General features: G+C 33.9%; 16 protein-coding genes, 1 long non-coding RNA gene and 1 other non-coding gene across 39 annotated transcripts; 8 read left to right on the top strand and 10 right to left on the bottom strand.

Moving 5' to 3' along the window:
- Positions 1 to 5679: 5679 nt before the first annotated feature.
- LOC107946691 (glycosyltransferase BC10) lies at positions 5680 to 8720 on the bottom strand. The gene is made up of 8 exons (XM_016881116.2): positions 8038 to 8720; positions 7422 to 7520; positions 7204 to 7304; positions 7026 to 7097; positions 6834 to 6924; positions 6667 to 6747; positions 6176 to 6235; positions 5680 to 6100 (listed from the first exon to the last, which is right to left on the bottom strand). Exons 1-8 carry the CDS (start codon positions 8419 to 8421, stop codon positions 5909 to 5911), a joined length of 1080 nt encoding a protein of 359 aa, XP_016736605.2. The 5' UTR covers positions 8422 to 8720; the 3' UTR covers positions 5680 to 5908.
- Positions 8721 to 9056: 336 nt separating this feature from the next.
- Positions 9057 to 13050, top strand: LOC107946692 (histone-lysine N-methyltransferase, H3 lysine-9 specific SUVH6). Of its 3 annotated transcripts, none has more exons than XM_016881121.2 (3): positions 9057 to 9204; positions 9880 to 10122; positions 10232 to 13050. In XM_016881121.2, the coding sequence occupies exons 2-3, from the start codon at positions 9916 to 9918 to the stop codon at positions 12782 to 12784; spliced, it is 2760 nt and encodes a 919-aa protein (XP_016736610.2). In that variant the 5' UTR covers positions 9057 to 9204; positions 9880 to 9915; the 3' UTR covers positions 12785 to 13050. The 3 variants fall into 3 exon arrangements, with proteins under 3 accessions (XP_016736610.2, XP_016736608.2, XP_016736607.2); XM_016881119.2 differs by having other exon boundaries at positions 9057 to 9271; XM_016881118.2 differs by lacking the exon at positions 9057 to 9204 and having other exon boundaries at positions 9260 to 10122.
- A 3068-nt stretch (positions 13051 to 16118) lies between these two features.
- Positions 16119 to 18877, bottom strand: LOC107946693 (ATP-dependent Clp protease proteolytic subunit-related protein 4, chloroplastic). 4 transcript variants are annotated; one of them, XR_005921928.1, is made up of 8 exons: positions 18510 to 18877; positions 18022 to 18225; positions 17690 to 17745; positions 17153 to 17279; positions 16959 to 17036; positions 16610 to 16723; positions 16410 to 16521; positions 16119 to 16318 (listed from the first exon to the last, which is right to left on the bottom strand). XR_005921928.1 is itself a non-coding variant. In XM_041107357.1 (8 exons), exons 1-7 carry the CDS (start codon positions 18777 to 18779, stop codon positions 16451 to 16453), a joined length of 945 nt encoding a protein of 314 aa, XP_040963291.1. In that variant the 5' UTR covers positions 18780 to 18877; the 3' UTR covers positions 16119 to 16318; positions 16410 to 16450. The 4 variants fall into 4 exon arrangements, 1 of the variants encoding a protein (XP_040963291.1); XR_005921929.1 differs by having other exon boundaries at positions 16119 to 16279; XR_005921930.1 differs by having other exon boundaries at positions 16119 to 16276.
- A 602-nt stretch (positions 18878 to 19479) lies between these two features.
- On the bottom strand, positions 19480 to 21749 carry LOC107946694 (ankyrin repeat-containing protein BDA1). Of its 5 annotated transcripts, XM_041107356.1 has the most exons (5): positions 21456 to 21749; positions 21141 to 21189; positions 21002 to 21061; positions 20476 to 20909; positions 19480 to 20392 (listed from the first exon to the last, which is right to left on the bottom strand). In XM_041107356.1, exons 4-5 carry the CDS (start codon positions 20890 to 20892, stop codon positions 19607 to 19609), a joined length of 1203 nt encoding a protein of 400 aa, XP_040963290.1. In that variant the 5' UTR covers positions 20893 to 20909; positions 21002 to 21061; positions 21141 to 21189; positions 21456 to 21749; the 3' UTR covers positions 19480 to 19606. The 5 variants fall into 5 exon arrangements, with proteins under 5 accessions (XP_040963290.1, XP_016736614.1, XP_016736616.1 ...); XM_016881125.2 differs by having other exon boundaries at positions 20476 to 21061; XM_016881127.2 differs by lacking the exon at positions 21141 to 21189.
- A 946-nt stretch (positions 21750 to 22695) lies between these two features.
- LOC107946697 (light-harvesting complex-like protein 3 isotype 2, chloroplastic) lies at positions 22696 to 24016 on the top strand. Its single transcript, XM_016881130.2, has 3 exons — positions 22696 to 23268; positions 23381 to 23518; positions 23611 to 24016. The coding sequence occupies exons 1-3, from the start codon at positions 22902 to 22904 to the stop codon at positions 23856 to 23858; spliced, it is 753 nt and encodes a 250-aa protein (XP_016736619.2). The 5' UTR covers positions 22696 to 22901; the 3' UTR covers positions 23859 to 24016.
- Positions 24017 to 24119: 103 nt separating this feature from the next.
- LOC107946695 (glutamate dehydrogenase 2) lies at positions 24120 to 26682 on the bottom strand. 2 transcript variants are annotated; one of them, XM_016881128.2, is made up of 9 exons: positions 26345 to 26682; positions 26138 to 26251; positions 25628 to 25849; positions 25478 to 25552; positions 25262 to 25378; positions 24931 to 25181; positions 24753 to 24828; positions 24574 to 24660; positions 24120 to 24409 (listed from the first exon to the last, which is right to left on the bottom strand). In XM_016881128.2, the coding sequence occupies exons 1-9, from the start codon at positions 26450 to 26452 to the stop codon at positions 24224 to 24226; spliced, it is 1236 nt and encodes a 411-aa protein (XP_016736617.1). In that variant the 5' UTR covers positions 26453 to 26682; the 3' UTR covers positions 24120 to 24223. The 2 variants fall into 2 exon arrangements, with proteins under 2 accessions (XP_016736617.1, XP_016736618.1); XM_016881129.2 differs by lacking the exons at positions 26138 to 26251; positions 26345 to 26682 and adding an exon at positions 25952 to 26125.
- Positions 26683 to 28889: 2207 nt separating this feature from the next.
- On the bottom strand, positions 28890 to 46593 carry LOC107946698 (uncharacterized). 5 transcript variants are annotated; one of them, XM_016881131.2, is made up of 35 exons: positions 46268 to 46593; positions 46030 to 46120; positions 45563 to 45657; positions 44917 to 45446; positions 44603 to 44813; positions 44188 to 44499; positions 43242 to 43395; positions 42999 to 43136; positions 42286 to 42367; positions 40966 to 41252; positions 40737 to 40850; positions 39699 to 39943; positions 38591 to 38833; positions 38309 to 38464; positions 37910 to 38047; positions 37588 to 37830; positions 36497 to 36624; positions 35982 to 36105; positions 35663 to 35824; positions 35309 to 35456; positions 35118 to 35218; positions 34559 to 34720; positions 33990 to 34037; positions 33786 to 33893; positions 33221 to 33295; positions 32824 to 32874; positions 32261 to 32404; positions 32037 to 32167; positions 31403 to 31490; positions 30896 to 30958; positions 30582 to 30828; positions 30204 to 30355; positions 29993 to 30063; positions 29521 to 29677; positions 28890 to 29287 (listed from the first exon to the last, which is right to left on the bottom strand). In XM_016881131.2, exons 1-35 carry the CDS (start codon positions 46421 to 46423, stop codon positions 29126 to 29128), a joined length of 5517 nt encoding a protein of 1838 aa, XP_016736620.2. In that variant the 5' UTR covers positions 46424 to 46593; the 3' UTR covers positions 28890 to 29125. The 5 variants fall into 5 exon arrangements, with proteins under 5 accessions (XP_016736620.2, XP_016736621.2, XP_040963286.1 ...); XM_016881132.2 differs by having other exon boundaries at positions 30896 to 30955; XM_041107352.1 differs by having other exon boundaries at positions 32088 to 32167.
- A 309-nt stretch (positions 46594 to 46902) lies between these two features.
- On the top strand, positions 46903 to 52514 carry LOC121224308 (uncharacterized). 6 transcript variants are annotated; one of them, XR_005921927.1, is made up of 6 exons: positions 46903 to 47147; positions 47244 to 47564; positions 47717 to 47775; positions 47858 to 48219; positions 51691 to 51753; positions 52222 to 52514. It is a non-coding gene; the product is annotated as an uncharacterized lncRNA (long non-coding RNA). The 6 variants fall into 6 exon arrangements; XR_005921924.1 differs by lacking the exon at positions 52222 to 52514 and having other exon boundaries at positions 51691 to 51876; XR_005921923.1 differs by having other exon boundaries at positions 46913 to 47564.
- A 4742-nt stretch (positions 52515 to 57256) lies between these two features.
- On the top strand, positions 57257 to 61499 carry LOC121224307 ((S)-ureidoglycine aminohydrolase). Its single transcript, XM_041107351.1, has 13 exons — positions 57257 to 57469; positions 57589 to 57720; positions 57827 to 57914; positions 58007 to 58083; positions 58160 to 58199; positions 58321 to 58387; positions 58774 to 58859; positions 59041 to 59122; positions 59373 to 59429; positions 60157 to 60195; positions 60557 to 60627; positions 61099 to 61152; positions 61271 to 61499. Exons 1-13 carry the CDS (start codon positions 57418 to 57420, stop codon positions 61338 to 61340), a joined length of 915 nt encoding a protein of 304 aa, XP_040963285.1. The 5' UTR covers positions 57257 to 57417; the 3' UTR covers positions 61341 to 61499.
- A 9751-nt stretch (positions 61500 to 71250) lies between these two features.
- Positions 71251 to 74452, top strand: LOC107946700 (cationic amino acid transporter 6, chloroplastic). The gene is made up of 5 exons (XM_016881135.2): positions 71251 to 72153; positions 72264 to 72486; positions 72733 to 73063; positions 73160 to 73388; positions 73862 to 74452. Exons 1-5 carry the CDS (start codon positions 71766 to 71768, stop codon positions 74407 to 74409), a joined length of 1719 nt encoding a protein of 572 aa, XP_016736624.1. The 5' UTR covers positions 71251 to 71765; the 3' UTR covers positions 74410 to 74452.
- A 745-nt stretch (positions 74453 to 75197) lies between these two features.
- LOC107946701 (protein FIP2) lies at positions 75198 to 76984 on the bottom strand. The gene has a single exon (XM_016881136.2). The coding sequence runs from the start codon at positions 76588 to 76590 to the stop codon at positions 75316 to 75318; it is 1275 nt and encodes a 424-aa protein (XP_016736625.1). The 5' UTR covers positions 76591 to 76984; the 3' UTR covers positions 75198 to 75315.
- A 398-nt stretch (positions 76985 to 77382) lies between these two features.
- On the bottom strand, positions 77383 to 77454 carry TRNAW-CCA (transfer RNA tryptophan (anticodon CCA)). Its single transcript has one exon. It is a non-coding gene; the product is annotated as a tRNA-Trp (tRNA).
- Positions 77455 to 97183: 19729 nt separating this feature from the next.
- LOC107947629 (uncharacterized) lies at positions 97184 to 97872 on the bottom strand. Its single transcript, XM_016882219.2, has 2 exons — positions 97504 to 97872; positions 97184 to 97404 (listed from the first exon to the last, which is right to left on the bottom strand). Exons 1-2 carry the CDS (start codon positions 97811 to 97813, stop codon positions 97388 to 97390), a joined length of 327 nt encoding a protein of 108 aa, XP_016737708.1. The 5' UTR covers positions 97814 to 97872; the 3' UTR covers positions 97184 to 97387.
- Positions 97873 to 111851: 13979 nt separating this feature from the next.
- Positions 111852 to 120070, top strand: LOC107946703 (casein kinase II subunit beta-1; the record flags this gene model as incomplete). Its single annotated transcript, XM_041108037.1, has 5 exons — positions 111852 to 111996; positions 112949 to 113164; positions 113489 to 113598; positions 113696 to 113861; positions 119659 to 120070. Coding segments are annotated over 5 exons (768 nt in total), but the record flags the coding sequence as incomplete, so codon positions are not given.
- A 2932-nt stretch (positions 120071 to 123002) lies between these two features.
- LOC107944197 (serine/threonine protein phosphatase 2A 55 kDa regulatory subunit B alpha isoform) lies at positions 123003 to 123920 on the top strand. Its single transcript, XM_041107350.1, has 3 exons — positions 123003 to 123210; positions 123322 to 123441; positions 123629 to 123920. Exons 1-3 carry the CDS (start codon positions 123142 to 123144, stop codon positions 123905 to 123907), a joined length of 468 nt encoding a protein of 155 aa, XP_040963284.1. The 5' UTR covers positions 123003 to 123141; the 3' UTR covers positions 123908 to 123920.
- A 2566-nt stretch (positions 123921 to 126486) lies between these two features.
- On the bottom strand, positions 126487 to 128566 carry LOC107946704 (60S ribosomal protein L37a). Of its 2 annotated transcripts, XM_016881140.2 has the most exons (6): positions 128382 to 128562; positions 127729 to 127768; positions 127360 to 127448; positions 127105 to 127187; positions 126939 to 127012; positions 126487 to 126646 (listed from the first exon to the last, which is right to left on the bottom strand). In XM_016881140.2, the coding sequence occupies exons 1-5, from the start codon at positions 128382 to 128384 to the stop codon at positions 126949 to 126951; spliced, it is 279 nt and encodes a 92-aa protein (XP_016736629.1). In that variant the 5' UTR covers positions 128385 to 128562; the 3' UTR covers positions 126487 to 126646; positions 126939 to 126948. The 2 variants fall into 2 exon arrangements, with proteins under 2 accessions (XP_016736629.1, XP_016736628.1); XM_016881139.2 differs by lacking the exon at positions 126487 to 126646 and having other exon boundaries at positions 126800 to 127012; positions 128382 to 128566.
- A 3295-nt stretch (positions 128567 to 131861) lies between these two features.
- LOC107946706 (probable serine/threonine-protein kinase PBL19) lies at positions 131862 to 134396 on the top strand. The gene is made up of 4 exons (XM_016881141.2): positions 131862 to 132658; positions 133076 to 133333; positions 133408 to 133530; positions 133738 to 134396. The coding sequence occupies exons 1-4, from the start codon at positions 132299 to 132301 to the stop codon at positions 134155 to 134157; spliced, it is 1161 nt and encodes a 386-aa protein (XP_016736630.1). The 5' UTR covers positions 131862 to 132298; the 3' UTR covers positions 134158 to 134396.
- Positions 134397 to 135462: 1066 nt separating this feature from the next.
- Positions 135463 to 138137, bottom strand: LOC107946707 (beta-amylase 3, chloroplastic). Of its 2 annotated transcripts, XM_016881143.2 has the most exons (5): positions 137809 to 138092; positions 137531 to 137712; positions 137229 to 137439; positions 136578 to 136688; positions 135463 to 136446 (listed from the first exon to the last, which is right to left on the bottom strand). In XM_016881143.2, exons 1-5 carry the CDS (start codon positions 138046 to 138048, stop codon positions 135664 to 135666), a joined length of 1527 nt encoding a protein of 508 aa, XP_016736632.2. In that variant the 5' UTR covers positions 138049 to 138092; the 3' UTR covers positions 135463 to 135663. The 2 variants fall into 2 exon arrangements, with proteins under 2 accessions (XP_016736632.2, XP_016736631.2); XM_016881142.2 differs by having other exon boundaries at positions 137531 to 138137.
- Between the last annotated feature and the right edge of the window lie 1751 nt (positions 138138 to 139888).

Below are 139888 nucleotides of genomic sequence, written 5' to 3'. Positions count from 1 at the left end.
GAGAAAAATATGTCAAGGTTGTCATCTCTCCCCTTATCTATTTGTTCTTTGCATAAAGAGATTGAGTTAACTTATTCATAAAGGGGTTTAGGATAATTCTAGGAGGCCTATTTCGATTGTAAAGAAGGGCCCAGTTATATTGCATCTATTTTTTGCTGATGATTTGTTCTTGCTTGCGGAAGCAGATGTGGATCAGGTATGGATGGTAAGGGATGTCTTGGATGTGTTCGGGACTGTTTCGGGGCATAAAGTGAATGCTAATAAGATGGATGTGTTTTTCTTTAAAAATATTGAGCCTTGTGCAACCGTAGAAATTTGTAACATTCTTGGTTTTGCTGAGACGGATGATTTGGGGTATTGCTTGGGAATGTCATTGTTTCATTGAAGGGTGACAATGAGTACTTATAATGGATAAAATCAGGAGGAAGCTAGATAGTTGGGATACTAAAATGCTCTCCATGGCAGGAAGGGTCACTATTGTGTGATCACTCCTTTTGTCGATATCTAATTATTTTATACAAACTATAAAAGTCCCTATTAGTGTTTGTGCAAAAATTGTGAGGCTTGTATGAGGAATTATTTGGGGTAAGGATACAGAGAGGCATAAGTTGTCTTTGGTTAAATAGTCAGATTGTTGTCAACCTCTCATTAATGCTGGACTAGAATTTGAAGTCTTAAGGTGCCAAACGAGTCCTTTTTGCTTAAGTTGGGGTTTAATCTCCTCACAATAAGCAAGCATTGGGGGTGAAGATACTTCGAGCCAAATAAAAGGTTACAAATGTATGTCTTGAAGATATTTCGAGGGGGTTGTGTTTTGTTGTTTGGAGATCCATTTCCAAGGTTTGACCACTTTTACGTCAAAGCCTTGCTTAGTCAGTTGACGATGACAACCTTATTAAGGTTTGGATTAATAATTGGATTTTGAAGATCAGACCTTTATTCAATTTTTGTCATAACATTGAGTTTATCGATGTGTGTAACAACCCAATTTTTGGGTCTAGTCGGAACAGTGGTTTCGGGACCACAAATTCGACCAGGAAAATTTTATTTTTATGGTCTATAATTTCACGGAATGATTTCGTGAAAATTTCATTTGAAAATTTCGACGTTTTAGCACTCAATTTATTTAAAAAGTCTAAATTGATATGTGATCCCGAAAATTATTACAGTAAGAGAGTAGGTATTCTTGATATAGTAAAACAAGGAAATTTCGAGGACGAAATTTATTTTAAGGGGGAGAGAAATGTAATACCCCGAAAATTTTTACAGTAAGATATTATATTTGATATAGTAAGGAAATAAAGTGACAAAAAGGAGAATTTTGAGTTATGACAACATTGGGAAGTATATTATGACATATCAATTAAAGAAAGGATTAAATTGCAAAACTGAGAAAAGTTTTGTTACCCAAGAGTAAATACTCAAAATTTGAGGGGTTAAAGTGTAAATATGAAAATTTTGAAGGACCAATTGTGTAAATATTTTAAGGGTGAAATAATCTAGAAACTAAGAAAAATGGATGAACTGGGACCAAATTGAATAGATGAAGAATTATGAGGGACTAAATCGTAATTTTACCAAATTAAGTGATGACTCAAGGATGGAATTTTAAAAGATCTAAAGGGAAAAATGGTCAATTAGAAGAAAGAGAAATCTAGAAAATAATGATGATGTTGGAGATATATTAGATTAAATAAATAAATAAATATTAGTTTATTAATATTTTAATTTGATTTTTAAATGATATTTTATCATTTTATTATTATTTTATTTAGTATATATATATATATATATATATATGGAATAAAAGGTAAGAATCATCATGATCTCCCATGCATTCCAACGTATGAAGAGAAAAGAAAGAAAGAAACTTTCTTTTCTTTACAATTTGGTCCTCTCACTAAAAGTTCACCATTTTCACTTAGAAATCAAAGAAATTTCCATAGCCACCAAGAGATAAAATTGATAAGGAGACCATGGGGAGCTAGAATATCAATTTATATTTAAGAAATAGAGGCTGGAGGAGAGAGAAAATCAAGTTAAAGATTGAAATCAATAGAACAAGGTAAGAACATCAGGATTTCAATATATTTTTTAGTTTGATATTATTGAAGAAGTATGAAATTGATGTTAATGTAGGGTTTTATCATATAAGGTTCTATGTTCTTGATATGTTAGTGAAGGGAAACAAGAGGAATTGATAGAAAATATTGTAGAGAAAGGAAAGGAGGGTGTTATAAATTTGATTATCAACATCTTGCACTAAAACAGTTTTGGATAGCAGCGGTAGGTTAACTTTGAAAAATCACCATAAATCATAAAAATTGTATTATAGGATGAAAATATTATGAAATTAAATCTTATTGAGTCTAGTTTCTCATAGAAGAAATGGTGTAAGCAATGGAATTGTAAACCATGAGTTATAATAAATTTTGTGAGATGATGTCAGAATGATTTCGAGTTCCCCTATTCTGACTTTGGAAAATAATAAAAAATTGGATAAAAATGATTAGGGGCTTAAATTTATATTTTAAAAATCTTGAATGAGTCTATTTTCAATAGAAATAGACGGGAACATTATCCGAATCCTGTACAATGAGATAATTAATTTTTAGTGAAGAATAGTCAAAACTGTCAGACAGCAGAATAAGGAAGAATTTAAAGAATAAACTGTACTTATTAGTTAAACAAAAAATTCTAAAATTTTTATAGTAAAACGATATGTGAGTCTAGTTTCATATAAAATTAACGGATCTCAATTTGGAGTTACGTAGCTGAAGATATAAATAATTTTGTGACTATGACTCAAGTGGACAGCTTTGAATGAACAAATAAGTAAATAATGAAATTATAGATAATGTTACATATAAGCATGTTATATACATTTAAGGATGTGGAATGGAGAGGAGGAGGAGGAAAACATATGATTATTTAACTAGCATGAGTTTTCATTAAAAATGGCTAATTTGCATGTTTTAGGTTCAGGGACTAAATTGAATAAAGTAAAATTTTAAGGGTAAATTTGTAAAAATGTCAAAAAGTGACCAAATTGCATGAAATGAATTGTTTTATTATTTAAATTAATAAATTGAATGAAATATTAATTTAGATCAAGATTGGGTGGGAATTCGAGGAAAATAGAAAATTACCAAAATGTCCCTGAATTTTGGTATTTCTGCAATTTAGCCTGGTAAGTTCGTATGAACTATATTTTGTATAATTTTAATTAAAGTGAATGTTATTTGGTGATGAATATTATATAAATATGTATTTTATTATTGGAATTGAATTATTATTGGTAATATGTATAATTATTAGATGCATTGAAATGATTATCGGAAGCTCGATTGGATTGGAAGCTTGTCGGAGATATATCACTCTATCCATTGGTTCTATCAGTAATTTTGGATGATTTGATTTTGGTTATAATGGCATAAATAAGTTAAATTGGCCAACGTTAGCTCATTAATGTTTTGATTTTGATTGGTTATAAATATGAATGCTTGATGAAATAATGAAATGTTTGTAAATTAATTTGTAAACTCCGGTAATGCCCTATAACTCTATTATGGCGATGGATATGGGTTAGGAGTGTTACAATGTGTCTACTACTTTAAGGGAGGTTTTGTTGGTAGACGACAATTGGAATTGGAATTACTTTGTGTTATTTTGTTGATAATAACATTCTTTCTTACATTACATGCATTCGGTCTCCAAGCCCTTTAGTTGGACATGATGAACTAAACTTTGATTGGTTGGCTAATGGGAAGTTCACTGTTAAATCTGCTTATAACTTTCTTATTTAGAATTTTTTAAATCTAGAAGATAATAAATGGAAGCTGGCTTGGTCTTTTACCAGCCTTCAAAGAGTAAGACATTTTATTTGGTTGGTACTTAAGGAACGCTTGCTGACCAATGTAAAACGATGTCAAAGAGGTTTTTTTTGTGACCCTTCTTGTACCATTTGTGGGAGCATTGAAGAATATGTGCTTCGAGATTGTGGTAATGCACGTGAAGTGTGGAAGCAAGTTATCCCTTTGAGGGTTTTGCTGTAATTTTTTTCTGCTCCATTAATGGAGTGGATTTTAATGAATTTGAAGAATGAGTTTGATTTGGTTTTCGCGGAAGTTGACTAGAAATATTTATTCAACATTAATTCTTAGAATTTGTGGAAACAGAAGAATTTGTGGGTGTTTCAAGGGAATCTTTTAATATATCTTACATTCTCCAATCCTCGTGGTGTTAGGTGAGTTCCATCAAACATAGGCCTAAAATCTCTGTAGATAACATTATGAGCAAGAGACGATGTTGAGCGTGGAAACCTCCATCTTTGGGTTTCATTAAGTTGAACACGGATGGGGTAAAGGATCCTAATTAGGGGTTAGCTTCGGCGATAGTTGTGGCAAGAGATGACCTTGGTACATGGCGTGAGGGAGTTGGGAGAAACATTAGCAGATGTAGCGTAGAGCAAGCTGAACTTTGTGCGATTTACAATGGACTCCTTTTGGGGTGAGATGCTAATTGGGTTAATATTATTGTCGAAATAGATTACGCTCAAGCTGTGGAAGCTATTTTGGATAAGTTCTGCGGGTAATTGAATAAGGATCTGGTCTTGAAAATTCAAGAGCTACGTAGGAGACATCAGGCTTCTAGAAAACCCAATGTAGTTGCGCATACACAGGCTGGGATGATGAGAGCTTTCTCTTATAGTCCGATAGTGTTACAGGAAACTCTGACAGTGGTGGTGGAGCAATTATGATTGAATGTTTGGCTTCTGCATGATGACACCGAAATAATTTTGTAATTGATTTCAGTTTTTTATCTAAGGAAAATTATTAAAGGTATTGTGTTTTAGTTTGTTTTTAATTGATATGCTTCTTGTTGAGATATCATTCTGCTTTGTTTTTGTCTTCATTTTTTGAAACGAACGTTTTCCTTCAACATAAAGAGTTCAAATTTTAAATTTACCACCGTTAAAAAAACTTTAAGAGTGCGTTTGGTTCGCTGTATTGGATTAGAGATGTATTGGATTAGAAGTGTATTGGATTAGAGGTGTATTGGATTAGAGGTGTAATAGCAAATCAACTGTTTGGTTGAATGTAATGGAATAGATGCGTAATAGTAATCTTGTGTTTGGTTGAATGGAATAGAGGTGTAATAGCATAGTGGAAAAAACTAAAATGACTAGAATACCCTTAGCATAAATTTATTTTGGTAAATGATTATTGTTATTGTTATTTAAATTTTAATAAGATTATTATTATCAATAATGAATATTTTAATCATATTTAAACATAATTATTATTAAACATATTTTAATTAAAATATATAATTTAATAAAATTCTTAATAATTACCAAAAATTTGTTTTGGTAAATTATTATTGTTATTGTTATTTAAATTTTGATAAGATTATTAATATGAATAATAAATAATTTAATCATATTTAAACATAATTATTATTAAATATATTATACTTAAAATATATAATTTAATAAAATTCTTAATAATTAATATTCTTATATGAATTTACTCAAATCATAATATATTATATGATACTATAAAAGATAATTTGAAATAATTAATATTAAATATATTTTAATTAAAATATATGATTTAATAAAATTTAAAATAATTATAACTAATAAAATTTAATAAGTAAGAATTGAACTCTAAAAAATAAAAAAAACATAACCATATCGAATTATCATCAAGAACTCGATTGAATTTACAACAATTCTGAATTAAACGGAAGTACTGCCTCAATATCTCACTTTCAACTAAAAATATAAAGCAAGCATTCAATAGAAGAAATTCAAGCCGATACAATATCTCTTTCACCTTGCTCTCAACTCCAATTGGCCTTCCATGAAACCGATTCTTCACTTCAAACAAAATAGCTCACCAATCTAGCAGGAAAACGAATACTGTCCAAAGTTGCCATTGAAAATAACCTCCAACTTCATGTGTCCATTCCACAAGTTAAGGGAAAAAGCAATCTCTGTAACATCCTGTGCCCTGTATGATTTAGGGTGCCATTTTCTCTCAGACCAGTCAACGCGCGTTACTGACCAGTTTGCGATGCCACCGGGGTCAACCAACTGATAAAAGGAACAAGCGTTAGAAGAAGCTAAAGTGAAATGTATGAAAAACATGATGCAGAGTATGATTCTTACATTGAAAAAGGTTGGGAGGTAATGCTCGTCGGCAATGCAGTTTTTGCCATCCGCAAATGGCTGTTATAATCAAGAACGTGAATGACTGAATGTCAGCAACATAAACTTAGGCACAAATTCTATCATTTTGTGCCCTTGTTAAAGCTAGAAATACTATCTTAGTGCTAATGCTAATAGTTAAGCTAGAAAATGACGGAAATAAACATCAATAAGGATAGTTGAGACCAGTCTAACAGACAATAGTAAGGATACGTAATGCTTTCGATAAACAGCAATTGTTAAGAGCTACTTTTGGCATCATGTACCAAAAGAAGTTACACTTAGGCCACCTAAAATTAATTCTTCTTATGTTTCAACATTATAGTCGAAATGGTGAATACAAAGAATAATCATTAAAATTGGAACAAATAAAAGTGAACCAACGCTCTCATCAATGAATGCAAGGCTGCTGTAAATTCGAAACGAGAACAGAATACTTTAATAAAATTTACCCTGCAGTAATCCCGAAACCTTGAATAGTAAAGACTGTCAGCCATGACTAGCAGAGCATGCTGCCGCCTCATTGTGAACCACTGCATAAAATTCAATGATTTAAACTTGCTACAACAAGACACTGTATAAGTTCATAAGAGACTTTATAATATCAATTAACACATACCTGTGCACCCTTTCTGAAGTCTTTCTCTTCTACTTCAGGTAACATGCGTGTTGAATACCTGCCATTTCCATGAGGTCCAGGATCCACAAAGCTGGCAAACAAAGTGGGTGGGATAAATTTCAAACAAGGGAAATGGTGCAACAAAGTCCATTATGCGTATGTGTATGTGTAATACTCTCAGATTCTACTCACCAGTCAATGAAACTCATATTAGCATGCATTAGATAATTGTAGACGTAATCAAAATTATGCAATGGAATACAACTGCAATGTCACCATCAATACTTCAGATTTGGTAAAAGTACAAGTAAATATATATATGTATATTTTGGGAGGGGCGGGGGTGTTAATGACACGAACTATATTTTACCTGTCAGAGAGTAAAACAAAATGTTGGTTATCAGGACCTTTTAGAGCATATGCCAATAATCGTCTCTCTGCATCAACCATAGAAAATGCTCCCCATGTAACCTGCAAATTCAGTGTCAATAAATAGATCAATAGAAAAACTAACCGTACAATAATTGTTGAAGTAGTCATATATCATATAGCAAAGCTCAACCACAAAATTTGATCTAAGAAACATACCGGAGAACTGTGAATTTCCCGGTTAAGGAAGTAAGGGCTCACATGCACTGGTTTTTCTTTTGATGCATGGATATAAACAGAAAATCTTCCCTCATTACCCTGCCAAGAAAATTGAGCAAACCTTTTTATCAGGATACATGGTTATTATAATTCAAAAACCAAAAATGCAGAAAAAGATATACAAAGTTATTAGAATTCCTTTCTGCAAGAATTCAACAGAAACAATACAGACTGAGCAGACAGTCGATATAACCAAAAGGAATTGATACAGACATCCTGAATCATACAAAGCAGGGAATTGCCTTGTCCTCCACCCTAGCAATTATATCAATTCACAATAAGCCAGATTGATTTCACTAATACCTTCGCCATACACATTAACATATTTGCATTGGCAATCAACAAAGGAAATGTTCTTTACTAAAATGAAATACATATGGCTCTCATTCATATTAGGCAATTCCTGGACACAAAAACTAGTAAAATGACCAACCTGAATTTAAGGATAATAACCATGAGATTTAATGGAATAAAAAATAAAGTCCATGAAGAATATGAAGACATTAGATCACGGAAGGGAAAAATGAACTAGCAACAACAACCAAAAAAAACTTACACGGAAGAACATATCCCAAAGCTTCTCAAATGGCAATGAACCTGGAGTTAAGAACATGAATGCAATTTTAGGATTTTTGGATTCGACAGGAGGTGTATCCAAAATATCCCTAACCACAACCCGTGAAATAATCTCCTCATCAGTTAATTCCCTTTTAGGAGGAGGAAGCCAATCAGTAAGGACCTTGCAACCTCTAGAAGAAAATACATAACATGCAACATCGCTGTTCGGTGGATAGATGTAAGCACAAACTAGAAAAAGGCTGACAAAAGAAACCATTAAAATAATCCATATTGGCCTCTTCAAAGGAGAGCGATGGCGAGATCCAGGCAAGATCTTAGTATCACCCATGCTACCTAATCGCCACTCCTTAGCTACCTTCATCTAGTATAAACAAAAGAGCTCTATATTCATGTGTTTCTCCTTTGTTTCAGTTTCCTCCTCAAGGTAATCAATCAGTATCCAACAACCAACCCCAGATTCTTCAATGGATCAATGTAATGTGATCTGTAAAAAGAAACCATAGGTGAAAAAGAAAGGAAACGGAGGGAACAAATCGACAGCAAAGAGGCATAATGGACTGGGAGGAAATCGGCAGAAAACAAAAGCAAAGAAATAAGGAAGGAAATCGGATGAAGGAACAGAAGAGAAACAAGGGGATGGGGGAGGGCAAATCAGGGAGGTGATGCTCAATCAGTAGCTAATCTGGGCAAAGAGGGGGAATAGAAATCGGTGGATTTCACCGATTAAGAAGGTAATGGATTAGATGCGTATTACCAATACATCATACCAAACGACGTATTAGAGAAGTATTAGGTGGGGCCCACTGATTAGGGGTGTATTAGCTTAGCCAATACACCAAACCAAACAAGCTGTAATAGATTTAGTCAAAATAGAAGATTTGGTAAAAAAATTAATGAGCAGAATAATAATGCAAAATCAATGCCAGCAATAATTGCTTAAAACAGAACGGTGGCAGAAGTCAAACAGTCATCTGACATACGCCACCATTTTATATGGCAGCTTCTTCTTTTCAGTAAACATGGGAAAAACCAATTCTCCACTACGCGCCAAAAACACCACCATTTCTGGTTCAGCATCCAATCTTAGCTCTTCACACGATCTTCGCCGTTGATTCCATTCCCAGCTTATTCTCCGCTAGTAACCGTCCGTTCCTCATTTCTCTTTCTGTCCTCTCTTCGTACTACTAGTACTTTTTCTCAAATATTTTCGAGTAAACTTTTCTTCTTCTCTCTCCATTTTTTCATAGTTTCTTCACCTTTGATCATTTCACATAGTTTTTTTACTCTTAATGCTGTGATTTTCTTTGCATGCTAAAGTAGCATTTTTTTTCCTTCATTAATTTTCTTTTGTGTATCCGTTTTAATGCATGGCGAATTTGAGTTTATTTGTCCTGTTTGGTTTACGGGAAAACTTCAAATTTAGAAAGAATTGATTATTGTGTTTAGGTGCTGATGAGCTTACGAGAAAATAGATTTATTAACGCTTCTTTATTTTAATTCCTTGCTTTTCTTCTTCTTCACTATTTGGTTGAATATGGAGTTTGAGTTTTTCCATGGTCTTGAAATTACTATGTGCTTTTCTTTTTCTCCTTCGTTTCAGTTGGGATGTTATTTAGTATTGGGACATTGCTTTAGGTTATTTCGTGGTTTGAGTATTTGATTGTTGATATAGCCATTTTTGCTATTTTTGGAAACTAAGTCTCATGGCCTTGAATTTCTGTTTTACCATTGTTCTTGTTTAGAAATAGGTGATTAGGGTAATTTTTTAGTAAAGCTTTGAGTCAGTTGCTTTCTAATGATATTTATGTTGTTTTTATAGGTTGCTTTTTGTGCAATTTATGACATATGACTTGAAATGGTGGTTTCTGATGACATGCTGCATATAAAAACATCAAAGCTTGCAAGTGGTACTCATTCTGAGAAATGCTCGGGAAGAGTTTCAACTGAAAATGGTCATTTTGCCTCAACATCCAAGTATAAGCATGCTAAAGTTTATGCTATTCGAGATTTTCCGCCAGATTGTGGATGGTTGGATGAACCGATCGATAGACCAAGTGAACAGGTAGTTTACGAGTCTGAAAACCCTGCATTATTGTTTGATTGGGTAGATAAGGTTGAGTGTGAAAGGGTTTTTAGGTGACACTAAGGTAAATGGAATTTCTTGTTTGCAGAAGGATTTGCCTCAGGAGAATGTTGCTACTTCAGAAATAGAGGTATTTCCACAAGGTGGTGTGAAATCCTATCCTGATCAGAGCAGTCGGAGGAGGATTCTAGGAAGGAAGTGTTATACTCAGGAAGAAGTCACTGTCGTGAGAGACTTCCCTCCATTTTGTGGAAGAAATGCTCCGCCTCTTAATGAGGAGGAGCGCATGAAATGGCTTGCCTCTCTAAAGAACAAGGGTATCAAACTAGTGACCGCAGTGAACGAAGAAAAGCTCTCTGAAAAGACCAGATGTACTGATGGTAAACAAGTGATTGAAGCTGTTCAGGATGTAATTGCTCTAGAAGGTCGTGCTCCTAGACTATCTGCAGAAGAAATTCAATCTAAACCAGAGGAGCCACCTTCTGAAAAAATGAGGAAGCAAGGTGCTTGCGAAGCTTCTTCTAGGAATGATGTGAAGGAGTGCATGTACAATATAATTGGAAACAGCACCAAATCTCCTTGTGGAGCTTCTCCAAAGGAATTTCATAGCAAGTTGAAGAAAGTAATTGAAAAAAGAGATGGAAATATTAGAGTTTCGGAGGAAAATCCTATATGTAATATTGCTCTGAAAGCAGAGGACAAGGATTTTGAGACAAATCTTTCTGATTCATCTGCCTTTGAGAATCAATTGCTTGAGGAGGAGGATGAGAGTCAAGAAGTTTTATCAGACAGGTCAATTGTTCCAGGCCTCATCGCTTCCCCTTGGTTGCACGCGAAAATCACCTGCAATCCTGGTCTGGCTGGTGGTTCATCTAAAAGAAAAAGGATGAACAGCTTTGCATTGCTATCACGAGCTAATACCAAGAACAATTCTCCCACGAAGCAGGCTCATCAAGGACTCAGCCAAGTGGTTATTTGGAATAAGAAAGACTCATTACAGCAGGATGTGCTATACACAAATGATAGTTCTACTCAGAGATCATACGGTAACAATGTGAGCCTTCCTCCTTGCCGAACTAGTACAGGTCGTGCTAGTGATGCAATGACTAGTAGGAACAAAGTAAGAGAGATATTACGCCTATTCCAAGACATCTGCCAAAAGCTCTTACATGAAGAAGAATCAAAGATAAACGGAGAAGGAAAGACTCTTAAGAGGGTGGATTTCCTAGCTGCAAAGATTCTCAAAGAGAAAATGGAATATGTCAACACGGGCAAACAGATTATTGGATCGGTTCCTGGTGTTGAAGTTGGTGATGAGTTTCAGTATTTTGTTGAGCTCAATATTGTTGGCCTTCATCGCCCAAGTCAAGTTGGTATAGATTATATTAAGCGAGGGGAAAGGACCATTGCTACTAGTATCATAGCATCGGGGGCCTATGAGGATGAGTTGGATAACTCAGATATCTTGACTTATATGGGTCAGGGAGGAAATGTGATGCAGAAAGGTAAGCAACCTGAAGACCAGAGGCTTGAAAGAGGAAACCTAGCTTTGGCAAATAGCAGATTTGTGAAGAATCCAGTGAGGGTGATTCGTGGGGAGACAAGGTCTTCTGGTTTGTCAGAAGGTAGAGGTAAGACATATGTTTATGATGGACTCTATGTGGTGGAGGAGTTTAAGCAGGAACCGGGACCACATGGTAAGCTGGTTTATAAATTTAAGCTGGTCAGAATTCCGGGTCAACCAGAGATTGCTTGGAAAGTTGTAAGGAAATCTAAAGTGCGGGAAGGGCTCTGTGTACAGGATATCTCACAAGGAAAGGAGATAATTCCCATTTGTGCTATAAACACCAGAGACAGTGAAAGACCTCCACTATTTTTGTATGTACCTCACATGATATATCCTGATTGGTGCCGCCGTACTCCTTCCAAAGGTTGTGATTGTATCAATGGATGTTCTCAATCTGTGAAATGTTCGTGTGTGATGAGAAATGGAGGACAGATCCCATATAACCATAATGGTGCCATTGTTGAAACTAAGCCCCTTGTCTATGAATGTGGCCCTACTTGCAAGTGTCCTGCTTCTTGCTACAACAGGGTCAGTCAACATGGCATAAAATTTCAGTTTGAAATCTTTAAAACAAAATCAACGGGCTGGGGTGTTAGGTCCTTAAATTCTATCCCTTCCGGAAGTTTTATCTGTGAGTATGCTGGAGAGCTCCTTGAAGATAGGGAAGCTGAAAAAAGAACAGGGAAGGATGAATATCTGTTTGATATCGGAAATAAATACAGCGACAGTTCTCTCTGGGATGACCTTTCAACACTAATACATGATTCACGTTCAAGTTTCCGCCAAGTTGTACCAGAATATGGTTTCACCATTGATGCGGCACGGTTTGGTAATATGGGCAGATTCATAAACCATAGTTGTTCACCTAATTTGTATGCACAAAATGTCCTTTATGATCATGACGACAAGAGAATCCCGCACATAATGCTCTTTGCTGCCGAGAATATTCCTCCCTTGCAAGAGTTGACTTACCATTACAATTATATGATAGATCAAGTTCACGATGAGAGTGGTGACATAAGAAAGAAAGTTTGCTGTTGTGGCTCTTCAAAGTGCACTGGTAGGCTGTATTAAGGCAGACCATTAAGAACATTTTGGATTCCTAAAGAAGCACTGACATATGCACATGTTCATAGTTAAATATGAATATGCAAGGGCTTCGTGTAAATGAAATGAATGCTGTTTTTGGTTTTATTTTGTTGCTAATGATCTTCTTTAGTGAACATATCGTTTATGGATGTGCATCGGGTACAAACTCTGATCAATACACCTATCACATGTGAGAGCTTTCATTCCCACGTCATTGTGGTTTAATGCTAATTCATAGATGTTCTAATCCATGGCAAGTTCTCTTTTTTGTGTAAATTAAACTCAAATGATTCGAATGGATTCAGAACATATTATGGATAAACTATTTTGGCTTGCTTCATTCGTGGACCTTATAGATTTGGTCCATGACGATTTTACCTATATAGGTTTCTGACATAAAGCTAATCTGGCTGTTTTTTTCTGCATATGGTGCTCTGCTAGAATTTCTTAGCTCATATTGTTGCTTTGTGAGGCAAGCTTTCTCTACCATAGCTTTTAAGCTAGTTTAAGTAATTAGATTAATTTTATATGCGAAAGATGAACTCTGAATTTAAATAAATAAAGGGAAAAATTAGTGTGAAAAAGAAGTCTCTAATGCAAACATTATGGTTTAGCATGGGCTACGATAATTGAAATGCTTGTTTTGACTGATATATACCATATAGAAGGGGCTAAATTGCATAGAAAATAAGTATAATAGAATTTCCAATACAGATTCAAGGCAATATAGGAGTTGAGAGGATTATTTGCCGTCCGTTTTATAGAGCTTCACTCTAAGAGGATGTTTGAAGTTGAACTGCTACTATCTGCTTATTCAACAACAAGCATCCAAGATGCTGCTCAATTTCTTGAAGTGAGTGAGGAAGATGCCACAAATTGTAAGTACCAACATTGCTCATTGTGTTTATGCTTGAGGGTTCTATTGTTTTACTGTTTGGTTTTCAATTTTCTCCGTAAGCTTCTTTTTATCTTTAAGCATAAATATAAACATATGAAATAGAAATATTTTATTTAATGAAGTCTTATTTATATATGTTTAACTGCCCTAGTGCATACTGCTGGAGAAATTTCTGGTGCATCTTACTAATAAGTCAACAACTCTAGACTTGAAAAATCTCTACCTTACCAAACATTAAACATTTGTGCTCCCTGTACATGCAAATTGTATAGAACTTGGAGGCTCTCAACCAATTGTGTGTGAAAAACACATCAATTTGCTTTTAACGCGACTGTTCCGAGTACGTGTTCAGTTACAAGATTGAATAGACAACCAAACAAAACTGAAATTTAGAGATTGTAAAGAGAGATTTGCACACAATTGTTTGTTAATGCAGTTCGGAAGTAATCCTACTTTGTGAGCCTTGCTTAGTGAATGATTTTTATTCAATAATCTTTTGGATTACCTATAGGTTAAAGCGCACAATCTACCCTCACACGAAAAAATAATTGCAGCCCCAACATCGACCCCAATTGTTTCAAATCACTTACTCAAAAAACCTCACTTACATCAAGTATAAACTCTCTAATAAAAACCTAATACAAGAGGGCAAAAATATCAAGTAAAACTCAAACTCTCACCATAATCCAAGTCGAATTCAAACTCTTCAACACACTTAAAACTCTTCACAAATGCACACCACTTCAATTTCAATTTTAACGAATGGAATGAGAACTTCCAAAAATCCATTTGCTTATTAAAACAATACTCAGGAAAGTCTACGTCAAAGAAGTCAACATATAAATATGTTCAGGCTGTCTCGTGTCTTGACGGACCAAATTGATCAAATCTTTGACTGATTAGGTAACTGGATAGTCTTAGCTCTAACAGTGTGAAAGGAAAGCTGTCTTTTTCAATTCCATAGTACTACTTGTACCTTGTCTTTTGATTCTTGGTTTTATGAAATGAGACTAATGACCATAAAAATCTAAATTCCCATTGGAAACCCATGCTTTTTGTTGTTTATAGGCTTACCCCACACTTTGACGATGGTATTCATCTTGATTACCATTCAAGTTCATTAATTATACTATTAGTTTAATTGCTCTTAACTTCCATGCTCAAGGTGGATATGCTTTTCTTCTTGGTTGTGTATAAGGCCAGAAATTACTGTGTAAGTAGGTCCTTTGATTTAGTCTGATATAAGAGGATCATAGACTCTGCAAGATTTCTTGAAGCCTCCAATTTAATGCTTTTGATGGTTGTTTTAACTTACTTTTATGCCAAGTCTTCTGCATTGGGGTTCGTCTTAGAAGTTTGCCTTGGGGTTCGTTCTCGCTTGTGCTGATTTGTTTTAGTGGTTGTGGTGGTACGGTTGGTGAACTAGCTCTTGCAAAACTTGTTTTCAGCTGAATGTTCCACAATAGAGTTCTTTACTTGAATTTAGTGTGCCCATTTTCTTATTAGGTTGTCTGTATTAACGTCTAGTTGCTTTCGGTTCCGCATGCAGATGTACTTTTGCATGGTTGGACAGTCGATCCTGCTTCCCAAATACTAACAGTGACAAAGAAGGCTACCGTTAAATGGCAGAAATTGGACCCCGACGAATTGCAGCGCCTGACAGAGTACATCTTCCACCTTGAACATTAAATCAAACTTGCAGTTTCTGAGCTTTTGACTACTTATTTGAGTTGAATTCAGTAAGCAAGTTAATGCCCTCTACGTTTATCAAAATTTGGCAACTGCAACTTTCATTAACCTTTGATGTCTTACATGGTTCCATTTCATCCTTCCGATTAGTAGCAGATGAGCGCTTTGCTGTCTTAGGCTCCATTCACCATTGCTGAACAGACAAAACTGCTTTTTGAACCCAAAGCTTTTGAACAAAACATACATTTGTGGAGAGCTGTTTATTATTTATATTGAGTATACAATTATTTTTTAATTAAAATATAGTTTAAATATATAACCTTATATATTTGAATTTGCAATGGTTCTATGTTAATATTTAAAATATATTTTTATATAATCAAGTTAAATTTTACAAGTAATTTATATTAATGGCTTAAAATGATTTAAAATTTATAATTCACATCAGAGTTATTTTCTTATATTTTTATTGAAACATAACATCATTTAAATATAATGCCGGAATTTTCAATTACTTGCAAAACATCATTCCCAACTTGATCTTGGTACAAGATTAAAATGGTCAAATAATCTGGGTAACTTTCATGATCCTTAATTTTCTTTTGAATTTGTTGGGTATTAATTTTTTCCTTTCAGCTGCATCAATAGGGTTTTTGCTTGTATATTCAAACTAAGGAGATTATCTCAGCGATGACTTATAATGCACAAGCACGTTAAAGGGGGAAGAAGAAAGAAAGGGGGAACCAAAATTTAATTGCAATTACTTGTGTTATAACTAAACATATTATTTATTGAAAAAAAATGTGTGCTACAAATGAAGAGACCGCATTCCCCGTAAAAAAAACTACACAGTTCTGAGCTTTTCTTGTCCTCCTTCAACTCGGTCTATACTGCTGCAGTAAAAATATCTTTCAATTGAGTCTATTGCTCCCCTGACAACAAAGTGCATCATGGTATTTCTAAATGTCTATAACATATAAAATGACATGTAGTCAATCATACAATTCGGATTCAAGATTATACCTGAGTAGTTTTAACTGTCACAGGTACAAGTTCTCCCATGTTCAGATAAGTTGAGCCTTTTTAAGGTCAGAAACAACACCACTGTCTTCACTGCTCCTTTCATTTACAATACCTGCAAATTATAAAAATTGGAAAAATAATATAGTACAGAAATGCAAGAAAATTAGTACAGAACAAATAACCACTTCGAGTATGAGAACCTTATCTATGATGCCATATTCAACTGCTTCACTGGGGCTAAAATATTTTGGGCGCCTTATATCTTCTTCAATCTGCTCAGTTGATTTTCCCATATGTTTGGCATAGAGTTTAACCTTTGAGTGTAATACGTACAAGAAACATGCAGTTGTGTTTAGCCCAAATTTGGAAGCAAATCCAACAGCAAAATTTGTAAAGTCAGCTTTAATGAGTAAATTTATAGTCAATATATGCAGCCTATAGTTTAGTCATAAGTCCGAGCAAATACAAGCCGTTAAGCAGGACCACGGTGTTTTCAAATGTAAGATTGGCATATAATCAGGATCCTTAACCAAGAGATTATTTTCTCACCAACTCTGTTTTCACATTCTTTACTTCCTTTCTTGCAAGGTCAACATCTGTTGCTTGACCTTGAAATCTAGCAATTGGCTGCAGAGTGGTAGAGGGAAAAGCAATTAATATTAAACATTAATGTTAAACGAGTGTAACATATTCTAAGAAATTGATAGTTAAGAGCATCAGAGATTCACTGTCCAACAACCAACCTGCCTAATCATTATTGTCGACGAAGGAAGAGCAGAACGATTTCCTGTTGCACCAGCGGCTAAAAGCAATGCAGCTTCTCCCCAAGCATTTCCAACACAGAGAGTAAAAATAGGAGGCTTAACATACCTGCGGTCAAAGAAAGTATTCAGAAACACACAAATAAAGTTAGAAAGGACAAAAAATGTACAGTGGTTTGTAGAATATATTCAGAAATGTTTCCCAGCTTAAAGCAGGTAGTATCTACGTAGTGTCTAGGAAGAATAAAATCTGCAAGTAGCTAGGCCTCATCATAACTAAATGAAAATGCTGCTATAGAAATGTTAAAGGTATAAGGGCCCTATCATCATTCACAAAGAATAATGCATTCACTATTTATGAGTAGTTGATGCTGCAGGAGTTTGAGGTTGAAACTACCACACAAATCCAGGAAGAGAATTCCAATAATTCCAACACTTCATAAATACAAAATTTGTGCAACTCATAAAGCAAGTCAATTGGGAATAAAGTATGAGCTAAAAAGCAGAAAGCGTAATTACCCCATAACATCATAGATTGCAAAAGCTTCAGTCTCATAACCCAACTTCTCGCCACCCTGAAAAATGTGAAAACAAAATTTAATAATGTTAGAAAAAGGGGGCAAACAAACGCAACATTTTAGTATCTTAACAATGCCAGAAAAAAAAGGAATATTTTTTTACTTAGGAAGCTCACATAAAATACATTTTAATAGAAGACAGATTCAAAATGCATTCTAAACATAGGCTTGCATTCCTTGGCATTCATTTAGCATCCAATGCCAACAAGGCAATAACCACAGAAACTACTGCAGTCTCTAGAACAGGGTCAACTTCCAATAAGAAAATCATACCTTGGTTGTTCCAGTGGAGTTTATGTACAAGTAAATAGGCTTCTGCTCATCTTCATATTGAAGGTAAAGAAATTCAGCCAGTATCAACTCTGTAACAGAAGGAACAAGCGACATTCCCAAGTAAACTATCCGATTCTTGTACAAATACGATGCTAAGTCTGGTGGAGGTTGCTCCCATGCACTTCCCCTCGAAAACGGAATAACCTATCACAAAATTCCGGGGAAACACAGCACAAATGAATTTATTCAATTGCATCCTTGACTAATCCCATTATTTATCACACTTAATCTTGGATGGGGCAACTCAACTGTCACATAACACTCCAATTTAGATTAAGAACTAAAATAAGTATTAGAAATAAAATTTCAGAAGTCTTATATGATAAAATTTCCTACTTACTCACTATTACCACTGCTAATAAACATTTGAGAACCCTAGAAAAGCAAAGTAAGGAAATTTAGATTAAATTAAAAGGATTTGAAAGTACCATGGTGACAACTCCTCGTTTGGGCTTGGACCGGCAGAGAGAAGCCGGGTAGAGAGAGTCGATTCGTAGCTTCAACCCAGAGAAATCTCCGTAGACGCTGCCAACGGTGGGAAAGGGAGAGAGGAAGTTAGTGGAGAGAGAAGCTCGGAGAGAAGTCGATGGAGGAGACGTTAGGGTTCGGGTAGGGTTTGCGATTCGTGCGGAGGTTGGCGGTGATAACATGCGCGCGTGGAGGGCAAAGCTTGATGCGGCTGCGGTTGCGACCTCCATTGATGGCTATAGTGCTTCGAGAGAGCAGTGTTTTGGACGAGAGTGTAAAAAAAGAAATTCTAATACTCAAAACAAGGAAGTTGGAAAACTATATCCGGATCAACTCCGATAGGAATCTTGAAACGGGTTGGGTTAGCCCGAATTATTTTATCTTATTTTCTTTCGGTTTTTCCCCTTCACAATAAACGTTGTCGTTTAATAGGTGGCATTCTTTCGACTTTTTGCGGCCTTCATTGTTATGCTTGAAAATTGATTTTTATGCCAAAAAATAAAATAACAAATAGAAAAAGTACTACTAATTACGTAGACTCAGATTGAGAAATTATATCATATATTGTATTATGATATATTGTTAAGTGTAAATATCAATAGCGAAATTGATTTTGATATATTGTTGCATGTTGAAAGCTCTTGAAGTTATAGTAGAATACTAGGATGACTTCTAAGAATTTGTGTCCCTAAAATGGAAGGTTGTAAAAATGGTGGATTCCTTATTTTCAACCTCCTATCACATTTAAAAGGATTTGAATGTGAGTTTTAAATATAAATTATTTCATATATGATGATATTTGATAAGCAAGTGTAAAAAATAGTAGTATTATAATGCATTACATTTTAGGGGTCTCTACATTCTTGGGAAAGTTGCATGCTGACTTACGAGTACAAGTTTTAGCAATAAAAAGTGAAGGAACAGAGCATATGACATCTTGAGTCTTGAGTAACTAGACAACTCCAAAACCAAACAAGTAGTGTGTATCTATGCTATATATCGACAAATCTTTACACAGATTTCAACCCTAGAATAACATAACAGCCAATACCCTGCTTTAATTTTCGGGACGGGTAAGTACACTGCTTCCTCGCATTGTATCCACCCGACGTTTAAGCTTTTGGTAGTTACAAAATGCTCTCCGAGGAATCATGTATGCCACACCGGCGGATATGACAGTGAAGGTTATGTATAAAAACCTCCCAACAGTTAAAGCCACACTTCCCTGTGTTGGAAAGGTCGCTGTCATGGAAGAATAATAAGCCTGAAGAAGCAACCATGTTGATAAATAGACAGCTCTCGAAAATGGGAGGCCGATTATAATAACCAGAATCGTCCAAACTGACAGATGAAATGCTGAACCATTAACAGCTAAGAAATAGAAAAGATCAGCAGGACTCATTATCATTTGTCCTGCCCGGTGTTGCCTTTGCCCATCCCCAAGGCTGCTATTGTGGGTGTTGTTGGTGGTGCCATTGTTTGCTGGAGGTTTATAATCATCTTGCCAATACCCAGCAGGAGGACTAAGCCCCGCCTGGTAGGTGGCTGTTGCAATCAGTATAGCCGCCACAAGGATTACAGTTCGGTTGTCATTGGGATTATTTTGGATGTTGATTCCAAAATACTTGTCTCGTTTATCAATCAGAGTAAGTTCCTTGCTCAAGTAATCTCCAAGAGTCATATTTGAGGTAAGATCAGATGCTTTTTTTGCTTTAGCTTTATGTAGAATCTTACCAATTTCAGTGTTCTGTAATGATCCTTGAAGGTGAAATATGTCCATAGCTGTCAAATCATTGAAGTTCTTGACATTCACATTCGCATGTTTAACCAACAACTTCACCACCTTCATGATCAAAATAATTTTTAATTAGTCTACAATTATTATGTTTCGAAATCATTCATATATAGCAAATAATTAAAACTTGCCTCTGTCTGATTAGTAGATATGGCAATATGCAGTGCAGTGTTACCATCCTCATCTTTCCAGTTCAGAATGTCTTCTTTGTTGACTCGTCGAAGCCATCCAAGAAGGACTTTGAAACATCTGATTGAGCAGTTTTTAATAGCAACATGGGCAGCAGTCTCACAGTGAATTGTGGTGTCTTCAATAGATGACGGACATGCAGATAAAAGTTCAGCTAGTAGATCAGGATCCTCCGTCTGCGCCAGATAGTGCAAAGGTGTGATCATCCCCTTTGCTTTCACTCGGATAAGCTGACTGTTGATTGTGATTAGCCCTCTCACCATTTTGGTGCATTTGTGCTGCAAAGCAAGATGCATAGGACTGAGTCCCACGTGATTTAGCTTCCAAGCAAGTGAGGGTTTCAAGTTTGCAACTTCCATGGCAAAATGATGCTTTCCTGCAATGGCAGCAACGTGCAACGGGGTATCAACAATCGGTAAGTGATCAATACGGTCTAGAAGATATGGGTCCTGGGCGAGTTTTACAGACAATGCATCAACGTCTCCATTTTTAGCCGCCATCCGCAACTGCTCATCCATTCTGCAGTATCTGATAATGGGAATTTTCACAAGAATGAAGCTGGAGATTATATTTGCAAAGTTGAAAACTATAACTGGGAGATGGTTACCTTCTTATAAAAAGAATGGGCAGTACATGTGGCAATATCTCAGGCATTTCTTGTAGAGTAAAGCATAAAATGTCAGCAGAGTTAGGTCAAACAATTGTTCGTATGACGCAAAACTATTTATTAGTTAGTATCATTCTAATAAGAATTGACTGAAACTTTTTTCCAGGAAAAATTATTTTAAAACCATAGATGTGAAACTAGGAAAGAAATAATACACATTAAAATATAACTAATCGAAGCCCATAACCACAGAAAATACTACACTTATGCCCCTACAGGCTACAACGCGGTCAACTTTCAATAAGAAAAGCATACCTCGGTTGTTCCAGTGGAGTTCATGTACAAGTAAATAAGCTTCTGCTAATCTTCAAGTTCAAGGTAAAGAAAATCAGCCAATGTTAACATTGTGACAGAAGGAACTAGTGGCATTCCCCAAGTACACTATCCAATATAAATACGATACCAAGTCCAGTGGAGGTTGCTCCCATCCACTTTCCAAGAACGGAATAACCATTCCGGGAAGAAAAGGGTATTTTCTAAGGAAGAAAAGGATGACATTCGGGGAAGAGGCTGAAATAGCCATTCAGCGCCCCCTTTTGTGTAATAGACTCCTAATCAATCATTTGGCATTTAAAGAATTTGGAATTTTTCAATAAAAAATGTGAAAAATATAAATAGATAAGGGTTTAATGTTGATTTTTTTAATTTTTATTATTTTATTTTATTTTTAACGTTATCTTTAAAATAATTTACTTTTTAAAATTTTAAAACTTACACATATTACTTATCGCTTAATGTTGATTTTTAAATTTTTTATTATTTTATTTTTTAACATTATCTTTTAAATAATTTACCTTTAAAATTTTAAAAATTACATGTGTAATAATAAATAATAGAATTTTTCAATGAAAAATATGAAAAATGATAAGTGGATAAAGACTACTTATCATTTAATGTTGAATTTTTATAATTTTTAATATTTTATTTTATTTTATTAACATTATTGTTTAAATAATTTACCTTTAAAATTTTAAAATATACATCTATCTTATTATATTTTATACTTGATTTTTTTAAAAAATATCGTAAAATTAACTATTTTCAGGTTAATATGAAGTAAAAAATGGGAAGCTCAACCTCCCTTCCCCCTGTCCTCTTGATAAAAAACACAACATAAAAAAACTGTAAGAATATGAGGAGTGAGGACAAACAAACACAAGTATTTCCTTTATCAAAACCATCAGATTTGCATTGGAGTTGAAGTTGAGAATCTATGATCAAAGCCTCCAACTTTCTTCACTCATTTGGAGGAATTTATGATAACCGGTTAACTTTTTTTTCATTTAGAGTTTAAGTCCGGAATTTATGATAATCACCCTTATGAAAATCTCCTAAAGCCGAACCTAAAAAGGCAATGAAGGCTTGGAAAAGTCCAAAGTGGGAACAGAGAAAGTGGCGTAATCAAGACGCTTTCAACAAGAAATTAAAGTAGGCATGAATACAGGCATGATTTTCACTACATTTATTATGAAGTCGTAAAAAAGTAAAGTGAAGCCAAATTGCTCCCCAACTTCATTTATTATTTATTTTCCTTTAAAGTCGAAATATTAATAATACTACAGGCATAGGATAACTGACAAGTGACAACCTCAGAACACACTCCACTCCAGAGTCCAGACAAACTAAATTCAGCCATGAATTCAAACTAATAAAAACACTCATCACTTCATCAATAACCCAACACTCAAAAAGCCCATATCCATGGCTACGTTTTCTCCTCCTCCTCTACCTACATCTTTCTCTGTCAGACCACACTTAACCCACAATTCAACTCTTTCTCTCCCTTTCAAGAGACCCTTTCTTCTACTATCCACTATTCCCAAGTCTTTACCAGACAATGGAGTTGGGGTTTCAGCTTCTGTTGCTGCTGTCGAAGACCCAGCATCCAACCAGATTGAAAACGCCGTGGAGGCCTCTGCTGGGTCTAACGGAGCGGCTATGACCATCTCGGCTGCAAATGCTGAGGTTTTGAGCAAGTTTGAGGACCCTAGGTGGATTGGAGGCACTTGGGACTTGCAACAGTTTGCAAAAGATGGAACCCCTGACTGGGATGCTGTTATTGATGCTGGTAACACTTCTTAGACTTACATTGGTGATTCTCTGCTATATTTGGCACTATAGTCCAATAATATTCCCTATTTATTGATTCCTCTTGTTTGTTACTTGAACCCTTTTCTCAGAGGTCAGGAGAAGAAAATGGCTCCAGGATAATCCAGAAACCACCAGTAATGAAGACCCTGTAGTGTTTGATACATCCATCATTCCTTGGTGGGCATGGATGAAGAGATTCCATCTACCTGAAGCTGAATTGCTCAATGGTTTGTGAAAAAATCTATATCCTTCTCGTCTTGATATAGTGTGAAGACCTATAATGTTTTAACCATAATCTGTGGTTTTGAGTTTTGTGCAGGCCGGGCAGCAATGATAGGGTTCTTCATGGCTTACCTTGTGGATAGCTTGACTGGAGTAGGTCTGGTTGACCAAATGGGCAACTTCTTTTCCAAAACTCTGTTGTTTGTAGCAGTTGTGGGAGTGCTTTTAATCAGGAAGAATGAGGATTTAGATAACATCAAGAAACTGATTGAAGAGACCACCTTTTATGACAAGCAATGGCAAGCGACATGGCAGGATGACAACAATGGTTCCAATAGTAACTAGTTCAATTGGAATTCTGTCTTTTTAACAATCCTGCAGTTGTAGTTTTCCCCTATTTGTAAGCAAGGATCGGAATTTGAATAGGTTATTAAGTTGTAATCTTGAACTGTTATGAGCATTATTTTAAGTATCAATGCAATGCTTAATATATGAAGATTCCAGCTGATGTTTCTAACATGTGAATGACAAGGTATTAGACCCTTTGCTTTATTTACTTTCCCAGCTCTTGGCCAAGACTCTTTAATTTGTGTAGGAGGCTCAATATGAGGTTAAAAGTCACTAACACTCCATTGAAACAAGGTACAAAATAAAGCCTGCAGGTATTTACAAAAGCAATATATTACAGTGAACAGAAGAAGGATTGGTTATCATGCTTCCCAACCCCTCAAAACCGTAGCACGAGCGACCTTGTTGACTCCTAGGGTGAAGGCTCCCATTCTGAGGTTGCAGTTATGAGTATGGCACATTGCTTTGATGTCATTGAAAGCTCTCTTCATGTACCTCTTAAGCTCATAGTTGACCTTTTCTTCTTCCCACATAAATCCTTGAATGTTCTATACCAACATACACGGTCAAGTTATCGTAAATGTGGACACTCTAATGCATAATGAACTTATGTTATAAACTAGATATACCCCAACACAAAAAGGATGTTATCAATGCACAACTAATCATTATGCTTTAAGAGCAGTGTGGGAAAGTGAACAGTTGGTACTACCTGAACCCATTCAAAGTAACTGACAGTCACACCACCAGAATTTGCATATATGTCTGGGAGTATAGTCACTCCTTTCCTGGATAAAATCTGCATGAAACAGAGATTTCGTTATGTAACCATGTTTGAAACAGAAAATTACTTGATGAAAAACTTAGTTGAAGGCACAGTTGCCATATTACTTCATCTGCTTCTGGATCAGTAGGATGATTTGCAGCTTCTATGATGAACTTTGCCTTAACATCAGCAGCATTTTCCCTTTGAAAGAAATTGAAATAAATTCACTTTTGATTCTTGAAAGGAAAAAGGAAGGAATTGATGAACGGTAAGCTTTGTTTGTAAGAAGTGCAGAGTATGTACTTGTTAAGAACTCCACCTAATGCACAGGGGATCAGAACATCACATTCATGAACAAGCACATCATTTAGATCCATGGCATCTCCACCTTCAAAATCCTTCAAACTATCAGCTTTCTCTTTGTGTTTCAGTAAAGCTGGGATATCGATTCCATTTGGGTTTTTTACTGCACCAGTTATGTCACTAACTGCAACAACCTTCCCACCTTTTTGATGAATAAATGATGCTGCCCAAGATCCCACATTACCAAATCCCTAAAAGATAGTAATTCAAGTTATTAAACCAAACACTATATGCAAAGAAGCATATTAAAGAGGAAGAATCCTGGAAGTACCTGGATAGCAAACTTCATATTAGCAAAAGACATTCCATATTCATCAAGAAGAAACTCAGTTGCAAAAACAACTCCCAGTCCAGTTGCAGCTTCTCTTCCTAGTGAACCCCCAAGCTCCTACAATGCCAAACCAATATACAAGAGCTAAAAAAAACTATTCCTACTCTATCAAACTCGCCCTTAATAAACGTGAGAATCTCTCACGGAGAAACTTACAATCGGTTTTCCAGTAACAACAGCAGGTGAATAACCATGAAATTTTGAATATTCATCAAGAATCCATGCCATTGTCTGCCCAACATAAGAGTACAGTTAAGTAACATTAACAACTAATAAGCAGCTCAGTGGGCAAGAAATAGGGGGTACCTGTGAATTAGTTCCCATGTCAGGTGCAGGAACATCTCTATGAATTCCAATAAGATCATGGATCTTCTGGGTGAAAACGCGCGTAACTCGTTGTAGTTCGCTTACAGTTAACTCTCTAGGATTACAACCAATTCCACCCTTCGCTCCACCATATGGAAGATTTGCTACAGCTGTCTTCCAAGTCATTAACTGAGCAAGTGCGTTCACCTCATCAGGATCAACCTAGAGCAACAAAAACATGTCCATACACGGTACAGATTGGAAAATTTGGAGTAAAACATACATAATCTTCATAAGCTGTTATGAAAGATAGGAATATTTTACCATTTATAATTATCATCACTAATCTCGCTTTCAATCTGATAAGTCCACCTTAAATCATTCAAAAAGCAGCAGAAACTTGACTGTACATCTAATTCTTTTTTGTCTAATGAATCAAATCCTAAACTATTATATTTGCAACCAAGGCCATGGATCAAAGGATTAAATCCATGAATATGAGAGGCAAACCTCAGGGTGGTAACGAATTCCGCCTTTCATAGGTCCACGAGCATTGTCATGTTGGATTCTAAACCCAATATAAGAGACAAAAGAACCATCATCTCTTGGAACTGTGCATTCAACCTAAAAAATATACAGTTAAAAAATTTTCCGTATAAATATGGAAATAAAAGAAAACTAGAACCAACTAATATTTGAGTGCACATAAAAATTTACTTTGATTTCTCTGAAGGGTATCAAAAGGCTTTTATGAAGCTTAGAGTCCAACCCAAGTATCCTTGCTGCGAGTTGAAAGTTACGGTTAGTTGCAGCAAGAGCATTCATGGTTGCCTAAAGCTAATAATTTTCAACAGTGAAAAACCCAGAAGCTGAAACACACAGCAAGAACAATGAAAAGAGTGCTAATTAAGATGGTCTATAGTTAATGCAAAGGGAGAGCTGTACAGTTGGGTAGGCAATGAGATTATATTTGTATAAACATATATGTTTTATATTGCATTTATTTGAGACGGTGCAATCCACACTTTATAAATGGAAACAGGAAACCCACACATGGCAGAGGGCGCTTGGAGAATTCTCCCTGTATTTATCCTTTACTGCAACTGTTGGATCTTGTTCGGAAAAAAAGGTTTCGATTTTCAACTCTTTTTTATTTTAATTTCTTTACATTTTTATTTTGAATATATATTCATCTATAATTTAATAACTAATTTTATACAAATATAAAATACTCATTTAACTGATTAAAATGTATTGTTAAAAGAACTTATTAATATATAAATAAAATATATCAAAATTTTAAATATAAATAATTTATTTTTTGTACAATAATTACTCCTATCCATAACTTCAAACAAAAAAAACTAAGTTTATAATGCTCAGTAAACATATAAATTATTCACTAAACATATTACTTTATTTTTACTCCTCAATTTAGTGTTATTTACTATAATATTAATCTCATTATCAATGTTTGTTATTTTACCACATCTAATGGGTTTAAATTGTTGACTGAAAATCGCACATATAAGTATATATATCATTATAAGTAGAATAAAATATTGATCCTACAAAAAGTTAAAAATACGTAACGCAAATTGAAGCAAATAAACAATCAAAAGTAAAAGTCTGGAATTACAATTTCATCCAATACATTAGTTAATTAATCTATATCCACCCGGTTTACCCTAATAGAGTTGATTACTAATCTGGGGAGCTAAACTACCTTCTCTTATGAGCAATTAAAGAACTAAATTAATTCAACTATTGTATTATATTCTTATGCCAATAACTAAATTAATTCAACTATTGTATTATATTCTTATGCCAATAACGTAGACCAAATTGGTTAAGAATTACCTCAATTATGACTATACAAGGTAATCAAATATATTCCTATCCTAATTAAAAATCATGCATTGACCCATACTATACCTAAAATGAAAAATATTCTTCCAATTTCTTTAAATTTGTCAAACTAATAATTGACCAAACTATTATCAAAGATGAGCAAAAATGAATAAATAATCTAAATTTTATTAACAATAAAAAAAGATGAAATAGATAACAGTCAATTAACTAAGCATGAATCTATTGTAACTCTAGAAATGAAATTAGTTCATAGAGAATTTGAGAAACATCTTAAAATTAAAATGAAAAAAATGATGGAGAAACTCTGTGTTCTTGTTGGAATCCGTCGACTGTTAATATGTGAAACCTTGAGGGTTCCTCTTTTTTCTTCTCTCCCCCTCTTTTTTATTTCTTTTTCCCTTTTTTATAATCCTTAAAGCAAAAAATCGTTTGTTTGAGTAGAGAAATTTTCCATTGCCACGAAGATTTACTTATGTCAACAAATTTTTTCTTATGTTTTGTCGGACCTACATTGAATAAAAGCACATTGAAAATTAATTTGATTTAAAATTATAAATATATAATTAACTTAAAACATTGATAAAATAAAATACCTTAAAACATTGATAAAATAAAATACCTATATTACAAAATTAACTTATAAAGATAACTACAAATCTTAAAATCCTACTAAAATAAGTAACAAATAACTTTGATTTTGGAATTATCAACCAGCAAGTAGCAAATGACTACTCAAATTTGATATAAAAGTACATCCTCACAAAATTCAATCCTTAACTTAATAATTAAATTATATCATTTTCCACTTTTTCTCAAGTTGATACTTTCATTAATTCAAACAATGATCTTAAAATCTTTTACTAATAATTAAAAAAGCACTTTAGATATCATCAAAAAATCATTTTCAAGATCAGAATATAAAATATATATATAGTTTTTAAGTTTTTTTTTTTAAATTAGACTCAACAATTTAATGAACCAAGTAGCTTAAATATTACTTATGATCAAAGAAAATATATAAATACCAAAATAGAAAAAAGACTTAAATATCATTTTATGATATTTCAAAAAAAAATACTAATTTATGGATTAAACTTTTAAAACACCACCAAATGCCGTTTAATTAGTATTTAAAAGCGAAAAATAGAAGGCAATAAAATTCAAAAACTCTACAACGGTTGTAGTAAATAATAATCATCGTAAAATTGCAATCAATGTTATTCTATTAATTGAATATTTATTAACACTTCAGCACACATTAAAACATATAATGTTCCTTGAATTTGAACTGAGATTGTACTAGGTGTTCCAAAGAAATGTCTAATAAATAATTACTTTATGAAATATAGTAACTAATCAGGTACATTTATATAGTTAAAAAAAGGTACAATTATAGAAGTACCATTTATTTAAGAAAGAGAGGTCCCAAGGGCATAATTCCCAAAAATAGTACATTATCAAATTACAAATCAGATACAACAAATTAATTTACAACTTGCCAAATGATAGAAACTGAAGATATTGGGGTACAAAATGATTCATTTAAATGGAAAGGATAGAGATGTCCAAGGCTGCTGATTTCGAGTATAAAATGACAAGTAAAGTTTGAAAATTACTTCTAACGTATCACAATCGTTGCTGTCGAGTATACTCCCATAGAGCAATGGCTCCACTCACATGTACATTAAGTGAACGAACAACTCCCAGCTGGGGTATCTCGATGCAAGCATCCAGAACATGGATTATATCCACTGGTATGCCCTCTTTTTCACGCCCAAGAACCAACACCTACCAAGACAATTGAACACAGACATCAATTCCCTCACTGCATCGATTCAAGTCGGTAGTTAATTTTTTTAGAGAACCACCTTCTGCTGATAATGGAAACTGAAAATGCTAAAATTAAAAGCCCAACAGAATTGATGAAATAACACCTGGGCTTATTGTAAAAAAGCTAGCAACAAGGCCGAGTAATAACTTGATAGCAAAATGCCAAACAGACTTGTCAGAGGATCACTTACAGTCTTTTTCGGATAGATATACTGATCAAGAGGTACACTGTTTGCAGTTTGCTCTAGTCCCAAGATCGAAAAACCTTCCCGCTTCTTTTTCTCCAAGAATTGTTTCACACTATTTACAGGGACCTCTATAATAGGAACCCATTTCTCTGCTGTCACACTGCAGAGCACAGTTTATGTAAGTGGATGATGCGTCAATTTTTGTTTGCTATTTAGTTTAGCACTCAGATATAACAATCACAGTGTCCACATTTATTTTTCGTTGAGTTTTAATGCCTATTATATGTTTGTTCTTAATTTAGCATATCATCTTCAGTTAAGTCTCAACCAAACAGAAGGCAGGTCATAACTCTAGTTACAGAAGAACACAATCATTCACCTAACGTGAAGGGGCATTCATTTTTCATATGATAAATGCCAAACAAATAAGGGTGATACAGAGAGTTATAGCACAAATGAAAACTATCATCAGAACCTGATGAGTTGAAACTGTTTGTCCTGTACTATTTTTGCATCTGCAACAGCTAACCCCTGTGTTTTAAAAACCTGAAAGGAACCAGACTTAGGAGTGTTTGTGTGAACCGTAGACATGCTAAATAAATTGCAATACTAACTTCAAAATAATAAATGATAAATAAGAATAAAGGTACTAAGAAAAAAGAAATACAACTTAATAACCAGCATACCTCACAGGTACGTGCCAATCCAGCAAGGTTGGGTATGCGATCAATCAATGATGCTACTAGGATAATATGCTGCCGATTTCCTCTTACCCTCTCCAGAGCCAAGCTTCTAGACTTCCACAACTGATCAAGAAGATCATCTTCCTTTTCCATTTCTGTTTTGCACATTATTAGTGACGCAATACAACAATTAAAAACTTTGGGTTATCATAAGAAGAGAAATAGAAGGGGTCAAATCATGAATGTCACCAGCTCTATCGCCTAAATTGCAATTGACAGTATCTCATAATCCAAGCCTAGAACATGCAATCTCACAAATACGGTGTAAACTGTCAAGAGCATTAACCTTCAATTTATTTACTTCTCAAACTTAATACATACCAAGAAGTTGCTTGTACACTTCTCCCTTGCACAATAAGGAACTGGAACCCAAGTCTGGCTTCTCATGTTTAGAGAAAGTAATCTTTTTCTGGAAGTCCAAATGAGCATCTTTAGGCAACTCCAATTTCTCTTCACAAGCGCTAGATACTTCTTCAGTGGATCCAGGACCTGCAGCCATATTTAGACTCTCATTCTTGATTGTGACAATATCCTTCGCCATCGAACATCTCAGATCTTCCCTCACATCCTGAAGTAACAGAAAATTAGATATGAAGAAAACATCACAAAAACATATAAAGCATACAACTGCTTACATTCAGAAAGTTGATCACTTGTTCCATGAGAGATGTTGGAACACATTCAAACCCGATTTCCTGCTATTTTTACCACAGAGCGAAAATGGAAGTTAATGGAGAAGAACAAAAGCATTTCCAGAAACATGAATATAGGTTACGACAAAATGAAACACCATGTTAATATTTTGATCACACAGTTCAAAGTCAATATGCAATAAGTAAATTTGCAACCCTGATCTTTCAATAACAATGCAATTTCAGGAAGCAAAAGACTGTCAGCAGGTAAGTTAATTACAAAACCACAGTACTAAGTGAATCCTCACCAAAGATAGAAAATTTGTCCACCAATAGTATTAATCCAGTGATGATTTCTCAATAATCATAATTAGTTTGCCAGAGAATTTATGCAGGAGAATTTATTCATGTAGAAAAAATTTTGTGAAATTCATAACTCGAATTTAGAAACTAACGCTTAGCTCCCTAAACTTTCAAAACTAAGCCAAAAGCATTTACGAAATATCATACCTCTACCCGACTAACAAAAATTCCAGCAGGAGTAACAGAGGTTTTGGGATTATAAGCATCCAGATAGCCTTCCATTGAAGCTCGCAAGCTGAGAGGCAACCAAATAAACATTTCAAGGTTCAAATACATAACTCATCAGCAGCATGTAATGCAGACACCTAAAATATTGCACTACCATCTTATTCATCTAGTATTGCTTGTGTAACTGTACTATCTCTTGTCTCTACTTCAACTCCCACTGATGAATCTTATTCAATATTGGACATATGAAAAATATGCCTTTTCAAGTTAACCATTTGTATCCCAGTATAGTCACTTTTATTTTTTTTATTTTTTATTAGATTTGTGGAACACCCCCTTTTAACTCTATTCTTTCTCTTATCTTAATCTTTTCTAATTTTCTTTGCACAATATATCACCATAACAGTTGAAATGCTTGGAAACATGAATTTACTATGCTAAACTGTCAATCTGTTTACCCTTGTAACATGGGCAGCGAAATGGCAAATTACAAACTTAACAAAATATGCATTAACATTGCAAAGGAAATTTAGTTGACAAGCTAAAACACAGTTCTTAGAATCGCAAAGTTGCCAATCATATGATACTAGAAAATGTAGATAAATTACCATACCGCATGCAATCAGAATTATTTGCCAGGTATAATTTCAAATCCTCAAAGCACCTTTTTTCCAAAGGTATGAATTCAGAACTTTTAGAATCCAGTGATGGAAAAAATTTGCAAAGTACTTGGTGTAACAAAACCTGCAAAAAAAATGTCAGAAAGAAAATTGCATTGACAAAGTAAAGACAACGAAAATTTAAAACGTGACATTCGTCAACTTGAGAGGAACTGACCTGAGTAAAGCCACGTAAGCTATGATGATGTGAGGTTAGTAACGGAAGTATGGGAGGAAGTAGTTCATCCAAATGCCTGAGTTGAATGTCCTTAGAAGCATGGAGGATCACATTAGCTGCTATGAAGACATGGGAAGAAAGTGCCTGCATTTGATGCATACACCACAAAAATCCAGAATGTGAATAAGTGAAAGAGAGAGTTAATATCCCCCCCCCCTTGTAGTGAGTAACTACATCTAACTAAACTAAGAAATTGGTTAGAGGTGTGCATGTGTCGGTGTCTATATGTTTGTGAGGTACATGCTTTCCTTTCCATATATATAGTATGGTATGCATGCTGCATATTATCTATAATTATTCAACTACACATGAAGCCAATATAAATCATTCTTCATAGATGCTACGTCATGTGAATGCTGAATTTTATAAGATTCTCAAAAAGAATGACTAAATTAACATAGGATGAAGAATGCTGCAACTTATAACGACAACTTATAAATCGAAAATCTATAATAAAAAAATTAACCAGAGGAAGCACAGATATCCTTATTTGGTTATTTTACCTGTGGCCTCATGTCATAATCTCGTAATAAGGGAACCAATTGCTCTGCAACCTGTGATATGATTATAACAATCAATAAAATCAGCTGAATGACTACACTACACCTATCAAGTTATAGAAGCTTCAAACATGATTTCAGAAAATGTGACTGGTCCTTCTAGATAGCAGTAGCATCATTCAAGCTTTTAGCAAATGATGCCATGCATAAGCGAAGTGAACTTCTAAAGAGGCCTCTTTTTTATTGGTGTCTGGACTCTGGACAGGGCCCCTTTCACTCACTTGAAATTCATATTTGACAATTCAGGCATGTAGACTGTTGGAATATGTGTGTTTCTGCACACATCTCATGCATGAATGTTAAGCTTTATTTACTAAATAAATTTAAGACGGTGCATTACCAAAGAGGGAAACTTCATGTAAATATTAATTGCAAATGTTTCCAAATACTGGCGAACAGAAGGTAAGTTGTTTCTCTGCAAAAGAGACATGACCAGAAATTAGTGGAGATATGTTACACAATCCAAAGTCAAAATAATTAATTAAAGACCAGTATTATCAGTTTCTTCAAACTAGCAATGGCAGCCAATGAATTAATCTACAAAGTGCACCATACAGCAAGTACATTTACCAGGGTTATGCAACAAAATAAGAAAATTAGTGTGTTAACACTGCCTGATTTATGGAACCACCTAACAATAACCTCTGGCGACACCAAATAGAAGCATTCAGTGTTTTGGAAGTATAAAGTAAACTAAACATTACATACACAAACATAGAGCAGGCATTCAGGAAAAAGAAAAATATTTGAGATAGGCTTTCATGAAATTTCTATCAAAACCAAAAAATTACTTGTTATTCTCTCCTAAACAACTTATCAAACTTACCATATTATGAAACTTAAGCGAACTATAATAAGTTAAGAAAGAACTATCAGATTTTCTAAAAGAAGCAACAGTTACTTACATAGAGAGCTATTTGCAAGCACTGTGTGACTTCTCCAACTATATCATCATCAACAAATTGTGACAAAACACATATCATTTGCCAAGCACGTATTTTTCGCCTATGGATCTGTTGAAATATGATAGGAGAGATGATAAGCATTCCAACCAATCTGAAACATAGAATTAGAAACCTGAAGAGAATGAAGAGAAAAGTATCAGCTACCGCGCTATACTTCTTATACAACTCTTTTGCAAGCTCCTTATCATTTAGCTGCATAAATAATGAATGCCATGAGAACTAGAATCCAAACATTTTCTGAGGAGAATTTACTCCTATAAATAAATGCAGAAAAGTAGAATGTACTTTCTTTTTAAGCAAGTTTGGATAGAAATGGTTAGCTAAGGCAGCCACGTAACAAACAAGGTGGACATGCTGTGTATGCTAAACAGTGAGATAACATGATTATTGGAAAAATAACATGATTTCTTTGTGATAGGGAACTAAATGCATACACTACACACCTCTCTTGAGAACAACCTTACCAAATACCTATTAGTCACAAGCATATGTGAGCATTAATTGTAAAACATGACCTATTTCTTCCTTTGCCAACTTGTTTCACAATGTCAACAAACTCGATTTACTTCCACAAGAACGCAATCAATTTTGTAATAAGAGGTTACAGACTTGTTGTGTTAATTGCATTAGTAAACATAGTAACTTATTAGATATAGCATTCTCATTGACAATGTGGAATAACAATCAATTAATGTTGTCAAAAAGAACAATACCACAGTATCCAAAAGCTCAAGCAGAAACAATTTTCCTGATTCAAGGGCTGACTGGGAAGCTTTGTCTCCAGTAGATGATTCCGACCTATTGGTCAAGTCAGCTAGCTTGTAGAAGAGATTAGCAACACACACACGTGCATACAACTCTGTGTTTAAAAATGCCTGAAAAGTGAAGAATATGATATAATGAGTAATTCCAGCAAAGCAATTTATTTATGACTTTTAATGCAATGGAAATTCAGAAAATCACCACTAAGAAAAAATACTATATTGTCAATAAACCTCCAAGAATCTAGACAAAAGTTCCTCCAAGATGATCACAGATTTAGAGAACGTATGAATAATTTCAGAACACGGTCTCTAGATTTTACAAAACCAAATGTGTATCTTTTAATAGAAACTTATTTAGAGACCCTAATACATAAGATACTAAATGATGACATTGAAAAACAAGAAGTTATTTTTGGGCAAAAAGACGATATTAAAATTCTTATACCCTGAAATTTATAGAATTATATACACATAATAAAACAATAAATTGATAGATTAAAGAGCTTACCTCGGTCAACTCAGAATCTTGGATTTTAGTCAATAATGTAACTTCAGTTCTTGCATCATCGTTTTCAGATACCTCGGCTTCAAAATCCTCATCAAAAGCAACTGGAGGAGAAATTTCAGATTCGAAAGTTATTTTAGTATATAAGGTTAACATGGATATGACCCAAAAAGTGGAAAAGAATGAGACAACACCAGAGCCATAGAGTGTTAGCAGCTTCAGTTCTTTTATGTAGTATTTTATGGTTGTTGGATTTGATAGCAAGAGCCCTGTCAAATGTAAAGCTGCAAGACGGATAGTCCGGGGACTTTTTGTGCCCTCCTCCAGAAGCTTTTCAACAAACTGTACCATTGACATGGAGCAACAAATGAGATAGTCCTATAGAACTACCACATACAAAAACAACACACATGCACAATAAGCACACCCTTACACTAACACCAACACCCATAAATTCATCCAACAACACATATGCACAATAAATACACCCTTACACAAACACCAACACCCATAAATTCATGCATATACAGAAGAGAAGAACCACACACCCATTTCAGGGGCCCAGGTTCATTATCAGCATCATGCATGTCCCCATCACTAAACAAGGATGGATGCAAGACAGAAGATAACAGTGCAGCAATATGTGCAACCCTCCGCTTGTTGCAGCTAGAATGCAATATCCAAGAAGAATGAACCAAACGCCAAATCATCTGCATCAATTATGAGAAAATATGTGAGGGAATAGCAGCTCCCTGATCAATTGCAACCCTTGCATCACACATAAACCATACTGAGCAGGGAGCTGTCAAAATGCATAGACAAAAGATCATATATGCATAAGCTTAAAATGAGAAAATTTATGTGAACCTGAGAATCTACACCAGTGAATCTGGAAACAACCAAAGACAACCTTCGTGAAGCAAATAGCTCCAAGGCCAATCTGATGGACCTCAACATGGGTAAAACAGAACCCTCCCCAGCATTCTCAAGGCTGCAAGGTTATTCAGGAAGAAATAAAATAGTATTAGGATCACCTTGTCGGCATATAATCAAGAGGGAAAGAAATATGTGAACAGAATTAGACAAGAACAAACAAGTACTGCTAAATGACTCACCTTGAGATTGAACAACAATTTGAAACATTCCATCATATAACATGTAAATAAATGAAGCAATATATGTTGAAATACGTGTTGTGCAAATTAGTGTTTACATAGAAGCATCTTTTGCTTACGACAAAATACACTGGTGAAATATATGAGTTAATATGGGCATAGGCATCTCAAAAGCCAGAGGAAAGAGATGCAAATTTAAATACTGCATGAGTAAGCAACCTTCTTCCAGTAAATAATAAAAGAATTAAGCTCAGCAATTCTTTTTACCTCTCAACAGTATCAGTAAAAATGTTCATGAGAGCAGCATCAGAGAAAAAAAAGCTACCATCCTCTTGCTGAAGCTTACTCCCAAAACTATAATAAGGAATTGAGAGTAGAGATTCCAAGATAACCCACTGAATCAATCACGAAAATCAGTTAGTATTTTGATTTATGAATTTGTTACTGTTAAAGATGAACTTGAATATGTATTAATTAAAAGCCGAAAAAAAAAGCAAAACTTAAGACAAGTTTCACATCTCAAGAACCTATATATAAGTTCCATACAAAAAGAAGAAAAATGTACTCCAAAACCTTAACATTATGTACTTTGTGGAACTTTAGAAAATAAAATTTACCAAAATCGTTCTTTGCTAAACTCATTTTCCAAAAAATACTTTAATTAAAAAGCTTTACCCTCTATAAAGATTTAAATAAATATAGAATACCTCAATACAGACAAATATAATTTCAAACAATAATCCTAAAATAACTGGAAAGAAAACACTTCTAATCATGATTTTATATAGTAACAAAAGTAGATCTTAAATGCTACATTATACATAAGCAAGGATATTTAAACATGGAAAACTTCAAAATTCATCCGAATTAAGACATATTAATGATCGGATCACATTAGAATTCAAAACCTCATACCAGTACAGTTTGAACTGTTCATGAAGCTATGAAAAATAACTGTATTAACAACCAAACATCTTTAATTAGCTTTAGCAAATTCTTCAATATTTTTTAAGGTCAAGGCAAATTAAAAGGGAAAAGAGCACAAATCTTAAAAACACGGATACAAAGCGAAAAAATTTAGGTTACTATCTATGTGTGTAAGGCAAAATTAGAAGGAAACATAATAAGAATTTTAAATATATATTGTAGATACACAATTTTTTTTTTCTTTTTGAAGGAAAGATACACAAAAGTTTCAAGTTGACATCTGTCATCCAATTTTAGGAGTGCATCAGAATCAACAGTATAACTCTGAATGAGTTCAGACACCAAAACTAAACAAAAAAAGATGAAGGAAGACTAATGTTACACCTAACAAATAAGAAATGGCCAAAAACAGCCTAACAAATAAGCATTACCTTCCAATTAAGCAAAACTGCCCGCCTAGTGCGCACCATAAACCCAACAGCAAGAAGATTATTGATATTCTGAAGAAAAGAAAAAACCAAGGTATCTAACCAAGGTTCACCTTCTATTGCAGGCTGTAACGATTTGCTATTTTCCATAAAAAGGACCAAACTTTGAGGAGCCAATACAGAGACAAGTGCTTTCAACGCAGGAGCTAACGCTTCATATGCAGCAATACGTACTTCAGCTTCACTCTGGTTTTAGGCAATCATATTGGTCACACAAATGTTTAAAGAAAGGTCATATTTTGCAACAAGATGCCCAAAAACTCACCTCAGAGTTGCAAGTTGGAGATGTGATAGTATTACAGAAAAATTTCCACACAGCAGTGAAGGCAGAATTTAACAGAATACCGGTTCTGTGTTGTGCACACCAGGCATAGATATATGCAACAGCTTTAACGGAGATTGTCTGTTCATATATATATATGAAATTTAGACATGTATGCCTTCACCTTAAAAGAAATAGCAGCAAAGAGTATCTATAAAATAGAATATTTATAGATGAGAAATGCAGAGAGAGAGAGCAACTAATGAGCACCAAAGGCAATCGTTTCAAATTATCTTCTTTGCAGTGGATGAAGGTGAGGTATATTGAAGTTCTTGAACATAAGCTACAGTTCTAAAGAAGAAATCCATTAATGAAATGAATAAATAATATAATGGAACGTACAGCTTGCAACACAGCAGTTGTCAAGGAAATTGATAATCTTCGTTGACTAGGACCACCAAGTTTTCCTCTCACAGAACTAGGCAGAACCTTGTCCTCTATATCAGAACCAGATGAGAATATGGAACAAGACAAGTTGCAAAAGGATACAAGTTCCTCCTGCATGCAAACAGAACATCTATGTCGAGCTCTCTCAATAACAGGTTATAAGCAATGCTCATTATTTGACAAAATGATTTAGGAATGCTCGTTGTTTAGTAAAACAATTTAGGAAGGCATAACTACCAGTATAAGAAGTAAAGAATCAGTGAACATATTGTAAATGTTTGAAGCTTCTGCCTCACTTGATTGCTCCTCTGTCTCCAGCCGCTTAATTTCAAATTTGGTTTGAACTTTGGCCCCATGTTTTCTTCTCTGCATTACCTGGATCTCTTGAATTAAGCCCAATATAAGGGTGAGAAACTTCACAGGTACCCACTCTGAATAGTTATTTTGTTTACGAATATTTGTTCCATATTGTTGTATAAACTGCACAATCAAATATAAAAAAAAGAAAGAATTTCAGACTCCTGTTGTGCAAAACTATCAAATGATATTTGAAAAGGAATGCCAGAATCAACAGATACAATTCAAACGATTCTTCATGCAGTCAGCTTGCAGAACATTTTCATGGGAAACAGAAGCCTGTACAACCTTTCAACCGACAAAATGTAGTAACTAAGATTCCAGATGTTCAATAGAGCACAGACATTAGAGAAGAGAATAAGTAAATAACACAAGCATCCTAACAGGATAAGATATATGAAAACATGAAAACCAACAAAGGACCGTGATGAAGGGAGAAAGATCCCCTTTTTTTTTAAATTAAAAAACAAATGATCTTTGAGCTTTTCTTTTTCAAATTGATATCTGCACATTCATATTTCAGAGAGACATCATACTAAGTGCTTACATTTTAAAACTTTGATATGAAAGAGTATTAACATTAGGCTCAACTATAAAATTGTAATTAGGTACCTAAAGTATTTTTAGTCAAAAGTGGCACCTAAACTATATAAACTTCATCTCATTTTACCCAAGTGTACTATGTCCAATAAGAACATGCCACATGTCACGTTCTTATTGGTTCATATCATGTTTTGGGGTAATATGAGATAAAATTGATAGTTTAGGTATCATTTTTTACCAAAAAAAAGAACTTTAGGTATCTAAATGAGAAAAGGGGTATAGAGGTCAATTTTGCATTTAAGCCTTACCATTAATGCCTTGAAGTAAAAAATTGGTTTTTTTCAGTTACATTCTATAACCTAAAATATATACCGATCAACAACGAGAAAAGAATAAAATGATAAATAAAAAGATTGAGCGCATAAAGGGAAAATTGAAGGCAAACCGTCATTAAAGGTGCTAATTGATGTTCTTCCTTGATTACAAGAAATAGTACTCTTGCCCATCTTCTCACTTCAAATTCCCACGCACCCAAGTCTTCATCGTCGAAATTTTGAAACAAACAATGATGAATAATGAACCATTCTGGAAATTCGTTGAGACTTTCCAAAAGCTGCATCTGGATACCACCAGAACGAGTAACTTGATGATTTTGCAAAAGCCAGTCTTGCACTCTTACACGTAGCAAACCTGAAGAGATGGACCAATTTATACATATAAAAAAAAGCTCCTCCATTGAGAAAATAGACAAGCAAAGCAACATCAGAAAATAAATTCATGCAATTAGGGTTGATGAAGATCGATAAGAAGGTAATATGAGATGAGTAAAAAATCCAGATCATAAGGTAACAAGTAAAACAAGCACTAAAGTTTCAGAGAGAAAAAAAGAAGATTCGATAGCTAAGGCATACTTCAGAGGCATACTTCAGACTAAGGAAATTTTAATTATCTTCCCCACATCCTGTATCATTACAATATAAGAAATTTGTAAATAAATCTCATCCACCTCTGATGCTTTTTCCCGAAAACATCACCAAAAGTGTCCCCATCCAACTCAAATATCTTCTGAACCCAGTCCTTACCATACTCAAAGCTAGCTACACAATACCAAAAGTGTTACTACACTGTGCAACAGTTATTTCCTCAATAAAGGCCCCTTGAAGGTTGTATGCTTGAAACCTCCAATTCCTTAGCTCCAGTGAAGAGAAAACATATTTTCAGTCAGGGAAGGGAAACGAGTGAAACAGTGAAAGAGAGTTGTTATAAGGTTCAATAAATAAAGCTTTGAGCTCCTTTTTTTTCAGTAGACAATCATTCGACTCAATTTATATCATAACCAGAGATCTAAAATAGGGAGAAAAAAAGACGCATAAAGAATACCTAATTCATATGGAAATTCATAAATGCCATAATGGATAATGCAGCGGCAAATGAAGCTAGCAAATAGCTAGGTTTATAAAATAAGATATAATGTTCTTCCTACCACCATAATCAGTAACTTCCCGTGGCAAAGTAGAAATGAAGTGCAAAAGTATCTCAAGAGAAACATCACTTGCTGGCACCATAGAAGCAGCAGCCTCTACTACTTTTTCACAGACTGACAATTACACAAAAAAAAAAAAGGTGTCACAAGGATTCTAAAGCCTTCAGTGGTTGCATAGTATATGTGTAACTATAAGAAACGTCATTAAAATTCTTAACCAGATTGGTACCTCGAAAACGGTAATTAGGATTGAAATGTTGTTTGCTACTCTCAAGAACATATCTAAGAAAATCGAGCAACTCTGTCCCGTTATCATGCAGAAAGTTCTCCAAAGAATATTCCGGTTGGACCTCATCAGCAGTACCGAATTCACAAGATTCGACTTTATTGTTGCTGTATTTATGAGCCCCAAAAGCAGATGCAGCAATACATTCTGCAAGACCCATCAAGCCGGCTCTACTAAAAGATTTCCTTTTAGCAAGGGATGCTAAGCTCTTTAAAAAGATAACTGTTTCCCTGTAACAATAATATACCAGGCTCAAAGATATCCCAACAGAACAGTTATTGTCCATCAATCATTATAGACATTTCTACTGCTCCGGAGATTTAAGTACTTTCTCTTGCATTTGCATATGCCTGCTCCCAACTAGTGAACATCGTTATAGAGCTTATTCACAGAGAATTTATAGATTCATGGGAGTCCTATGGTTGAAGAAAGGGAAGCGACTTGTAAGGCATGTAAGCATCAAACATAACAGAATTTGACCCATTTAACAGCTTAGAAGTTTCCAATGCGCCAGACAGCCAGTACTTTCTCTTTGATTTGACCATAATGAAATCAAAGGTATGCATGTACTGTGACCCACTAAAAAAAGAAGTTTTTATGGTTATTTATAGAGAAAAAGAGGACTCATTGAAACCCAAACCTAGATGAAAAGGGAAATAACTGGTCAAAACAGCACACTTGGATTTGATAAAATTTAGGGTAACCAACACCTTACTGAAAGTCTGATCATTGTCAATATGAAGCTAAGTGATCTAACATTTCTAAATCTTTACCCAATTGCAAGCCAAACAACTATTTAGAGTTTATATACATAAAACATAATAATAAAAAATGAAGAAAGCATTCTTAAAAGGCTGCAATATGGAGTTCAAAGAAAAATAGTTTCTTCAACTACCACGTATCTAAGATATGTCCTAAAAGATAAAATGATTGCATAACATTAGGCGTCTTTACATTTCATTCATTATCTTTGAGTATCTAGAAACCTTACTTTGGCAACAATGTCCAGCATAAAGGAAAAAGTCTCAGTTGGGTTTTAAGTAGCAAAGCTCACCAATAAGATTCGAACGAACAACTAATACTCATTTTTTATTCCCAACTAATATGCATGTCAAAGACAACATTAATTAGAATGTAAAAGAATAATGATACATTAATCATTCTTGCCAACCTAACTTAGTTTTACAGTTTTCTACAAGTTGCATTCTACAATATTAAAAAACTAATTAATTAATTAAATAAAATCAGACCTATAATTCATACCTTGCATCCAAGTAGCTTGAATAGTGATGCAAAAAATGAGTAGCACCCTCAATTGTTTTTGAAGAGTAAATTCCTTTAACACCTAAAAGTTGAGAAAAAGAACAGCTGATTGAAATATGGAATTTTAAGTTAATCATCTCAGCTCAGAAGATTCAAAGAAACATTAACCAGTCAAAATAGATGGAGTAAACCAACAACTGCACAAATTAATGTAGAGAGTGAGACTACAAAGAATAAAACATGAATAAACTCAAGCGTTTTTACATGAAATTTTAATATGGAAGTATCTTACTTAGGTGGCTAACTAGAAGGTCAGAAAAGAAAACAAGAGGAAAAGAGAACAAAGGGGAGACGCCATTTATGGAGATGCTCAACCTAAGTTCCAAATTACATAATCACAGTTAATGACAAACACGGATTGAAACATGCTAGGAAGTTTAGGTGAAAATGTATTTTGCATCAGATTGCATGCCAATGTCTTGTGCCCTAACATAGAAAGAAAAAAGGGTAAAACAATGGGGGGCTCAGGCCTGTTTATGTAAAGTTGCACATCAACTGAGAAAGAAGGAACAGAGATCAGGCCCTGAAAGTGACAAGACTGTAAGATTTATCTCTTATAAATCTACTTATTTAAATCCAATTGGAAATATGATAATACAAACTATTCCATGCTAGCTAATTCAGAAAGGAAGTAAATCAGATTCAGGGCAAACCAAAATCACTGTGGTGAACTGGATCATTCAAAGCTTCCATCAATGAACCGAGAATAAAACTCTCAGGTACTGACTTCACACAGCTTCCATATTTTCTCCATTCTATTCCCAAAAATGACTGCATGATCATGCACCTAACTGCATTATTTTGAAAAGAAAGAGAGAACACACTATGAAAAAGTCAGCAATAAACCATAAATTAAGTTAGCCCTAATTGAGGTCATGCCAGCAAGACATCAATACCTTGAGGATTATCATGACAAAACCCTCGCTTCCACAAAATTGATAACCAGCTAAAGACTTCAGCCCAAGTTTCTGACTGAGTTTGATGCATGCTTCCACTAATAGCACTCACAAAGTTATCATGTGAGACAGAAAATTGAAGCAACGAAGTTATCTGCAAGAAACCAAAATACTTAGGCAGGTAGGCAGAGAAGAACTGAGGTTCTAATAGAGTTTCGCATCCTACAGAAAAAACAAAAAGTATTATAAGAGTCATAAGGCATCTTCTTTAGCATCAGTGAAAGAAGGTTGCTTCATTTTACAGCAGGACACTGGGACATAATACATTAGAGACATGCCGCCATGCAAGTGGAAAGATGACCATAACTATAAATCAAAAACTTAAGTTCACTGATTGTGTAGGTGATCCTGTAAAATAATAAATAGTCAACTAGGGCAAACAATTACAAACATCTTTTCATCATATATTCTGTGCAAAGAAATTTTGAGCCACTTCAGGAGGACAATGACAGAAACCTTATATCTTCAAACATTTGCCACCACATCCAAGTGTCTAAACAAGTAATTAAAGAATCCTCAAAAGGGCCACAAAAGTACTCCAATCTCTTGCCAATAATATAACATATTTCTTCAAACGTTTTCTGCACATCCAAGGGTCTAAAACTCTCTCATTCAAGCATCATGCACTATAGTTCTCATTGGTGTTGTGGTTGAAATTAACACCTAGCAACTATTTTCTTCATACTTTCCCTTATAGAGAACATGTCCTTGCTGCATTATTTATCACATAAATTAACTTTTGCTAACTAGACAAAATCAAATTTCTATAATGTCTGTCACCATCATCACCGGTTACTCCTCTATCAATGTGCATACAGGTGATCTAAGGTCTATCTAATTAAGCCAACTGAACCAATAATTTCATAAAAATGGATTTTATCAGCACCTGATGATTCCAAGCAGCTTCTACAAGGTGAGTACCGTACTCTTCAAGCATTTCAAATAAGAGAACGAAAGCCTCCCACTGCTGCTGACTGTTCATGCCTGAATCAACTGAGTTGCAGAGTTTCCCTACCCCTAGTGACTTTGCTTCTTTATAAGCCCAGAGCTCTCTCTTTGTCACACCATGAGGAACTGAATGTTTGCCTTGGGTTTTCTTCTCTGAAATATCAGAATGATGTTGGTTCCCACTATCCATACATAACAGTGTCTTCAGTATATGCAATGACTGCTTCCTCACTAGGCCATCCTCATCAACCTGACACATCATCAAATAAAGAAATAATAATGAAAAGGACAGTAAGTTAATCTATATTAGATATTAAATCAACAAGAAGAGGGAAAAAAGTTCGGTCAAATACCAATCCTCTTTTGATTTCATTCCAAAGATCTTTTTCACTTCTTATATCAAACTCTTCCGCTCCATCACTCATGTTAGCGTTTTGAAAAGTTCCACCACAGGAGAAATAAGACAAATATAGGGAAAGTATCCTGTATGCATCTCTCCTCTCTAATGATCCAAGAGAGAACAATTTTCTACAGCACGTCCACATTCTCATAAAGAAATGATTCCTGAAAGCCAACCAGATTTAGTCAGTAATGTAAGGATTCAGGTCAAGTTAAATAAGGTAAAAAGAAAATTAATAACAAGCACAATTTGCAAGCAACCATCTACCTGGACAGTTTATGTATCTGCCTATGAACTGAGATTTCAAAAGAGCTTTGAGAAACAAATGCTTTGAATATGACAGGTAGAAGAAAGCCAATTGTACAAGACCGACTTTCTGAACCTTGTAGGAGTAGTCTTTCAGTTGCATTACACAAATTCCAAAGTAAATTAGCAGTGAAACTTTCAACAGAAGACACGTTTTCTGAAACTGAGCCTGTAACTGGAGCAGCTTGAAAATTTCGTAACGCAGCATCCAAAGTAATGCTTAAAACATGGCATGATACTGGCAAGGGAAAATATCCAGATATAGACAGCTTACAATCCTTGCCAACATGCAAATTTTCTATGAACTTCTCAATCAAATCACTTGACACATGGAAAAGTGAGCTCCTATCCAATCCAGTACCTTGCAAATCTCCATTTTGAATTATACCAGCAGACAAGCCAATAGACCTTAGGGAAAAAGGCACCAAATTTTCTTCCAGAACTTCCCAGGCATGAATACTTTGTACAACATCAAAGAATGAATCTGCAATCTAATATAAAACATCATGCATTGACCAGACTATAAAAAATAAAAAGAAGAAGATGCACGTAACTAGATGTCAAAAAGGGTAAATATAAGCTAAATAAGAGCACCTAATTATTCTACCTGGTTAAGAAGCTCTTGGTCAAAATCATGTCCCATTTTCATCAGTGGAATAAACCCTTTCCATAAAAAAGATTGCAGCTCTTCACGACCAATATCTGCTTAGAAATTGCCATTAGTAATGAACTTCATAATAAATAAAGAAAGGATAAAAGTCTCATTCGTTTCAGCTCAACAGATAAAACCTATTTATTAAATTACAAATCTCAGAATCACCCAAGGTGACAATTAATTCAGCCACTACAGTCTCTTAGCAAGGTAAACAGGAACCCAACTTCACCTTATCCTCAAACGAACCTTTAAGTTCTCTATGAGATTGGCCAGAGTCACCCGACTTTTCTTCGCAACATTTTAAAACGGTGGAAATAAACAACAAATGAAAACAAACTACCGTAAAGAAACGCAGGACTAGGTTTACATTTTCTTCTGAAAAGTGTCAATGGAAAAAAGCAAAGGAAAATATAACTGACTCGCTTTAGTAAGAAGATGGCATAACGCTCCAATCATTGACGCAATACTGTTCCGACGATCAGAATCCAATTTCCCATCTCTGTTACCACTCTACACAAAAAAAAATGCACAAGTTGCTATAAAAAATATGGAAAAGAAAATAACTAATAGTAGAGTTTACTTCTTTTACATAAAATAAGAAAAAAACTAATTGCGATTTTCCGATTAGGGTTTAGTATAGTAGAAGAAGAAATTTACCTCAATGAGATCGGGGAGATCGTCGAGAAGAGAAGAGAAAAGTGACGACGAAGATACGGCAGTTGAGGTCAATATACAATCCAACATAGGTGGAATGGCCGACGGAGGAATTTGTCCAAAGCTCTTTGACAGTGAAGAGATAACGGCGGCGGCCATTGCATCCAATGAGAAACTCTTTTTTTGTTGTTGTTCTTTTTAAATTTTTCCTCCAATTCTCTATAGAACTTCAACCGAGAAAAAAATGGCGCAACGGCTATAAATTGTTGTTATGACATAAACCGCCTTTTCTTTTATAAACCCTAGTTTGGTGGCGTTTCCGCCTTTTCATTTTTAATTAATAAAATACGTTAATTCAATATTCTCAATGAAAATAAAAACTTTTTTGAAAATAACAAATACTTTACTTTTTATCTTTTAATAATTTTATATAATCTTTTTTTTTTTTGAAACTTTCCAGATTGGGCTTTATTAATAGAAAAAAGAAATACAGCAGTCCGTATAAAACCTAAGAACAAAGAAAGTGGCCCAAAAACTATAAATTCAGAATTAAAAATTAAACTAAGAAGTCGGCCCAAACAGATGGCCATGCTAAAGTAAAAAATATCTAGATATTTAAATGGAAAATTCTAGAACTAGCACTAAATGCGCCGCTTCATCGCCCAATCAGAATTGCTGAAATCTGTCATCCTTGCTTTCTGTCAATTCATTTCCTTTTGACGATTTCACTTTCAAAAAGCCTATCATTGTGTATCTTTTCATTTTCTTAGTGGCTGAAAAACTTTCTCTCTTACCATTTCGTCTTCTGAGACTTCTAGTTTGGCTCCCTCATCCTATCTTGCCTTGCTTGATCTTCAGCGTATTCGGGGACTCCCATCTTCAGGTAAACTTCCTCTCCACTTCTTAGCGTTGCCGTTGCTAGAATATGAGCAAGATTGTTCGCAGATCGTGATCTATGTTGGAATCTGATATTATTCAGGCCAAAAATTTTCTTCTGAATATCATAGATGTATGTTCCTACCATTGATCGATCTTGTCCTTTTGTGTTGCATCTTTTGATAATTGCGAGGGAATCGCCTTCAAAAATGAGTGACTGCCATCCCTTGTCAATACCTATTTTGACTGCGGTCCAACATGCCATGGCTTCAACAGCAAAAGGAGACGAAACGTCATCGTGAATTTTTTAGTAGGATAAAAGGGCATTTCCTTCCGAATCTCTACCCACAATACCTGAAGCTGACCGATTTTGGGTTTCTTTATATGCACCGTCAAAGTTGATCTTGACAAACTCCCTCTGTGGGTACATCCATTTTCTGACTTCTTTTCTTCTTTTCAGATCTCTGTTTTCAAAGTCAGTTAACTCTTTGATGTAGCTGTTTATGAAACTTGCAGTATCCTTTCCATTGCTAACTTTCCCTTCGTGTACTCTTTTGTTTCTGTCTCCCCATACAGCCCAAAGTGCGCAGTAGAAAATCTGACATTGACGAAGGTTGAGCTGCTCTACCGCCCAGGTAAGCCACTGTACAAAGTCCTCACATTGATTCGTCAAAATATTCTGAAATGATAATGCTCTCCATACATCAACTGTGACAGGACATTCCCGAAAGACATGATTCATTGTTTCAGCTCTTTGACCACATTGAGGACAACTTGTATTGGCTGCTAGTTTCCTGTGTTGTAAATTTACCTTTGTAGGCAGATAGTTCCATGACAGTCTCCATATAGTAGCATTTACTTTAGATGGTAGATTTAGACTCCAGAGTTGTTTGTAAAATTTTGTATAGATGGTTTGTAAAGCATAAGCTCTAGGATTTTCATCCATTCTCTATAATAGTTTATAAGCACTTCGGACTGTGAAATCACCCGACGGCTCGCCTCCCCAAATAAGAAAATCTTCATGAGGTGTCCGTGCCAGAGGAATTTGGAGTATTCGTGCTGCATCAACTTCTGCGAAGGTACTCATAATCAGCTCTTTTTTCCATCTTCTTTCATTACTGTCAATTAGCTCACTTACTTTTGACACGCTCATAGTAGATAACTCTGTTGAAAGTTTAAAATCAACTGAATCTGGAATCCAAGCATCGTTAATGGGTATACTGATACCTGTACCCACCCTCCAACATTGACCTTTAATCAATAAAGCTTTAGACGCCCAGATACTTTTCCATGCATAAGAAGAGTTTTTTAATGGGGAATTTAAAAAATTATCATCTGGGAAATATTTGGCTTTAAAAACTTGCGTAACAAGAGCATTTTGATTATTAATGATCCTCCATCCTTGCTTAGCAAGTAGAGAAATGTTAAATTGCGCCATATTCCTGAAGCCCATGCCTCCCTCCTCTTTAGGACTACATATATCATTCCATTTGCACCAGTGAATACCTTTTCTTCCTTTACCTTTTTGCCACCAGAATCTGGCAAATAGATTTTCAAGCTCCCCACAAAACATTTAGGTAGCAGAAAACATGTCATAGCGTAGCTTGGGATTGATTGAAGTACTGACTTTATGAACACCTCTTTTCCCCATTGAGATAGAAAACATGTACTCCAATTCTCAATCCTCTGTTTGATTCTATCCTTTATATTCTGAAAAGACTCATTCTTCTTCCTTCCTATCATATTAGGTAGTCCCAAATATTTCTCCATATTCGTCGACTGTCTTATCCCCATTTCAACTGAGATACTCTCTTTGTCCACTTCCTCTGTATTAGTGCTGAAAAAAATCGTTGACTTGTTAAAATTTACACATTGACCGGAACAACTCACATATTCCTTCAATATATCTTTTAAAATCCCAGTTTTACTCTTTATTCTTCTCCAAACAAAATTCAATCATCCGCAAATAGTAGGTGTGAAATTACCAGCCCTCTTCTGCTAGCTTTAACCCCTTTAATCAGACCTTCTTTTGTCGCAATCCTGAGTAAGGCCGAAAGCCCTTCGCTACACATAAGAAAAAGAAAAGGGCTAAGTGGGTCACCTTGTCGAAGCCCTCTGGTAGGTTGAAAAACACTGCCTCATCTCCCATTAGTAGTTACTACATAAGAGACTGTAGAAATACACCTCATAATTAATGATACCCATTCTTCTGCAAAGCCCATTCGGATCATAATTTCCTTTAAGAATGCCCATTCAACTCTATAATAAGCTTTACTCATGTCCAACTTTATTGCCATGGGTCTTTTTTTCCCTGTTCTTTTTTGACGAAGTGTATGTAGAAGTTCATAGGCTATCAATACATTATCAGATATTAGTCTCCCTGGGACGAATGCACTTTGAGCATTATCAATACATCTGCCAATAAACTCTTGAAGACGATTTGCAATTGTTTTGGCTATAATTTTGTATATAACTGTGCATAAGCTGATAGGTCTGAAATTGCCAATATTTGTAGTCTTGGACGTCTTCGGGATAAGTATAATCTCCGTTAGGTTTAAACCTTCAAAATCCTTTCCATTATTCAAAACTCCCAAGCAAAAGTCTCCAATATCTTTCCCAACAATATGCCAATATTTTTGAAAGAATAACGCCGGAAAACCATCGAATCCTGGTGCTTTAGTAGATCCCATTCCTTTGACTGCTACATAAATTTCTTCAGACGTATATTTTGTCAATAGAGCTATGTTGATATCTGAAGATATACTGTTATTGATACCTGTTAAAAGATGGGATAGATCTCCTACGTCGTGAGTCAAAAAAAGGTTCTGGAAATAGTTCGTTGCAGTCTTGTTAATTTCTGATTCCTCATGAATCCAATTCCATCATCTGTTTCCAACCTGCTAATTGTATTAATTCTCTTTTGTATTGAGGCATATTTATGAAAAAATGCTGTATTCTTATCCCCTAACTTAAGCCAATTAGCCCGTGCCCTCTATTCCCAATACCTTTCCTCTTTATCAATCTCCAAATTCAAATGAATTTTCGTAACAATTATTTTTGCCAGTATATCATCATCTCGTTCTTTCTCCATTAAGTCCTCAACCTCCTTTGAAAGCCTAGCCGTCAATCCCTTCCGTTCCTTCTTTATTGATTTTGCCCATTTTGATAGACTGGTCTGTAACGTTTCCATTTTTTCAAGAATTGATCCATTTGAAGACTCCCATGACTTCTTAATTTCCTCCTCAATTGATTCTTCTGTGGTCCACCATGCTTCAAATTTAAAACTACTTTCGTTAGATGTGCATATTAAAAGGGGACAATGATCTGAAAGTGTAGACGTCAAATGGTGTATAATGCCTTATGGAAAGAGCTCCAACCATTTTTCATTTGCAACACCCCTGTCAATTCTTTCTCTAATATTCGTTTTCAATAAATTTCCTCTTTCCCATGTGTACCATGCTCCAGAGTATCCCACATCAATAAGTTGGCATTCATTTAAAACCTCACGAAACTCTGCCATTCTTTTTTCCTCCCTCGGCAGACCTCCATTTTTTTTCAAAATAGTAGGTTATTTCATTAAAGTCTCCACTAACAAGCCAAGGGTAGTTTTGTTCCTGTCCCAACAGTCTTAAAAGATCCCATGAGTCAGTTTTGTTCTGTGAATAGGGTGATCTATAAAACCATGTGAATCTCCATTCTTCATTAACACATTCTTCTTTAATCAGCACATCCATATGACTCGTTGAGAGTGTTCTGAGTTTTACCTGAACCTCTTTTCGCCATGCTAGGCAAATCCCTCCACGTGTACCTGCCGCTCCTACCTCCAGCCCATTCATAAAGCCACACCTCCTACTAATTTCCTCCATACGCTTATCACTAACTTTAGTCTCCATAAAGAAGACCAACTAGGGATTATTTTTCTTCAGTAAAAACCGAAGCTTTCTTACTACTCGCGGACTCCCCAATCCACGGACATTCCAGCATATGATTTTCATTGCGTCCGGTCGGCTTGCCTTTTGGCAGCCGCCGATATATTCTGTTTGGGAATTTCTGTCAACAAACTGATTTCATCCTCATTAAGCAGAGTTTGGCTATCATATTTCATCCTTTTAGTAGTGTCTTCATAATCATCGTCTATGATTTCTACCAATTTTCTCTTCTGCAATTTACTTACTTCCTCATAGTGTCTCATCACATCTACTGGTTCTAATCTTCTCCAAGTGGCTTTCCTGTTCAGTCTCATTAAATCTCCATCTGCTTTTCCGTTCCCGGTTTCTTTTTCATCAATTTCTCCTTCCTTTTGAAACTCTATCTCTTCTCTTGGTATTTTTTCCAAAAAGTTTGCTTGTACTATTTACATCGTATTGCTTCTCTTTTCAGTATATAAGTGCGCCCTCTGGTGTTCTTCAGTATTTCCTATATATGAACATTGTGATTGTAATTTTTTTGATAGGGCAATCAATTTTAGGCTCTCCCTACCAACGAAATTTGATTCTGCTTTTAAAGCCAAAGAGAAGGTGGGGTCTCTCTAATTCTGTCTTTTTTTTCAGGAATTATTTCTGTACATTCATGGAGACCATGTCCCGCTCTACCACACTCGAAGCAGAACGTCGGTAACTTTTCATACTTGAATGGGATCCAACATTTATGACCTGTACCAGTCGAAACAAATATACCCCTGCGAAGGGGTTTCTGCACATTTAATTTTATTCTAAGGCGACAGAATTCACCCATAATTTCATATCGAAGTACTCCTCCAAAAGTAACTCCTATAGCATGCAACAGATCTTTTTTATCAAACTCTGGTAATCATGGTCCAACTTTAACCCAAAACGGAGATGAAACAAGTCTGATTTGATCTCTTTCCATTGGTTTCATCAAACGATCAAAAAGAACTAAATGTTTTCTAAACAACCAGGGTTGGCCTTCCAGAACAGCTTCTAAGTCGTCCTCTAATTCAAAACTTATTAGAAAGAGATTTTGCCCTGCTAATTGAATCTCAAATTTTTTCTTTGTTTTCCATATACTTTTCATCTGTGCTTTAAAACTGTCTTGATTATAAGATTTCTTTGTCCAAACAGAACAAATCAGAGATGTTTTACCTTTTGGTTCCAACATCGAGCTTTTGACCGACAGTTGAATGAGTTCCTCTGCTAATAGGGAGATCTCGTCTCCCCCAAACCCGTCGTTGCCACCACTTTCTTTCATCCCAAGCCGCAGCAGCCACTGTTCTCGCTAGGATACCAGGGATAGCACTCTTGGCTTCTAGGGTTTTTTTCTTAATTTTATATAATCTTAGATTATAGTACACTTGGATGAAAATTTTATCTAACAAATATATTTATAAAAAATTAATATAAAATTAGTGTGGTTAGACTTGGATCGAATTAGTTGATTGAATAAAAAACTATTGATATACAAATTCAAATAAAGGGGGATTGAACTGGACTTTGAACAAACTATTTAGAAAACGTAAAAAAATAAAAAATCAGGATAAAAAATATGATTGATCCATTTTATGTTTTTTACTCATTTTTAATTATTTATTTAATTAATGTTGGACAGGAGGTTGAACCAAAAATTAGTGGTCTGACTAATTCGACCACTTATCCAATATTTAAAGCATTATATAAAATTTAAATGAGGTTTTGATTAAAATAATAAAATTAATACTTGACCCGCGTCAGGTTTGAGCTACTAGGTGCTATATTTGTTGCCGAAACAATTAAGATCTCAATACTATACAATTCAACAATTTATGCATGTTATTATGTTCCATATGTAATCATGACATGTTATATAACAATTTTAGGGTTTAAACGGGCTTACGAAAGTTTTTTCAATAATTCAAGGTCATTTAAGGACTAAAATGTAACATTTTTTAAATTATCAGGTTGGCATTGCAACGTCAGGGTAGAGGTGCTCATGGGCCGAGCGGCCCGGCTCGGCCTGACGGCCCGCCCGAAATATGGGAGGGTTTGGGTAAAAATATAAGTCCGAAATATGGGCTTAGGCAAAAAACGAGGCCCGATTAAAAAACGGGCCGGGCCTCGGGCACCACTTTTTTGGCCCGGGCCCGACCCGGCCCGAATAATAAATATTTTTATTTTTTAAAATTTTTTTAACTTTTAAAATACTTTTGAAATACTTTTTTTAAATTTTAAAATTTTTTTAAAATACTTTTTTAATTTTTTTAATTTTAAAATATTTTTAAAATACTTTTTAAATTTTTGTTTTAATTTTTAAAATAAATTTTTGGTATTTATTTAAAAAACGGGCCGGGCCGGGCCCGGGCTTATGAATTTTTCCCGAGTCAGGCCTGGGCAAAATTCTAGGCCCATATTTCGGGCCGGGTCGGGCCCGGGCCTAGGACCCGGGCCGAAATTTTTTTCTGGGCTCGGCCCGGCCCGACCCATGAGCACCTCTACGTCAGGGTATTGAAAGAGCTTCTGTAAGTTTGTTTAAACCCCAAAATTGTTATATAACATGTCACGATTACATATGGAATATAATATCATGTATAAATTGTTTAATTATATGGTATTGAGATCGTAGTTGTTCCAACAATGAATATAACATCTCAAAGTTTGGATTCGATGATCGGAGTAGTATACAAATAATGACAAAAGCTAATACTAAAAATGAGAGATGAATGTAACATGATTTAAATTAGTGCAAGACAGGTGTTTGAAAACCATCCACCTTTAAAAATAGCACCTAAAAAAGCTACTTTCTTAAAAATATATATATGGTTTACTTTTAAAAACTACCGTTATTTCCTTCTAAAAAATACAAATTATTTTACTTTCATCCTCATAATAGATGTAACAAAAGTTAGTGTTAAATAATCTCTTAACTTTGTTACATTATAATACTTTTATTACATTAAAATAAGCCTTTAAACTTTGTTATTTTATTTAAATAAGCTCTTACTTTTTTTAACCCAAACAAATTCTTAAACTTTAATTTGTATCAAAATAAACCATTAATAATTTACTTATATCATTTAAGGATTGAAAGAGAAATAGAGAAAGAAAGTGATTCAGATGGAGGTAAGGTGTTGAGAGTAGTCGAGAAAGAAGAAGAAATCAATGTATAACAGGCAGGGGTGGAAGGTTAAAGCAACAATTCTCCTAAGGCCAGTGATGGGTATCTATAGGTGAGGTTGAGCATCCCCTGGCCTTAGGTCTTAACACATCACATGAGCTAACCTTGTCATGATTGGTCGCTTATAGAGCATAATAGATTTCCTTTCCACGCAAATCTTCATCCTTTGATTTGCATATAATCCCCAAATTTCCAACCTTTGAAACCTATTATCGTTATTGTTACTTACCATCAAGAGAGGTTAAGGTTCAAAAGCTTGAAAAATGAATTATTTAAGGAAGAAAACTTCATTGCACCAAAAGAGCCAAAATTCACAACCATATCATCACTACAATTAATACAACTATCAGTCATCGTATCTTCAATAGTAAATGTGGCAAGTTAACCATAATATTCAACCATGTGGTCGGGGATTCGATCTCCACTCATAGAAATGGAGCATATTTCATGGTCACTCGTTTATTTATTCTAAGAGCACCTGTAACAAGGGGATTAATCACTACTGTACCTGGGTTATGACAAAAAAAAAGTATTCTCAAAGTCATTTAATTAGGATAAGACATTCGTTGTAACCACTGCATGCATGGGAAAACGAGAGTTTCTTTTTCTTCCTTTAGACAAGCATCTATAGAGCATATCATTCTTTAATGCTTTGAGGTTTATTAAGGACATTAACACTTGTAGCAAGGTTTGCACAAGAATAGTCAATGGAAGATTGAGAAGGGTCAAAGAGCATTCGGTACAATATGGTTTATCCTCCTACATTGGTAACAAATGTAATTTAAACTCTCATAGATGATAGGCTATTTGAAGCCTTCAATAATTAAAAAAACCTTGACAAAGATATTTTAAGATTGAGTTGAACACACAAGTACGTAATATTTTCCCATTTATCCATCAATGGTGTGTCTATATTTTGAATAAGAGGCCAATGCACCCACCAACTTTCCTTGAGATACTTGTATCATAATATGAAGCTCTAATTTTAATTCCTATATTCAAACAATAATAAAATGACTTTCAATAAACCAAGGTTCGTTCTTAATGACATTATTGCAATCAACACATTCATTTATCCTTATAATGAAATGGTCAAGCCTTAATCAGTTAAAAAAAAAAAAGCTTACTTGAAGGGCTTCAAATAGAGGTCATATGGTTTGAAATGAACCCATATTCCCAGTATTGCCAAAAAATTTTACAACAATAGACTTTGAATTTGTCCATTATGTGCAACTTTTCATCAAAGTTCAACTTTCCCTTCTTATTCATTTTCGATATTGTCTAAAGCATTATATCTTCGTAAAAAGATTTATCATCGATAACCATTGATTATGATATGAACTTGTTCTTTAGTTTAAGGTTTAGAGAACCCTTATAAGAAACTTTTGGACCATTAGGAAGAGAGTTTTGTAAGAGCAGAAGGCTACTTGATTTGCCTATTGCTCTTGATTAGTTCATCTTCTTCGATAGAGAGATTATTGCCAAACATTTATTGAAAGAGAACCCATCACTTTGACTTATCTATCTTTTTATTTTTTTAGAAAACATGAAATTCATAAATAACAATCAGTAAAATAGTAGCAAAATAAGGGGATCTGTGTACGGACCATTTCGCACAAGTAGAATCCATATAGAACTATATTTATTCTATTTGACATTGATTAGAATAAGGTTTTTTGGTTTTCAATATTAGTGAATTTCTCCTCTTCTGCCGATGGGTTTTTTTCGAAAGGGTTTTCAAGTAAAATTTGTGTATTTTTATTTTCTTATTGCTTTACGATTGTTTTATATTGCCATTATCGGCGTTTAGTTTTAATAATATATATTAATTTTTAAAATGATAAATTAATTTTTATACAATTAAATTTTAATAATTTAACAATTGATTTTATTAAGATACTGATACTTGTCGTGCATATAAAATATTAACTCTATAAAAAATTATGAAAAAATATAAAAACACTTAAATTTTTATATTAGTGTAAGTGGATCATCATTTAAAATAAATACATGCATTTATTCCCCTTCATAAGCTAGTCTTTCTTAGTAAAAAAAAAATAAAAGGTTAAGTTCTATCATTAGTTTCTATACCATATGTAAGTTATGAATTTAATCCTTATACTTTAAATTGATTATTTTTAGTCATTGTATTTTATTAATTTTAAAATTCTAGTCTTTGACTAAATAATAACTCTTGAAGTCATTAAGTTAAGCTATTTTCAAAATCTAACTTGACAAACATATTATTACATTTATAATGTCATGTTATGTCAATTTGCTATTTTCAAATATTACTCCACAAAAAAATCAGTTATGGATTTAACGATAGTTACTTACTTAAGGCTGGAAATTCGAAATTAGAAAAATATAAAAAACTAAATTTGATCAAATTAATGTATAAGAACTAAATCCATAATTTAAACAAATTACGAGGATTAATATCAAATGTTGACCAAAACAATTAATCTTTCTTAATGTAAAAATAAAAAAGAAAAAGAGAATGAAAGGAAAAAAAGGGTAAACTAAAAAAAATAGTCACTTTTTTTTGAAAATACAAAAATAGTTACTTTTGTTTGCTTCAGATTATATTTTAGCCACATATGTTTAAAATATTACGTTTTAGTCATTTACATTATCATTTTGTTACGAAGTGTTCACTTTACCGTTAAACTCCGTTACTTCCTTAACATCAGTCTTACGTGGGAGTCCAAATAGGTTTTAAATGCCAACTTGAATGTCTAGTTGCTGCGATTAAAATATGTTTTTAATTAAATAAATTTAATTTGGATTGCCACGTAGGAATTTCAAGTTGACATTTAAAATCTATTCGGACTGCTATGTAGAACTATTATTAGACAGGAAACGAAGCTTAACAATAGAATGATCCTTTTGTAACAAAACGATAATTTAAGTAACTAGAACGTAAATTTTAAATATAAGTGACTAAAATGTAATTTAATGCAAACAAAACTGACTAATTTTATAGTTTACCAATAAAACAAAACAAGTGGGGGTCCAACTCAATCCCCAACACAACTTTGCGAGTTTCAGAATTTCCTGTAAAAAATAAGGTTCATACTCCAAATCCTAAATCACACAACACACTCAGTACTCGGTCCAATTTTGTCCCTTTCCCCTAATCCATACGATAACGAAATACGCTGAAGAAAATGCAGAATCCCTCTCTTCCTCGACTTCTACTTTTATCCTTCACTCTAACAAGTACTTTCCTCCTATGATTTCCTATCCACTATAAAGTATAAACTTCAATCATCCCGATCTTTATTGTTTTCTTTTTGTGTGTGTGTGTGCGTGTGTGCGCATTTCCTTTGCTTTCTCAGGTGTGTTCAACCAAGTACTGGGTGATGAAGGATTCTGTTCCGCTCCTTCCATATTGGACCAAACTGATAGTTCCTCTAAACCTTTGTACTGGAAAGTCACTAGCCCAACCCTGTCTCCTTCGCATCTCCAAGGTTAGTTTATGTTAGTTTTAGCTTCTTCTGATAAATTCTGGACAGCTACAGCCTACAAGGGAAATACAAATGTTTACTTTCCAAGTTTAAATTGGTTTCTTTGCAGACTTACCTGGTTTCACTCGTAGTGTTTACAGAAGGGACCATGCGTTAATAACGCCAGAAAGTCATGTTTTCAGTCCTTTGCCTGATTGGTATTTCACTCATGTTTAGATTTAAACTTTTTTTATTTTTTAAATCTTTGACTTTGTTAGCGTGGGTATATTGATTCGAGTTATTTTGACAGGACAAATACACTGGGAGCATATTTAATAACACCGGCAATTGGTTCACATTTCGTGATGTATCTGGCAAAAATGCAAGGTCTGATCCTATATGAGTGTCAGTTCTATTGGAACAAAGTGCATGATTTAATACACTGTTGTTTATCTGTTTGCAGAAAACTCGAGGTCAGGGCTTCCCCCTAATGATGTGGAGAGGTGGGGAGTTTTTGTTTGTCTTTTAGTTTTAGCAGAAATTGATAAGACTCAAATATAACAATTACACTGTCCATTTATTTTTTGCGTTGAGTTTTAATCCCCATTATATCTTTGTTCTTAGGCTCATATTTGTGACTCAGGGTGCTGTCACTCTCACCAATTCATCTGGCATTAGCAACAAATTGGTGGTAAAGGATGCTCCGTTTACATTTACTAACCAATATGTCATGAATGCAATAGTACCGATAAAATTAGCATGATCCCCTTTACAATGTTCTAGTAGAGGCATCAAATTTTTTCCATGTGCTAGAGGGCGTAGCTTTCTCTAATAATATTTGAAAAGTTAACAGCTTATCTTCCCCTACTTTTAGTTTTATTTTGTAGTTTCAGATCAGCAGTACCTTGTTATTTGTATTAAAAGAACCTTTCAAGTTTTTTCACAAGAATAAACAAATGTATCTCCATTCCAGTTTTTCTTAATACCAAAAATTTAGAAAAGGAAAAAAAAAGAGGGGGGGGGGATGTATACATTAATTGAAATATAAAGCTTGATGTCATTCTCTCTGTTATGCAGGTGGATTCATATGCTTATCTTCCTCCTAATTTTGATCATTCTCTGAAGTGTGATGGCTCTGCTACTCTTGTAGTATTTGAACGAAGGTACATCATCACACATCATGTTGTGTATCTGTTAAACTTCTCTTATTAGTATATTCTGACACCAAGGTCACTAGTTGCAGGACTAATCACGTTTAGAAAGCTTATTGGGATGATGTACTAGTCCTACATTCTTAATTATTAATATCTAGTTCTCTTAGCATGTGCTACTTGCCCCTTGTAGATATGCCTTTCTGGATAATCACATCACTGAGCATATTGTTGGTTCAACAGATAAGCAGCCACTTCTAGAAACTCCTGGTGAGGTAATATAGTTTTGCCTATTCTTATTTGCTCTTTTGTCAGTATTTATTCTAGGCTCCAGATTTGAACATATGGAAATAATTCCATTTCCCCATTTGTAAAGTGATTCAATCACATTGCACTATATTGATTTTGTTTTTTTTAAGAGGTTGTTTTGCCATACAAAAGTTTAAGAAGGATTCCCGACGCTGAACTTATATACATGATGATATCTGGATTTTTTTTCTCATACGATCTTTCTTTACTTCACAGGTGTTTGAACTTAAGAAGCTTCTTCCAGCATCAATGCCTTATGACTTCAATATCCATGTAAGCTATAGTCACTACACAATTTCACTTCTTGTCTTGATTTAGCCTATGATGTTGTCTATGTTATTTGCTAATACAAAAATCCAAATTTTGTTTGGTTGAGACTTTAAGATTGAAAAAGATATATGCTAAACTAAGTTTTGTCTTTTTGTTGGATGCCTAAAAAACGAAAATTAATCTTCATTGTAATAAAGGATGCATGCTGCAAACCTTAATCCCGTGTTTCAGTTGACAGTCATTTTTGTGCTTCATATAACTTCCCTTTTGAGTGCTAAACTAGCATGCATTTTTTGTTAAATCACTCAGTGAGAGAATTTGGATTACATGATAATAAACCTTCATATATTATGTCTTCCAAGGTTAAAGCCAAAAACATTTGATGCAGTAAGTTTTATCACCTTAGAGCGATGCAGTTTACAGTGTAAATGATAATTGTAAATTATGAATTGGGCTTGATTGCCAGTTTCTTACTAAGGGAGAAGTGGACTGGTTTCTGATTATTATTTTTCATTCAGATTCTTGCTTTGGTTCACCAATTGATAGTTGTTTTCCAGTTATTGAAACAAAATCCTATTTTGTCGTTATTTCCATAATAAATGTAAAACTTGGAATCATTTCCTTTGTTTACTTAGGTATGATATGGATTGGTAAGAGTTCTTTACTGAAATAAAGACAATAAATTCTTGTTTGTATAGCTGACGTTTTGACTTTGGACCCTTTATTATAGGTTATGGATTTTCAACCGGGAGAATTCCTTAATGTGAAGGTAAGCCTTTGTTTCTGGATGATTGATACTATGTTATTTGATAATTGCTGGTATTAAAATTTATTTTGGTTACTTATGTGTCATCAGAGAACTGATTATAAGCAAAGAGACCAGGAAATATATTACCATAACTAGAAAATAGAAGGAAAAATAAAGTTGACTAATACACCTTATAAGTAAAGAGAATTAGGCTAAAGTTTGCTAATTCTTCTTTTTGATACATTTTTAGGCTTAAACATGTGCATTCATTAATCATTTTGATCCACTTCTGATTTGTATTACACTTCAGTGACGCTGAATAACCCAGTGCTCCTTATAGTTGAGCATCTTTTGAGATAAGTTTTCCTTTTGCTTTTTGCAGGAGGTCCATTATAATCAACATGGTTTGTTGCTTTTAGAGGGACAGGGTATTTATCGCTTGGGTAATAGCTGGTAAGAGTCATAAATGACTGTTGAAACCTTGTTAAAGCATACTACAAGTTATCTATATATTGCCTTTATCATCCGGGAGCCACTGTGTGAAGATTCTCTAGAAAGCAACCTGATAGTTCTGGCTATCTCACATTTATCTGCTATTTGTGTTTATCATGGAATATAAAATTTTCAAAAATATTTTTGGCATGCGGTATCAATAGCTACATGGGGAAGACAAGAATATTTTCTCCTTTTTATATTTTCAGTGCATACAGTTGTGTTTTCTGGCATGTGTCATATGCCATCTTCCATGGAATGTGCTTGCATGGACCATAGAGGACGTGCTCTAACCAAGTAATAGAACATTGAAAGTAACATGCTAAGGCCTTCCTAAGTCAATATATCTCATGTTCTCATCTGATTGTTCACACCAGTATCTGCCATAAAGCCCATTTTCATCACTTTGCTCTGTTTTCTATTGTGAAATAGGTATCCGGTTCAAGCTGGTGACGTTATATGGATGGCACCTTTTGTGCCGCAATGGTGAGGAAAAAATAAACTCTTAAAATTTCTTGCTAAGATGTCAGAATGTTCTCTTCCTTTAGTTTCTGCAGATTTGATTATGGGCTTGAAGACTGATAAATTTTGCTACCATTTTCAGGTACGCTGCACTTGGAAAAACCCGGTCACGTTATTTGCTGTATAAAGATGTAAATAGGAATCCACTGTAGTCATATATGCACTGGTAGAATTTTGATTAGATGTTTTAAATAACAATCAGCATGCTTACAGAATAAGAGTACGGATTTGTGGCCTGTAAAAACAAAATTAATTGTAGCATCCACTTTTATTGTTATATATCATCATTAGATTACCCAACTTCTAGAACATATTTGTTTGTGAAATCGTCATTTTGTCTAAATCTTGTCTTCCAAATTTGATTTCACTAGTGAGACTCAGCTTCAGTTTTGTGAATCTACTAATAAAAAAAGATGGTGGAAAACATGCATCTATGAACTTTAAGTTCGTAGGCTAACTGTTTTTCGATAAATGTTGTTCATGAGACTCTGAGAAAGTTGTGTCTACTAATTTGACGAGTTTGTTACTGCTAAATATGCTCATCTATATTTGGACCCTTTATTATTATAAATGTTTGAGAAAGTTGTGTCTACTAATTTGAAGAGTTTGTTACTGCTAAATATGCTTATCTATATTTGGACTCTCTATTGTTATAAATGTTTGTGTCCGATTTATATTTGAATTTGAATATGAAAAAACCAAAAGATTTGAGTATATCTCATTCATATCTAATACTCATTCTGAGTTTTCGTAGAGCATGGTAAGAATATTTTCTGTGGCTGGAAAAGTAAAGTGGACTTTTTTTCCCCAAGAATTTAAACTGAGATCAAATAGCTTGTGAAATGGAAGATTGGTGGGTTCTGGCCACAAGTTACGCGATAGCTAAATAATGTAAAACTCAGCTAATTAATTAGAAAAATGTGGAAAAACATTGGAAAAGTAGTGTAACCCTGATCAATAGTTATATAGAAGCTCTCTTAACTGAGGTAAACTGATCGTACTATAAATTACTGTTAGCAGTTGACTTCCAACATGCAAACAAAATTATAAGACAAAACAGTAACAATAAAACTGTGAAACAAATATGGCATTATGTCTAATTTAGAGATTGACACTACTAACATATTAATTTGTAATTTAATAATGTGGTCAAATTCCATAGGGATCTAGTTCTCGATTGATTAGTTTTTAATGCTTGATTTAATGCAGCATGTCCTGTAAATTATCAATCCAACTTTATCTCCACTATATATATAAAATGCTGAAAATTTTATTCCCTTTGAAACTACTTGAACTCTAAAGTCTGTCAGTTAACCAGCCAATCAGATACACTCAATTACTTGTACCTTTGTGAAGCTTAACGTATTCCTTCTAATTAAAAAACTAGCTAAAACCCAAACTTATGCTTAGATAGCCAGTCAAATATAAACTTAATTTAAATATAACTTTCTTTTTGAACTTGTAAGAGAATTTTGGCATCATTTGTACAAAACTTTTGGGTTTGAATTAACAAGGTTATCATCTGTGTTTAACCTTTGAAAGGCCAATAGACATCCTTGATCTGGTTCAACAACATCCACATGGTTCTTGACAGATGCTATTGGGATCTGGGAGCCAAAGTATTGATTAAGTCCCACAAATAAAAAAACAAAACACCATCACTATTACCTCCACCAACAATGCCACCTACCCATTCCCTTCACCACTCCTTTCTTCTATTTCCTCTCACACTTTGGTGGGATGCCTCAAATCAGGCTTTTCCAAATGAGGAATATTATGATATACATTATCTACTTTTGTGGAACAAAAGTTTATTATCTTTCTCTTTCATTAAAAACATCTTTTTCCTTAAAGTTATCATTAGCGGTATTAATACGTCAAAAGTTCTCCTTTCAAATAGCTTTTCTTGGACATCAAATTCCCATCCAATAACTCTGTCCAGACAACACTTATTCTAAAGCAATATTCATATTAATGTTTTAACTTTTAAACACAACCTTTAAGTAACAAAAGGTTTTGCTCATATTTCTTTCATTGAGAAAGGTTAGTATTTCATCTTCATGAAATCTAAAAATTTGATCAATGTAAGCAATGGGATTGAAGGGGATTATCCCTTGTGGCACGAATCCTGTTAGTCAACATCTCCACTGACTAGTAGTAGCCAACTTTTTTAGTTATGCATAATCTTTGCCACCTGAACTTATCACTGCAAACTTTTATTAAGAGAGATTTCCATTTCAATCTTTGGCTCTTTACTTCTACTCTCCATCCTCAGTTACTGCTTCTATGCCTTTGATATATAAATCTATTGGCCTTCTGTCAGAAGTTTAGCCTTTCAATGTGTCATATTGCAGTCACTATGTGAAGACGGTTTCATCATTATGAATACACCTTGAACAAGTTGTTAACTCTGTTTCCTTGAGTTGAATTTTTCATGTCTGTTCTGGAGAAATTGAAACATCAACAAACATGATGCTCAACACATACATACATGTTGATGGAAAAAATAATACTTTTGACCTAAACAGGAAAAAGAAGCATTTGTTGACAAATGCCAATGGCCATTAAGAGTGAGCAAAGATTCTGCAGAATATATGTAGTTTTTGCAGTATTGAAAATTTTTAATTGTCTGTCTTCCATGTTAACATAGAACATAAAGACATCTATTCTCATCTCCCCCAAGCAATGCAGAAAGTATCATAAGAAATTTCTTGTTTCATATTCAAATGCTTGTTGCTAGTGGCTTATTGCTGCCTTTGCTAATGTCCTGTTTTTGGGAAGTTCAATATCAAATTCCATTGAGACTTGTATGACTGTTTTATCTTAATTGAAATTCCGCAGGATAGTCTTTAGAAACTTTTTATGGTATTAAATGGAAGGAGAAAACTAATAGGGGCTTTACTCATATCCTTGCTACCCTAACCATCAATGGGATAAAGAGACACCATCCGTACATTGAGTGTCTTAAATAAGTTTAATATAACATTTTTACTCAAATATAGATACCTCTTCTAAGTTTCATGTATGCTTAAGCTAGCTTTCTTATATCAATCTTTCCTTAATCTATTTATGAGAATTGCCACAATCCATTTACATTCTACTCCTTTGTAAAGGACTTTATATGACTAGAACTTGTGTAACTCTACCCAAAAAGGGAATTTGGAAAGATTCTTGAGGAAAGAAATCACTAGCTTGTTTGCTAATCCTATTCAATCACATAGGTTTCTCTACATATATACGTGTAGCAAGTAGCACCATAGAACAACACTAACTATTTAAGATTCTTAATATCTTCTTGCTAAATAAGAGCACTAAGGTTTGTGACTTGATGCGGATTTTCCAGATGAATTGAATTTTTGTGAAATCGTAAAAATTGAAGCCATTCATGTATTCTTCATACTTTAATTTCAACTCCACTTATCAAAGCAAAGAAAGATTATTGAAGTGTAATGATTTTATCAATCTTGTTAATCTTTTGATATTATTGGTTTCTGAAGAACAAGAAGGTAAAAAAGATACACACACTTAGAAAAGCTAAATAATTAGCTTTGTGAAGCCCAACCACCTTCATAAGCTGGTCAACTGATTGTTGGATATCGATATGTTTGGATCAGATCATTTTATATCTGTGATTATGCTTTCACTTTGAACATATAGAGAGATCTAAGTAAACCAGGTTATTATATCTTTGTGTATATTCATTTGTGAAAACATTATGCTAGGTGGCATTGGACCTAAACTTTAGATTTTGGTTCAATGAAAGTTGGGAGAATGTTCAGATGTTATTTCTTTTTTGGTATGAGTAATGATAAATCTCAATTCTTGACAACTGCGTTCCCTCAAAAGAGATTCCTAAAAAGTTGCTCTACCTGACATTTACAGTTATCTTTATCCTTTTGTTGACAATAGTGGATTTGGAACCCTAATTCCCAATTACACATAAGGGAATGACTTGTGAATTGATAATGTCTGAAGTGCATTGATAGTTGAGGGAATTGTACTTTATCATAAGGACAGAAAATATTTTGTTTTAGTGGTGTTCATGGGAAGGATAAATGCAAGAAAGTATATGAAGATTTTAACCCATTCTGGTTTAATTAGTGAAGTGGCAACTACATTGATGCCTTTAAAGATTGAGACTTTATTTTCAGTGAATGGATGCTGAAAGCAGTCATTGCAGGCACAGAATAAAGGTGATGTTCAAGCCTTATGGTGTCCAGCCCCAAAAGTAATGTCTTGTGTGAACTTTACAGAGACCTTTTTCTTGGTTTTACACTTTACTTGTTTGCTTTTGCCGCCTTCTCCTTAGCATATTGTTTGGCTTTAAAATCTTGTGAAAAAGGAGAAACCAATGGCTCATCCAAGGCATGGAACGTCAATCCACCTCTTCTTTAATTTTAATGTGGATTTTCCATGCAAATCAAGCATAGATACCACTTTCCATTGGCGAGGATGCGCATGTGACATAGAAAATATTAAAACCAGCTGCATGCGGGCCATGGAAGAGTTTTTTTAATCCATTTTCTTTTTGTTCAGCTAGTAGAAATAATAGGTTTCTTTTCAGTGATGGCAGACCATCTAAATTAACTACATTAAATTCTCAAGATCTTACCTTGTTATTATACGAAATCAATTTAGTATATCCTATATAGTTTTTAGTTTATTACAACTGTAAGTACTCTTTGTGATACTTTCGAGCTCCCTGTTCCCTGTATATGTACTTTTTCCTAGTCCTTTTATTTGTTTTTTCGTACACTTTTTTTTTTCTTTTGCTAGAAAACACAGCCTAGAGGAACAGTTTGCAAATGCTGTGATTTTGACCCGTACCTGCTAGATGCCACCATTTAAAGGTAGTTCATAAACTAACACATTGCTGCTGCTAGTGGTTTCATTTCATCACATCATAGTTAATATTTTATACGTTCTTCTCCCTTACGGAGAGGGTGCACTTAATCTGAATGTTGATTCGAAACGTTTAGAACCAACTGAAACCCTGATAGCTGAGAGAAAAAAAACAAGAAACAGACAAAAAAAAAGTAGATTTATCATGTTGTATGCTGTGCAGGTGATTACATAAAGAGCGTCCATTATGTAAAGTTGACATAAAATACAGATTTCTGCTGATTGTTGGGTCTCAAAAAATCCACTATATAAAAGTTTGAACTCAAATAGGAAAGTTGTAGATTCTGAGTGACGTAATTATTCCATTAATTAGATTGGCTGTTCATGGCTGCCATATAATATGCTTCATGTACCGAACCTGGGCTTAACCCAAGTGGTTCATATATGCTGTCACCCTGAAGTTAAAGAGACGAATCTTAACATTTGTAACTCTTTCTTGTCTTTAGATTGAAACCTTCTTTGTATAAAAATCTCCAAATCCCGAGACTCTATTAAAGAGATATATATATTTAATTCGAACCACAAGCCGGTACAACCTCTTTAAGTCTCCATGAAGTTAATCTAATCCATGATTTCCATGGTCATGGCAAGTATTTTATTGATTTTTGGAATTGAGTTGTATGAGGCCTTTGTTTTTCAATTTTCTATCCATTCCCACCCTTGAATTCTGGCTTTTGCTAATAAAATATTGAATGGGGACAATGAAGTTAAATATCATTCCCCTAACAAATTGCTTTCATTTGCTTTATATTATATAACAACATGAATCACGAGGAGGTCTCTTCTCTTCATGCTTTATCGTCAGTGGTTGCCATTATGGATCTAACCTTAGCACATTTGGCCTAAAAGAATGTCTGATGCATATCCTCAGAAAGCTCTGTCTATAGCTTAGTAGCTCTTAGAACCATTCTTGCATGTTAAGATTGGAGATAGAAAAAAAACTTCAAATAATTAATAAAAGAAGGATATACCATTAAGGTACATGATCCTTTGGCAAGGTATAAGTTAATTACTATTAATAGGTCATAACCTAGCTACTAAATCCCAGAAAGCTAGTCTCATTAAAGAATAGTTTAAAAGGCACCTTGTAAATTTATAAGTATTAGCAATGCTGATTCCTCCCATAAAAAAGGGGACACCTGGCTTCTCTGGAAATGACTCTCTCACTATTCTTTTTTTCCCCCAACTTTTTCATTAGTAAATTGTCTTTTCTGATAATAAAAACAACACACTTTTCACCTATTGATATAATGTTTAATTAAAAGGTGCTTTGATAACACTTAATGGGAGAGGTGAGGAGTGAGGTCAATGGGAAAAAGCATAAGGATCAAGAACTTCCTACTAGCTTCCTGAGTGCAACTTAAGTACCAATCATTTTGTGAAGCACTGAAAAAATAAAGGCCACTCCCTTACTTTAACTTTAGTTGTGTGAATATGCTTACTATTGTCTTCATAGGTTTTTTAAAAATCCAATACCCATATCTCAACCGTCTGATTAGTTTGTAATCTTATACAGAAAAAAAGGTGGCTGAAATACTTTAGTTTAAAGCTAATTTGAGCTCGGGGTTTAATTCAATTCCATTTAGGCTTTTTTGGATGCCATATTTAGGTGTGGTTCACGCTTTTTATGCAAAAAAAAAAAAGCCCTTTAACTAGTGTTTGTGTGATATTTGATTGTGGTGAGATTGGTGGAACGTACCAGCCATTTTTCACTGGAGCTTTTAGGTGCAATTGTGTGCATTTTTTCAATGTCCAAATTGCCCTTATCTTTAAATAATGTTTTTCAATGTTGAATGATATTGGGCTATCTTGATAATTGCTCTAAATGAAATTGTATAAAAGAGTATATCATAAAAAAAATGACTTTAATTAAAATATTTTTTGCTAAGCAATTAATTAAAATATTTATATGAACATATAAATGACATTATTTCAAATTGTTTACTTTAAATATCATAAATAATAATATGATCAATACACTAGGATTAATGTAAGTAATTATTTTAATAAACAATAAATAGTTATATCAGTAACAAAAATCCAAAAATATTATCATACATATTATTTTATTAGTAGAATTAGAATTAGATTTATTTTTAATAATTTCATAAAATTGAAATAATTTAAAACTCTTACTATATATATTTTTAGCCTAATGTCTTCAATAGTCAATTCTCATTTTTAATGTCACCGCGCAATAATCAATCTTATTGCCACAATAATTAATTTTACCACTATTGTTATTTTCAATTTCACCGACCATCCAAAGTCATCCTTAATCGCGTGTTAAGTTATGTTCTAAATTGATCATCACATCTTTTAAGTAATTACAAAGATTAAAGGACAGTAGGAAGTAATTTAATGTCCTGTTCTTTTAATCTCTTTATAAAGCAGCCTCCTCCTATTTAGCTGCATGCTTAAAGCAGCAATAGTTTGCTTAAAATCAACTTTATTTTTGCCTTTTTCGCATAATATGAACTAGGATTGTGATAGATGGACTTTTTACAAAGATTGAGAAAGTTCTTTTCTTGCTTTTGAAGTCAATTCCAATGAAGAGCTTTCATCCACATATAATCATATAATATACATTTTTTTTTATGAAATTGACAATAACATTTCTTTTCACTAGGGTTTTGTTTTGAAGATTGAGCTTTGAAATTTGAGAAAAAAGGGAACTGAATCTAAATGCTTTCTTGTTAGGAAATGTATGATTGCAAACTGGGTGTTATGGAATAATCTCTAAAGTTTAAATTTGAGTTAGAGTTCATCATTTTATTTTTATATCAAACAATTATCGGTCATGATTTTACTTTTAATCCTTGTTGGAATATTTTCAAAATATATTTAGAGTTTCAATAGTTGCAAATAAAAAGTTATAAATAACCAGAAGTTATATCACTTGGTTTTTAACCAAAAGTTATCACATTTCATAGTGATGAATTATGTCTCTTAAATTTAAAAATTATATCACTTTATTATTAACAATGAATCATGATTATTCAAGGATACATCTATTGAATAATCATGTTTATTGTTAAAAGATGTGACTATCCATTTAAATAGTTGTGTTCTTATGAAAAAACACGAGAGCTCTTGTAAATAGGAGCCAAATTTTATTTGTCCGACATATAAAAAAAACACATCAAAAGTTTCTTTCTATTCTCCTACTATATTTTATATTCTTAAATTATTTTATAAAGAATTACTGCAGAATGTTTTTATAGGAATTAATATCCTTGCTATGCTCCGCTCAACGCTCAGTGAATTGTTTTCGTCAGTGCAAAATATAGATAATCATTTGGCTTCATTGTATTTTCAATGTTCATTTGCCAGAAATTTTTTTACGCACCACAATATAGGTGGGAATGAATAGAACCTAAAGAAATAACATTGATACACACTTTAAAACCTTCGTTAACTTCTTATAAATTTATTTTTATCCCGATATAACATCAATCCTATTTCAAGAAAAGCAGTTAAATCTTGGAAATCCTGTGGACACTTCCAAGTGGAGGAATCTCGTAGGTTTGCCTCCACAACAAAAAAAAATCCTTGTAGATCTTGGCATACACACGCATATATCCAGTTTGTGTCCCATTGTGACACGTGTGACTCGTAGAGGAGCAAGGGCAGCTCAATCTCAGCATGAATTTTTCTTTAGCAGCACCTGCTTTTAAAATCACTATCAAGACGATGAAGATTCATTAATTCCTGTTGTTACTATTCATAGCTTTGTTTTGTATACTCTGCATAAGTGTCCTTTTAACTGATAATGATTCTCGAGGGCAAAAAAAAGAAAAAGCAGAAAGCTGTGGGATAAGTTTGCTCGGAGATGGTGGTGATTTAATAATGGTGTCTTTGCATTTTAATCCAATTTTAATAAACATTGGTAATAAATTTAATTATACCAAAAGATGAGTATAATGCATGGAGGTTTTGTGTGTAAGATTTAATGCAATTAAGTTAATTCCCACAAATTTGAGATGGGAATATGGTAAAGGAGGAGGATAAAAATACAGTCTATAGCTACATATGAATTTAGCTGAAGGACATAGCGGAAGATGAAACCGTAAGAAGGTTGGCAAATGATATATTAGATATGCTTAAAATATTAATTAATTACTTCATTATCCATCTGATCAGTTTGAATCTTGAGCCAATTGTCACGACCGTGCACTTTACAACAAGGATAGCTAGCTGCGTCATCAAGCATGATGTACGGACAATGAATGATTTAAACCTAAATTCCTTTGACTTCTGCAAATCTCACTTTTGTACGTCTAAATGTTACCATTTTTTGGTTCAATCATTTAATATATATGATAAAAGTATCCAAAGACGAATTCGATAAATTCAATCCTTCAAAAATAAAAATCTCAATAAACAAGTCCTTTTTTAAACAAATAAATTTAATCCACTCTTCCAAAAATCTCCTATAAATTGATGATATATAACCATCCCAATCAACTCATCATATCCTATTTTTCAAAGGATATCAACAATATAATCTCAAAAAAAGAAAAACCCCAAAAACGCTTCACACCATCTTGACAGGCTAATTACTATTTCTTTGCACCAAACATTAGAAAAACTAATACAATAACAAAGTAAAAAAGTTATCAACTAAAAACAATACATAAGCAAGTCAAAACAATCCAAACAATACATACACACACACACACATATAGCTTCTTTCTTCCCATGATTTATTTTTTTCCATTTCCTTTTGTTTGGGAGATTTTAGCTGCTGCAGTCCCTGCTGATCATGTGTTGACTGTAGAAAGAAAAGGGATTGAATGGACTTTTCAGTCTGTTTCAGAGCAGAATGAACGACCATTGAATTAGTATATAGAGTAACATGAATGAGAAAAAGGAATATTTTACAAACCGTAATTGCATTGCATATTCCTGCACACATGATCGATAGTCATCGTCTAATTTCCACCTGCTAATTTCTACCTAAAAGGTGATTACATAATACAACCTTCCACAATATTCACCACAGTCCATAAGTATTATATATATGTATATATACACAGTTTCATGATAAACTTGAATGTCGTCATTGACTTTATCACACATCAAACATCAATCTTTTGTTTCAGTGGGACATAAACTTTATACACTACTACTGTATCTGCTGCTGCTGCAAACTGTGAATGTTGTATTGAGGAATCAAGTTCAATTATTCCCAAGAATGGTGGGTGCAAAACTGCAAATGCAAAACTTAATTGCTTGTATGTATGGGGGATGCTTGTCGCATATTTTCAAAGTTTCTGATGTGGAAATTCCAAAAGATTAGGTCAATGCCTATCCTTACATAGTTTTCAAAATGGGTAGACTTTTTTTTTCTTTGCATGCTTCTATAACATGATGAACCCCCTCTGGAGTCTGGAGTCTTGGGTTTATAAAAAGCTGGTTGTTGTTCTGTAAGGGAGAGATTAAAGGGTAGATTTGTCAGTCTGAATACAGTAGTACACCAAAGGACAACTAGGTATTTTTCATTGAAGCTAAGGGTCACCAATTTGTTCTCCATCAAACTTTATAAAAAAAAAAGAATCTGTCAAATATCAAATATCTCTCTTTCTCTCTCTTCAAAATGCATATTTAAACCCTGGCCTCATGGTTCAAGCTTCTCATGGAAAGCCACAAAACAATAAACTTGTTTCACAAACATGGCAACCATTCAATCCAAAGACAACAAAACTATCTTCTTCAACTATTTCAAGTCTCTTTCCCAAACCCCTCATAGGCTTAGAAAGAGAATGCTAGCAACATGGACCCCAGACCAAGAGCTTAATCAAGTAAGGCTAAGGTCTGGTGCTGATATGAAGAGGAAACTTAAATGGTATGATTTAGTAGCTCTTGGTGTAGGTGGAATGCTTGGTGTTGGCGTTTTCGTCACCACTGGACCCGTAGCCCGTAATCACTCTGGTCCATCAGTCTTCATATCCTACATCATTGCCGGAATATCAGCACTTCTTTCTTCTTTGTGTTACACTGAATTTTCAGTCCAGATTCCTGTTGCTGGTGGTGCCTTCAGTTACCTGAGAGTGACTTTTGGTATGTATTCATTACATTTTCTGTAACTCTTCTTTTCCTCCATTTCTTGATTCAAATGATTATAATATAGCAATATATATAAATCATCTTCTCCAATATCCCTTTCATAGGAGAATTTGTGGGCTATTTTGCTGGAGCAAACATACTAATGGAGTATGTATTATCAAACGCCGCCGTGGCCAGAAGTTTTACAGAGTATTTATGCTCAGCCTTTGGGATAAGTGATCCCAATTCCTGGAGAGTGGAAGTTCCGGGATTGCTACAAGGCTATAACAAGTTGGATTTCTCAGCCGTTGCTCTTGTTCTTATTCTCACTTTCTGCTTATGCCATAGGTTTGATTTCTCACTTCAAAATTCTTAAATAATATTGTTTTGCTACTATTTCTGTTAACCTGTTTATTAGTGCCCTGTATCTATGCTCGTGAACAAGTTTTCTAATTTATTATTTGTTGTTTAGTCTTTTTTTTTGTTTGTTTTTATTATGATCAAGCCAACAATTACTACACCCTTTTAATTATTTTATTCATAGTTGTTAGTGGATTTTGAAAGTGATGGATGTTTCTATCTTTGGGTTTGCAGTACAAAGGAAAGCTCAATCTTGAACCTAATTATGACAGCCTTTCATATTGTGTTCTTTGGATTCATCATAATCATGGGTTTCTGCAATGGAAGTGTGGAAAACTTGGTGAAGCCAACAGGGCTAACTCCTAATGGTATTAGAGGGGTTCTTGATGGAGCAGCTATAGTTTACTTCAGCTACATAGGCTATGACTCAGTCTCAACCTTGGCTGAAGAGATCCAAAACCCTCTGGTAACCCTTCCGGTGGGGATCATCGGTTCGGTTTTTATTGTCTCCGGACTTTACTGCCTCATGGCCTTGGCCTTGTGCGTGATGGTTCCTTACAATCAGGTCAATCATCCCAAACTTGATCAAATCCTGAAGTATAGAAACACAATATTGATATATAATTAGACATTCTTACATTGTTTTTCACATCATGTATAGATAGCTGAAAAGGCATCATATTCAATGGCTTTCCAAAGAATTGGTTGGAAGTGGGCAGGGAATATAGTTGGGGCAGGAGCAAGCTTGGGGATAGTGGCTTCTCTTTTGGTCGCCATGTTAGGCCAAGCCAGGTACCTGTGTGTTATAGGAAGGGCCAGGCTGGTGCCATCCTGGTTATCTAAGGTGCATCCTTCAACAGGCACCCCATTGAATGCCACACTCTTTTTGGGTATGTGAATTTTTTTCTTAACCTTGTATTGTATGTTATACTTCTAACTCCTTAACACTTAAAAAGAGAAAAGAAAAGGAAAAAAACATTAAATGGGAACAATAAAGTCTAATGGAGAAGTGCTTGACAACTGCTAAGTTTATGTTTAAATTTCTTCTTTATATCCTAACCCTCCCCTCTCTTAATTACCACTTCCCTTTTTTATTTTGTTTTTTTCCTCTCCTTTTCTCTTTGGGTTGGTGTGGTATTTGATGAGAGGGTTATTCACCATAAATTCTTGATTAATTTGATGTCACTTTCAATCACGATTAGAGCTATAACTTTACAATGGATAAAATAACAACAATGGCAGACATTCCTGATTGCACAGCAACACCATGTTCTTCAGTGCAATTCTTTATGTACATCAATCAAATATCATTGTGATTGTAAGCCATAATAAGGGAGAATTTTAATCCGTGTCCATGATGCAGGGCTTTGCACAGCATCAATAGCACTCTTCACTGACTTGGACATAGTGATTGAAATCATCTCTATCGGCACACTGTTGGTGTTCTACCTGGTGGCCAATGCTCTTATCTACCGAAAATATGTGCTAACAAGCAAAAATCCACCTTTCCCCACACTCTCCTTCCTCTTCCTCATTACATCTTGTGCAATAGGCTTCTCGATATCATGGAAACTCGAGCAGCAATGGTGGGGTTTGCCTCTTTTCGGCGGGATAATTATGGTTGTTACAGCCTTCTTCCAGTACACGGTGCCTTGCCTACGGCCGCCAAGCGAGTGGTCAGTGCCATTCATGCCTTGGCCGGCTGCTGTATCCATTTTCCTTAATGTCTTCCTTATGACCACACTGAAGATGCTCTCATTCCAAAGGTTTGCGATATGGGGACTTTTGATAACTTTGTTCTATGTATTATATGGAGTTCATTCAACGTTTGAAGCAGAAGAGATGGGGATGAAAATGGCTGTTAATGAAGTGCCAAACCCATCTATCCAACTAACAAAGCTAGAGGTTTAACAATTTATGTTCATTTAAAATTTGAAAAATCACGCTGTTCCTCTCATTTCCTTCCAATTTTCTATTGTCTAAGCCTTTTTTTTTCTTTTTGGTTTTTATCTGAAATTCAGTTAGCTAGATTAACAATTCCATAAAACTCTTTAAGCTAAGCCAAGTCTATATGATATCCCCCTTTGAAAGAAACTCATAAATTAAGCACGATTCTGATTACCAAAAGATAATAGCAATATGACAAAAAGCATGGAAAAAACATGAACTTTTAGGAGTGGCATTGCCAAGGTTGATTGAGATTAGGCTTAGGAGTTAGGACATACACAATAGAGTAATAAAGAATGCAATATTTGAACCTCTTTGGAAAAGTATAAGCCTAGCGGCCAAATTTATTTATTTATTCTTTTGTCATTAAATGACAAGCTCATCCAAAATGAGTACACTGTCAGCTATCTACAAAACTTTCCTTTTTATAATAAAGGTGTCATTATCCCACTGAATGTAGCCAAAAGCTTTAAAAGGATAAAAGATGCAATGTCATGAATGTTAGAATCATCACGAAAGAAACCTTTTTGAGTGCTGCCCTTTTTAGATGAAACGAAATACAGGGCAGGCACAAATACAGATTTATGATGTACAGAAATTCAATCATGACTAGAACTAAGAAAAATGAACTGCATTTGGTAAATTCTAAAATTCAACCATGTTCTTTGATGTCATAAAGGATTGAAAGCCACATTCACAGAGCATAGATCAAGAATATATATATACTGGCAAATAATGAGAGGCAATCAATCTAAGTTGCACTTTAATTTTGAATTAGAAGGAAGAGAATCAATCTAAGTTTGCATTGTTTCTAAGAACATTTGGCCAATTTAAAATGCAAGTAAACTAAATTAATAGGTGAAACAATATCTACCTTTCTTTCTTAATGAAAGCATCTTCTTGCCATTCTTCAACCCCATTTCCGTTCATGTTTGAGAACATTAAGGATGGTTTCTTTTTCTTTTTCTTCTTTTCCGACAACGCACTGGAAAACGCATCCACGATCTTTTGTTGTGATTCAAGTATCATCTCGTTATGCTTCATCTCCATCTCCATTCTCATCTTCTCAATCTCCTTCACCATTTCCATCTTCATCTTCTCCATCCTCACAAACCCTTCAGCCAGCAACTTAATTGAGGAAACCATCTCATCAACTGGATCCACACCCCTCTTGACTCCAGCACCAGCATTCTTTCTCTCAGGCCCTGGCCTTGAACAAGAAGCATCTCCATTTGAACCCCTACAGTCACCACCTGGTTCAAAGTTCATATCAACTCTACCACGTTTCTTTTGATGAATACCTTGGGGCACTGAATCCCATGCACCTAAATCTCTAGCTCGAAACCCCATTTCTTCATCAATGCTATACTCTTTTGAATCATTATCATAATCATAATTTAGATTAAGGCAACCATAATTCTTTGATTTGAATCCGACGTTCAAAAAACTCCTATCGCCTAAGGTCTTAAGAGGAAACTCTCCAAGACTATCAACATCCTGACCAAAACTATGATCAAAATCAACCATAGAACCATACCCATCGCCAATTCTACCGTCACTCTTGAATTTTTTAATTCCTTTGGCCACAAAACCCCCATTTTCCAGCCATTTGTGATCAAAATTAAAACTTGAATTATGCCCACCTCTAAATTCATGATCAAAACCTAGATTAGACCCAGAATTCCCATCAATATTTTCACGCTTGTTCGATTTCAAGCAAAAGTCGCCGAATACAGTGACTTTATGATCAATAGAATGATCTTGATCATCAGATCCAGCAACGGAGGTGGATGCAAAATTCATAGAATCAAGCAGAGGATACAAGTCCCAAGAAGAAGAGAACTTGCCCGAATTTTTAAGGCTCCGTTGCTTCTCGGCACGGTAACGCTTCCTCAGCTTCTCGATCTTATGCCGGCACTGAACGGATGATTTCACGGTTCCAGGATCAGAAGCGGAGGATACGACGTCCGACACGGCGTCCCAATCCGATGCTTTCAGATTCCCACGTCGAAGAGCGAACCATTTCTCCTTGTAAGCGTCGATCAACGCCAGGGTTTCGTCTTTAGTCCAGCACGGGGGAGGAACCCGCCGTGCAGCAGTGGCGGAGGAGGGTTGGGGAAGAGGAGGAGAAGTTGTAGTCGACATAAGGAGAAAGAAGGCGGTGGTGGTGGGTGTAGGATAAGGAAAAAAGAAGGGAGCATTTGTTTCAGGATGGATTAAACAGAAGCAAAAAAGGGGGGGTAATATGAAAGCGATTAAAGAGGCGGTTGGTTGGGCAAATGGGGTTGCCTGATGAGTGAGAGGCGGCTATCGTGCGGGAGGGGGATGGTGTGGGGTGGAGTGTGTCACGCGACAGCGAAACACGTAAGGTCTTTTTTTTTTTTTGTAAGTGTGGGAAATGCAAGAGTCCGGCACTAAACACGCATATGAAGTAGTTAATGTCAACTAATCGAGGTGCTGAGGCTGAGAGTGAGCCCACTTTCTCTGTCAAAGTGGGGGAGGGGTTCGCGTTGGACTGATGGTGGTTGCGCTGCTGCCATGAAAACGAAAGGTGTTGGCCACTTGCTTGGTCGGATGTCGGAAGTGGTCTGAATCTTTTGGGCTTCTTTAGTGGATTAAAAAGTTGCACTTAATTTGGGCTTTAAAAACATCATTCAAATGAGTTTCTGTTATGTTGAAGCAGATAAAGTGAAACGTCTTCGTTTTGTGGTACTAGCATTTGTTACTGGATTGTTTGTGTTGTCCAAGACCCTATGGCTATGGGTTGGTACTTGGTATGGTATTTTGTGTGCCATCATTTACATATATAATCACTCACCTGTTCTGTTGCTGTGTTTGATTAGTGCAGGGACATTGCCCAAATCTGAGTCTGGGACTTAGGTAAATGCTAAGCCATGTTAGATCAAAGAAAAAGGAATTCCCAATAGGACCGGGGTATGAACCCGACGTGAATCGAACACACAACCTTCTGATCTGGAGTCAGACGCACTACCATTGCGCCACGGATCCTTGGGTGGTAAATTGCTGTTCCTATTTTTTAAAAACCAAATTATATGACAAATAAAACAAGTTACCTGAGGCCATAAAGGATCTTTGTTTTGCGTCGACGCGATAGTCCTTAAAGAGTTTTATTTTTGTTTGTGTTAATGTATGCGTCAAAGTGTCTATTAAAAACTAAGGGCGTGTAGCTGGGATTAAGCTATTTTGAGGAGAGATTATGAAAACTTTTGGCATTGCAAAACACAGAAACCTCTTGTCCTAATAGTTTAAAAACTTTCTTCTCCATACCTCCCCTGAATAAATCAACAGCCTCCAAATATGTGAATAAACACTTCTTAGTCCTCCAAAAAACAAACCTAAAGAATCTATCCGAGTCACAGGGAGTTGTCCGGTGAACAGGAGACGTTAGATCAATCTCAACATCCCGACCCAGATTCCACCGTACGGCTGGCTACTACACTCATGTTCATGTTGGTGCCATTCGATTGGCTTTAACTTTTTCATAACAGAAAGGGGCTCCCCATAGCCACTAGAATCGCCTTGCTTAATTCTAGATACAAGACTTGCCAATTTCATCATGTCCTTGAAAGATAAAACTTGGTCCACTGCCTTTGTTGTTCAAATGTAGATTGTGGTAACAGTGGTAGCCTAGATGGATCCAGGACCTGTTCAAGCCACACCTCATTCTCAGGTGGTTTGTAGGTGCTAGGATTTTGTGGTTTGAGAGATGGAAATTGAGCGGGGCGAGATCGATATTGCTAATTTTACTACTACTCCACAATTGCCATGTTCTATTCCACTACTTGCTCCACTCCACTATAGATATATAATCTTGAAAATTACTATCACCTCCATGAATGTTGGATGCATCCATTCCCGTCTCGCCTTGCTTCGTTTTAATTTAATTTTTGCTACTTATATTTTATTTTTTTCAATCTTTTTAAAATTAACTAAATATTTAAACATATTTCTCCAAAAGGATATTTAAACATAAAATATATATAGTAGAGTGAGTCAGGACGAGACAACCAATCAACATAACTGTTTCATACCTACTATCCAAAAAAAAAAATTCACTTACTCCATCTCATATTCACTTTTCAAACAAAAAAAATTCACTCCATTCGATCAATTCAAAATCCATCAAATGATTCAAGTTATGCCATCCTACTATTCATATGTACCCATCATCATCCACATTAGGGCTGTGCATAATTCGGTTAACCCGGTTTTTTTTCGGTTAACCAACTGAGTTCGGTTAATCGGTCGGTTAACCGAAAAAATTCGGTCGGGAGTCGGTTAATTTTTTTTGATTTTTTCGGTTAACGGTTAAATCGGTTCGAAACCGGTCAGTTGATCGAAAAAAATCGGGTAAACCGAATTTTGCAGGGTAGGGCCTAAAATAGGTCAAATTAAACCCGGCCCAATTTTTTCTCAAGCTCAACACCGAACTTTTTGGGTAATTTTTGGGTAATTCGGTTAATTCGGTTAATTCGGTTAATCGGGTAATTCGGGTAATTTTTAACCAAAAATAAAAAACACATAATTTTCGGTTAATTCGGTTAACCGACCTTATTAACCGAAAAAAATCAGTTCGGTTAATTTTTTTTTTAAAATTCGGTTCGATTAACGGTTAAAAATTTTGGAAGGTCGATTAATTCGGTTATAGCAATTTCGGATCGATTAACCGGTCGGTTAACCGAATGAACACCCTAATCCACATCCCAACAAGTATCTCCATTCTCCGGGTAAAAACCACGAAAGAACAAACGAGATGTACTATTAATTTTATCACCCACTATAATTGACAGAAAAGCCCATGTATGTATGTATGTATGCATGTATGCATGTCTTTTCCCACTCAAATGCATTGCATGCATCTACCACCTTTTCTATTTGCTGATTATTTCGCGACTACTACATAAAAACTAATGTTGGCCTGGGTCAGTATGGAAGTGCTTCTAGCTGTGGGAAATTATGTCAAAAGCATAACTTGAGTTCTTACGGTCTTCTATGTTTCTGGCTTGGGCAAAGGATTCCATGAGAATGAGCTTGTAAATTACATTATCATTTTCATTAATAATTTAATATCGAGTTATTAAAACAGAACTAATAGAAAATATTAGTGATAAAATTAAAAATTTTTATAATTTGATGATTAAAATAAAAACACGATATTTACTTTAAAATGTATACATTTGGCTAAGCTAATAATATATTTATGTTTGGATGTTGCAAGAATCTATTTGAATTTTATAGGTTATTTAGGAATTAGGAGGATATCCTTCACAAGGTTGTTCATCAAAAAACGGTTGGAACCAGCAGTGACATTGTTAGAATTAAGTGACTTGAATCCCTATTTAAATAAAATACAGTGGTAAAATAAAATAAAAATAAATCCATATAGAACTACACTTCTTTTATTTTATTCTAGAATAAGGTTTTTTAAACCTTATTAATCTCCATCTATTTAATATTGATTAGAATAAGGTGTTTCAATCTTACTACACTCCTATTAGAATATGGTTTTACAAGCCTATAAATAGACATAGTCTACTCCTCTTGTAATCATTCAAATTTGACATAGTGTGTAATAGCCCGATTTTAGGCCTAGTCGGAATAGTGGTTTCAGGACCACAAATCCGACGAGAAAAAAAATGTAATGGCCTGAATTTTCAGAGGTGTCGGAACGGTGATTTGAGATCACTAAATTCGACAAATGGGTAGAAAATTATTAATTTAGTAAGTATAAGTTAAATGTGAAGTTAGGAAAATTTTTGAAATAGTGAATAGTGTACTAGAAATAAATATTAAAATAATTAAAATCGAAATGAGGTATCAAGACCTCGGGGATTTTAAACCGAGCCATAAATATTTTTATAAATATTTATGGAGTGTTAAAGAGTTAGTATTAAAGTTTCGTTAAGAAATTTTAAAGTTCTGATAATTAATTGAACAAAAAGGACTAAATTGTAACAAATGCAAAATTTTGGGAAATGATTAAATAGCTTAAATGATAAAAGGAAGAGGGCTTAAAAGGTAAATAGACCCAAGGTATATTTGGGTTGGACGGAAAAGGCATGAAATCAGCAAGAAAGTAAGAAGAATTAAGGGCAAAATTGGAATATTGCAAAATTTGCTTAATAAAGTTAGGACCAAAGCGGAATTATCTAGATTTCTCTTCATTTTTCTGAATTCTCATCAGCTAAAACACCATGGAAGGGCTTCTTCAAGCTGGTTCTTCATATTTTTATTATAAGTAAGTTCAATTCTTGACTATTTCTTGAAATTTTTGTATTTTTATGACTTTTACAACTAGGCCCACTTGTTAAATTCATTAGTTTTTGATTTTATGAAAGAAGTTGAAAGTTGATATGAATATGTGTTGGAATTATATGATGATTTATCATGAAATTAGAGCTTTAAATTGTTCATATGCTGATTTTATTGAAAGAATTGAATAGAAAGTGAATGTTTGGGACCTAATAGTAAAAGAGTTTGAAGATAGAGTTATATGTGGAAATTCTAAATTTCAATAGTTGTGTAACAACTTATAATGTCTAGGTAAAGTATTAATTGAGAAAATTAGTTTAATTGAGGGGTTAATTAAGAAAGGACCGAATTGTATAAACTGTGAAATTTGGGGCAAAATGGAAATCAACATTTTGGCACTAAAGCAGTTTTGGACAGCAGCAGTAGTGTAACTTTGAAAAATCACCAAAAAATTGTAGAGATTGAATTAGAGGATGAATAAAATATGAAACTAAAGCTTATTGAGTCTAGTTTCTTATAAAAGAAATGGTGTGAGCAATGGAATTGTAAATCATGAGATATAATAGATTTTGTGAGACAAGGTCAGAATGAATTCGGGTTCCCCTGTTCTGACTTTGGAAAATCATTAGAAATTGTACAAAAATGATTATGAGTTATAATTTATATGGTTAGAATCTTTAACGAGTCTATTTTTAGAAGAAATAAATTAAAACATTATCCTAATTCTGTACAATGAGATAATTAATTTTTAGTGAAAAGTGGTCGGAACTGTCAGACAGCGAAACAGGGGAAATTTAAAGAATAAACTGTACTATTTGGCTGAACCAAAAATTCTTAAAATTTTATGGTATGAAGATATGTGAGTCTAGTTTCAGGGAAAATTAACGTATCTTAATTTGGAGCTCTGTAGCTCCAGATAAAAATAATTTAGTGACTCTGACTCGGATAAATAGTTTTGAATATACATGTGAGTGAATAATGAAATTATAGCTAATGTTGTTTAAGTGTGTTATACACATTAAGGATGTGGAATAGAGAGGAGGAGGAGGAAAATTGGGAAATATATGAATGATTTGTGTATAATTGGTCATATGCTTGATTTTAATTGATAAACGATGAAATAGAAATGATGCTTATATTTGTGCATTATTGGTCATGGTTTAAGCTCATGTGTGAAAATAAAAGTTTCATAGTATGTGTGTATGGTATATTCGGTATATGATTTGGCGTGAAATAATGTCATGAATGGTTTATGAATTAACACATTTTGGTAAGCCTGATACATGAATAAATGTTGTGCTCATCCATGCTTATAATGCTTATGCTATATGTGTATTTGGCTAACATATTTGGTGTATATGCTTAGACTTTGGCCAAGTAGTGGCTAGATTATGCCACGTTAAATTTATAAGTTATGCATTGAAATGGTTTATCGTGTGATTAGTTCCAAAAAGAGTCATGTTTAAATACACTAGCTTGCAACTATGGTTGAATGATATGCTTATATCTTGTGTGATGTGCATAGAAACAAGTGTGGAAAGATAATGAAATAATAAGTTCATATGGCTGAAATTTAATGATTAAATGTTAATTTCATGAATTATACAATGTATGATGAAATGTATTCATTTTTGAAATGAGAATAAAATAAAAATGTGAAAAAAAATCAAATAAATGATCAAATTAAGCGGAACGCCGGATTTGAGTACTTCTGATCAAGAGATAAAGTGATAAGTGGTAGCTTTAGCTACACTTATCTGATCAAGTGAAAAAGTGATAAGTGCTACACTTATCTGATCAAGAGACAAAGTGATAAGTGGTAGCTTTAGCTACACTTATCTGATCAAGTGAAAAAGTGATAAGTGCTATACTTATCTGATCAAGTGAAAAAGTGATAAGTGCTATACTTATCTGATCAAGTAACAAAGTGATAAGTGTTAGCCTTAGCTACACTTATCTGATCAAGTGAGAAAGTGATAAGTGGTAGCCTAGCTACACTTATCTGATCAGGGACAAGTGATAAGTGATCATACGTAAGACCATAGTTATACTATGGCAAAGTGAAAGTGAAGTACTCAATTTTCCGTAACCGTTCCCTAATTTGATTAAGGATGGTAAGTGACAAATGGACCCAAAAGAATTAAAGTAAATGGATAAGTGGTAGTGTATTTATATCAGGACGATGTTGTTATTCAAGCTAAAGTGATATTTTCATTGCAAAATTGAGAATTTCATAAATGTGTTATTGAATGGTATAATCAATAAACATTGAGTTAAATGGTAAATACGTATTAGTGTTGAACTTGATGTCATTGAATTGTACGTGAATTAAATGGAAATTGCTAGTGATATGATCTAAATCGTGAGCATGAGAAATTGCGAATTAAAGGAAATGGAAATGAAGCATTGAATTGCATGAGTATGTATCGGGTCTCGTAAGCCCTAATTATTATGATTATAACATTTTGAGGATATATTGTGAAAAGTTATAGGAGCATGTTAATTATTTTGAAAGTTTTAATTTAGATGAAATTTTATAACTCGGTTAAATACGTTTACAAGTGCATGTGTTTTGGTAATGCCTCGTACCCTATTTCGGTATTGAATACGGGTAAGGGGTGTTACATAGTGAATTTTCTTCTCCTCTGCCCGTGATATTTTTCTCGAAAGAGTTTTCACGTAAAAATCTGTGTGTTCTTTATTTTTATTTCTTTTTTTTATAATATATTATCATTATCGACATTTTATTTTTACAAATTGGTATCAGAGCTTTCAGATTGTTCATCTCGATCACGGTAATAGCGTCTTTGAAGTATGAAATTTCACTGTTGGATTGCAACACCAGATTTGCATTGTGACAAATTAATATGCAAGTAGTTCTTGCGCAGATGGATCTGGAGGATTTTCTACTAAGGATAGATAAGATGCCTTCGACATTAACAGATGAAGAGAAGAAGTGTAAGGATCGAAAGACGTTAACACAATTACATCTACATTTGTCTAATGAAATTTTACAGGATGTGATGAAAGAGAAGATTGTCGCTGCATTATGGAAGAGGCTGGAACAAATATGTATGTCGAAAACTCTAACCAGCAAGTTGCATATGAAGCAGCGTCTTTATGCTCATTGTTTAGAGGAAGTTGCGTTTGTGCACGAATACTTAACAGTGTTTAAAGAAATTATTTCAAACTTGGAAGCCATGGAGGTTCCGTATGATAAGGAAGATCTAGGGTTGGTTCTACTTTGGTGGTTTCCCCCGTTTTATTCAACCTTTAGAGACACGATTTTATATAGCCACGAGTCTCTTACAATTGATGAGGTTTATGATTCTTTAACCTCGTATGATAAGATGAAGCATTTTGTGGTTAAACCCGACTTTAAGGGAGAGAGTCTCATTGTTCGTGGGAGACAAGAACGGAATGCTGATGATGATCGTGGAAGGACACAAGAACAGAATCCTTGCGGTAAATCTAAGGGTAGATCGAAGTCTTCAAACAAAGGTAAAATTTGTAACTTCTGCAAGAAGAAATGACATATTAAATCTGAGTGCTATAAGCTGCAGAACAAGATCAAAAAGGAAGCTACGAATCAAAAGAGAAAACAACCAGAAAATTTCGGTGAAGCTGATGTTGTAAAAAACTACATCGATGGTGAACTTCTAGTCGCTTCTGTCAATAATTATAAAATGAGCGAGGAGTGGATCCTTAATTCAGGCTACACCTTCCACATGAGTCCTAATCGGGATTGGTTTACAACTTACGAAACAGTGTCTGAAAGTGTTGTTTTGATAGGAAATAATGTTTCGTGTAAAATTGTAAGTGTTGAAACGATTAAAGTTAAAATGTTTGACGGAGTTGTCAAAACACTTAGTGACGTGCGACATGTTCTAGAATTGAAGAGAAATTTAATTTTGTTGAGTACTTTTCATTCAAAAGGGTACAGATACACAGCTGAAAGTGAGGTTTTGAAGATTTTCCAAAGGTTCCTTCGTCGCGATAAAAGGGCAGAGAAAGATTGCCAAGTTATATGTTTTCCAGTGTCCTACTATTATTGGTGATACAGCTGTCACTTCCTCTTCCTTGTCAGATGATGATATTACTAAACTTTGGCATATGCGCCTAGAGCATATGAGTGAGAATGGCATGTCAGAATTGAGTAAAAGAAGACTTCTTGATGGGCAAGGAATTTGCAAACTAAAGTTCTATGAGTACTGCATTTTTGGGAAGCAAAAAAGAGTTCGATTCACTAGAGGAATCCATAACACGAAGAAACATTGGAGTATATTTATTCTGATCTATGGGGGCCATCCAGAATGTCTTCGAGAGGTGGAGCTAATTATATGCTAACTTTTATTGATAATTTTTCCAAAAAAGTTTGGACGTACTTCCTGAAGCAGAAAATCGATGTGTTTTCTGCATTTAAGTCTTGGAAAACTATGATTGAAAAACAGAAGGGAAAACAAATAAAATACCTCCGCATAGACAATGACTTAGAGTTCTGTCCTGATGAGTTTAATAAACTGTACAAGTCAGAAGGGATCGTGAGACACTTGACAGTTCATCATACTCCACAGCAAAACGATGTTGCAGAATGAATTAACAGAACGATTATAGAGAAGATTCGATGTATGTTGTCAAATGCCAACTTACCAAAGTTGTTTTGGGCCGAAGTAGCCTTTACTGCATGTTTTTGATCAATCGATCTCCATCCATTTTCATTGAGAAAAAGACTCCACAAGAGGTATGTTCTGGTAATCCTGCTGACTATTTTGATTTAAAGATCTTTGGGTGTCTTGCATATGCTCATGTTGATAATAGAAAATTGGAACCGAGATCCATTAAATGTGTTTTTCTTGGTTATAAAGTTGGTGTAAAAGGGTATAAGTTATGGTGTCCTAAAAATAGAAAAGTTGTGATTAGCAGAGATGTTGTTTTTTATGAAACTGCTATGCTACCTAAACTTATCTCTTAAAGACTCTTCCAATAAAGAAAATCAAAAGCAGATGGAGCATCAGATTAATCCAGAATCTACAAAAGAGTCGACTTCTCAAGCCAATACAAAAATTCAGAATAGAGTTGTTTTTTTACCACAATACTCTATTGCCAAAAACAAAACTATAAGATAAATTAAACCTCCAAAGAAGTATGCCAAGGCTGATCTAGTTGCTTATACTTTAAATGTTGTAACACCCCTTAACCCGTATCTGTCGCCGGACTAGGGTTACGAGGTATTACCAAACAAAACACAGTTCAGAACAGACATTCTTTACAATTCATAGGCCCAGTAATGTATTCTCCCTTATAAAATTTTTCGAAATAAATTAATAAACCAACCTCTTATTCATACAAGTCAAAATCATTTATTCGAATCACATATCTAACCACACAGATCATGCTTTATCGAACATTCTCTTATACGAACTATATTTCAATATCTAACCATTTCAATTACGTTTGCTAATTCAAAACTTTCAAGTCAAGCCATCAAATATCAAAACCAAATTGTACATGTTTCAAAATTACAAAAATCCAAGCCATATCATTAACTAAATAACAAACGTAATATTTAATACACATTATACATACACCTGTTAAACTAATTTAGCCATATCTCGCAATTTAATAATCATTTGCACATAAAACGTTAGGTAACTTTATACATGACCAACTAATTTTTTTTAACATCATCCAACCATGTGCATAACACCCTAAAACCAAAAGTCATTTCTAAATTCAATTACCAAATCATAAAATATCTAATTTGCAAGCTAAATAACATATCTAACATGTTATATTCAACCACACACATGAACCTCATACCTAATTCGCATGCGAAATATCATGCCTATAATTCATATGCACAACCAATTAATATTTTCAATAATCAATCATTCAATTAACCTCCATATCAATTAGATCATATACATTCTTTGTCATTCAAAAATCGAGCCTAAATAGTCAAATACCATAGCCGAACATATAACTACCTATATATATATAACACATTTTATAACCATCATTGAATCAACGATTTGACCTTTTTAAAACGAACTACAAGCAAACATTAAATAGGCATATGTATTCATATCTCAAATGTCCAACAATTTGAAAAAAACAACCTTTCGATTATCAAATTTAACTCAATAAATCATAACATCTCCATCACCCAGTCTATAAGATAAACATATTATCTCATATCTTAACATCAAAACAATATGTCATTTATAGATATTCAAATGACCCCTTTTTACCAAACCATATTATACCACTTTTCATGCTACCAAAGTGAGTTAATTAATAAGCCGAATATATACCCTACTTACCACTTCTCATTGCCAAATCATATAACCAACATCACAACATATTTACCATAAATCATACCTCTTAATTAAGCTTATAACATGACCAAATATAATTACCAACATTTGCATCATGAACAAGCCATTTTCGCATGGCTATATACATATACAAATTTCAAAAAATCAAATATATCAAAACTAGCCTATACATGCCACATAACCAAATCTCAAAGCGTTTATTTACCGAAATGAATACTGGATAGTGTGATGAGATCTCCCAAGACTTCCAACCCGAGCAAGTCTCCGAAACTCTATAACATAGGAAAAACACACAGAGTAAGCTTTGAAATCTTAGTAAGCCATAAGCAAATAAATCATTCTATTAATGTTTATAATTCAATTTACCTAAGCTGAATTTAACAAATCTCAACCACATATACATTCATCATAATCGTAATTTCTTACAACCACATTAGGTAACTTCACTAGACTTAATTATGGATAGACATATAAACCGTGTTTTCAAATTTATATATCTACCATTAGCTCATTCATAGGATTAAGGCTTCCACAATTTCATTACATACCAACCGAATCAAGGTCATTTATTACAGTTTATTCATAAAAATATATCAATTCCTATTTATACACTTCCAAGCCCGAATAACCATAACAATTCACACATCAAAACCATGTTCCGTGCTTCATAATTCTCATGTCTGAAACATAGAACCATTATTTCATATTAACGAGCATATATAACACATCATTCATTATCATATATTTCATATATATCATCATTTTAATCATACTCACATTTCATATCAAAATTTCATATACAAATCATTTTTACCTAAATCATATATGGAAAAAACACAATTACAATTCTACATTTCTTATATAATTAATTTGTTCATAGTTCACTTGCTAATATTCACATCTCATTTTCACATAAATTATATAACGAATAATCATAATCATACTCACTTTCATTGCTCAAATTCATATTCATCACAAACATACCTGATTCGGATGCACATTCATACACTCATTTATTTCTCGGAATGCCTGTTGAACCGTTCGGAATCAAATAGGATACTTGGATAGCTAAAAAAAACTCGTACAATGCCAACGTCCCAGACGTGGTCTTACATGTAATCAACATCAATGCCACTGTCCCAGACAGGGTCTTACACGAAATCAAATATAATGCCGATGTCACAGACATGGTCTTATACATAAATCTCAAATCGAAGCCAACGTCCCAGACGTGGTCTTATACGATAACACATATCGGAATCCTATGTCATGACATATGTATCCTAACTATTCCTATGGTTCGTACGGGGCTTTTCGAACGTCGTAATTCTATCGATTCAAACTCGTAACTAGTTCTCCAACTCTAAATTCAATTTGGCATATACACATATATTTATTAAAGATCAATTCAGCACATATAACATATATACATTCAAATTTAACAACATTTATTTACTTATGAACTTACCTCGTACGGACGCGAACGGACCGGAACGACTAATCGATAACTTCCGATTTTTCCCGATCCAAATCCGATTTCCATTTTTTTCCAATCTAATTAATATCAAAATTAACTTAATTATTCAACATTTCATTAAATTTTCATTCAAGAACATATAAATGGCAATTTGCATTTTAGCCCATAACATTTTGCATTTTTCTCAATTTAGTCCTTATTTCAAAATAACATAAAATACACAAAATTTCACTATATCCTTGTTAGGCCAAATTCTACCCATACTACTAGCAGCCCATATTTTTAGTTTATTCACACATTTAACCTTGAATTTTACACTTTTCTCAATTTAATCCTTAATACACATTTTTATCAAAAATCACTTAATTAAACATAATAATCTATCAAAAAAAGTTTATATTTCATCATCAAACTACAAAAACATCAAGCTAACATCAATGGCAAATTTCAAAATCATCACCAATTCACAAAATTGAAGCATGGGCTTTAAAGAACACAAAACAATGATATCAAAAACGTAAAAATTATCAAAAATCGAATAAAAACTAACTTTGAATCAAGCTTCAAAAATGGCCGAACCTAGCTTAGGTTTCTTTCTCTTTTTTTTCTTTAGTTTTGGTCAAAATAAGATGAGGATATGGCTTTTAAATTTGTTTGTATTTTATAATAATAACTTTATAATATAATGTATTATTATAACCTTTATAAATAATATAAAAACTATATATTATAAAAATAATGCCATCCACTATCTTAATTAATGACCTAATTTCCTATTAAGGACTTCACATTATAAAGACATTAGCAAGTTAGCACTTTACACATTAAGTAGTCAATTTCACATTTTACGCGATTAAGCCATTTTCTCAAATTAAGCACACAAACAATAAAATTAATTCACGAAACTTTCACTCATGTTAATTCATGCATAATAAACACAGAAAATAATATTAAGATTTATTTTTTTTTATTTTTTTGGACTCAAATTTGTGGTCCCGAAACCACTGTTCCAATTAGGGTCAAAAATCGGGTTGTTACAAATGTAGCTGAAGATATTGATACAAACTAAAAGCCATCTAATTATTCTGAGACGGTTAGCTGTGAAGACTCAGAAAAGTGGATGTTTGCTATGCAAAAGGAGATGGAATCACTCCACAAAAATAGAACATGAGATCTTGTAAAACTTTCTAAAGGTAAAAAAGATTGTTCGTTGTAAATATGTGTTTAAAAAAAAAAGAAGGGACTCTAGGAGTTGAAGAACCCAGATATAAAGCAATGCTTGTTGCAAAGGGTTACAGTCAAATTCCAGCAGTGAACTTCACAGATGTGTTCTCCCCAGTTGTGAAGCATAGTTGGATTCGAGCTTTCCTTGGTATTGTGGCCATGCATAATTTGGAGCTTGAGCAGTTAGATGTAAAAACTATATTTTTGTATGGAGAACTTGAGGAGGATATTTACATGCAACAACCAGAGGGTTTTACAGTCTCAGAAAAAGATGATTATATTTGCTTGCTGAAAAAATCCCTTTACGATTTGAAACAGTCACCAAGACAGTGGTACAAGAGGTTTGATTCTTTTATGACTTCTCATGATTCAAAAGAAGTAGCTTTGACAGTTGTGTTTACTTTAAGAAAACAATGATGATTCTTTTGTGTATCTACTCCTTTATGTTGATGACATGTTGATAGCAGCGAAAGATAAAGGAGAGATAAAAAAGATCAAAACCCAACTAAGAAAAGAATTTGAGATGAAAGATTTGGGACCAACAAAGAAGATACTTGGTATAGAGATTCTCAGAGATAGAAAAGCATGTAAATTGTACCTAAGTCTGAAGGGGTACATTGAGAAAGTTCTTTACAAATTCAATATGCAGAGTGCTAAGCCTGTTAGTACTCCTTTAGCAGCCCATTTCAGGCTTTCATTGGCATTGTCTCCACAATCAGATGATGAAATTGAGTACATTTCAAATGTTCCATACTCTAGTGCAATAGGATCTCTCATGTATGCTATGGTTTGTTCACGTCCAGACAGTTAGCAGATACATGTCTAATCTCGGTAAAGAACATTGGAAAATAGTTTAGTGGATTTTAAGATACTTACGAGGTACTACTGATGTTTGCTTATAGTTTGGAAGAACTAGAGATGGAGTCATTAGGTATGTTGATGCTAATTTTGCTGGAGACCTTGATAGAAGAAGATCTCTCACATGTTATGTCATTATAATTAGAGGTTGTGCAATCAGTTGGAAAGCCACTTTGCAAACTACAGTTGCTTTGTCTACCACTGAAGTTGAGTATATGGCGAGTACTGAGGCTTGTAAAGAAGTCATTTAGTTGAATAGACTTTTTAGTGAACTCAATGAATACCTTCAAATCAGTACAATATTTTGTGACAGTCAAAGTGTCATCTTCCTTACAAAAAGTCAAATGTTTCATGAGAGAACAAAATACATTGATGTTCGGTATCATTTTGTTCGTGATATTATTGCTTGTGGTGATATTGTTGTGAGCAAAATTAGTACTCATGAAAATCCTACATATATGATGACTAAGACACTTCTTATAACCAAGTTTGAGCATTGCTTAGACTTGGTTAGTGTTCATTGTTGAAGTTAAACCCTTAAGAGGTTTTATGGAAGAGGTGGAGAACTTGTTCGTTGAGAGCTCGCGATGAGAAACTTGTTCATTGAGAATTCGTGTCAAGATGGACATTGTTAGTGTAAAGCCCAAATTTTGCCCGGGCCCAAGTACAAAAAAATAAAACCAATAAAATAATAAATAGCAGCCCAATTACAATGCCAGCCCGATAGGCCCAATACCCAAAACAATCTAAACCCAAATGACAAAAGTCAAACTAGGGTTTCAGAAAAACTAAAACCCTAGCTACCCTAGCCGCCGCACGTCTGCCACTGCCACTGCTGCGTCGCACCTGCCACCACCTGCTTCACCCACTTGCCTGCAAGAAGTGACAACAAATAGATTAAAAAAAAACCTTATAAAAATGGCTATAAAAGCCATATAGCAAATTTGTACTAGGAGATTCTTTTCTTTTTTCTTTTCTTTTTTTTTTTAAAAGTGAGAGAAATAAAAGCAAAGCAATCAAAATTTCAACGAGGACTGATTCTCTTTTTGTTTACTTATTTATTTTTCTTCTTTTGAGTCATTTTATATACATATAAAACATAAAAAAACGGTTAGGTTTTACCTATTTCGATCGGCGGTGAGAAGAGAGAACCAAAAGTTTTTTTTTTAACTTTTGGCCCGATTTTCACCGAGTTCTTGGTGCTTTAAGCCCCAAAACGGGGTTCCTCGTGAAAAGGAGGACAAAAGGGAGCATTTTAGGTTTCCTAGCCACCGTGGATGACGGCATCATCGACGGCGGCCGATGGCCAATTTCTGGGTAAGGGGAAGAGGATTTAAAAAAAAAAAGAGAAGGGATTTCAGTTTTTTTTAAAGAGAAGGCAAGAATGAAGTTTAAAAAAAATTTGATTTATATAGGCGTGTAAAATGACGCCGTTTTGGGCCATAGCTCCAGGCGCCAAAACAACGTCGTTTTGGAGTCGACCTGCGCGTGACCCGACCCGATCCAGGAGGATCTGCGTGTTTTTGTGTAAAAAGGGTTATTTACTCTTTTGATCCTTCTGTATTTTTGGGTTGTTTTAATTTAGTCCTCTTTGCCTTTTTTTCTTTTAATTTTACCCCGTAATTTTTGCGTCTGTTTTATTTTAGTCCATATTGGAACTGTGCGTTTTGGAGGATAGGAAATATTTCCCATTTGGTCCCTCTTTATTATTTGCGCATCCATTTTAGTCCTTATCCTTTTATTTATTTTTTATTTGCCCCAAAATTCTGTTTTAAAGTTCAATTTGGTCTTTTTTTGCCATTTTTGCTATGTTATTGTTATTAAATTAATTAATTATCATTATTTTTTCTTCTTTTATTTATTTACTTATTATTACAATAGTATTATTAATTAGTTTTGCATTATTATATTTATTTTATTTATTTATCTAAATATTTTAAATATAGTTATTCCATTATGTCATTTTATTATTTACTTATTTATTTCTATCTTTTTTTTACTTTCAAATTTGGATTATCATTGTTATTATTATTGTCATCACTTTTAATTTATTTTATTTAATATCTCCATTCTTTTATTCGTTTGCTTATTTTAAATTTTTATTTAAACTCTTTATTAGTTTTTATTCGTTTATTTACTCTTTTTATAACTAGCTTGTAACAGCCCAAATTTTAGTAGTGTCAGAACAGTGATTTGAGATCACTAAATTCGATGAGAAAGTTAGAAAAATTTATTAATTAATAATTATAAGTTAAGTGTGATTTTAGAAATATTTTTGAATTAGTGAATTTTGTGATTTAAAAGAAATTATTAGGTAAATTGGGTCAAAAACGAGGTATCGAGACCTCAATATTATAATCTGAGTCGTAAATATTTTTATAAATATTTACGGAGTGTCATTAGGGTAGTATTAAAGTTTCGTTAAGAAATTTTGACGTTTCGATGGTTAATTGATTAAAAAGAATTAAATTGCAATAGAGATAAAAATTTAATTAAAGATTAAAGAAAAGTTAAAAGGACCAAATAGGAAATTATGCCTTTTTTTAAAGTTGAGACGGCATAACTAAAGAAATATTGAGATATTTTAGTTAATATATATATTATATTTATTTACTTAATAAATAAGTATTATATTAATTATATTATGATAATATTATATATATAAAACAAATAGAAAAGAAGGAAAGAAACAGAATTGAAAAACGCAACAGAGGAGGAGAAAGGGAAGAAAGAAAATAAAGAAAGAAAGAAAAGGGAATTTTGGGGTTTTGAAGTTCCAAGCTCAATTGGTAAGTCAATTTAGTCCCTATTCTTGTAATTTTTGAGTTTTTGGAGTTCTAGAACAAAATATGTCATGATTTAAGTTGAAATATTGAAAGTTAGTAAAGTTTTAGATGTTATTCATGTTGAATTAATTGATGAATTAGGGGTTAAATTAATTGGATTTCAAGTTAGAAGTTAGTAAAAGGTTGATTTGTAAAATAAAACATAAGTTTTGAATTAATAGAGACTAAATTGAGAGATTTTCAAAATTAGGGATTTATGGTGAAATTAGAGAGTTAAATTAGTTTAAAGTGGGAATGGAATGAAAATATGAAATTAGTTTTGAGAATAAAAGTTAGTCTCGGTTTGGGGACTAAATTGGAATTTAGGCAAATATTGAGTAAAAATTTAAATATTTAATGTGATATTGAATGATGTTGTATTGATGATTTTTAATTGTTTTAATTCCGTAGCTAGCGTTGTACCGGAATTCTCGACTAAAAAAGGGGAAAAATATAGTCGACGTCGAATAGCTCGGAATTCCTGGTTTGTATTTCTATAATCTGAATCTAATTGTTAATTGTTGTATTTTTAATTAAATGTTATGGTAAGTGATTGATGTGAGAATTATTGTTTTTTTTTTTACAATTGAAATGGATTGTCTTAATATGTGATGAAATTATATTGGTTGAATTAAAGTGAAATATAGATTATGAATATATATGTGTAAATGTGAAATTGTGCAAATATGATAATTCAATTATTTTTGATATGTATAAAATTCAGTTTTAGTGCCCAAGTAGATGGAATTTAGAACTACTGGGATATTAGTAGCATGCCATTAAGGAACTCTAGCGCGCTCTCTGATATTTAGCACGTCACTGCTCTCTGTTTAGCACATATGTGCTATCTGATTATTAGCACATCAGTGCTCTCTGATTATTAGCACGTTAGTGCTCTTTGATTACTAGCACGTCTGTGCTCTCTGTATAGCACTTCAGTGCTCTCTGTTCATTAGTGCATAACAATGCACCACTGTATTTGTTCTGTATATCCGGTGTGTTCTATAAAATCTACTATGGGCTAAGAATAAGAATATGAGATAGTGAATTGAAAATAGAATGTGAAAAACGATAGTGAATTGAAAACAAAATATGAAATATGTTATAAATACATGGAATACACGAATTATATACTCATGAATTGAATGTGGAAAGCTATTATATATAGCAAGTGATGATAATTGAGTATCGTATGGTTTTAAATGTTCAATTGTGCTTGACATTTTATTATACATATTTTATTGTTTTATTTTTAAATATTCAAATTATAGAAATACCACTGAGTTTTTACTTAGTGTACGGTTTTGTTTTCCGTGCGCAGGTTAAGTACTTAAATTTGATCGCTGATTCAGCATCCAACAACGACCCCGAACTCAAATATGGTGATGTTTATTTCTTTGTGCCGGCATGTACATAGAGTGTCTAAATATTAGTTATTTTGTGGTTTGATTAGAATATGATTTTACAAGCATATAAACAGACATAGTCTACTCCTCTTGTAATCATTCGAATTTGACATAGTGAATTTTCTTCTCCTCTACCCGTGGTCTTTTTCTCGAAAGGGTTTCCACGTAAAAATATGTGTGTTCTTTATTTTTATTTCTCTTTTCTTTATGATATATTGGCATTACCGACATTCTATTTTTACAAACCTCAAACTATTTTCACTTGTCAGTATATTTTATTAATTTCAGTTTGCTTTTATGTACATCTTTTGATCGATGTCCACATTTTCTGAAGGGTTTTTTTTTCCATCTATATCAAATAAAAAATAATTATGAAAATAGCTTTGGTGTGAAATTATTTAGCCAACTGCATGTTAATTCTACAGTAAACTTCAAAATCTATGAAATCAGTAATTTGAGGTGCAGACATTGAAGTCATGATCATTATATGGCGTGGGATACTTCCAATAATATTTAATGAAAAAGGGGGCCAAATAGAAAAAGCTAAAACCAACTTGGTTTCTATGCAGACACTTCATTTGAGGTATAAACACGAATATAGAGCAAAATTTATTCAATGTCTTTACATATTTACTCATCTTGTTCTCTGTTGTTGTGTTTGATTAGTGCAGGTACTTTGCCCAAATTCGAGTCTAGGGATTGGAAAATATCATTTTAGCTACTGAAAAATTAATGAAGGAGATATCCTAAGACAAGCGTTGTTGTGCCACAATAAATTAAGTGGGTTTAGGATAGAGTTGTCCATGGGGTGTGCCATTCGGCTAGGTCCAAAAGTTCGCTCAAAAAATGTGAGGGTTTAAATTAAAAAATGAATTTTGGCAAAAAATAAGGTCTGTTCAGAAAACAAGTCTACCCTCGAATAAGGTTTTTTTTGTCCCGGGCTCAACTTGGCTCGAATTTTCAATAAAAAATCCTGCTGTTTTTGCATGTTTTACCACTGTTTTGCAACCATTTCACTATTATGTTGTTAATGTTTGGATATTATATAACACTTGTTTTATTGTTAATTTTGTTACTATTTTAGAGACATTTGTTTGTTAAGTTTCACTCATTATTTTAGTGTTATATTTTTGAGATCACTATTTTAGTGTTATTTAAATATAAAGATTTTTTTAATTTATTTTCAATTTATCGAGAAACATTTATTTTAATATTTTTAGTGTATTTGGTTTATTATATATTTTAAATTTTTTATATAAAAAATAAAATTAAAAAAAATTAATACGAATTTAAACAAAAATTTAGGTCCATTTTTCGAACCGGACCTAACAATTGAACCTAAAAATTTTGTTAAAAACTGACACAACCCATACACAACTCTAAATTGGTCGCATTCTCTAAAATTGTAGGTGAATTGTATGAACACTGAACACAACGGGAATTTTCTGTTTCAAGAAATCCGTTCTTCAAACCACAAGACCATATCCTGTTATTCATATCATGGATTTGTTGGTTCAATTTGCATTTAGCCGTTCATACATTAATTGCTCAGATTATTTTTTACTTTATAGAAGTAGCTGACCTGACATCTCTGGAAGCATAAAACAGTGGAAAGATAACCAATCACCAATGAATCAAAATCAAGTCGACTTCCAATTAAAGTGGCTTTATTAAACCACTAACGAAAACTTGTTTCTTTCTTGGCCTTGACTTGGGTCTTCGCTATGTCACCTTTGAGGGATTGGGTCTCGCAGTTTATGCTTCTATTTGCTTCTTTTTTTTTTTTAATGTTAAAAGACTTTTTCAACTATAGTACTAAATTAATTTTAAATCAAAGGTTTACCACTTTAAACTTGTTGGTGAATGAGTTTCCCAGTTTGGGACAAATGCAAGTCGATTTCCAATTGAAGTGGCTTTAATTAGTGAACCAGAAGAAGAAACAGGATTTTCTTTTGACTTGGGTTTTCATATGTTCCCTTTGGAAAGGATTTCATTTTAAAAAGTAATGAACACGTCCCAAGACAATTTTGGAAGGAATGATAAAAAATTATTAATAAAAAGTATTAACTTAATCGTTAAGATTTATAATTAATTTATCATTTTTATAAGCAATAATCTTAAATTCCTTTCGACTTGGTTCAATGAGCTAACTTAAAATTACGTCAAAATACAGATCGTTTCCCTCATTTCTGTCAAAAATTATAATAATCACATTATATTAATTATTTTCCATTGTTTTAGTGCAAGAAAATCAATCACATCTACGCTTTGTAGGGGGTGTAGGGGAGGGGGTTGTTCAATATCTAAATGTGATTTATGTGATGGCGGAAACAGAAATTATATGAACTCAGTCATATATATATATAACATTCACAGTAATGCATACTATATCATATAGCTTACATATTTCTCTCCAATATGCAAGCAAATGATTATACATAGCTCAAAACACAATATTATTTGTTTAATTATTTTAATTTCAGAAGCTGATTCCACCTCCAAGCATAAGTAAACAGTAGTATAGCAGAAGGTATGCCAATTTCATGGAGTTGTGATACCTGCCAAACAAAAATAAAACAATAAATTTAGTCGACGAAGCATTAAAAAAAAAAGGATTTTATGTAATTAAATTTGATATATTGAAAGAGGTAGCTTACTTCCACATTTGTAGTGGCGAGGAACACTTCGACCGCAGCCTTGAATGAGGCGGATGGCACGGTTGACGTCAATAAGGGCGGCGAGCTTGGGCGTGATGACGGGGCAAACGCATTCCAGATGGGTAACCCTTACTCGCTGGCAGCATTCCGGGGACGGAAGCTTACCGTAAACCACCGGCTTGCAAGCGGTAATGGCGAGGTTCCTTTCTTGCTTGCACTGAGCCGCACTGAGTTCTGCAGTGGCCACTTCAACGCCCCACATGACTGAAACAGTTATCACCACCACCATTGCCAATGACTTTGTCTCCATAATTTTTTTCTCTTTTTTTTCTTCCACTACAAAAGAAAATGTATCTTACTTATGGTTATCACCTAACCCAATTTTGACATATTTATAGCCGACGGGGGATCGGGTAGGACAGTACGTCTGTGAAACTCGAGCCCCAGCCCATCCACCAACCCAGCCATTCCCTATATCAGTGGTAGCTAGCCTGCTAGGCTCGGACAATAATTTTGCATTTTTTCTTCTTATGTCTAATGCTTTTTGGCTGTTCTTCTGACTTCTTCGGCAAATTCACAATGCAAATTGAGGAATTTTCTTTTTATTTTCAAATTTTCATGAGTGTTTCAATTTGAAAATAAGATTAGTTGAAAATTCAAAAATGATAGTAGTGAGTTATGGTATAGTGATGTGGGCAGATTTATTGGAACATCACCTAATAAACATAAATTATTAGAAGTTGTTAATATAATTCGGATTTAACTTATATTTACAACAGCAAAATTTGCTCAAAAATAAGCTTATTATACTCTTCAATTACAACATCTAAACTCTAACCCTTTTATGTTTACTATAGCCACTCGAAGGTGGAATAAGCAAATCATTCAACAAGTTCCTTAAATTACGAATTGAATTGTGCACTTTTTTTTTCTGTGTCCTATGAGCGTATTGATCATTTATAGGCCTCATAATTTTGATAATAAGCAAGAGATAATTATCATGTTTTCTTGTTGATTTTAACTCTTTCGATCATCTTCAATTATCAACAAAGCGACCTCAACTAATATTGGTGATGATTTTTTTATGCTGATCATAATCCATCAAAGGGGATTTGACAAACTTTGTTGGAGTTCTCTTCTACAACTCAAAGTCTTTTCTTGCTTGAATAATTTAATGTTGTTTTGCTGTTAAAACAGATCAACTATGTCTTATAGGTGTACAGCGTTATGTTTCAACACCTGCAACCACATTGCTTGGTACACCGCACTCTGTGAATCAAAACCTCCCATCTCATTCTCATCTCGATGTTGATTAATGATTAGCCGTTATCACCTAACCCACTTACACATGTATAAAGCCAAACAATTGTTAAAAAAAATTATATCTTACATTTAATTTATTAACTAAGTTGACGTGACACCAATTTAAAAATATACATAAAATAAATAAATTACATATATGATCTGAATGCAATGTAAGATAAGTGTAGAAGCCCAAATTTGCCGGGCCCATACCAACAAAATAACCCAAACAATAAACCCGAAGCCCAACTACCCCAGCCCATTAACCTAAGCTCAGCATTCAGAAACCCTAATCCCACTAACCCTAGCCATCTACCCCCCACTTGCCCACTTGCCCACTTGCGCCGAACACCACCATGCCACTGTCGGCCATGGCCACCTGCAAGAAGCCAAGTAGAAATAAACAAATAGAAAATAAACATTTGTAATCGGTTATAAAAACCGAAAATCTCATCAAAAAAGGGGGATTTTTTATTTTTTGCTATGAAAACAAAAGATTTTCTTTCAATATTAACAGATTCAATACAAGAACCATTCGAAAATATATATACTATCAGGGGCTCTAACACCAAATCGGAGAATCAAATCTAAAACCTAAGGTGACTCTTTCTTTTTTTCTTTACTGTTTTGAGTTTATTTTCTACATAAAAATACTAAAAAATATTAAAACATAAAAATATATGCATTATTAAGCAAAAAAAAAGAAAAAAAGAAAAAAAATATTTTTTACCTTTTCCGGCCACCGCGTGCGGTGGCCGGCGCCGGCGAGCCTCCGGTGGCCGTCCGGTGACCGGCCCCCCTGGCCGGATTCCCCTTTCCCCCTCCCTTCTCTCTCCCTTCTCTCTTCCCTCTCTCTCTTCTTTTTTTTCTTTCCCTCTCCCCAAATGATTTTTTTTGGCTATTTTAGGCCTTTATATAGCCCTCCAAAACGACGTCGTTTTGGGGGCTACACTTAAGCCTCAAAACGACGTCGTTTTGACCATTGCCCGACCCATCCGACCCGACCCGCTAGAGGATCCGCGTGTTTTCGTTTGAATGGGATATTTATGCGCGCAGTCCTTCCACTTTTTCAAGGTTTTGCAATTAAGTCATTTTTATTGTTTCTAATTTGGCCCCATAATTTCTTGCGCTTTTCGATTTAGTCCCTGCTAATGTGCTGTGTTTTAATGGAATGGAATAATTGTTGTTTCGGTCCCCCTATGTTTTGTGCGCGCTCAAATAAGCCCATTTCTCTTTATTTCCTTTCACATTTGCCCCACAACTTTGTTTTTAATTCAATTTTAGTCCTTTTTTCGTTTATTTTTATATCTTTATTAAATATCCTTGTTATTTTTATATTATTAGTATTATTAGTATTACTATTATTATTATTATGTATTAGTATATATTTTTATTATGTACGTGTATACATATATATATATATTTTCATATTTAATATTTTTATTTCATTTTTATTCTAATATTTTATTATAATTTATATATATACATGTACATATTCTTTATTTATTTTAAGTATATATTTTTTTATATTTCATATTTTCTACAGGCATATATATACTTATATATTCACATATTTTAATTCATATACTTATAAATGTATGTACATACTTACGTTATTTTATTTTTATAATATACATATTTATATTTTTTTGTCTTTATGTAATATATATACATACATGCGCATGTTATTTATATATATGTAATTATGTTTTCATATTTTATAATTCTTGTACATACACATATATATATATATGTATAGACATACATATTTTCATTATATATATATACCTACATAGTTTTTTTTTTTGTATTTTAAATCTTTTAAAATTCATACATGCATTTTTAAAACTTTTATAATTTTATTCATTTCTTTATTATTATTATTGTTTTACTTTATGTTTATCTATTTATTTATGTGTCCATTATTTTTTTTTTAAATGTTTTAGTTTTTTTTTATTTACTTGTTATTGTATATAATTGATTTTTTATATATTTATTTTTGTTATCTTCGCTCGTATTATTTTTACTCGCATTATCGTAATTGATATTCCGTCACATCAATTTTTACCCGAATTCGTAAAAAAGGAAAATTTTGGAAACAAAAGCAATACTCGATACTTGGGATCTTCGAGAGAATTGAGCCCTAACGTGCTGGGTTCTAATTTTCTGTTGAATCTAAATGCTCGAGAATGCTCTTTAATAAAAAACATAAATAAAAACTCATTATCGGGATTTCAATATGTTGTGTCCTAACGCATTGGATATGACACGTGGTTTTCTCGATATGAGGATTTTTCGAAAGTAAAGGCAATATTCCGTATTTAGAAAATTCGAGATCGTGCCCTAACTTACTGAGATTCGATTTTTCTCGTTGATTTTAAGTAATCGAATATCCTTTTAAAATTAAAATAAATGAGGTTTAAATAAAAAATAAAAGGAAAGCTTACTCTCAAAAAATACAAGGTGTCGTGTCCTAACTTACTGGATGTGACATCTTGTTAATTCGAAATAAGAAGACATTTTTCATTTTGACTTATCCAAGTAATTTTTTTTAAAAAAAAAATAACGCAATATAAAGAAGGACCTTATTTTTAAATTCTTTTCGAGTTTTTAATTTTCGACATAAAGACATTAAATAATCAACTAAGGTACCAATTTTGGGCGTGTCGAGGGTGCTAATCCTTCCTCGTGCGTAACCGACTCCCGAACCTTTTTTTTTGAATTTCGTAGACCAAAATCGTTGTTTTCATAAAATTAAATCATTTATTAAAAACAACCACTTTTTTGAGGTGACCCGATCACACCTCATCAAAAAAGGATTGGTGGCGACTCCCGTTTTCATTCTTTTTTCAAAATCCAAGTCGACCCCGTTTTCATCCAAAAAATGGTGTCAACAATAAGTATGTTATTAGCTTTAAGAAAAAACTATCCACTAAACTATTCTATTAATAAGAATAATTATTTAATATACTGTCTATAAAATTTTCATAATAAATGTCACAATTATTTATATATTTAATTTTTTAAAATTTTATTTTAGAGTTTATAATATAAATGTCAAATCCTCAATTCACTTGTAGAAGGTAATAAACTCTGTAAGGTGTACTAAATAATTTTCCAACTAATAAATACTTATTTTAGAATTTCCATAATATGATTATTTAAAAAAATAGTTTTTATTGAGATACAAATTGTAATTCCCAATCCCAGTGTTATAATACTAATTTATCATAACCACAATTTTAATTAGCTTTCACTGTAATTATTAAATAGAAATCAGCGTCACTTTGGGCAAAAACCTCAACCGAGCGGATGATTTTATCCAACTTGTGTCAAATTTGATTGAGACTTAAATTTGCTAAGAATTGAAGGTGTGGAATAAGGTAGGATGCTTCGTGGAAGTCTATGGTAACACATTCAAACAAATGATGATTACGTTACATTGACTTCCAATTCTTCACATTTTTGCAGGTTGGGTTAGGTGTGTGTAGGGGGTCTTTTTCCATTGTTTCTTCTTTTTTATGGAATTGCAAATCACATGTCGGCTGGTCGGATTTTGCTGCACCATCGGTGCGCTAGAACAAATAAATTTTATTTGATTTCACACCCCATTCATCCCTTGATTTTCGCCTAAGGAGTGAGGCTTGAATTTCTTCTATTAACTTTTGTTTTCGTTAGTTAGTTTGTCTCACTTTTTAATCATTTTACTTCTGTTCATATATTTTTAAATATAACCAGCATCATCTCCGCACTACGCCGGAGATTTTCCCATTCTTTAACAAATTCATTTAATTAATAATTAAAATAAATTACATTTACTTAAAATTTTGTGAATTATGAAAATAAATTTATTATTTATTTACGGCTAGATAAAGATTTTAAATTAATTTAGGTATTAACACCTAAATCAATCATTATAAATATATTATAAAAAATTACTTTTCTTTTGCTGGAGGTAAATACTTAACACTTTAAATATATTATGTAAAAATAAAAAAAAATGTAAGTAAATCACGTACAAAGTATAAACCCTATATTAATAAGTTTACAAATTTCACCTTTTAAATATATAATTTTAACATAAAATAAATTGTTTACAACTTTTTTTGGTGAATTATAATAACAAGGTAAAAACTCGAACAACAAATATGACTAACGTGGTTCGAATCCATGCCACACCTGTAACAATGAACACCCTTGACCATTAGGTCATCACATGAGGTTCTTACAATTTTCTTTTTTGAACATTTTTTAATTGATCTTTTGTTAATTCTAAATTAATTTGCAAGTCAGATACGTGGAACAACAATTTAAATATATCATTAAAAATAAAATGATAAAATAAATTTTCTTTAGATATGATAAAAATTAGTATAATATAATATAAATTGAGATACATAATGACATAAAATAAAAAACTAGTTATGTGAAGATAATCCTCCCAATGAAAGGGGAATGGCTCTTGATTCACTACAAGAAGATAGGGCTTTGCTTAAGGACATTTTTCTCATTAATTTGAAAGGAAATACTCCTACTGAAGGGAACATGAAGGATGATGATTTTAAGTGGTTAAAATGGGATGTTATTACATAGCTGGTGGATTAAATATCTACTTGTAATTTTTCAATTAGATTTTCTTTTCTAAAGGAGTGGAGTATGAGGAAAATTGAATTTAACATACTCTTGAAGAAAATTCACGTTTTATAGAAATTAGAGTAGAGTATATGATTGATGGATGTTGATAATGATTATTATATGATTAAGTTATGTTTGATGGAAGACTACACAAAAATTTTGTTGGAAGATCCTTGGATTATGCTTGGACAATATCTAATTGTTTAACCATGGCTGTCCATGTTTAATACTACCCAACCATATTCTTTGAATTTAATTATGTGGATTTGCTTATCAAGTCTTTTGAGGCATAGTACAAGCAAAATTTGTTGATGGTCATTTGTAGTCCTATTGAAAAGATAATTAAATTAGATAGTTGTAAGTTGTAACCTAACTATAAGAGACAACAAATCAATTGGGGAAATGATTAAAATTTCATTGGTATGCCCAATCGGCCATTGATCATTTCTTGGCCTAACGAACTTGTTTGTTCAAATACTCACACTGACAGTGTTAGAAGAATTTTTTGACTTCAAAACTAATTTATTTAGTATTATTTATGACTTGAAAAATAATACTAAATAAGATGATAAAATTTAAATTTGTACATTATCTAATTACCTAACAAAATCTTTAGCCATTGCCCAACACTTTCTGTATTGAAATCAAACTTTTCATGACAATGCATCACTGCTATGCCTAACTTTCTGTATTGAGTAAATAAGCATAGTCAGCAGCTTGTTATTGTGGCTTCACGAATCTCCAAACAGACTTGCCATTGATCATCTCGGGTTTAGAAAAGAGATTCGATTTATGTTGTTCCTCTACCGTCTTCTTCAAATATCTAAGTTCCGATTTTCTTATGTGAACAGTAAATATAAATTTTCAAAAACCTAAAAAAAATTAAAATTATTTATATCCGATACTTACGTCAAAATCCAAATAATAAAAATTTATAATGTCGCAACATTATAATGAACCAAACTTTTATGGGTTTAAGTTGAAGTTGAATCCATTGCAAATAATTATTTGAACTAAAGTGATTTTTACTAGTAAAACATATTATATAATGTGAGGGGATTCAACTTTCTTATTGAAAAAGTTTTTTAAGTGTTATCCTCTAGAAATAGATCTAGATCTCGAAGTATTGTTTTCAAGGTGTTTCTTAATTTCTAGGAGCGGTTAATGTCCACTAATACAATGTTATTATCATTTGATCTTAGTGGGATTTGAACCCAAGTCTTTAAAGGGCACTAAAAGAGAATAACAAATGATAAAAATATTTCCATGACCTTGAGTAGACAAAATCCCAAGCTTAAAATTAAGCATAAACATCCTAAAAACAATACTCAGACAATTAAAATGCCAAATTCACTACTCAAAAAATGACATCTTAAAAGAGAATCAATTTCCCCTCACCATATAAAAATGCGGGTCAATGGATCAAAACAAAGTGCAAGTGTCATTCAGTTTATTTATACAGTTTCAATAATTTGAGTTTTAGCTTCTTCTTTTTTTATTACAACTTACAAGAAAGAAAATAAAGTAGATACACCTAACACAATAGCAATAGCACTATCGCTTTCATTAACAACTTTTCGAAAACCAAGGTACTAGAGCATACGTAAACCATGGAAGATAGCCCATAATTTAGTATCAAGGACAAATAAAGCACGATCCATTCCTTCTATAATAGCCCCAAAGCCATTGCCAATTAGCATTATGTTCTTCAGATTCTACTTGTTTTTTATTGAAAAAATATACTTTCACTTTTCATTGCGTGTTATTTTATGATGCATGTAATTAACGATCCAAAATTAACTAATTACTTTATTTTTGTGCATACTAATTTTTATGTCGGTCTGACTGGTTTAATTAAAAAATCACTAAAAATTTATAATAATAAAAATCTGATCCAACCTATTTTTAAATATTTCATGGTTAAACCAATTTACTATCATTTTTCAAATCGATACCCCAATCGATTCTAGATCTGGTCCAGTTCAGTTCAAACAAATATCATTCGTAAATACTTTACATTGGCAAATAAAGACTACGTACATTAAAGGGGAAAAATAATTATCAAGGTTAATTCAATTCAACATCCTTAAAATATGGCTCAAACTTCAAATTGAATCTTTGAAGTATCAACATCATTTCAATAAGGTTAAATGTTAAATCGGATGTGACATTGAGCATATTTAGAACACATAGGTCATATTTAAACAAGTTCACACTTACTATGTGGACAACTTAAATTTGACGTACTAAAATAATCCTCCTAAATTTTAATGAGTTTGCCTTTTTTAATACGTTATATCCAAATTGTTTATGCGGCCGTGTACTTGTACTTAAAATTTGGATCCACATATTTTAAATATGTTTAACATTATATTCAAGTTGGCATTTTAACACCAAAGTGATATTAGGTTTAAGGAATGTAATGACCCAATAGTCACGGGCATCGAAAAGTGTATTTTCGGGTCTCCGTTTTCGTAAAACGAATTCGTAAATATTTATTAAAAATATTTGCGAAGTTTGTGTGGTTAATTAGGTTTTGGCTAGGTGAATTTGTATGAATTAAGGGTAATTAGGTATAAGAACTAAATTGCATAAAAAGTGAAAGTTGAATTATAGATTAAAGAAAAGTAAAAGGATTAGAGAAGCAATTAATCCTTATTTTAACAAGTGTATGGTAATAGTAATTACATGTGTAAAAATAATATATATTAATAAAATATGTATTACTTAATATTTAAGTATATATATTATATTATATTATTATAATAATAACTAAAAAAACAAAATAAATGAAAGAAAAAGAAACAAAGAAAAAAAAATTGAAACGAAATAGAGGGAAAAAGGAGAGAAAAGAAAAAGGAGAAAGTTAGGGTTTTCAAAGTTCAAAGCTTAATTGGTTAGTTAATTCAGTCCATTTTCTTGTAATTTTTATATTTTTAGAATTCTGGTATTAAATATTACCCAATTTATGTCAAAATTTAGAAATTATTGAGTTTTTAAATGTTGCCTATGTTGAATAATTAGAGTATTAGGAACTAAATTGATAGATTTTTAAGTTAGAAATGGAAAAGGGTTGAATTGTAGAATAAATTATAAATTTTGAGTATTAGGGGCTAAATTATAAAAAAATTGAAATTTAGGGATAAGTGAAATTAGAGAGTTAAATCTAGTTTAAAGTGAGAATTGAATGAAAATATAGAATTAATTGTATAGAAATAAAGTTAGTATCGGTTTAGGGACTAAATTGGAATTTAGGCAAATGTTGAATAAAAATTGAAATATTTAATGTGAAATTGAATTGTATTGTATTGATGAATTTCAATTGTTTTAATTTCATAGCTAACGTTGTGCCTGAAACCTCTACTAAGAAGGGAAAAGATAAAGTCGACGAGGAAGAACTCGGAAGTTCTGGTTTGTATTTCTATAATTCGAATCTAATTATTAATTGTTATATTTTGATTTAATGTTTATGGTAAGTAGTTGAGGTGAGTATATGACATTTTGATATTGAACTAAATTGAATTCATTGTACATGTGATTATATGGAAAATTGATATTTGATATTGATTGTTATTGAATTGTGAAATTGAAACCCTATTAACTGTATCAGGCTGAGTCGAATATAAATGGCATGCCATAGGATTGGAAGAGTTCAGAGATTCTTCAACTACGAGTCGATGAGACACTGGGTGTCAATCTATTACTTCCGATTAATTCGATGAGGCATTGGGTGCCAATTTACTTCGGTTTAGCCGATGAGACATTGGGTGTCAACTTATTACTTCAAATTATCCGATGAGGTACTGGGTATCAAACTGATGTGTTTTGGTTAGATCCGTGTATCCGCCCAAGTCCAAGTCGTGTTATTGAGGTAATTAAATGAAATGATACTATGATTGGTATTGGAAAGAATTGAATGTGAAATCAAAATGAGACACATGGATTGTGTATTATATTGTGAAAAGCTATTTGAGATGACAAATGATGAGAATTGAATATGTTATGAATGATTTGTTATGAACTGATTAATTGAATGGCTATTGTTATTGTATGATTAAATGTGCATGTTATATTAATTTTGCTTTTAAATATTCGGATTATAACCACTGAGTTTATTCTGAACGTACGGTTTTGTTTTCCATGCGCAGGTTAGGTACTAAGTGTGATCGTCGATTCAACATCCATCAACGATCCCGATCTCAAATGTGGTGATGTATATTTCTTTTGTGTCGGCATGTACCTAGGGTGTCTAAATGTTAACTATTTTTTGACTTAGTTGTAAACAAGATTATAATTTTAATGTTGGTTGATATACATATAAGCATGTGTTTGTGTTTGAAGCTTTAATATGGTATGTCAAATTGATGTTTAAGTGTTCATGATTTAGGTAAATATTTGATTGAAATTGGTATGTTTATAATATGGATTAAATGATGTTTAAATTAATATAATCATGGTAGCTATAAGGGTACATTGGTTAGACATTTAGGTTGATTATTTTGACATGTTTTGAAGGTATTTGATTGTATTTTGAATTGGTTGAATGAATGGTTTTTGAGTTGCTTGGTGTCTAAGACTGCATGGAATGATAAACTTGTTATTTAAGGTTCATTTTGAGTCCACATAGCTAGATACACGGGCGTGTGACTGGACCGTGTGAGACACACGGCTTCCTAACACATATTTTGAGACTCGATGGCTCATAAAAAGGATAATATGATTTATTTACAATATTTTTTGTTAAATGATATGAAATGTTCGTATTTGATCCGAAAAGTCTGGTAATGCTCCGTAACCTTATTCTTGCGACGAATAAGGGTTAGGGGGTGTTACAAGGAAACACTAAATTAACACAATACTGATACTTTGAAGTTTAAGGATTAATTTGGAATTTAGATTATAGTTTGGGGGCTTTTATTGCAATAACTCTAGTTATAACATAAAAAAATCTTTATCATGAAACTAGTTTATTACATGCCACGTGTAGGCCAGATACTTGAAAGAATATTAGAAAAGCAAAGACACCGAATCCCCGCCCCCACCCTTTAAACTCAAAGCTAAGCTTAAGCTAAGCTACCCGGCGATTTATTGGCCATGTCGCCGGACCTATTAAGTTTATCCCGATTTTAGCCTTTCTCTCTCTAAAAACTCCTCTGTACCAGTTCTCTTTCTCTCTTTGGCGAAAAAAATTTAAAAATTAATAAAATTGGGTTTAGCTTAAACATTTTAGCACTTCAGCTCCATCTCTCTGAAATAATAAAGAAGAAAATTGAGAGAATCCTAAATTTTTGGGCCTAGGGTCATTTGCGTCATTTCGCGAGAATGGAAGCGATTATTATCATGGACAAATAAAGGAGAGATAGATAAAAAGGGAAGATGTACAGAGGAGAGAGAGTGTCCGGTGGCTCTAAGGGAGAGGTGGGGTCGGTGGATCGGAACCGTATCAACGAGACGCTTGATAAGCAACTGGAGCAATCATCGCCTTCCACTTTGAGAGTGTTATTTTGTTCAAGAGCAGAAATTTCAGCTTGCATTGCTTTTTGCCAATGAGGAATTTTACTAGCTTGTAAATATGTAGTTGGTATAGAAGAGGCATTAAGGGCAAGGGTAAAGGGTGTAGAGTATTGACAATGATTGGTAGCAGCATTGCTTAAAAAACAGTGATATTGGTCTAAATATAATGGTGGTTTCCTAAGACGAGGTGGCCTAGAGGGTTGCGAGGGTACGGGAGGTGAAACCTGTGGTTGAAGTGGCAAATCATAAGTAATGGAGGGGTCAAAGGTTAATTGTGGGATGGAGGAGGAAGAAGATGGTTGAGAGGAAAAAGGAAAAACATACTCATGAAAATGAACGTTTCTTGAGACAAAAATGACATGAGTTGACAGATCAAAAAGAATGTAACCTTTGACATGTGGTGGGAATCCAAGAAAAACACACTCACGAGCTCGAGGATCAAATTTGTGGTGATGAGCAGTAAGGGTGATTGCAAAACAAAGACAGCCAAAAACCCGTAGGTGCTGAAAAGATGGTTTAGTTTGGTATAAATGGTCAAAAGGAGTGAGGTTAGCTAAAAGAGGTGTTGGGGTGCGGTTGATAAGAAAAACTGAATGAAGAACAGCATGTCCCCAAAAATGCTTAGGTAAACCAGCATGAAATAATAGAGCTCGTGAGACATTGAGAATATGTTGGTGCTTACGTTCAACAAGACCGTTTTGTTGCGGGGTTTCAACACAAGAGGTTTGATGAATAACGCCTTTGGAAGCATAAAAAGCTGGAATGGCAAACTCACTGCCATTATCAGTTCGAATGACTTTAATTTTGGATGAAAATTGAGTTTCAACAAGGGTAAAAAAATTCTGAATATGGGTACGAACTTCAGATTTTGTTCTTAATAAGATAATCCAAGTAAAGCGACTGAAATCATCAACAATAGTAAGAAAGTAACGATGACTAGTAATAGAAACAATATCGGTTGGGCCCCAAATATCCATATGAACAAGGGCAAATTTTTCATTGGATACAGAAGTGCTTACAGGAAAGGATATTTTCTTTTGTTTTGCCAAATGACAAGCTTTACAAGGTGCATTAGGTGATATGGACAAGGAAGGTATGTAAGGAGAAAGTAGCTTCAATCTGGAGTCAGAAAGATGACCGAGACGAGGATGCCAAAGGGAACATGACGTGTTGGTAGCTGATAAGGCAATTGGTGTGGTAATAGAGAGAGTTTGAGCTGGTGAGTCCAAAATATAGAGACCATGTAGAACTTTAGCTGTACCAATCATCGTCAAAGATGGAAGGGCCTGTAAAGAGCAATAAGTTTTGTGAAAAGTAAAAGAGCAAGGTAGTGTAGCAGTGAGTTTGGTTACAGATAAAAGATTGAAAGTAAATTGGGGAACATAAAGAACATTAGTAATGTATAGGCTATTACTAAAATGACTGTACCAGAAATTCGAGCACAAACTTTGGTACCATTTGGAAGATTAATATATACTGGTTTAATGGAATGAAAAGAGGCAAAAAAAGATAAAGAGTGTGTAATGGGATCAGTTGCACCAGTATCAATGATCCAATGGTGGGGTTGAAAAGAAAAGAGGTTACCTGAAGATATAGAAGGCTGTAAAGGTAAAGAAGAGGCGGTATTGGTAACATGAGTAGGGGAGGTAGAAGATGGAAGCAATGTAAGGAGCTGCTGTAACTGATCTTGTGTCAAAGTAACAGGAGAATCAGGTGGCAAAATAGCAACAGACTGTGAAGCGTCCAAAGATGGTGCCTCACCATCAGTAAGTACTGCATGTGCACGAGAAGTCCGACCACGAGACTTGTAACCAGGTGGATAACCATGCTTCTCATAGCATGTATCAACAGTATGCCTAGATTTGCCACAAAAGGTGCACTGCCGTGAGTCAGAAGCCGATTTCGGCTGAGATTTCCTTGAAGAAGGATGTTGGCGCAATGTGTTACTGACAAACAGTTGGGAAGAGCCAGCAACAAGTAGGTGACGTTCTTGTTGAATAACCAAAGAAAACGCTTTGTTGATCGTAGACAACGGATCAATGAGCATGATTTGAGAACGAACAGCAGCAAAACGATCATGGAGACCTTTAAGGAATCGAATCACATAATCATTATCATGATACTTTTGAAGAGTAGCAAAAACACCACAAGAGCAAGATGTGGGACGAGAACAAACTGGAATTGGTCTAAAATTCATCAATTCATCCCAGAGGATCTTTAACCCAGTAAAATAATCAGTGACTGAGCGATCTTCTTGTTTGAATGAATTGATTTCTTCTTGAAGATCAGAAATGCGGAAAACATCTCCCTGAGAAAAACGTTTCCGGAGATCGCGCCAAACATCAAAAGCAAAATCAAGCCAAAGAACACTGTTCATGATCGAAGGTGAGATGGAATGGTGCAACCAAGAAAGCACCATAGTATTACATCGTTCCCAAGCTGAGTAAAGAGGGTCTGTTCGAAGCGGAACTGTGATGGTGCCATTAACAAACTGGAGCTTGTTCTTGGATAAAAGTGCCATTGTCATTGCTCGAGACCAAGAATGATAATTCGAGCTTGATAGGATGGGAGAAACAAGAACCAAAGCTGGGTTTTCATTTGGATGAAGATAGTATGGACTAGAAGGTAATGTATGATCATGGAGGGCCATCGTAGGAAAGGAAAATCAAGAAGAAAATTGTTTGGAAAACAAGAAAGGACAAGGAATTATAATAGAGAAATATCACATCTGATACCATGTAGAATGAAAGTAAAAAGAAATTGCTCAATATATTTGATACAAAAGATACTGTTATATACAAGTGGAAATGAAAAAAATAACAGAAAGAGGATAACAGAAAATATAACTGCTAACTGCTAACTAATTAACAAGATTTTAAATAAAGCTATATGACTAACAACTGGAGCAATCATCGCCTTCCACTTTGAGAGCGATCAACGGGAAAGATAAGTCTGCAAACGCCCATCTCATGGGGAAGCATCCACCTGATCATCATTGCGACTCTCGCTCCGCTTCTCTACCTAAAGCAAATGCCTCCGAAGGTATATGCATAATCACATCTCCCTCTTTCAATAGTTAAATTAGATGCCATCTATTTTTTAAAGATGGATTTTTTTTCCTTGTTTCGTATGAGAAATTACAAGAAATGGAGTATTTTTTTCATTAGTTAAATTTGCATCTAGGTTTGCACCAGACAATTTGGACATTTTACGTTTTCCTCCAAAGTTACATTGTATTTGATATCTACTGAAATTAATCACGCTAGAAGATTTTGAAATTTATGTAATTGAGGTTGGAAATAAATGAAATTGAGAGTTCTTATTGATATTAATATCGATGTGGTTGGAAGAAAAATTAGTGATTTGGTGCCATCATTTTAAAGAGAGTAATAAATGATAAGAAAGCTCAAAGATTTCTGTTGACATTCCCACAATGACACCTAACTTTCAACAGTGTGTGCTTTTCTATCTTTAAATTGAGAAAAGAGGCATACTTTCTTACACCAATGTTCTCTTTCGATTCTCCCGGTGCTTGGTGCCATAAGATTATATGTTATATTGGCCAGACCCTGTATTTGAATGGACAAGTTTTGCTCAATATTTGAGTTTATATACATTCAAATGAATGAAGTGTCAGTACTGGAAGCAAGTTGGTTTTAGCTTTTCCTATTTTGCCATTTTTTTTGGAAGTGTTCAATTTCCAAAATCAAGTAATTTATGTTTTATAACCTCTTCATATACTGTTTTGTAAAATTATATTTATATTTATTCATGACTATGCATCAAGTGGATTTCTTTTTATTGCAAAAGTATTGCAAGACTTGTGGTGTTTCTGTGATCCCCTTTACATTTTTGACTGCATTATCTAGTTTCTTTTTCCGAATCATGTTTTCTTAGTGAGGGTTGTTACATTTTTGGTGTTTGGTAACATTGGTTTCCTATTTCTCTTGTTATGGACATATGCTGATGCAAATTTTCATTGGATTGACTGCAGATGAATCTGAAACAGACAGTGAAGAATCAGATGTTAGTGGTTCTGATGGGGATGACACATCTTGGATTTCGTGGTTTTGCAACCTACTTGGAAATGAATTCTTTTGTGAAGTCGATGATGACTACATTCAAGATGACTTTAACCTTTGTGGGCTAAGCAGTCAAGTTCCTTACTATGATTATGCACTTGATTTGATTTTGGACGTCGAGTCCCATGGTAAGCTTGCAGTTCATTTCTTCACATGTCAAATCATTACTTCTTGTTCTTGGTGAAGTCTTTCTGTGCCATTGTTCTGTTATTAGTTTGAGAATTGAAAGTGTTAACATTGTCTATTTATGTTCTTTGAAGCAGCTAGTTTTGTGATACAGTTTTATTCTAACTGTGTTAAATCAAATACAGTTTTTTTTTTTCGTCTTTGATATTCTTGATATAACACTTAAATTTAAGGGGAGCATGTTATTTATGTCATTTAGCAACGTGACAAGTGTCTATTTTATTTTTCTTGCAATGGGTAAATTTGTCTTGGGTTGAAATTAATAGGGGATATGTTTACAGAAGAGCAAAATGAATTAGTTGAATCTGCGGCAGAGATGCTTTATGGTTTGATTCATGCTCGATACATATTGACAAGCAAAGGAATGGCAGCTATGGTAAGATGTTTCCCAAGATATTCTGTGATAGTTCCTTATTTTCTTATACATGTAAATTGGGCAGTTTATTACAATGGAATTTTTTAAACTTTTACAGCTAGACAAGTACAAGAACTATGATTTTGGAAGATGCCCTAGAGTTTACTGCTGTGGACAACCTTGTCTTCCAGTTGGTCAATCAGATATTCCTCGTGCAAGCACCGTAAAAATATACTGCCCTAGGTGTGAAGATATATACTACCCTCGGTCCAAGTATCAAGGCAGTATCCTTTTAGCCATTGAATCTGTTTGCTACTTTTTGTTGCAAGCATTTGGTAGGGAGATAACATGCATATCATGAATAGGCTTTCATTTCTACCACTCCCATGCATTTATGATATCCCTCTATCATTTTGGACATTTCCTTATTGTTCCTGCATTGGGTCTTAAGTTCCTTTTCTAGGAATCTTTTAAACTTCCATGAAGTAATGATATTATTAGATATTATTGGAAGGACCCCATATGATGATAATGAGTTCATTAGGATATAGGATCTATTGGAATAAATACAATCTTTAATAAATATGAAGTGGATATTGTTGTTCCAATAGGGTCGGAAGCGTGTAAATTATTGTACTAAAAAATCACACAAAGTTCAATTCCCAAGGAAGAGAGGTGGATCACATGGATCTCTTAAATACCAAGTCTTTCCTTAGACAGAATATCCCTTCTATAGTAATTTAATAGCACAATTAAATACTACTATTATACCCTCAAATATTGAAAGAAAAATAGAACAAGAAAGAACACAAGAGTTTTAACGAGGTTCGGTAAATTATACCTACGTCCTCGGGCACTAACACCAGATGATAACTTTACTATCTTCAAAGTATTACAAACAAATAGAATTCCTTAAGAATTCTCAAATGGGAGAAAAAAAAACTAAGAGAGAAAGATTGGTTGGGATGAATTGAAATGAGAAATGAGAAGGCCTATTTATAGTTGAGGTTTAAGGACCAAACAATAAATAGCCCATTATCTCAAGGACCAAAAAAAAATTATCCCTTGCCACTTTTCCAAAGTTGGTGGTTGTCATTATTGATTGTCTCCCATTAATGTTAATGGCAACCATTATTAATTGTCTTCCATTAATGTTAACAATCTCCACCTTGAAGATTTGATTAGGATAATCACATCTTCACACACTTCCTTCAACTCTCCAAATTCGATAAAGCTATCTTTTGTAGTGCCTACAAATGCGCTCTCGAGCGCCATACACCTGAAGGTGCTCAAATTCTCAGGATGTTAATCAAGTTCAAACAATGATTAAACTTGATTGTTGTTACCACCTTGGTCATCATATCTGCGGGATTATCTGCTGTCGGAATCTTTTGAAGTAGAATTTTTCCTTTTTCAAAGACTTCCCGCACAAAGTGATATCTTACGTCGATATGCTTGGTTCTTGAATGATAGACTTGATTTTTCGCTAAATGAATAGCGCTCTGACTGTCACAATATAAACTTATGTGACTTTGAACAACTCCTAAGTCTTTCAACAATCCATTAAGCCAAATAGCCTCCTTAACAGCTTCTGTAACTGCCATATATCCTGCCTCTGTAGTAGACACAGCTACTGTAGACTGTAAGGTAGACTTCCAACTCACTGGGGCTTTCGCAAGAGTAAACAGATACCCCGTAGTTGAACGACGTTTATCTAAATCACCAGCAAAGTCGGAATCAACATATCCAACTACAAACTGACCAAGTGCTTCATCCTGTTCAAAAATTAAACCAACATCTACGGTTTTTCGAAGATACCGTAGAATCCATTTCACAGCTTGCCAATGTCCTTTTCCAGGATCATGCATATACCTGCTCACAACTCCAACAGCTTGTGAAATGTCAGGCCTCGTACACACCATCGCATACATCAAACTCCCAACTGCATTAGCATATGGGACTTTCGCCATATATTCTCTTTCTTCTTCAGTTTTCGGAGATAATTGAGCACTAAGTTTCAAATGAGAAGCAAGTGGGGTACTTACATGTTTTGTGTTTTCATTTACACCAAAACATTGTAATACCTTTTTCAGATATTGCTTCTGATTCAAACAAAGCTTGCCTCTCTGTCTATCTCTACTTATCTCCATGCCGAGAATCTTCTTGGCCTCACCTAGATCTTTCATCTCGAACTCTTGATTCAACTGAGCCTTCAGCTTATCTATCTCTTTTTGGCTCTTCGAAGCGATTAACATATCATCAACATACAAGAGTAGATAAATGAAAGATCCGTCATGCAGCTTCTGCAAATACACACAATTGTCATATTTGCTTCTTGTGTACTTCTGCCTTCTCATAAAGCTATCAAATCGCTTGTACCACTGCCTCGGGGATTGCTTCAATCCATATAGTGATTTGTTCAGCTTACAAACCCAATTTCTACCACCAGCATCTGTGTATCCTTCGGGCTGAGTCATATAGATCTCCTCTTCTAACTCACCATGCAAGAAAGCCGTCTTAACATCAAGTTGAGCTAGCTCCAAATTCAACTGTGCTACCAAGGCCAACAAAATTCTAATGGAGGAATGCTTCACAACAGGGGAAAATACATCATTGTAGTCAATTCCCTCCTTCTGAGCGTAGCCTTTAGCTACCAATCTTGCCTTGTAGCGAATATCCTTCTTGCTAGGAGATCCATCTTTCTTTGCGAATACCCACTTGCATCCGATTGCCCTTTTACCTTTCGGTAATTGCGCCAACTCCCAAGTATTGTTCTTTCGGAGAGACTGCATTTCTTCATCCATGGCGCTTTTCCATTTATCACTTTCTAAGCTTTGCATTGCTTCTTGATAAGTGATAGGAATATCATCAACAACGGGAAGGGCGTAGGCCACCATATCAGTAAATCGAGCAGGTTTACGAATTTCTCTCCGTGGCCTTGCAACTGCAACTGGTTCTGGTGTACTTAGTGGTTCTTGGGTCAGAACCTCTTCAACCTCTAATTCCTCCATTGTGGCTGGAGAATTAGACTTATTAACTGGGCAAATCCCCATCTGCTCAAACTCTACCTGTTTTGGAGTACACTCCACCTGCTGTGGAGTATTGCTCGTCTGAATATCTTTATCTGCTACCTTTTTCAATGTCGCAGATTCATCAAAGGTAACATCTCTGCTACAGATCATTTTCTTTGTGCTTAAGCACCAAAGACGAAATCCCTTCACTCCAGAAGTGATTCCCATAAAGAGAGCTTTCTTTGCCCTTGGATCTAACTTTGACTCCTTCACATGATAATATGCAGTGGTTCCAAACACATGTAAGGAATCATAATCTGTAGCCGGTTTTCCAGACCATACCTCCATAGGAGTTTTTCTTTCTAATGCAGATGATGGCAAACGATTAACAAGATGGCCAGCGTATGTCACAGCCTCAGCCCAAAATTGCTTGCCCAACCCAGCATTGGACAACATACATCGAACTTTCTCCAGCAATGTTCGATTCATACGCTCTGCCAATCCATTCTGCTGTGGTGTATCCCTAACTGTGAAGTGTCGAACAATACCATACTCTTGGCACACATCGAAGAACGGATCACTTTTATATTCCCCTCCATTGTTCGTCCTAAGCCGCTTGATTTTCTTGCCAGTCTGGTTTTCGATCATAGTTTTCCATTTAAGAAAAACTCTAAGCACTTCATCCTTAGTTCACATGGTATACACCCAAACTCTTCTGGAAAAGTCATCAACAAAAGTAACAAAGTAGTGTTTTCCTCCCAATGAAGGTGTCTTAGAAGGCCCCCACACATCTGAGTGAACATATTCCAAAATACCTTTTGTATTATGGATAGCAGTACCGAATTTCACTCTCTTTTGCTTTCCCAGAACACAATGCTCGCAAAATTTTAATTTGCAAGCCTTTGCACCTTTCAACAATCCTTGCTTTGCCAGAATTTGCAAGGATTTTTCGCTGGCATGTCCCAACTTCATATGCCACAACTGTATTGAGTCCAATTCTTTGTTGCCGGAAGCTGCAGCGACTGCTCCAATAACTGTACTACCTTGGTAGTAATACAAGTTATTTTTTCTAATGCCCTTCAATATCACAAGTGCGCCAGATGTCACTTTCAAAATCCCATCTCTCATAGTAACAACTGAACCATTGGATTCTAGGGCTCCCAATGAGATGAGATTTTTCTTCAAACTAGACACGTACCGAACATCAGTCAGAACTCTGGTTGATCCATCTTTATTCTTTAATTGGATTGAACCTATCCCAACAGTTTTACAGGCATTGTCATTGCCCATATAAACAACTCCTCCATTTAGTTCTACTAAATCAGAGAACCACTCCCGGTTAGGGGACATATGATAGGTACAACCCGAATCCAATATCCACTCATCTGAATGGAACGACAATGATGATGCAACCAGTGATAGTTCAGAGTCACTGGTATCATGCTTTGCAACACAAGCATCTACAGCAGCTTTTCCCTTATTCTTCAGCTTTGGACAATTTTTCTTCCAGTGGCCTTTCTCATGACAAAAAGCACATTCATCTTTCCCGAGTTTGGACTTTGACTTTGATCTCCCCTTTTGAATTTTCTTCCGAGTGTATGAACGACCTCGGACTACTAAAGCTTCTGTATCTCTGATTGAGTTTTTCTGTTTGTCCTTCTTTCTCGGTTCATAACTGTATAAGGCCGCACAGACTTCGCTCAGAGATATATCACTCCTGCCATGAAGTAGAGTAGTTTCTAGGAACTCAAACTCCTCAGGAAGTAACCCCAACAGCATCAAAGCCAAATCTTCATCTTTGAATGTCTCATCCATATTCAGCAAATCAGTGACTAACTGATTAAATTTGGTAATGTGATCATTCATTGTGGTACTTGGGACGTATGTGAAGCGAAACAGTCTTTTCTTCAAGTGGAGCTTATTTTGACTGTTTTTCTTCAAAAAAATTTCTTCAAGTGCCACCCACAACTTATTTGCAGAAGTCTCCTTTGAAAAAGCATACCTCTGCTCTCGAGAAAGGCATGATCGAATTGTGCCACATGCCAACCGATTGATCGCCTTCCAATCTTTCTCCTGTACATCATCTGGTTTCTCTTCATCAATGGCAATGTCTAGACCCTGCTGAAAAAGGGCATCTAGAACCTCACTTTGCCACATACCAAAATGGCCCGTGCCATCAAAGATCTCCACGGCCAATCTTGCATTTGCAATTGTCGGTCTTGTCTACATGGACGATGTTGAAGCTCCTACACCGACCGTTTTCTCCATAATCTTTCAATATACCTAAGGAAATCTTTTCTGATGTGGAAGATCAGTTTAAACTGCAACCACAGAGCATACTACGATTAACCTTCGGCTCTGATACCACTTGCTGTTCCAATAGGGTCGGAAGTGTGTAAATTATTGTACTAAAAAATCACACAAAGTTCAATTCCCAGGGAAGAGAGGTGGATCACATGGATCTCTTAAATACCAAGTCTTTCCTTAGACAGAATATCCCTTCTATAGTAATTTAATAGCACAATTAAATACTACTATTATACCCTCAAATATTGAAAGAAAAATAGGACAAGAAAGAACACAAGAGTTTTAACGAGGTTCGGTAAATTATACCTACGTCCTCGGGCACTAACATCAGATGATAACTTTACTATCTTCAAAGTATTACAAACAAATAGAATTCCTTAAGAATTCTCAAATGGGAGAAAAAAAAACTAAGAGAGAAAGATTGGTTGGGATGAATTGAAATGAGAAATGAGAAGGCCTATTTATAGTTGAGGTTTAAGGACCAAACAATAAATAGCCCATTATCTCAAGGACCAAAAAAAAATTATCCCTTGCCACTTTTCCAAAGTTGGTGGTTGTCATTATTGATTGTCTCCCATTAATGTTAATGGCAACCATTATTAATTGTCTTCCATTAATGTTAACAGATATCACTCTTACATCGTAGTTTATGTCACATAAAGGTCCTGATACATCATCATGGGATCAGTGTTTCTTTTTCCAAAATTTGTGCTAGGAATTTTGTGGTTGGAGTATGTAATGAAGTTACCTTTATTCTATCTAGACATTGATGGAGCCTATTTTGGGACCACATTTCCAAACCTGTTCCTGATGGCACATGGGCACTTGAAGCCACAAAAGGCAATTCAAAGCTATGTTCCAAGAGTATTTGGGTACAAGATCCACAAGCCATAATGCTGGAACTAAAACCTCCTTCATGACATTTTGCCTTCTAATCTGGAAGTAATGGTTTTGAAAGATGAGGGATAGTTGAGTAGTCTTTCATAATCAAGTTTACCGGCCTTTTTTGTATGTTCTAAAATCTAAATGGATTACCACAAGGCTTATTTACAAACAGCAAGTGTTTAATTCTTAATTCAGAAGAGCCTTTCATTTGAATTGATTCTAGGTAGAGTAACCATTAATACCGTCCGGCATCTGTTGTACTTTATCGATTGATTTATCAGTGTTTTCTCTGTGTATTTCCTTGTACTTAAAACGTCTGTTATATGTTATCAGCATTGACATAGTGGAACAATTTGCTAGGCTTTTTAGTTCATACATTTCTTTGCACGTACACGCGATAGGAAGAGATCAATGAGGTTCATGGGCTCTTAGTTCAAACAGCTGCATTTCAAAGTTTTAAACCCCTCAACTCTTTTTTTTTTTGGACTCAACCCTCTGCTTACAAGTGATTCGACTTCTGAAGCCTATTTTGGACAAAAGGATGTGTCTTGTTTTGTGTGTGTGTGTGTCTGTGTTTTTGTCATAATCGTGTGCGAAGTATTATGTATTATATAAGTTTGAGTTAATAAGTAGTTTAGCCCTTTGAATTTATCCAAAAGTTGGTACCTGAAATTTTTGTCAGTCGCTCAGGTTGGTCACAATAACATTAGTGCTAATGTGGCATTGGTTACCAGTCCTATAGTGACATGTGTGTCTCTTAGTATGGCGATATAAATTAAAAAAATTAAATCTTTTAAAAAATATAATTTTTTAGATAAATTTAGGTACTAATTAGGTGCTTTTTGGACAAATTTAGTTGACAAGTTACATGTTACCCTTAAAAAATTAATGCTATTATCAAATTGGGGTAATGTGAGACGGAATACAAGTTCAGGTACTAATTAGGTATAAAAAAAGTTCATATATTAATTAGGTATTTTTAAACAAGTTCAAGGGGTAAATTACATATTAACCTATAAATTTTGATGCAACTGTATAATTGTATTATATTTTTACATTCAATACATGGTAATATTTTGAAAACCAAATTGATAGTTGAACAAATTAAACTATCGATATTCAGTTTAACAATAAAATTATAACAATTAAATATTTAATTAAAAATAAAAATTATAAACTAATTTAATGATCAAATTTTTGTTTCAAATTTTTTTAGTGTTCGTCCAAAGATTAATTTAACTTTTTTTCCGGATTGGTATATTGACCGATTTTTTTATCTTCCTACCGATCCAACAAGACTAATAAATAATGGCCAAAGATGGATGGATAGAACAATGATCTCAAAGTATTAATCCAATAAGAAGAAAATTAAAAGACATTAAGGTTTTATTTCTCATTATTTTTCAAAAGTGATTTTTAGAATTAAAAGCGCTTTTGGAACTGTAAATAATATTAAACAAATAGTTTTTGCAATAAAAAATGTTTTTTAACCCAAAAGTGAAAACAATTTTTCAGTTTCAGTTTTTGAAAAAACACTTTTTAAAAGCGTGTTTGGTTCAGTGTAATAGGTAATCCATTACGCCTCGATTACGCGCCTATTACATTACCTACCTATTCCAGCGTTTGGTTCGCTGCATTGCCCTAATACGGGCCTATTAGGTTGTGGACGGATTCGACTTTTCTCTGCTTCAGCACCGATTTGCTATTACGTTCCAAAATCAAAGATTGCCTAATCGGTCTCCCTTTTACCCTCCCAAGCAGAAATCGATTCTCCACCCCACCCCACCCCACCCCACCCTCTCCCTCCCAACATCAACAGAAGCTGCCAGCGAACCAAACCTCCAGCCAGTCCCGACTTTCATCTTGGCATGTGGTGAAACTGAATAGCTGCCGCAGTTCCCTTCTCGCCGAAGATCTCCTGTCCTCCGACGACAATGGTTGCCGCCAAGAAGACCGTAAAGACCCATTTACTCGTTTTCTCTTCTTTTTTTTTTTAAATATTTAACCTAAATTTTCTGAAAACATGCTAATTCATTTTTATGTTGTTGATGATGGTATTTTGATGCAGAAGAAGACCCATGAGAGCATTAACAACAGATTGGCTCTCGTTATGAAAAGTGGGAAATACACTTTGGGTTACAAAACTGTTCTCAAATCTCTCAGAAGCTCCAAAGGTATTCCATTGTTTCTTTAAAAGTGGGAAATACCACTTGACTGGAAGTTCTCTCAAGTGTTCGGAGAACGGACGGCCGGAGAGGAAATTCAGGAAGTTGTGCTATTTGGATTTATTCGATTTGGTTTCTCTTAGCGTTGATTTTGTCTCAGTGCTAAAGAATTATCGAAATTTATTGTTTTTTAATCCTTATAGCTAATAATCTTTTTTTTTCCCTTGCTATTTATTTTTCCATTGTTTAAATTGGTAATATATATTGTTGGATTAGTGTATAATGTTAAGATCTAGGTCTAGCTTCATACACTGTATATCGTCTCAAAGTGTGATGTGAAGCAATGAAGAATTTTTTGTGTTCTAGAATTAACTAATTATCGGTTGAGTTCAATAATTAAGTTGAGATTAGATGTTATTTACTGAAAGTCTGAAGAAGGAATTCAATGAACTGTAGATTGATCTAATTACTAGGTTCCTGGTCTTGGAGGGTGGTGCACCATATAAAAAATGTACTAAGCAAGTCCTTTGTGGTAAGAGACTGAGTTTGCCTGTGTGACTGATGCTCTTTGACTTTAGGGTGTTATTTATGGACTAACATGGAAGTAAAACTAGTTTCATGCATTAATCAGATGGTCTTACTTAGGAGTCTGGCCATACAAGTGACAGTTCGATGAGGTTTTGATCCAATAAGAACCATAATTTCTTTGTGAACCATCTCGGGATGGGCTGTTATTGGTTTTGCTCTTCATGATGCCTTCCTTGCATTGGCCTCAACTCTAAGCGTGATTAAATAGAAAATTTTGAAGAGCTTTTCCATGATGCACTTTGCTTGATGAGTCTGCTTGTGTGAAGAAAACAGTTGCGGGCGCGATATACTTGGTACTTATATGTCCTACATGTTCTGCTTCTCTTTTCACTTCATTTACATGCCATTGTTTCTTTTTCAGTTGATATCATATCTGCAATTGAATTCAATAGAAATGGCGATCACCTTGCTACTGGTGATCGTGGGGGTTGGGTGGTTTTGTTTGAAAGGATTGACACTCAAGACGTACGTTCTCTGACCATTTTTCTTTTTAATATTTCTGAACCTGCTTGTTTCACTTACTGTGATTCTCCGGTGTTCTGTTCTCACACTTTGTCATACCGTTTTATAATATGTAGCATGTTGGACATCGAAGAGATCTAGAGAAGATGGATTATCCAATCAATAGGCATCTTGAGTTTCGCTATAAAACAGAGTTTCAGAGCCACGAACCTGAGGTATTTATGTTTGGTTTGTGGTAGACATAAACATAATGATTATTGGGAGTACATGCTAAAAACTTTCTGGACTTGAATATTGAAAACGTGTACTCCCTTGGTTTAATACAGTTTGACTATCTGAAGAGCTTGGAAATTGAGAAGAAAATTAACAAAATTAGGTGGTGCCAGTCATCTAATGGTGTTCTTTTTCTTTTGTCGACAAATGACAGAACAATCAAGTTATGGAAGGTAGGTAAAGGCATATTTTCTATTCCGGATTTTACAGTTATAAAGTTATACACAAATTATTATTGTGATAACTCCACTATTTTTTCCCAAGGAATATCAATATCCCAAAAGCAGCAACATAGCAAATCTACAAATTTAACCTTGTCATCCTGTTGGGTATTTCTAATGTCATTTCAAACTTGTAAAGGTACAAGAGAAGAAAGTCAAAAAAGTATGTAACATGAACGTGGACTCAACCAAAGCCATGGGAAATGGTCCTATTGTTGGTTCAAGTATATCAACAAGCTCCAAACAATACATTGCAAATGGAGGATGCACAAGCAATGACTTCTCATTCCCAACTGGGGGTTTCCCATCTTTGTATTTGCCTGTGGTAGTTGTTGTGAATCCAGAATGCTTATTTGTTAAGATACTTTGGAATCAATTACTTTTTTTGTCATTTTTCCATGGTTTAGGCAGTGTTTGATATGCCAATACTTTTATTATATGGTTTATTGATCTAACATGTAATGCTTCTGTCACAATTGTAGTCTTAACATTTTAGCCGTTGGAAATTACTTTGAATTTTTGTTATAAGAATATTGGTTATTAAGAATATTGATTATTAAGAATTTTATTAAATTATATATTTTAATTAAAATATATTTAATAATAATTATGTTAAATTATATTTTATAGTATCATATATTATGATTTTGGTAAATTTATATAAGAATATTGATTATTAAGAATTTTATTAAATTATATATTTTAATTAAAATATATTTAATAATAATTATGTTAAATTATATTTTATAGTATCATATATTATGATTTTAGTAAATTTATATAAGAATATTGATTATTAAGAATTTTATTAAATTATATATTTTAATTAAAATATTTTTAATAATAATTATGTTAAAATATGATTAAATTATTTATTATTGATATTAATAATCTTATTAAAATTTAATAACAATAACAATAATCATTTACCTAAACAAATTTCTACTAAGGGTATTCTAGTCATTTTAGTTTTTTCCCTTATGCTATTACACCTCTATTCCATTCAACCAAACACAAGAATACTATTACGCCTCTATTCCATTACATTCAACCAAATAATTGAATTGCTATTACGCCTCTATTCCATTACGCCTCTATTCCAATACAGCGAATCAAACGTGCTCTAAGTGATTTCTTCAACCCTTATTTATAATCTATTATATTTTATCTAATATATATTGAGTATATAATTATTTTTCTATTTAGATTTATTTTAAATATATAACATTATATACTTAAATTTATAATAATTACATTTTAATAATATTTAAAAAATAAATTATAAGGTTAAATTAAATTTTACAAATAACTAATATTGATTGCTTACAAATATTTAAAATTTATATTTCATATATTAAAATATAAATAACAAATTACAATAAATTATTTTTTATGTTTAGTATTGAAATATAAATAACAAATTACAATAAATTATTTTTTATGTTTTTACTAAAAATAATAATATTAATGAATTTAAAAATTATTTAAATACATATTTTTACTTTACAATATCAAGTCTAAAATAAATATTTTATTTTTCAAAAATACTTTTTAACAACAATACTAAAATTTAACTTTTAAATCAATAGGAAGGTACTGATATTCGAAGAATCTCAATTACCCCTCCACTCCCAACTGTATTTCGATGAACAGCATTGGGATTGGGAAGGTTCTGAGAACATCCAAAGATATAAAACTAGCCCACTCAACCAAATCTGCAGTTCACATTACAGGCTCATTCCCATCGAATGCTTATAAAAGAACTTAACAGGTCCAAGCTAAATACATACATACACGAACTAATATGCAAATATCAAAGGTGGATGCAGCAAGCATTCGAGTGGGAAAAGATATTGGGCTTGGGTGTCAATTTTTGCGATGAAATCTGATGGTAACAGTTCAATCAGCATTTTGGGTGGTGATTGGATTACTACTACGTCTCCTTTGCTCTTCCGTTTAACGTTTCTCATAATTTGAAACCCATGGCAACGGTGGTGGGTTCATTTCGAGAGTCGATTTGAATGAAAGGAATGTCCCCAGAAGAGGCTAATCCCAAGCCGATAGCATGATAGTGGAATCTACAAGCCATTTGAGAATAAAGTGTGCCTTGAACAAGGCCCGAGTCCATCAGGGCTCAGGTGATATGGATTTGAACAGGAAGGCGGTGGACCAATTTTTCTCTATGGACATGGTGAAATTGGGGAACAGAGTCAGGACCACTGCTCCAGAGTTCAGCGTTGTCTCCACCATCCCCAAACAACCATGCTGATGATTTTTGTATCTAGAATCAAGCAAGGCCATTCTAATGGTCACAGGGAGCCCTCTTCTGTTAAGAAAAGTTAAAACCAGCTGAATGGCTCCGACACGAACATAATTGTAGCTGAAGTCGAATAGTGGAAACTGATGTGGAATGTCGAGAGTGAAACATCTCTCGCTCACCGGATGTGGAAAAAACCGTGCGACTTAGATAGATTCTTTGGGCATTTTAGGACGGCTAAGGCAAGTTTTAATAAATTTGAAAAAGGATGTTTAAGGCTTAGCTAAATCCTTGTAAAGATTATGATCAGGAAGTAATATAGCGTGGATATCCTCGTTTGGAAAATGCTTGCATAGCAACTTGGAGGTTGATTTTTTCAGAGAAGGGGGAGGAATGTAGAAGAAATTTTTTGTACAATCAGAGGGTGAAGAGACTTCTGCATTTTGCAGTACCATAGCTTTAATGGAACAAAACTGGATACCTGCTTCTGCCTATAATGAACTACCTCCTATGCCATGGTTACAATGACGATGAGTTTAGAGATCACGCCCCCCTTATTCTTATACACAGTGTGACGCATACATCACACACAGAAGAGAATAAGGACAATCCTGCCTACCCAAAAACGATAAAGAAGCTAGCACTGGTAAAAGTTTACATAATAGAAAGAAAGAGAACAAAATAAGTGCCGTACTTAACACACGCATGTAAAAGAATCTATGCAGAAAAGATCACCCAAATTCATTCAACAGAAGTCATTCATTATTCAAAAAAAAAGGGGCATAAGTTGTTCAAGCCAAAGTTCAATAGCTTATCTAGAGATCAACTCGAGTTGGAACTTGGTGATAGGCTCATCACTCCGTTCATCACTCTGTTCATGCTGGGGTCAGTTCTGGAATTCTGAAGAGATTTATGGAGGGTTCAGCCACTATTCCAGCATTCTCAAAACAATACAGTGACAAATAATATGAGCAAGATGAAGAATCAAGAATGCCATAATTTGATGTGAAGTTAACAAGATAATGTCGAATGGAGCAAATAATTGAACTTAAATAAAGTTCTAAAACCAGACTCAGATATAAAAATGAGAACACATAGTACGAACATCATTGTCAAAAAAAAGTCTCAATTAAGTCTCATAGCTAAAACATGCAAAACAACATCCTATGAAAGTAGAATACAAATCAATCACCAGTGGTTGCTCAGCTCTCAGTTTGCTCCCTCAGCCTCCTGATGGTACTCCTCACAGTCACAGCGCTAGCAGTGCTGTTAAATTAACAAATGCAGCAACCAGTAAATTACCTGGGCATCCAAAGAAATGAAATTGAAGTATGAAGAGGTAAAAAATGTATCTTTACTTCAAAGTATAAGCACCGCCTGCTTTGACTTTTCCGCAATCCTTGCAGCCCCAGATACCGACGGCTTTTCTCTTCACCGCATACTGTGGGAGCAGAGTTTATTAGAACAAATACATTCTACTCAAATAAAAAAGTGCAATAGATACAAAATTTTCTCAAAGTTTAAACAAAGAAATGCACCAAAAGGACAGGCAAAAAGCAAGGGCCTCAAAATATAGGATCAAATGGATAATGCACCAAAAGAAATGCACCAACCTTTCCGCAGAACTCACAGAAGTACTTGCTGTGTTGACTAACCTCCATCTTCTTAATTTGCTTCCTCAAACTGGCACCATAACGAGTACCTTTATTACAAGGCAAAAAAAAAAGGAGAAAGAAATCAGAAACTTTGGGAATTTTAAAGACGGAAAATCCCATTGTTATTTCAATTAACTGAAGAGTCTATTACAATGAATAAGAACAAGAAATGAATTTGGATAAATCTTATAATGGTGACAAGTTCCAGCAAAATCAAATCACAGAGCTACCGATTAGTACTGATCTTTCCTATTCCATGAATGCTTTCTACTTAGAAACTCTCTTTAACAAACCATAATAAAGTAAGACTTCAAAAGTTTTGCCTACCATATTTTCCAACAATTCCAGCCTTCTTGGTTCTCTTTGTCTGCAACATCAGAGAAAGAAAGGAATTAACTAATTACAAAAAAATAAAAAAATTAACACAAATTCATCACCTACTGATTTCTTCCTATTCAACTCTCCACACAACCACAGTAAGAGGCTATAAACTAAAGCAATCCTAAATGATAGGATAGTTCAATTCCTCAGTGATTTACTAGCCAAATTTGACAATGAATCAAAATACATAAGTAAAGCTCAGAACAAGTGGCTGAAATTGAAACTGAAGTAACTTTATGAGTAATCAACAAAAGTTATTACCAAATTTTGTAATATAATAGATCAAGTTCCAAGTGATTTCCTTCTACTTCGCCGTCGAATAGTAAATAACTTTTTCAAAAAGAAAATGAAAATATGAAGAGAAAGCATGACGACATTGCTGAACCATTCAACCAACAACACAACCAGGACGCAATTTCTACTTAGCTAATAAAGGAGGTTTCATCATCTTTAACTTCTTTTTCTTCGTTAGCTGACCAACTACTTCAATGAATAAAACTTTCTATGGAAAGCATTTTCTCAAGAAACAAACATATCTACAGATATACACAGCTAAGAGAAAGAATCTTTTTTTCCCAACATAGGAAGTAGAGAAATACCATTGTTGTTTGATTGGGAGGATCTCTGACTGTCTGGACGCTGAAGAGAGAAACGGCTCGTCGAGAGAATGCAACAAAATCAAAGAATAAATTAGGGTTTTTCTTGCTCAGTTCTTATAGAAACTTGAAATCAACGGGAATTTTGAATTTTAGGCCCATTTCTCATTCTAATTACAATAAGGCCCAAAGCGGTTATCATTTCCTCTCCCATTTTTTGTGTTGACTTTTTTTCCTTTAAAAAAACACAATTTCTTGTATTATGATAAAGAAATTAATTTTTATGTTGTGGATTGAGTTTCGATTGGTATGGTTATTATTATCAATAGAAGAGAATGTGGGCTCGAGTATGTTGAAATGTGTTATTCTCTTATTTATGGGTTGGGAAAGGGGTCATGAATAATTCTAGGCATTATGTCAAATATATATATATGATCTTGGTATATATTGATATTAAATATCAAAGTTTGAACTATGGTAACCAATACACGTTTGATTGGAATGTAGGATTCTTTCCTTTATTTGAGAGAATACAAGATAATTTAATATCATTTTTATTAAATTATTATAGTATTTTTTATACCTATTTTATGATTCATGAAGACTAATTTTTATTATTATTTGTGATCGTCTCTCCTAACAACATCGTCTTTAAAGTTTAAATCGATATTCTTCTATTAGAAGTACAATGTGGCATACCATTATCAAACTATAATAAGAGTTAGTTGATTATGAAAAAATAACACTGAGCTAAGTTAATAATATAAAAAATGAGTTAATACAAAGTTTAATGACTTTAAATTTGGTCAAATTTCGCTATTAGTTCTTTTACTATGCATAAGTTGTGGATTTAGTTATTATATTTTAATTCGGTCAATTTTAGTCCTTGTATTTTTTGTATTTTCAAATTTCAGTCTTGACCCAAATGGTAGCACTTAAATCTATTTGGTTAAATTATGCTATTAGTCTTGATTTAATCTATATTCTCCAATTTGACCATTCTTAATTCCTATACTTTTTGTTTTGAAATTTTAGCATTCACGCAAACAATAGTTATCCCATTAACTCACCTTTTTTAGAACAATGTGTGGAAATAATAAATCATACATCAGTACATATATGATAATATGTTTATCGTGTATGATTTTATAAATGATATAATTTAATAAATTTGATAATTACCCAAAATTTAAATTCCATAATTGAAAAACTTGAGGAAAAAATTATCAAAATAAAATAAAAGAATCAAAATCACAACTTATACACAATATAAAGACTAATAGTAGAATTTGGCCGTACTTAAAAATCACTGAACTTTGTCAACAAACTAATTATTATTTGTTAAATGTTCTGCTTCATTCAGTTGATGTGTGGTTTGGCTCGGTTTGACATTGTTCTTGTGTTGCGGACATCAAAGCAATAGAACAAACAAAAGATACATCTCTCTGATGGGCCTAATGAAGGCTTTGGGGAAGAAACTGTCTTGCGAGCTTCGTGTAGGTAAGTATATATACTTATATGATTTTAGCTGATTGAGTTATGCTCAAGTTCAAGTCAAATTTTCGTGTAAAAATACCGACACTTATAGCCACATAGGTACACTTCCTTCCTCACTAATCGGTGTTCTCTTCTGGCATCAACAATACATTGATGAACTAACTTGCTTGCAACTAATCTTGTATCTTTTAGTTAAATTTTTACTTTTAGGTGTGGACATAACAATTCTTTTGTGATTTTAAAAAACTTTGTGAATTAACTCGAGTTACAGGCGTAGTTTTTGATTGTGTTAACCGTACCTTTTGGCGTAATAAATTATTCCTTATTTAGGGATCAAATTAATTATTAAGCAGTCAAAATCGTAACAGGTATTCCAAAAATTATTCTGGTAATAGGATTATCTCTGGTAGAATTACTCTGTGGAAGTACTAGTGTGGCACAATCCGTTTTGACCCATTTTTATAATTTATGCACTTTTGTATTATCCATTTTTACTGATATATTTATGTTAAAATATTTCCTAATATTATGTAAGTACGACATTTCTCGTTAAATATAAAACATAACTATATTGTAACTAATAATTTATTTGTTGGGGAGGAACAACCTAAACCCATACAGTTTAGAGTTATTATCTTATGGTAGGTTTAGAAATTAGTTGAAGATGATAGTAAGAATATGAAAATGAGTATTCAAACAACATGAATTCCTGTTTATATGAAAATGACAGTAGTCCACCCACCATAATTTAAATGAAAATACCACAATGACACAATCCATAGGTCAAATCACATATATGATAACTATAAACCAGCATCCATAATCATTTGCCGATATCTTTGCTTTGCTGACATTCTTCTTTGTCATCATGATCAAAATATTACGCTAGAATCCACCACAAATTTAACAGTTTAATGAACATGAAAAAGAAATAAGGTCAATGGTTGAAGACAGTCCCATAAAAAAGTAGAAAATTGTTTTAGTAGCAGCCTCTAAATGTGAAAGTAATAAGAAAATGTGGAGGAAATTAATAAAGAACTAAGGAAGTGAAATCTTCATGTTGACACAGTTGTGTCAGCCGTGTTGAAATGAATGAAAAAGGTACGCGGCATATTGTTGAAAATTATAATCATATCCTACTTTCCTAAGCAGAAAATAAATGGAAACTTGGATGAAAGTTAGTGTTGTTTTCTTCGGTTTTCGGACACTGTTCCATTCAAACAACAACAACAATGTAAACGAGACGAAGATGGTCCACTTGTTTTTAATTGTTACTGAATGCTAATTAATAATTCCATACAACATTTACTAAGAAACCAAACAAAACGCGGTATAGAGTAGGATTATTTTATTACTAGCGCCAACTTCTTCCCTTCAGAAATGTCAAAACAGTAGTGCTTTAGGGACGCTTTAATAATGCTTAAAAAAATATTTCGAGTTTCAACAATATTTTTTAAAAGAAAAGTTGTGTTAAATAAATTACTTTTCGTTAAAATTTTTTATTTGTCAGAAATATATTTCAAAAGCATATCTAAAAAGTAGAAGTTAAAACTTTTAGTTTTTCATCTCTCAAAAATATTTTTAGTTGTTAATTATTTTTTCAACTCTCTAATAACAGAGTACTTTCCCTTTTTTGGTGTTTAATTACAAATGTGTTAAAATCATTAATTAAAAATAAAAAAATATTTTTTAAAATATTAATTACAAATATTTAAAATATAATTTATATATTCTAATTAATTTTATAAATAATTAATATTTATTACTTAAAAATATTTAAAATTTATATTTCATATATTAAAATATTAACAACAAATTATAATAATTTTTTTATAATCTTACTAAAATATAATAATATTAACTAATTTCAATACTAATCTTTTCAAAACAACTGTACATTTCTACAACATTTTAAAAAAATATTGCCAGTATATTTTTCCTTGAGTGGGCCTTCTTATATTTCTTGATCCCATCTTCTCTCATGTCATTCATGTCCCATCCTTTTCATTGCCTTAATTTCATCTTTTATTCACGCCACTTATTTCATATATTTTTCTCATCTATCCTCACGGTAAAGGAGGATTCAGGTGTATATTTGTCCGGACGGGGTTTATTTTTACTGTTTCTTGTCTGGGTTTCACTTTTCATTGATTGTTTCTACCCTTTGTTGTATTAAAATTCCATCTCTTTATCTTCATTTGTTATATATTTTGCTTTTTCTTCTCCATTTTCCACTCCTAGGCACCAAGACTTTTCTGGGTCCATTTTCTTTCTCTGATTTCTTCCTACTTTTACTCGTTCCTCGTTCAAAATTCAGTTTTTCTCCTTGGGTTCATAAGTCAAATGTGAAGTAAAGGTTGCAACTTGATAGAACAAATTTGAGGGTAACAGGAAAATTTTTTGATTTTGATAAAAACTTAGACATGAAGTGTTTTTCTATCTTCATCAAGGACAAATCAAAGAAGAAGAAAAGAGAATCAAGAACTGCTCCTGAACTGAGAAACCAAAGTAAATCGGATAATTCAGCCCTGAGTCAGACTCGGACATCATCAAGGTCTTTGCCATCTCCAAGGAGCATACCAGAGCTGTACAAAGAAAAAGAGCATAATTTGAGAGTTTTCTCTTTACAAGAGTTGAGGGATGCCACACATGGTTTCAACAAGTTGTTAAAGATCGGTGAGGGTGGTTTTGGGGGTGTTTATAAGGGAAGTATTACTCCTCCAAATGGTCGAGGTGACCCTATAGTTGTTGCTATCAAGAAGCTCAACACCCAGGGTTTACAGGTACTTGCTGCAAAACCATTTTCTTCCTTTAAATTTGTCTGAAAATTCAGCACTGTAATAGTGATCTGAAAATTGAACGTGGATAATGACAATAAATCGTAAAAAAGAGAGAAAATAGAACACATAATTTTAATAGGAAATTGGCTCACACAACTCTTGACTTACACCTCTAAATCTAGTGAATAAGTACTGTTCATGTGCTGTAAGGCTGATTGCAACAATGATTGGACCATGATACTAATAATAATCTTGTAATGATCCAAAATATTTTGATCTCAGACAAAGATACCGTCAGCCATTCTTACTTTGGACCATGAGATGTTTCTCTGTCTGTTTGTCTGTCTAGTAGCTTCCAATATCACTTTATTTTGAGAATCGTTTCTATTTCTTATGGTATTTTGGAGTAACCACATGTAGGGTCATAAGGAATGGCTTGCGGAGGTTCACTTTCTCGGAGTCGTTAACCATCCAAACTTGGTAAAACTTTTAGGATATTGTTCGATAGACGGAGAAAGAGGGATTCATAGGTTGCTGGTGTACGAATACATGCCTAACCGGAGCTTAGAAGAACATCTTTTTAAGAGGACACCAACTTTACCTTGGAAAACAAGGTTAGAGATTATGCTTGGTGCAGCACAAGGCTTGGCTTATCTACATGAGGGATTGGAAGTCAAGGTACATTCCTCTTTTATTCATATCACTTCATTAACGATGGTTATCTCTGATCTGCCTTGTGGCTATTTGTACAGGTGATATATCGAGATTTCAAGTCCTCAAATGTGCTCTTGGACGAAAGTTTTAAGCCAAAGCTCTCAGACTTTGGGCTTGCAAGGGAAGGGCCAACGGGTGATCGTACTCACGTATCCACTGCGGTAAGTAGATACTGAATTCGGACTTAATTCAATGTCTGCGAAGCATCTTCATTGTATCCTTCTTGGTTGGCTCCACTGTTCCGCTTTTCACTGACTGTCAATATCTTTTTAAGTGGTGCATTAGTAGCACTAACATAGCTCTTTAGCGCATTAGGCACTCATTATCACTAGGATACTAAATAAATGGTTTGTTTTCTTTTGTTAAAGGTGGTCGGAACATACGGATATGCTGCCCCAGAATATGTGAAAACAGGCCATCTCACAATTCAAAGTGATATATGGACTTTTGGGGTGGTACTTTATGAGATCCTCACAGGGAGGCGAGCAGTGGAAAGGAACCGGCCAGCATTGGAGCAGAAGCTGTTAGATTGGGTGAAAGAGTTCCCTCCTGATAGTAAAAAGTTCAGGTTGCTAATGGACCCTCGACTTGGTAACAGTTACTCTTTTAGTGCAGCGCAAAAGGTAGGAAAGTTGGCTAATAGCTGCCTAAACAAAAATGCCAAGGAAAGACCAACAATGAGCGAAGTGGTAGAGAGCTTGAAGCAAGCAATACAAGAACCAGGAGGAAGCTCTTCAGCCAACAAGGCTCCTCCTCTTACACCCTCATCGAGAAACGGGGGGAAATAAACATACTTCTGATCTGATGTTTTAGCAGATAACCAATTAAGAAAGCATATATTAGCGACTAAGATGTCTTTTGCTTTTGTTTCACTGGTTTGAACTATGAATCCGTGGATATTTCACTGTGAATGAGAACCCTTTTCTTCATTGAGGTATTGACCATTTGAAGAAATTTTTTAGCATAATGTATGCTTGTAAATTATATCAACCATTATAAGTTGTTATGCATTAAATTGATATTTAAATTTCTTTGTTGATCAAAAAGGCATTGTTTGCTGATATCTTTTTTGTTGGTTGGATTCTCCGTTGGTAAGAAAAAAAAAAAAGGCTTTTATCCAACATTTCGGGCGGCGGCCACTACGGTATTAATTTAGAAAATTATTTTAGGAAATGATCATTGCTCATTTTATTATGGTCAGTCAATTAAAGTTAAAATTGTTTTTTAATATTTAAATATTTAATATTATAATTTTTCTGTTTTTTAAAATTTAAATTTAATGTTTTTATTTTAATAATTTAATTGTTAAGTGATATTTTTTTATTGGCCAAATCATGCCACATGAGGCTTTGTCATTGGCCAAAAATTGGCTTACGGGCTTTTGTTAACAATGGTTACAAAATAGATCAAAAATAGAGAAAATTGATATTTATGGTATCAAATTGAGATAAAAAAAATTAAATACCAAAGTGAAAAAGTGAGTATATTTTAAGGGCAAATCGTGAATTAAGCCAAGAGAAAAAAAAAACATGTTCCGAACAGTCGCGGGAAAGAAATAGAAAACGCAGAAAAAAACCGTCTCATTCAAAGTTCAAACCATTGCCACCGCCGGTGTCTTACTGGTATCAATTGCTTCTCCCTTTCTTTCTATTCACTTGCTCTAGAATCTCTTCCGTTAAAGTTTGATATTTGCTTTTTTGTGTTTTTGGAAGAAAAAAAAACTTTTATTCTGGTATGGATTCATGTTTGGCAGAGACTCGGGTCGTAAAGAACTCGGGGACTTGATCGAAAGTCTTCGCCGTGTTTGATATTTGTTTCTTCTTCTTCTTCTTGGTGAGAGATCCGATTTGAGGATGCTTCTAGGTGGACACAGTATAGGCATGTATCTGTACTTCTATATATTAGCTATTAACTGCTAATTAGGATAGTCTGTTTTTGTTTCCTTTGCGCAACCATAGCCTGAGGTGGTTTGATTTCCTTATTTAACTCATTTATCTGGCAATAATTGAATATGTCCCTCTTAAAGTTGAATATCAAGTATTAATAATGGCATGATTGACATCATTTACTGATTTTGGATGCATGGATTTAAATTGAATGAAATCCTCCATATAATTTATGGAGATGCTATCTTCTCTAGTTTGTTTTTCACCTATCTGCTAGTTTGACATATGATGCAAAAAATTATATTGTATATGGATATAATCTTTGCTCTGTTTTGCTTTTCCTTTTTTTCTAGCTTATACATGATACACTAATTATATACCGTTGTTCATGGACTCTGTACATAGTTTCTATACAAGAGCAACCTCCTTTTTCTCAACAGTCTTGTCTTTGATAAACCCAATGTAAAGGTTTGTTCCTCGGCTGTCACACTCCGAAATCTTTCTACCTCCTTCCGACATGTTCTTCACAAATTCCACCAAATGCCTCCAATTGTCCCCTTCAAACAACCTTTTGTTCATCCTTAAATATGTAAATGCACTCAATCCGTTGCCTGAATCCGATCTACTCGTTGCCAAAACCTGTGCATATGAACCAGCATCATACCTCTCTAGTGCATTTTCTCCGGCAAGTTCGACCCTGGCTATCTTTGTTGCCATTTTTACTTGCCGGACTAATCCCTCGGGTGAACAGTTTGCGTATTCAGGTTGTTCCCCATCTCTCATTTCCATGCAAGTGAAATTGAAAACAACTCCATGTTTACTGAACATTTGTGCTATTGGGAGGTAACCATCATGATGTCTGGTGTTATAGTAACCAGCTGTTAGTTCAGCAGCATGCGACCTTGTTCTGTAATGCCAATGAATTCCAGCAACCTTTGCTGATAGTTTTGCTCCTGTTCCATGGAATGTTCCTTTTGCAGCGGCAAGTATTCGGTCTCCATGCTCGAGTAGCTTCCTTGAGTACCATTCTAGGAAGAACTGTCCGTACTCGGTGTTCCATGTTCCATCCCTTTTGAAAAAGCCAGTTTCTTCAGGAACTTGCTTGTAGTGACCTGAATCATGTGGACCACCTTTTCCCCAGTCTTTTTGCCCGATAGCTTCCGCCGCTGCTTCCAGGGAAGCTCTCATATACTGTAAGTTAAAACATTTAATCTTGTTTAGGAATTAGGAATCAACCATATCTAAGTTTTGATCATTCATGTTATGTGCTATATCTGAAAACATAAATAAAAGAGAAACTTCATTTAGTTCATAAAATTTACCTTATCATAGCACTGAAACTCTCCAATTCCAGGAAATTTCCACGTTCCATTACTTTCCGGATAAGATGGGTATCTCAGTTCCCCACATGGTCCCATCCCCACTTGAATTTCCTGAAATAGAAATTACATTTAGATTTCTGGAGCTTCCAAAAAATAAAATAAAAATAAAAATGACTATCATCATCCACCACTTGAGTAAAGAAACAAAAGTGCCAAAACTTCTATATTTGACATATTTTGGTATTTTAAACATGTTGGGTAGGCGTCTGTGGTCCATCATTTGGATGGATTCTACACTGAAAAATAACATGAATACGAAACGATAACGACGCTTTTGTAGTATCTATTTTCTTTAATCTAAATCTATCTCCTTACATCCATTCATATTCATTCATTTTGTTGCTTGTGATATTTAGCTACAAAGTTTACTTGTTTTCTTTTTCTCCCCAGAATAAGCACAATCAGTTTTATAACAGTTGCCTTTGTGTATGATTGGATCATATAAAACTTAAAATTTATCTGTATTTTCTGTTTTGCCTGTCCTAGATCTTCCAGTAAAGGTAATAACTAGAATTTCATAAGATTTTGGATAAAACTAAGTTCTCCTGTGCTAAACTAGCAGTGGTAGTTTGAGTTTTATAGATGCTATACCACAATAACTCGTCCCAAGTAATCTCTGAACCTCTCACGGAAGCTCCTCATGTAATCTGTGTAAGCTTGAATAGGTGTTCTTCCTCTGAGAACAGGAACTGAGTCACATCCCAAGGAAATGTACTCGGGATTCCTCCGTCCCAATCTATCTGTGTAGACAAGGTCTGGGTTTTTGCTGATTTCTTCAAGCACCCATGGAGGCAATGGGATACTAAACATTCAAGCAGATAAAATTTCAGGTTTATGTACATAAATTTTGTCAGTAGAAGAAAAACCAGAAACACAGGATGTTAAAATAATACCTGCAAGAGTCTCCAACATTGCCGCCACACTGATGAAAAGACATGACAACTTGGAGCTTTAGACCATGTTTTTCAACCATTTTCACAAGCTCAGCATACCCTTCCCAGTTGTAGTTTAAAGGTCCATCTTTCTCTACTAAGCCCCACCAAGCATCAACCATAACCCCTTCGACACCTGCACTCTTTAAGGCCATCAAACTGGCGTTCATTGCCCGTGGCTTATTCAAGCTACCCCCTAGAGTTATTGTGTCTAGTGGCAACATCACATAAACAGGTACCTTTGAGTTATTTTCAGCATGGGAAATTGTTAGACTGTATAACTTCTCGGTTTCCTTGGTCGAGATTTTCCCATGCACCAGCGGTGCTTCCTGCATCGACATCGAATTCCTTGCTCGGATTCGGCAGGATGGCTTCATTTGAGCAAAAGAAATGGAGCCTAAGAAGTCATCAGGAGTTTTGAAGTTGTTGGTTTCTTTGAGTTTGATGAAAGAAGTAGAAGAACGTAATGTTAAGGCCATGTTTTTTTGGTAAATGAAGAGACGGAAAACAGATACTGGAATGAATGAAGATGGGTTACATCCATTTATAAAATGAACCTTGGGTCAGAGCTTTAGAAGGAGAAAATATTGGTGGGCTCCGTTTAGATGGGAAAAAGTGCATAAGATCAAACTAGTCACCTCAACTTTTCAAAGGTCATTATCTAAAACGCGGTCATTCCATGTCCATACTTCACAAAATGGAGATCCTAAAAGTTTTAAGTTCTTAAAGGTCACGAATACCCTCTTTTGGAACAACTGAATGCCTTTGGGTGTAGGTTTTGTTGATTATTTTGCTTATTAAAGGTGGATATATCCACAATTTGGTTGTTCTTTGTTATAGGATAAAAAAGAATATAGCTAACAACAAGTGTTATGTGCAATAGTAAGTAGCAATGGCATACACCAAAGCACACATTGAAATATCTTCAGAAGAGATATTTTGAATCTTGTTAATCGCACAACTCATGGTGAATAAAAAACTTGCTTTAATCAATAGTTTATTCACTTATTCATGGGAATGAAGTGAATTTTCTATATATTTTCTTCAGTTATGTAAAATAATCATACTGGTGATAATAAGTAACTCTTTACAATAAAATTATTAGCTTGGTTGACAACCAAATGATCTAGCAACTTGCAAACCAGTTAGCCTCTAATTTGCATATGAGAATTTTAGTGGCTGACAAGTTAATAGGATTTCAATTTTCATTGGCTTTGGTTGGTTCAGTATAAGAAGATTGGAGAATCCGTTTTCATTTGGAAATGCATGTGGCTGTACTTGAAGTCTGTGCTTTCATTTTTTGTTGGAATTTTCTTTCCATTTACATTGATATATCCAAATGATTTATACTAATATATCATATGCTAAACAGTACTTTAATCAAGCTGTTGAATCAGAATTGTTAAATGTTGCAGATAGGAACAAAATTCGTCCATGTCATCAATACGTGTTGTCTAGCTGGTTTAGCATCCATGTGCATGGAATGAAGAGCTGAATTGGGTTTGAGATTTGAGGAAGGAAACAAATGAAGATGCAAATGCAAGCAATGAGGTGTCAGAGTTGTCGGTGCCAAAGAGGAGACACGTCAATGGCTCATTAAAAGTTTGGCGTTTTGCATGGGGGGGAGATTATTGACTATGAGATTTAGCTATTTTGAGCCAATCAGGTTCTTCAATTCTCATGCTCACCATTTACGTGTGTTTTGTGGAGCAAATTGATAGATATACATATACATGAGGGTTTTGGACAAAAGAAAGAGGGAAAAAACGACCCCATTTCCCTACTGCTTTCACATTTCAAATTTCAAGTAGGGACATTGCTCTTTTCTTTCACAATCAATGCCAACAAGATCCCCCCAGAAATTTCTCAGTTTTTTTAATATGTGATCAGCTTTGGATTATTTTTTTTTGGTGAATATAAAATAAAACATAGAGTTTGCAGAGACTTCAACTAAAACCCCTAACAGAGGTTGTTCAAACAGAACTAAAACATCTTCCTTGCTACGGTCCATTTTTGCAAGAAAATCCGCAACTTTATTTTCATCTCTGAGTACATGTTGGATACGCCATTGTGCTGTCCTTTCCAGTAGCTTTGGATAATTAAGTAACATAAGTTGGTTACCTAATTTCTTTCCTCGTAGAGGACAGTTTTATTAGGTATAGATTTAAGACATTGAACAAACCATCTTTAATTGGAATGTCTCAGAAGTTAACTATTTCAGAAACATATTAAAGCAAAAGGGATGATTTAATGAAATTACACCAGTTTGAAATTGTCATACTGATTTTCATCTCTTTTTGTGATTATTTTGTGTTCGTT

Source organism: Gossypium hirsutum, chromosome D12, assembly GCF_007990345.1.
Source record: "Gossypium hirsutum isolate 1008001.06 chromosome D12, Gossypium_hirsutum_v2.1, whole genome shotgun sequence".
NCBI lineage: Eukaryota > Viridiplantae > Streptophyta > Magnoliopsida > Malvales > Malvaceae > Gossypium > Gossypium hirsutum.
The sequence above is the reverse complement of the archived record's forward strand: the minus strand, read 5'-3'. Positions and strand labels throughout refer to the sequence as shown.

What these genes read in the sequence shown, in the direction of transcription:
- LOC107944197 (XM_041107350.1), top strand. Translation starts at nt 123,142, where the DNA reads ATGGATTATCCAATCAATAGGCATCTTGAGTTTCGCTATAAAACAGAG. An exon ending in TTCAGAGCCACGAACCTGAG is followed by an intron (nt 123,211 to 123,321) that starts GTATTTATGTTT and finishes GGTTTAATACAG; the next exon opens with TTTGACTATCTGAAGAGCTT. An exon ending in GAACAATCAAGTTATGGAAG is followed by an intron (nt 123,442 to 123,628) that starts GTAGGTAAAGGC and finishes AAACTTGTAAAG; the next exon opens with GTACAAGAGAAGAAAGTCAA.
- LOC107946701 (XM_016881136.2), bottom strand. Translation starts at nt 76,590, where the DNA reads ATGTCGACTACAACTTCTCCTCCTCTTCCCCAACCCTCCTCCGCCACT.
- LOC107946692 (XM_016881121.2), top strand. Translation starts at nt 9,916, where the DNA reads ATGGTGGTTTCTGATGACATGCTGCATATAAAAACATCAAAGCTTGCA. An exon ending in TCGATAGACCAAGTGAACAG is followed by an intron (nt 10,123 to 10,231) that starts GTAGTTTACGAG and finishes TCTTGTTTGCAG; the next exon opens with AAGGATTTGCCTCAGGAGAA.
- LOC107946706 (XM_016881141.2), top strand. Translation starts at nt 132,299, where the DNA reads ATGAAGTGTTTTTCTATCTTCATCAAGGACAAATCAAAGAAGAAGAAA. An exon ending in ATGAGGGATTGGAAGTCAAG is followed by an intron (nt 133,334 to 133,407) that starts GTACATTCCTCT and finishes CTATTTGTACAG; the next exon opens with GTGATATATCGAGATTTCAA. An exon ending in GTACTCACGTATCCACTGCG is followed by an intron (nt 133,531 to 133,737) that starts GTAAGTAGATAC and finishes CTTTTGTTAAAG; the next exon opens with GTGGTCGGAACATACGGATA.
- LOC107946695 (XM_016881128.2), bottom strand. Translation starts at nt 26,452, where the DNA reads ATGAATGCTCTTGCTGCAACTAACCGTAACTTTCAACTCGCAGCAAGG. An exon ending in TTAGGTGGAGTTCTTAACAA is followed by an intron (nt 24,829 to 24,930) that starts GTACATACTCTG and finishes TTTCTTTCAAAG; the next exon opens with GGAAAATGCTGCTGATGTTA. An exon ending in GTTACTTTGAATGGGTTCAG is followed by an intron (nt 24,410 to 24,573) that starts GTAGTACCAACT and finishes ATGTTGGTATAG; the next exon opens with AACATTCAAGGATTTATGTG.
- LOC107946700 (XM_016881135.2), top strand. Translation starts at nt 71,766, where the DNA reads ATGGCAACCATTCAATCCAAAGACAACAAAACTATCTTCTTCAACTAT. An exon ending in ACTTTCTGCTTATGCCATAG is followed by an intron (nt 72,487 to 72,732) that starts GTTTGATTTCTC and finishes TTGGGTTTGCAG; the next exon opens with TACAAAGGAAAGCTCAATCT. An exon ending in TGATGGTTCCTTACAATCAG is followed by an intron (nt 73,064 to 73,159) that starts GTCAATCATCCC and finishes CATCATGTATAG; the next exon opens with ATAGCTGAAAAGGCATCATA.
- LOC107946694 (XM_016881125.2), bottom strand. Translation starts at nt 21,187, where the DNA reads ATGCCTGAGATATTGCCACATGTACTGCCCATTCTTTTTATAAGAAG. An exon ending in CCCATTCTTTTTATAAGAAG is followed by an intron (nt 21,062 to 21,140) that starts GTAACCATCTCC and finishes TCCCATTATCAG; the next exon opens with ATACTGCAGAATGGATGAGC. An exon ending in TATCTACTAATCAGACAGAG is followed by an intron (nt 20,393 to 20,475) that starts GCAAGTTTTAAT and finishes TTGATCATGAAG; the next exon opens with GTGGTGAAGTTGTTGGTTAA.
- LOC107947629 (XM_016882219.2), bottom strand. Translation starts at nt 97,813, where the DNA reads ATGGAGACAAAGTCATTGGCAATGGTGGTGGTGATAACTGTTTCAGTC.
- LOC107946691 (XM_016881116.2), bottom strand. Translation starts at nt 8,421, where the DNA reads ATGAAGGTAGCTAAGGAGTGGCGATTAGGTAGCATGGGTGATACTAAG. An exon ending in GGGAAATTCACAGTTCTCCG is followed by an intron (nt 7,305 to 7,421) that starts GTATGTTTCTTA and finishes CTGAATTTGCAG; the next exon opens with GTTACATGGGGAGCATTTTC. An exon ending in AATATGAGTTTCATTGACTG is followed by an intron (nt 6,925 to 7,025) that starts GTGAGTAGAATC and finishes TTTGTTTGCCAG; the next exon opens with CTTTGTGGATCCTGGACCTC.
- LOC107946693 (XM_041107357.1), bottom strand. Translation starts at nt 18,779, where the DNA reads ATGGAGGTCGCAACCGCAGCCGCATCAAGCTTTGCCCTCCACGCGCGC. An exon ending in GCAATCTATGATGTTATGGG is followed by an intron (nt 17,280 to 17,689) that starts GTAATTACGCTT and finishes CTTTGACCGCAG; the next exon opens with GTATGTTAAGCCTCCTATTT. An exon ending in AGAATGTGAAAACAGAGTTG is followed by an intron (nt 16,724 to 16,958) that starts GTGAGAAAATAA and finishes TTACACTCAAAG; the next exon opens with GTTAAACTCTATGCCAAACA.
- LOC107946698 (XM_016881131.2), bottom strand. Translation starts at nt 46,423, where the DNA reads ATGGCCGCCGCCGTTATCTCTTCACTGTCAAAGAGCTTTGGACAAATT. An exon ending in GGAAGTTACTGATTATGGTG is followed by an intron (nt 39,944 to 40,736) that starts GTAGGAAGAACA and finishes CCATCTCTTCAG; the next exon opens with GTTTGCTACGTGTAAGAGTG. An exon ending in CAACTGCTGTGTTGCAAGCT is followed by an intron (nt 38,048 to 38,308) that starts GTACGTTCCATT and finishes ATATATGAACAG; the next exon opens with ACAATCTCCGTTAAAGCTGT.
- LOC107946707 (XM_016881142.2), bottom strand. Translation starts at nt 138,048, where the DNA reads ATGGCCTTAACATTACGTTCTTCTACTTCTTTCATCAAACTCAAAGAA. An exon ending in AATGTTGGAGACTCTTGCAG is followed by an intron (nt 137,440 to 137,530) that starts GTATTATTTTAA and finishes TTGAATGTTTAG; the next exon opens with TATCCCATTGCCTCCATGGG. An exon ending in ACTTGGGACGAGTTATTGTG is followed by an intron (nt 136,689 to 137,228) that starts GTATAGCATCTA and finishes TTTCTATTTCAG; the next exon opens with GAAATTCAAGTGGGGATGGG.
- LOC121224307 (XM_041107351.1), top strand. Translation starts at nt 57,418, where the DNA reads ATGCAGAATCCCTCTCTTCCTCGACTTCTACTTTTATCCTTCACTCTA. An exon ending in GCATTAGCAACAAATTGGTG is followed by an intron (nt 58,388 to 58,773) that starts GTAAAGGATGCT and finishes TCTGTTATGCAG; the next exon opens with GTGGATTCATATGCTTATCT. An exon ending in GCACCTTTTGTGCCGCAATG is followed by an intron (nt 61,153 to 61,270) that starts GTGAGGAAAAAA and finishes TACCATTTTCAG; the next exon opens with GTACGCTGCACTTGGAAAAA.
- LOC107946697 (XM_016881130.2), top strand. Translation starts at nt 22,902, where the DNA reads ATGGCTACGTTTTCTCCTCCTCCTCTACCTACATCTTTCTCTGTCAGA. An exon ending in GGATGCTGTTATTGATGCTG is followed by an intron (nt 23,269 to 23,380) that starts GTAACACTTCTT and finishes CCCTTTTCTCAG; the next exon opens with AGGTCAGGAGAAGAAAATGG. An exon ending in TGAAGCTGAATTGCTCAATG is followed by an intron (nt 23,519 to 23,610) that starts GTTTGTGAAAAA and finishes AGTTTTGTGCAG; the next exon opens with GCCGGGCAGCAATGATAGGG.
- LOC107946704 (XM_016881139.2), bottom strand. An exon ending in TCTGTGAGTTCTGCGGAAAG is followed by an intron (nt 127,188 to 127,359) that starts GTTGGTGCATTT and finishes CTGCTCCCACAG; the next exon opens with TATGCGGTGAAGAGAAAAGC. An exon ending in GGCGGTGCTTATACTTTGAA is followed by an intron (nt 127,013 to 127,104) that starts GTAAAGATACAT and finishes TTAATTTAACAG; the next exon opens with CACTGCTAGCGCTGTGACTG.